The following is a 144,179-nucleotide window of genomic DNA, read 5'->3' as shown; positions in this document are numbered from 1 at the left end:
GCCAACGGAAAATGAATGAATGAATTTGTGTGAACATTTTTTATATTTTCCACACTAAATAAAACATGACTTATTTGAGCACTCTTTACTACGGTTCTTTAGAAGACCAAAAATGTTTCTTCAATGGCTTAGCATTTATTTTTTAACAGTGTAACAGAATAATTATTTCTTTTTGCTGTTTCATGAAATAGCATTTTTTATTTTCAAGTTATCCAGACATAATTATTTGATATCATATGCACGCATAAGCATCTATACATTTAATCTTTCTTCAATTTAAAAGCATGTCCACAGACAGAATATTATGCAGGCTTTGTATTCAGACACTTTCATAATTTTGTTTTAGACTTTCCATCTGCATATTTAAACTAGTAGTATAGTAGTATAGTTCAAGATTTGCGTAGTAGTGTCCACTGAATTTGTATCGAATGATATTGTGCTGAACCAAGATGATCTGTCATATCCATACAGAAGCATGTGCTGATCTGATCTGAGGTGTGTGTGAGTGTGTGAGTGTGTGAGTGTGAGTGTGAGTGTGTGAGTGTGTGAGTGAGTGTGTGTGAGTGTGTGTGTGTGTGTGTGTGTGTGTGTGTGTGTGTGTGTGTGTGTGTGTGTGTGTGTGTGTGTGTGTGTGTGTGTGTGTGTGTGTGTGTGTGTGTTTGTGTGTGTTTGTGTGTGTGTGAGAGAGAGATAGAGCTCTTGGAGTAATTGATGGAGTTGGATGGGCATTTAATGTTGCGTGTTATGATGCTTGAGATTTTATTACAGAACTTAATTACTTTTTCGTCCTTTGTTTTCTTTACCAAACAGTCTTGCCACAATAAACAGAATAACATCTCAGCAAATGCTTAAGTGAACATTGTACCGTTCAGGAAAGGAAATAAATAAATAATTAAAGATGTGTTTTCTGCTAGTCAGCGCTATCCTCAGAAGCCAAAACTAAGAGAAATGTGTGGGAGAGTTTCATTTATGATGATTCAGTTGTGTAGAATGTTAATGATATTCTGAATATGTGATATATAATTAGGCAATCATTATATTTATGTATACTTTGCAGTTTCATCAAAGGATAATGTGAAATATAACTATCATTTCATATCATATTCATATCATATAATATAGATGATTTAAGATTCACACAGTAATGCCTCAGATCAACACAGTTTCATTTCTGAATCTGTTTTTTAAATGAATCAAGGGCACCCAAGATTCATTGGGATGACCATAACGAGCGCTTATTATATTATATTATATTATATTATATTATATTATATTAGATTATATTATATTATATTATATTATATTATATTATATTATATTATATTATATTATATTATATTATATTGTATTATTTTACTTTATATAAGTCCTGGTTGAATAATATGTTTAAACAAATCACATCAGTAAATTACTTGCTAATATCTTACTCATTATTTAATCTCATTAATCGATTAATCATTTATCAATACTTTGTAATATATATTTAATTTTATTTCACAAAACCGTATTTTCATATAGTTACCATTAAAATAATAAGCATAGTTATAGTTTACTAAATAATAAGTTATAGTTCACCAAAAAATAAAAGGTTTTATAATCATTTAGTCAGCTTAATATTGTTTCATGGTGAAAATGGTTTGGTTGCTATTGACTTTAATTTTGTAAACCAATTTATACATAAATTATGATTAATCAGGTTTAATAAAGGCTACATTGTGTAATAATAAGACTTTATTTTATTTTTTGATTAAACATGGGCCTCCTCTAAATATTATTTGACAAAGGTTTTCATAATTCTGTTCTTTAGCTCGAGCATTAACCGTTTATTAAACAACATTACTCTCTTTCAGGAAGTTAAAACCATAATTTGATAAGGGTTCTGGTTGGATTTTGGCCTATCAAATGTCTTTTCTACTTCAAAGCCAGAGTAAGATGTTCAGATAGACTCCGCGACCCCCCAGCAGTGTTAATGTGTGATGTGTGTTTTCTGCTCCTGGTCTTTCTGATGAAGAACAATGAGGATCTATCAATGAGCTCTGTGGCCTCTGTCACTTCTTCTATCCTCTCGTCTTCTGCATGCTAATCAGAGAGCCCGCTGCGCCGCCCCGCTAGATTATTATAAATGCTGTTTATGGTCCTGCTACGACAACTGTGAAGGGCACGGCAAAGAATTTATCATGGGACGGTTTCCCTAGCGTCAAAATGCGTTATGGTATTGTAAATGACCCTCGATAATGAAAGAAGATCCTCTTGCTTCCTGCAGTAAGAGTGAATAAAACATCAGGCACTTCACAGCCAGGTTTATCACTCCAGCATGGCTCATTGCAATTTGACTTCTCATTACAAAAGATTGTTTGTTGGTTTTTTTCTTATTTCACTTTTGTGGAAGGCTTATGGACAAACAAAGCATCCATCAGCAGCAGCATTCACTCGGTAAAAAAAGAAATCTGGCTTTTGTTCTCAAAGCAGCATCTTAAAATTTTAACGCAATCCAGCAAGCAGTTAAATTAGGCCACCACGGGCTTAATGTTTTGTCCTGCCAAACGGGTAATGATACATGCTAACAGAGCCAAACAGGGTGCAAAGCTCATATGTTTGTGTAAGTCTGCAAACATATGGCAGTGATGGAGAGGCAGGCATGGCCTCGGGGAAACGCGGCAGGCATCGCACCCACTGTTCATGGCTCTGCTACAAAGACATGCGGAGAGGCTTCTCAGACCTGTGGGCTTCGGCCGTCTGTCAGTTATTTGTTAACCAAGCAAGTGCTAAAGTAGAAATGCTGGGTACAAATCCAATATCTAATGATATAGAAAATAGGTTCAGAGACAATCATGTGAGTCGTTAGGACACTTTGTGGTGTTTTTCTTTACAATCTTAAATATAACGTTTATTTATTGACATTATTTATAATAAATCTTTATTGGTCTTCATTTTGGTTGTTTTTATAGAAAAAAAAATGTTTGTTAGCTTTCTAAAATGTTGAAATGTAGCTTTCTAAAATGTTCTTCAAATGTAGATATAATGGTTCTTTTGAGAACTGTTGATGAAACAATTCCTTTTGGACTAAAATGGTTCCTCTTTGGAATTTTTGTGATAATTTTGGCATTTTTAATTATCTTTTTAAACTCTTGTGTGTCAATTAAAAATTGTAAATATCTACTTCAGAAAGAAAATACAACATGTAAAAGTATCCCAAAGTATAACATTTTCTACACTTTAATAAAGATTTTTTTTTTTTATCACCAGTCCTGATGATAACCAGTTAAATTAATAAATAAATAAATAAAACCCAGATTGCAAATACGAGCCTCATGCAGTCTAATTTTTTGCAAATGTAAAATAAGTTTTAGCGCGTACATTTCGCTGCACTTTTCAGACAAATCCACTAAAGGGTGCTGTTTACATTTTTGCAAATCTGAAATATGTTACTTAGGGTATGTTTTGTATTGTGATTCAGATACATGTCCTTCTTGTACACGTCCATGTGAAGGTAGGGCTTGTAGTACAAAGCACATAGTGAAACAACCTAAACCCTTCCATAAACCCAACCAATAGTGTTTTCAAAGTAAATACTTGAGAAAAGTGCACAGCAACCCACATAGTTTCAACTTGAATGTACATATCTTTTACCTCTTTTGTGGATCCATGCTCAAATCTGAGCATTCTGCTTTACAAGCACAACACCGTATAAAGTGAGAAACTGTGTAAACTGATCATGCCAGAAAAGTTGTCCATATAGAGATAGATAGGCGAATAAAACATATTCACATACAAATAAAATCTGGTATTAATAACAAAAATAATAAAAAAGGAACAAAAGGTGTTGGTGTATACTGCCCTGTAGCATTAATTTTACCTAAAGACTGCAGTCAAATGTTGAATTATTTCCAATGATCCTGTGTTGAATGAATAAATATTGACTACCACCTAACACAACATTTTTAAAACGCACACCAGCATAATTAACAGAAATTAAATACAATAAGTTGGCTAATCCAGTTTAAATAAATTACATTTTCAGGTTACTCGACAAAGAAAAAGCACTTAGAAAAATTAATTCATTAATTTCAGAATATAAGATTCTTTAAAAATTGCTGAATCCTTACAATCCCACAATGTGAAATGAATCCAGTCACAGACCGGTTCCGTTTGAGCTTTGCAGCCGACAGTAAAGCATTTCAGAGCAGAGGAAATTTGGGTCTTGTTGAAATACCGGCCCCCATGTTGTCATGGATGACATACGATTATTTTTCGTGGGGCTGAGACATATTTTATCATAATCAGTATATGAGGAGAGAGCGGGGCCTTGCACACATCATTGGCTTTTCTTGCTTAGTTAGATGGTGAAGGTCAGAGTTCTTAGCCTTTATGGTTGTTTAACTTTAAAGAATTATGGCATGTAAAGAACACACCCCATTTATTTTCTCCTCAATTGAAAACCGGGCTCTCTGAAGTACAGCAGGGGTCTCTTTTTCAACAAAACAGGGGAATTAAAAATGCTTCAGGTTTTGAAGCTATTCTCTCAGCACCATATAGATTTTATTTCATTTTTTAATAGCTAAAGTTATATAATTTTTATTACTTGCATTTTAACTGTAACAAAATGCAAAAAATTTTTGAATGTTTTTGAACAACAATTTTTATTTTAAACATTGTCATACAACATGACAGGTTTAAATTTTCAGTTTAACAAAAACAAAAATACAACAAGAATAATATAAACTCAAATAACGTGATACACTTTGACAGAAAAAAATACTACTACTATTAAATAATACAGCAATAACGTATTTGTCTAATCTGTATACTTTCATTGTCCATCAGTTCAACAAAAGTCACCATCTAGATTCTCCAAAAAGTCATAGAATACTTTATAAATGGACCAAAATGTATTAATTTTTATGTGAATAATGCTTAATAGATCATTCATAGTGTGTAGTTTTTATAAAGTGTTACTGAATTTTGTTTGTCAAAAAGTAGGTTATATTTTCTAAGGAAAGGTAAGAGATCATCCTTTTTATCCACTGAGATACACCGGGACACACAATTACATGTTTAGCTTCCAACAAACATAAAATTAATAGCACTCTTTTATATTTGGTCACATTAAAGATCAATGGACAAATAGGCAATATACACAAGCTGGGATCAAGAGGAATTACTCTACCAATGATTTTACTTAAAATATTCAGTATTTTAACCCCAAAACAACTGACTTTGGTACACTCCCACAAACAATGAAATAAAGTTCCCTTCTATTGTTTACATTTATAGCATACATCAGGGATATTTGGGTTAAAATGATTCATATATTAAGGCATAGACTGTCTACTCAGCCATTTATATTTAAGCATTCTAAAATGAGTGTTTGTTGTCTGAGTTTGAGCTTTTAAACAAGCTTCTTGCTACTCGTCCTCAGTTATATCAGTCTGCAGGTCAGACTGCCAAGCTGGAAGTCTGTCATTAAAATACTCTTAATTTGTCAACCAGCTGTTTATATAAAACTGATACCCGACCTCTAACTTTTAAATGGTTAAGTGTAATATTTTGTGTTTGAATATTTCATATTTATCAGTAGTTTATAAAATATAAATCTGCTGTCATGAGGCTCTACTATCAAATAAGACATTAATTTTCTCTGTTATTTTACACAAATTTTGTGTAACATCATATCTATAAACCACTGAATAGCTAACCAAGCAATGATTATGACCACTAGAGGGAGAGAAAAACCAGCAATATTAGTTAATTCAAGTTTTAATAGCATTGAAAAGATTATTTGTGTAAAACCACTGCATTAAGGATCCTTTAAATATAAATTGTAATTGTAAGTAAATGTATATCTTTATATATCATAAAAATGCAGTATATGAGACATCCCATTTTAGTGAATGCATCAAAAAAATAAAGATTTTATGTGCTAAAGTGTCAAATTAAAGGTTTTAAATAACACAAGAAGGTATTCAATGCTGAAATAATGGTTCATAACAGGTTCAGTTGAAGTTATAATTATTAGCCCTTCTGAATTAGCTGTTTTTCCCCGTTTTTTCTCCAATTTCTGTTTAACGGAGAGAAGATTTTTACAACACATTTTAAAACATAATAGTTGTATTAACTTATCTCTAAAAACTGATGTCTTTTATCTTTGCCATGTTGACTGTACATAAAATTTGACTAGACGTTTTTCAAGACACTTCAATACAGTGTAAAGTGACATTAAAGGCTTAACTAGGTTAATTAGAATAACAATGCAGGTTAAGGTAATTAGCCAAGGTATTGTATAACGATGGTTTTTTCTGTAGACTATCGAAAAAAGTATAACTGAAAGGAGCTAATAGTTTTCACCTTAAATTGGTTATTTAAAAAATGCATAACTGCTTTTATTGTAGCCGGAAAAAAAAAGACTTTCTCTAGAAGAAAAAATATTATCACTGTGAAATTTCTCTTGCTCTGTTAAACATCATTCGGGGAATATTTAAAAAAGAAAGAGAAATTCAAAGGGGGTTTACTAATTCTGACATCAACTGTATATTAATTAGTGCTGGGCAAAAATTCATCACAAGTAATTGCATCCAAAATAATTTTTTTTTTGACAAAATGTGTGTGTTTGTGTTTGTGTTTGTGTTTGTGTGTGTGTGTGTGTGTGTGTGTGTGTTATCTATATGTGATACACATACATGGTAGCAAAACTATACAAAAACAAATTTGTAACATACACATATAATATATACTCATTTTATATATAAATAAACCTTTTCTCTAATAAATGCATGCATATGTGTATTCATAAATACATAATAAATATACACCATACACAAACTTAAATCAGGTCAAAACAAACTTTTATTTTGTATACGATTAGTTGCAATTAATTTGCTCAGTACTAATATTTCTATTAAAAAAATGACCTGTATCGTTAAATAAAAGAACAAGTGACCGTATAATAATTAATTATTATTATTAGTTTGGTTATTATTAATAATTTTTATGCGTTTTTCACCTTTATTGATAGGACAAGCGGAGATTTACAGACAGGAAAGTGTAGGGAGCAGAGATAGGGGAAGGATCGTCAAATGACCTCAAACTGGGAATTAAACTCAGGTCGCCGCGAGCACCTCGGTGCTACGTTTTGACGCACCAACCCCTAGGCTATTGGCACAGACAATGAATTATTTTTGATATTTTAAACAGAGCCTTTTAAGTATGTCGTCAAATGAATCATTTTCAGTATGCTTATTGCGTATATGTTTATTTATATTAATTACATATCATTTCTTTTCTTTTGTTGCTATATAAAATTGTTACACTTCAATAGGTGACTGCAGATCATAGTAAAAAATATTATAGTATTTTATTATTTAATATGATGTTTGAAAAGCCCTATATTTGTGTTTAATCTACTTCTTTAAAAAATCCTCTTATCATACTATACATTTCTGCATATGCCATGAATGTCAATGTCCTTTGCTTTTGACAGGCTCTCAAACCTACAGCTGGAAACAGATAGTTTTAAGGATTTCCTACTTGGTCGATGGAAAGTAGAGTGATTTGTGTTCTCCACTTCTCCTCCTTTTAGCGGTCAGACTTTTAGTGAGGGATTGTGTGTGTCAGAACCTCTTGTATACTTCAAAGCTACCTGTGAATAAAAGCTACCCGTTGTTCCTTTCAGACGCAAACTTGGGGAAAATTAAAAGTGCTTCACAAGCGCATTAGACCACCAGGCTCTGAATTACCACTCCAATACACAATGCGATGTATGGCCCGCCTCCTCTTCAGTCCTGCCGAATCTCCAGGGTGCGAGGCTTTCTCTCTTTCTGTAAGAGGCTTTACTGCAGTCTTATCTTACCCTTGTAACTGTCTCTTGTTGTCAAGAGTTTGGGTGTTTTGGGTTGTTTCAATGAGTCAGGAGTGGGCGACGTGAGCCTGAATTACAAAATCAAACATGTATCGCAATGCATTCAACATGGCTCGGAAATAAGAAGTTAAAAGTATTGTTTTTTGTATAGATTTTTATATTTGTAATTGATAAAAATCATTTAACCTGTATTGTATGGTGTAAAATTGACTAAAATGTTTCTTACAAATTGTTTAAGAAATATGTGTATAATTGTTAGTAAACACATATTAAGTAGTTTTAATTTAGAACTATAGAAATATATTTAATTACAAAACAAAATAAAAATAGTGTTCATTTTATAAACAAATAGATTAAATTTGCCAGAGACTATTATTCAAAGCTACTTGCAAATCAATACAAGTGTATTATTATTGGTAAAAGTACTAGGGCTGCACAATATATAGTTTCAGCATCGATATTGCAATGTGTACAATAGGGCTGGTGAATTATTGGAAAAGTAATCGAAATCAGCATTTAGAACCTATAATCGATCAAATTTTTTCAGATCTTTTTTTTTTTTTTTTTTTTAGATTACTTTATATAATTAATTTAAATAATTAATTTGTTTCCAAAAGTGCAAGACTGTTGGTTTTGGGTAATGTGTTTGTTCATTTGTTCAACATTATTATTTAATAGATAATCATAGATGGTAGATAGTGTGTGTTTTCTTCAATTAAAGTTCAAATCAAGTAGTGCACCCTTCATTCAAAAATCTCTGACTTGTAGTATGTGATTTAAAATGTTAAATTAATCGAGATTTTGATTTTAGGCCAAATCACCCAGCCCTAATCTGCATTAATCAGGATCTCCAATGTCATGTTGGCATTAATAAAACTTAACCTAATCTATCAATAGGTTCTAATAGTATGAAAGACTTTCATTTTCATGTATTTTTAAACCCTGTGACTGTATGATTTCGAGCCAATTTAAACCATTTTTGCAGAACAAATTCTGAACTCACCACTCACCACTCAAAACAAATATTAATTGTTTAATTATTTATACAATGAAGACTATACATTGTTAATTTACGCTTGATTATTGCATTTCTGAAACTCAATCCTGTTAATACTCCACTGAAAACTGTAAAGCACTGTTTATTTTAATTGTATCCTTGTTCTATTGTTTTCATCTGTGCTTTATTTTGTTTGGTATATTTTTTTGTATAATTGTATATATTTTATGCAGATGCACTTGTGTAAAATATAAATATTTTCCAAATAATGTTAATAATGAAATTATAAAACAAAATATTACAATGCAGCCCTAATCCTATGTATAAATAATGTGACAATTTATAGTTAGTCTAACGCAGTACACAAATAATATTGAGTGTGTGTGTGTGTGTGTGTGTGTGTGTGTGTGTGTGTGTGTGTGTGTGTGTGTGCGCGTGCATAGGCTAAATTCTTTCCAAGTAATGCATAATCTAGAGAATATTTTTTCAACACATTTAAAAACTAATTTCTAGCATTTATTTTGTTTTTGCTGTGATGACAATAAATAATATTTTAAGTTATTTCGCAAGATATTCAGCTTAAAGTGCAATTCAAAGGCTTAACTAGGTTAATTAGGAAAGTTAGGTTAGTTAGGAAATTCATTGAACAACAGTGGTTTGTTAAATAGCCAATCAGAATATATATCTTAATTAGCTAATAATATTGACCTTTAAAATTATTTGACATATTTTAAAAACTGCTTTAATTTTAGCCAAACTAAAATAAATTAGATTTATTGTTTTCAAACACTTATTATATATTTATACTTACTGTATAAATATTTACTACTGTAATTATTTACTGTACACTCACTGGCCACTTTTTTAGTTACATATGTCCATTTGCTTGTTAACGCAAATTTTTTATCAGCCAATCACATAGCAGCAACTCAATGCATTCAGGCATGTAGACATAATTTCTTGGCACACTTTGAGCACATTGGTACCAATTGAGCATTGTGTCAAAGCCACAGCCTACCTGAGCATTGTTGCTGACCATGTCCATCCCCTTTTAACTACAGTGTACCCATTTTCTGATGGCTACTTCCAGCCGGATAACACGCCATGTCATCAAGTGCGAATCATCTCAGACTGGTTTCTGGTCAATGAGTTCACTGTACTCAAATGGCCTCAACAGTCACCGGAATTTAATCCAATAGAGCACTTTTGAGATGTGTTGGAACAGGAGATGTGCAGCCGACAAATCTGCAGTAACTGTGTGATGCTATCATGTCAAGACCTTTCCAGTAACTTGTTAAATCTATACCAGAAAGAATTAAGACAGTTCTGAAAGCAAAAGGGGTCTAACCTGTTATGAGTAAGGTGTACCTAATAAAGTGGTCGTTGAGTGTATATCTATATCTATGGACCACACTCCTTGAAGAAGAAAAAAAAAAAACCTTTATATTCATATATAATTATTTAAAAATAATAACAATAAATACTAAACTATTACTATTCTTAATATTATAACTGTTCTATTCCCATTCTGTTGCTAAGAAATTGTGATTTTTTTTAAAACTGCGAATTAATCAATGGCCAACACTCCCACCAATGACCAGTAATGTAAACTTTAAAAATGAGCTTTGATGAAACTGTTAGTAGTTTATTCAAACACTGTGTCGTGAATCAGAGGGTTTATGAGTTCCTGAGAGCTTTGTTTGTTGTAATGGAACTTTACCAGAAGGCAATCTGTTGTCACAGTCATCAGCTGCCACTGCTTGAATAAATCATTCTCTTCAGCTACTGCTTGCTCTGTGTGATTTGCTTTGACCTAAATAGTAGAGCTCACATCGAGGTACAGTTGCCCTGTGTGTGTGTGTGTGTGTGTGTGTGTGTGTGTGTGTGTGTGTGTGTGTGTGTGTGTGTGTGTGTGTGTGTGTGTGTGTGTGTGTGTGTGTGTGTGTGTGTGTGTGTGTGTGTGTGTGTGTGTGTGTCTGTGTGTGTCTGTGTGTGTCTGTGTCCATTTACCTCTTAGAGTTTCTTGGAAAAAATTAAGCTACTGTCGACATAGTTATTAATCAGTTCTATAGAGTCCAAATTGATATCCCGTATAAGTATTGCTAGTAAATAATACACAATTGTTTTTAAAATCTGCTAAGTTTATCATGTAAGGTGAGACATTTTATTAGTTTATTATATAATGTTGCACTTTATCAATAAACATCTGTAGATTTCAGTTACATTATGTATTGTTAAGGCAATTTTAAAGTTCTCTGAGGGCTTTTACAGAGAGATTTGTGCAAAAAAAATTCTTTCTGGTTTACATTTTTTGAACTACTGTATGAAGGAATAAAAATGATTCCCGAAATTCTTTGAACAAATATTTTACTCTATTCAAAAATTAAATAAAGAATATTGAACCTGATTTGATTTCTAATGTTCATATATTTGTGCTATAAGTGTATGCAAATTAATGTATATTTTATGAAATCATACATCATTTACATATTTCGAATACAATTTAAGAAATCTTGTAATACAAAAATGCTTGCAATTTATAATGTATTCAACTTTAGATGTATTGTGATGACTTTATATACTTATTACACTGCAGAAAAGTGTAATTAAATTTTTTTAACTAAGAAGGATTGTCTAGACAAGTAAAAATAAGCCAGATTTAATAAACCAATATTAAGTGAGCTTTTCCTTAAAGCATGCAAAATAATCTTGTGAAAACAAGAATATTTTGCATACCCCATTGACAAATTATTTTACTTGTTTTTAGGAAAAGCTCACTTAATTTTGGCTTATCATTTCTGAAAACAAGACAATATTTTACTGGTCAAGAAAATGCTTCTTGATTTGAAAGTTTAAAATAAAAAAAAGTTTTAAATATTTGGACTAAAAACAAGACAAAAACTCTAAAGGAAGAAAAGCATTTTTGCAGTGTATATTATTTTGGTAACACTTTATTTTGATGGTCCATTTGAATATTAATAGACTGTCTGCTTAATATCTGTTGATACTGCTTCTTCAGCAAACATTTAACTGACTATAAGATACTTTGCAAGTACATGTCAACTTACACTAACCCCAACATAACAGTCTACTTATCATCTAACGAGAATTATGTAAATGCAATGCAACTTGAATTTAACAAACAGACCATCAGAATAAAGTGTGGCCATTATTTATTTTCCTTCTTCAGTATGTTTATTTAAATGTGTGCATAATTTAACTAGTTTGGAAACAAAACAAATGATCTATAATGACAAAAATATATATTGTAATGATAATCTCTGTTCTGTATCTGAATGGAAGAAACGGGCCTGTCAGAATGAGGAACAGGTCAGTTTCCTCCATCTATTGTGTAATAATTAGCTGAAGGGTGAAAGAGAGCAATCAAACTGACCCTCATTTCGAAAGAGTGCTTTTATGGAGGCTTGGGTCGTTTATTCTCACACAATACTAAATGCTTCCACCCAATGCAGACCACCCTCTTTCTTGAGGCCAAGCACCTGTGGAAGATGGAGAAACCAGGCCCTGACCCTCATCCAGGTGTCTTTCACACTGTCATTACACCATTTACAGCTGTGTGCTCGTGTTTATTTAAAAGAAACAATGCACATTATTGACAAAAGCATCTAAATGTGGCAAATTAAGCCATACAGGCTACCATTCACTTGAAGTCACTGTAGGTTGCTGATAAAAGTGCATACAATATAGTGCCTACAATTAATAAAACAATACTCTTCGCTGTGTGTGTGTGTGTGTGTGTGTGTGTGTGTGTGTGTGTGTGTGTGTGTGTGTGTGTGTGTGTGTGTGTGTGTGTGTGTGTGTGTGTGTGTGTGTGTGTGTGTGTGTGAATCTGTATATATCAAAAAGTGAAGTTAAAGTACATTCCAATGAATATAAACAATGTTTTAATGCAGACACATACAATTTGGTTAAAGCATAAAACTAATTTTGACATATAATGTAAAGTCAGATTACAAGTATAATCTTACTGTCGGAGTGCTGGTAGGTCCACATTCAGTACTTTGAAATGTGCAGTTTTTATTCAATGTTTGACAATCTCAACTGAAACACGAAGAAGGTGAAACAAATAGCTCAGTTTTTTTTTTTAAAAACAGCCAATAGCGTTTTGTTTTTATCACAGCTCTACCAGTGAGAGGGATTGAGTTAAAGCACATCAAATGAAAAACAAATGAGAAGTGTCTTGAAGGGGGCGCGGCATGTCAGATAGAGAGCATTTGATTGGTCAAGAAACTGAAACTGAAGTATGAGATGATTTGGGAAAACAATTTGACAATATGACAAACTGTAACCTTTGGGTGTTTATATCAGGTTTAAACATTCTAAGTAGGATTTTTGTCACTGTTGTGGAGCATGCTTATGGATATCCTAAAGACTAACATACTGATACTAACATCTAAAAAACATTGTATTTTGATGGGACATTTAACTCCCATTTTATGAATCACAGAGGACCATGGTTTCATCTATAAAAAAAAATTTAATTAAATTAAAATAACTTTCTACTGAAAAATAGCACTTTTTCATGCTATTATACCATGAGCAATATTAATGAATAAAAACTGCTCCACAAAATTATCCTAAACATTAAAACTTTAATCTCTTGAAAACAAATATCCTTTGAAAAGACACTATTATATGATTACAAATATAAGGAATGAAGGAAAATAATGATAGGAAAGTGGTGATCAAATAATCAGGTCATCCTATCAAATAATGATAGGAAATGATTTTAAATTATTATGAGATTAAATGAAATAAATGTTTAACTGATGAATGAAGAATAAATATAAAAGAAAAAAATTAAAATGTAATAAAAATGTATGTTTGTTTTCTTGAAGCAGCACAAGCAGGTTGCTGCTCAGATCATCCTTCAATAATGTTAATTGAGGGTGATTCTATGATTTGTTATTGTTTTGTTCGTAATGTGTAGTTTGTCCTGTCTTATGTCTTGCCTCTCATTTTTGCCAGGAAAAGGGTTTTTAAAAAGTGTTTTTAATCCCAGTGTAATTTCTGGGTAATTAAAGATTAAATAAAATAAAAAATAAATCATTCAATGAACATTTTATTTAAAAAAAAACATTTTACTTCGATGTTGATAATTTTTTTCTAAATGTTACTATTTAATTCAAAACACTCTAGAGAATATTCAAGTGTATAAGTTTGATAACGTTTTTTTAAAATTCAGAGATAATCAGAACTTGAAGGGAACATTTGTTCACTGGAATATTTTTTTTTTAATTAAGATTCAGCAGATCTAGTTTCTGTTTCCTAAAATAATGTCTATATCATTTTAAACCAACAATCAAATCAATATTATAAGTTTAAGGTTGCTCAAGAGAATCAGACAGGATTTAAAACACAAGTGATTTCATGGGAGTTCAAAGTACAGTACTCATTACTAATTATCTGCTCATTGACTTTGTAAATACAATGACAATAGAACAAAGTTAACATGAACAAAGTATCGAGGAGTTAATCCCAATTACAAAAGGTTAGTTATTAGTTCCTGACATTGCAAAGGACTTAACACAGATCAAAGAAACCCAGGCCATTGTTATGAGCAAGCAGAAAATGTACTCTTCCTTCCTGCTCATGCAAAATTGGGAGAAGATTTTGGAACCATCTTAAAGTAGTTTTCTCCCTTGCTTGTAACCTAATTCTGTAGTTTGTTGCATTATAATTATTTAAATGTAATCTTAGTCCGTAGTAAACATCAGGAGTAATTATATACTTTATTTTTAATAAAATGTTTTTATGGTTAAAGTGTTTACATGAGTTGGTTTTGATTATATATTTTATGTTCCCGTTTTACATGTACATACACTTGAAAGCAAAATTATTAGCTTTCCTGTGAAATATTTTTTCTTTTAAAATATTTCCCAGTCAATGATTCACTGAGCTAGAAAATGTTCGCAGTATTTTCTGCATTCTGGAGAAAGTCTTATTTTTATTGTTTGACTGGAATAAAAATTGTAACATGTTCTAAACAATTTATCAAGGTCATTAAAGCCCCCTTAAGATTTTTATTTCGATTGCTTACAGAACAAACCACTGCTTTCCAATGATTTTCCTAATCAACCTAGGTAACCCTTTAAGGTGCACTCTATGAAAAGAAATGTTTGGCCCACGTCTTGCATTAAATAACATACTGACACAACTCTGCTAAATAGTAATGAGCAATAAAAATAAAAGTGATAGCCTATGGAAAATAGATAGAAAAATATTATATACTGTAATCATGACTAAAGACATTAATTATTAAGTCAGTTATTAAAACGATTGTTTATAAATGTGTAAAATCTTCTCTCCATTAAATAGGGGAACTTGGGAAATATAAAAAAAATCTATTTAAATTTCACAGGAGGACTAATCATCTTACTTTAATATACAGATCAGATCCACCAGCAATTACAGTGCTCAGCATAATTGAGTACACCCCATTTTGAAAATGAGTATCTTTATCCATTTCTCAGTGAATAAAAGCAGAGTATTTTGGTGCGTTTAAACAAAAAAGATTTATTAAACAGATATATTTATTAAAATAATATTTTAGTCACCAAACATATTAAGAAAATGAAAGATTCAATGATACAGTTAAATTCAAACAATATATTGCAATAAAAATTACAACTTACAAAATTTCAACTCAAATTTTTTTTTTTTTTTTTTTTTTTTTTTGCTTCTCTTGATATTTCATCTTTTTAAAAATGTGTTTTAATAATTATCTATTATAAATAAATTTGGCTGTATTCGTTTTTTGGACCGTAAGTTATTTTGTTAGATAAGCTCCATATTTGGCTTTAGTACTGACTAATGTATATGCACAAATATAATATTGTATAGCTTCCTATTAAAAATATGAATTATGATATATAAAAGATAGATTTGTGAGGGGTGTACTCATATATGCTGAGCACTGTATATTTTTCATAGAGTTTATAGTTATTATTGTCCTTTTTCATATTTGAATATACAATACTACCTGTAATTTGATTCATTAAAATCTGGGCACAAATAGGTTAATGGCAAGTAATTAAAGCCCCAAGCGATGCCAAACCAACATTCCCTCCAGAATTCCAATCCACATATCATCATGATTTATGTCTTCAATGTGGTAACATACACAGATTTAGGTATTTTAATTTTAATTTTTCGAAAGCTTCAAGACAGGTGCAGTTAATAATTTGTCAAGCTATATAACAGCAGATGCAAATTCATGTTCAAAGCAATTTTATTTGGCTTGCCATCAAATTGTTTGTTTATCCTATTGCAAAATGCGGCAAAATGTCCTATACGACTGTAAAAGTGTGATTTAATTATGTGTGACTTTCCTAATGTAACTGAAATATGAGTGCTCCACAATCTTTGTTACTTCAAGAATGACTTTAGCCAGATTAAAGTAATCAGAAATCTCTGTTTATGTGGGAGAGTCTTAATTGGAGTATTGTTGTCTTAATATTGAAATACTGTCAACGTACTGACTGTTTTGCTGGTTTTGGGGTTGCTGGAAACAGTAACTGACCTCCAGCATTGGCCTGTATCTGTCCATCTGGCCCTCTGTGCTTAGAAACAGCGACCTCTGTCACCTCAGGTGCGACTGGCCCTTTGAAGTGTCACAGAGGTGTTAGTTTATGAGAAACAGGGAAGATTCCTGCTTGACCTAAATCAAGCTGTCAGTGAGCGGCTGCAGGGAAAACAGCATAGCTCAGCCTGTCATTACACTCACACGCTTAAAACATCACAACACCTGAGAGCTGAAGCACCCTAGAGCTTCGCATAATAACCGCAGTTAAACTGGCCTGTTAATCATTGCACAAAGAACTGGCTGTTTGTGTGAACTGGCTGGTAGGAAATAGTGACGTCCTAACGTGAAGTTAATGCGTCACATCTTTAGCCAACTGTTTATAAACTTGCTAATAGCTGATGATTTCAATTTAGCTTATTTTTGTGGTAGTTTAGTTAGAAAAGTGATTGGTTGCTGAATATTACTAGCATTTCATACATTAATTTGTAATTAATAGAACACTTTTTTTTTATAATTTTTTTATATACAAGTCCTCAACAGTTGAGTTCTACTATATTTGCATTTAATCATCTCAAGGTCTGGCAGGAGCACATTTAGCTTAGCTTAGCATAAATCATTCAACTGGATTAGACCATTAGCATCTTGCTTTAAAAAAGTTTTAATAATTTTCCCCATTTTCAAGCTTGACTCTCTGTAATTATACTAAGACTAACCGATAATTAAAAGTTGCTCTTTTCTAGGCTGTTCTGGCTAAGAACTATACTTTCATTCTGATGTAATAATCAAGGAACTTTGCTGTCGTACCATTGCTGCAGCAGATGCAATGATACTATTAACACTGTTAACTAGTTACCTACCTGGGGACTATTTTCAGGTGCTGCGTAATGTCATTGTGCCTGCTGCAGCCATTGTACGGTAGCATAGTTCCTGAAAATTGTTCAAAATTCTTTTTGGAATTTTTGAAGTGAGATGCTAATGGTCTAATCTGATTCAATGATCTATGCTAAGCTAAATTTTTAAAAATTAACTCAATTATTAAGCCTTAAGTGAGCTGTAAAATGTGCCTATTTAAAAAAGAAGTGGAGTGTTTCAATAAGTAATGGGGCTGTTTTTGTGGGGGGGTCTTTGCTTTGACAGAACTTTATCAATTTTGACACTTTTAGAGCAGGGTAAATGATTTTGTTGCGTGTTTCGTTGGGTGTTTGCGTTCTCAGGATTGCAGCCGGAGGCCGGTCATACTTAGGGATCTGTCAATCATCTGCTGTTCTGAAGGGAGAGGGTCATTGGCGCCATCTTATCAGATCTAAATCTCTCTTTGTAATAGTGAGTGTTCAGATAGTCAGGTCCTCGGGGGCTTCTTCTTATTACAAGTCCTACAACTTGTTTTTTCTTTTTTTTGCTCACTAAGATTTTGTAAAATGTTTTTGAAAGAAAACATACTATTATAATGGGATTAGTCCTGTCTTCGGTGTCACTTCATCCACTATGAGGAATTTGCATCATTTTTATTTTTTATAGCACTTTTTACAATTGTGTCAAAGAAATCATTGTAATATGCTGATCTGGCAGTCAGAAGTCTATTATTATTATTATGAAAGTTGGAAAGGTTGTACTACGTACTGTATTGGTGGGAAACTTCACTGTGTTTAAAACTCCTCACTGTTCTATATACTGGGAGTCATTTCTGTAGTGGTATGTCAATATTTCTTGTTCACTTCTTAATACCCAACATCCACTCTTATTATGAGTAAACATACAACCTATACTTGCTAAATTGTCACCTCCACAAATCCAGTAGGAGAGAGCAATGGATTATTAAAAAAGAAATACATATTTATTCATATTTTGCATTGGATGTACCTCCATTTAAGGATGCAAACCTAGTATTTGACAAAAATAAAACATTTAAATAAAGCATGTTTAAGCACTTGTGCATGATTCCTTGCAATAATTCATATAACAAGTGTAAATTACATTAGTCTGTAACAGGTTTGAATTTGATCTCATGCTATATATACTGTACAGTTCAAGTACCGGTATTAGCCCTCCTGTGATTTTATTATAATGATGTTCAACACAGCAAGGAAACTTTGGCAGTATTTGCTATAATATATTTTCCTCTGGAGAAAGTCTTATTTCTTTTAGTTTGGTTGTAATAAAAGTTTTAAATAGTTTTAATAAATAAATAAAAATGTATTTGGTGAAAAGTACATAAATGCTTTATATGACAGGCATAGTGAAAGACTTTAAACTTTTCCCTTTAAAACTTTTGTAAAAAGACAGTAAAACATTTATGAATAATAAAATAATAAAAAAAATAGCATTATATAGTAATACTAATAACAGCAACAATAGTAAATAAAAAGGAGTAAATTAAAAAAAATAAATAAATAAATAAAAACATGATAAAAAAAGGGGGGGGGGGGTTGGATGAGCTGATGTCAATAAATTAGACAGATACAATTAGTGGACAAACTAATTAAGGGGTTGCCAATAAGTTTTAATTAAAAAAAAAAAAAGGTTTAAGGTCAATATTATTAACCCCATTAAGATTTATTTATTTCTTATTGGTACATAACATTGTCCAGTGACTTGGTAAATTAACATAATAATCTTACTTAAGATTTTAAATTGCACTAAGCTGAATAATTGTGTCTTGCAAAATAACCAGAAAATATTTTGTACTATTATATAATATTTACCATGTCATCATGGCAAAGACAAAATAAACTAGTTAATAGTAATAATAGTTAATATTAATAGTCTTTTAAATATGTTCTCTGACTAAAATATTATTTTGATAAATATAGCTGTTTAATAAATCTGCATTGTTCAAATGCATCAATTACCTATATTCACTGAGAAATGGATAAAAATATTCATTTTCAAAATGGGATGTACGCGTTTATGCTAAGCACTATATACTGTACAGTTGAAGGCAAAAATGTTAGCCCTCCTGTGATTTTTATTTATTTATTTATTTTTATTTCTCTAATGATGTTTAACAGAGTAAGAACACTTTCACTTTCAGTATTTGCTATAATTATTTATTTTAGTTTGTTTGGAATAAAAGACATAAGTAGTGTCAAAATTTTTAAAATAATTTTTAGGTCATTAACAGCCCTGTTCAAATTTATTTATTTATTTATTTATTTGTTTGTTTTATTTTTACTTATTTTATTTATTTTAAAAAAATATTTATTTATAAAGGTTTTTTATCATATTTATTTGAGTTGTTTTTATTTATTTATTCATTTAAACGGTAAACGCGGAATGAATCGCCAACTTATCCAGAACGTTTTACACAGCGGCTGCCCTACCAGCCGCAACTCATCTCTGGGAAACACCCATACACACTCATTCACACTCATTCACACTCATACAATACTGACAATTTTCCCCTATACCGCATGTCTTTGGCCTGTGGGGGAACCGGAGCACCCGGAGGAAACCCACGCAAACACGGGGAGAATATGCAATCTCCACACAGAAATGCCAACTGACCCAGCCGAGGCTCGAACCAGTAACCGTCTTGCTGTGAGGCGACAGCACTACCTACTGCACCACCGCGTCGCCCTAGTTTATTTATTTATTTATTTTATTTGTGTTACTTTATTTATTTATTTAATTATGTTATTTGAGTATTTTATTGATTTATTTTATTTGTTTGAGTTATTTTTATTTATTTGTTTTATTTATTTATTTAATTTTTATTGGCTACCTAACATTGTTCAGTGACTTGATTTAACATAATAATCCTACTTAAGAATTTAAATTGCACTTTAAGGTGAATAATTGTGTCTTGCAATATAAGTTTTAATAATTAATGTCTAATATGTATAAAAAAAAAAAAACTTTTTTAAAATTCTCTGTTAAACATAACTTCTGAAATATTTGAAAAAGAAAAGGTGACAATAGTGTATGACAAATTGTAAAAAAAAATGAAATAAATGCTATTGATTTTATATTAAAAGAGAAGATTTACATTTGAAGTTCATTCACCCATAGTGCTATTAATGACTATTCCTCTGAATAAGACAAAAAACTCTAAAGCTATTGTATATTTTTAGTGTTTCTGGCATTGGACACACACCAATCAGCCACTTTTACACAGTGTGTCATAAACAAAAAAAAAACTAAAAACACACAAAAGGGTGCCGTTCTTCTCACTGGAGGTCTCTTAGTGAGACAAAGCCAGCGGCATTTGCCCACTCACAACCGCAAACACACAGCATTGACCAGTTCGAGCAGCATGGCTGTGTCAACTCATCCTGTCTCCTGGCAACACGCTGAAAAGCCTGAAGTGCATTGACGACACACAATAGTCCAAGCCAGTGTTTGCTGCCTGATGTTTTATGGCTGACCAAACAGTCCTCGCTTCTCTTGCTCCACTCCACTTGAGAATGTTTACTCACAAGACTTTGCTTTAAATGCTTTTGCGATCAGTCATCTGGAGAGTGCTGAGGAAATTGCCAGCATGTTTAATTCACAAACATAAATAAGAACTATTTTAGGGGGATTTTGAAAGTATTTCCTTGAAGTCAGTGGATGAGTTGCTGTTGTTGCTTGAGCTAATATTGGCAGTCCCACCCAGTGCTGTAATTTGTCTCACAGTCTCTGCTTAGGAGCATGAATTAAATGTTGACACAGTGATTTCATGCACACACAGGCGTTTGGCTCGAGTCGAGCGCAGAGTCTCTTCTGCACCTGCTGCTGCTTTTTTCGCTATACAGCCTAGGTGATTGTTATCGGTTTGCATAAGACTGAAATCAGGCACTCGTTTCTGTCCAAACAAGCTCGTATCATGTTTTTTGTACAAATGTGTATATAATATAGACCTGTTTAATGTAACATTTGTTTGTAAAAATAAATGTTGAGTAAATGTTTTGCAAAAGTTTTCAGTCATTTTGCGAATCAAATTTAGTTATTTCTGGGGTGGAAACTATAATTTTGACTATTCAAATCTGTATTTAATATTTTTTTTCACTTTTCATGTTTGTTTGATCCTAAAAATAAATATATTTTTAAATACAAATCAACCATTACTTCTTATTTTTCAACTAAAATCATGTGTATCTTCTAATTGATGAGTGAATGTCAATGTTTTGAATGTTACCATGTTTTGACCCTGTATTGCTGTGCTTTTCATTATTGATGAAGTTTTATTCGATTATAGCATTGTCTGAAATTTGTAAAAACATATTATATAATAATAATAGATTTTTTTTCTTTACTTGAAAATCAAAAAGTCTACATTTTTTTTAAACTTAAGAGAAAATATTTATTTTTATTACTAAATAAATGTATTACTAATAAATGTATTACTAAAATTGTATTATTAATGAATCATCAAAACAACAAAAGTTTATTAAGATTAAGCTAAATAAAATACACTGGCATAAGCTGTCAGAGGGGAAAAAGTGATACATATTGTAACATCATAGCTAATTTTATAAGACTTTTACACTAGTAAATACACTATAATAGTTTTACACTATAAATTACACTTCTAATAACCTTTAGTTAAAATATCACTATTTCACCGTATTGTGATTACTGCTTTAAAATATGTTAATTTTAAATCTCTGAGTAAAAAAATAAAAAGACTTTTTCCCCTTTAAACACAGTATATTTTATTTAGAGAAGATTTAAAAATATTTTGGAGCAGTAAACATGTCAGGCTAAAAAATTCAACTTAATCATTGACTTCTGCTGTTTTCGTTAATTTCTAAAACACAAATTTCTTTCAAATTTAAAACTGCATTTTTGGATATCCTTTTCTGCTGAACATATTGTTGTCCTTAAAAAACTTAAATAAAAATCTTACACACACCTTAACGGTATATCGCAGAAATTTTTGGTGGTTTCGAAATTTAAAGTAAGCTAAATCTGACAGAATCTCTTAAAACATCATTTTGAAGATTTCCTCACTTGTAATAATTTCAGCAAAATAAAACAAGTGAAAAGTGAAGAGATTTATGCAGTTTTTTATTAGGATTAGGATATTTATTTTTATTTATGTGTATCTTTTTTATTTATTAATTTATTTATTTTATGTAACATGTTTATTTAAGGTTATCACAATTAATGTACAATGTGATTTTACAGACATAATCAAAGACAAGTTTTACAAAAAATGTGCAATGGGTTAAAGAAATTAGAGTAATCATTTATAAGAAAATAAGTAAATAAATGAATGGATAGATGGAGGTAAGGAAAAAATAAGGAAACATTATATATACTAATATTGGTGACTAGTCACAAAGTCTCTGGAAAGGCACATAAAACAAAATAATATATATTTATATGGGTATCTTTTTAATGTATTTAAAAGTACAGTTTTTTGAAAGGGAAAAAAGTAATTAAAAATACTCAATGTTGAAACAATTTTATTGTGAGGATTGTGTTAAGGTAAGTATTACTTGGCTTATAAAAACAATAGAAATCTTTGGAATGTCCCCACAATTCATTGAAACCTAAGTGTGTGTGTGCGTGTTTGTGTGTGTGTGTGTGTGCGCTTGTGTGTGTGCGTGTGTGTGCGGGTGTGTGTGTGTGTGTGTTTGATTTTCACTCCCTCCAGACTCACAGCTTGTTGATTTACGGCCATATAAATATCCTTGCCATCCTCTGCCTGAGCATGTTCAGGTATTTTGCTCATAAATATGCACGCCCCAAATTAATAATGTCACAGAAGGAAATAAATAAGGCTATTTAGCTTAGTGCGGGTTAAATTTCCCTCCAAATAAGTTCTGTGAGTTGATTTCGAGCTTGATGACATTAGTTTTTCGACAGTGTGAGTATAAATAACCGGTTCCTGTCCATTCTGTCTCCTGTGTGTCGGGTTCAGACCACCTCATTATTCAGGACACTGCCCACATGCATTAAGAAACGGATAAATTACACATGCTAATTACCTTGAATGTTTCCCCATTCTAATGCATTCTTTTAATTAAAGCTGTGCATGAAATGCTGAATATCGCACAAACAATCTAGACTAACCTTCATTTGTGTCAGTACATGCTGCTACAATATATTTCCACTGTCTAATGTTTTTGAACACCTATTAGGGCGAAGATACTTAAAATCATTTACTAAATTGGCGTCATTAGTCTGATGAAATTATATGTGTTGAATAGCATGAATATACCTTTCTGGTTTCTGTGAGATGTTAACGGTTTAGAGGAAGCTTGTTTATGCAGTCATCAGATCACAGAGTTCATGACATGCTGTAACAGCAAATGTAATTTTAGCTCTTTACAGAAGTCATAAATATCTCTCATTAAAAAAACCTAATGCATAAGGTCAAGTTAATTCAACTCTGAAAACTGGATTGAAAGTTTCAATTTCAATTTACTAGAACTTTAAGCTGTTTCGACACAATTGTAAAAGTGCTATACAAATAAAGATGAATTGAATTAAAGTTAATGATTTATTAAATTGCATTTGAAAAATTATTTTAGATCCCATAAAAGTTACTTGAAATATTGAAATAATGTATATATAGTTTTTCTTTTTTTATAATAAAAATGTATTTTACTTTAAGTAAAAAAATATGAAAACGTCTTGAAGTTGCACTTTATGAATAATTTAAAATGTATGTATGTTTGCTCAAATTATTTGAAGAATTTTAAGATAGGCAGAAATGTAATAATATAATTGTATGTCATTAACTACAATAGTATCAAAAGAAAGCTGCAAATAAATAATTAACAAATAAATAACCTTTTTCTCAGAACAGTTTTGCAATTGTAGCCAGTTATGAAGTTGGTTCCCCTTACTTGCAGTTTTCCCATATTGATTTGTTGTTGTTGTTTCTTTATTTTTGGTTAAATGTTTAAATTCGGTTTAATTCTCGTTAGTCTGTATATGCTATGATTTTGTACATTTTGTACATCTGTATTCTTATAATACTATCACTTTTTGTTGTTTGTGCGGATCATGTTTGAACATTTTCGTAACCACTACATACTAAAAATAATTTTTTACTGTGGAGATAAGACACGTTTTAATTTCTAAAAAGAAATCAACTGAAATTAGCTTCGTTTATATTTTCCTTTTAACTCATGTCCGTCACTACTAATTTAAAAGATGAATGGAATCTCTCTGACACGTTGATTTCTGTTAAGTTAAACTGGACTACTTTTTAAATGTGTTAATGTTCCGCAAAACGTACTAAATTTGTGCAAAACAAAGCATTAAAACGAGGTCGTGATATTCAGCTCTTACCGACAACCGTAACGGAACCCAACAAGTGTCTCTTGAGTTTATTTCTTTCTAATTTACAAAGGTGTTCGGTGGTATTATGCCGCTATTTACGTTCCTTCGTTGAAACAGCTCTCTTAAACTATAGCTACATTAAACTGTAATACATTTACAAATTAAAATGACAGTCTCAGGAAATTTCTGTGAAGTTTGATGACAAAGTTTATAATTTATTTCAGGAATATGTGAAAAGCAGCATGCTAGTACATCAGGGCAATTCAACACTATACAGAAAAAGTATATACAAACAGCTTTCGCTATATTTTCAACAAAGCGGATAAATTAGAAGGAGCATTGTTCACAGAACAATATTCGATATCTTTATCGTCACACCAAAAGTGCTTTGTAGGAGTATTTCCATTTGTAGCCTTTTTTTCTGTGCCGGAAAGGCTGCAACATCTGTGCTTATAACATGCAATATTTTCTGTTGCTTTACTTGATGTCGATGAGCCTTAATGAGTAAAATATACCCCATATTTATAAGTTACAAGTAAAATTATCTACATGTAGAATGTTTGTGAATCTGTTCAATGAACTTTAATGTCCGAAAATCTTGTTATCTTTTTAGCATTGTGCGTTTTTCAATAGGATTTATGAACTTTTAATAATATGAGGTAGCCTAAATTCATGACATGCGTACTCTTAAAAATAAGTTTTTTTTTCATTGGCATTTGGTTCCATTAAGAAATTCAATAACAACTTGCAAACTTAACTCACTTAAAATTCGCTTTGGATAAAGGCTAAAGTAATTAATTTAAATGTAAATGTAAACTATCAGTGGAACATCTAAATTCCAAAAATAAAAAATAAAAAATCTTTATAGTTAAAGCAAGTTCTTTAATGTTTTCAAATGTTCAACACAAATGGATAATTTAAGAACTGTTTTGGTGAAATAGAAATAGTTATTCTTTTGCATCGCTGCAACATGATCTCCCTTTTAAACCTTTAATTTTAAGAGTGCATGTCAGAAAAAAAAGAGCTATAAACATGTAATTTCACTGTATTCAGACATATTTTACACAAGACAACATCACATTTGATGTTTTTGATATAAGTTGTTTTATACTGTCAAGTTTCCAAGTCTTGCCTTATTGTTGGGTATGTTTCAAAGAAAGTTTCAAATTCTTCTTTAAACTTTTAAGTGACCTCTTGGCAGTGCACGGCGACCGAATGGAGCAGTGAGGTCGGGCTCGGGGTTGCAGGGTTGCTCTGACTGGGAGACGCCGGGCTAAGGGACTGCGGAGATCCGGATAAAAAGGCTGGAAGGTGAGCGTGCAGCGCCGGGATGGACGGAACCGAAGCAGGAGCGGGTTTGATTGGCACGGGGATCGCCGGTAAACTTTGCGCGCCGTGACTCAGGGATTTGAGTGGTACTCCATAAGCAGCATATTCAGCGTCAATCACATTACTGCTGTACATGTGGGGCCAAGCCGTGGTCAGTTGGTTGTGTATTTGATAACCCGTGGACATGGAGTGCATGGCGGAGAAAGCAAGACTTCCTGGCATTTTGTAATCTCTGGCAATGATGTTTTCGATGGCAAAGGGGTGTTTAAAGGTGGAGGGTTGAGTCACACTTAAGTTGTAGCTGGTCATCTGTGGTAGATGCGTCCCTAAAGCGGTCATTCGGAGTTTTGCTTGTTGTTGGAGGTAATGCGCCGCGTCTGAGGGTTTCTGCAGGTGCTCGGAGGAGATCATCACTTTGAATCTTTTGCGGCGTCTCAAGAAGCTCCCGTTTTCAAACATATCACCGCAGCTAGGATGAAGAGCCCAGAAGCTGCCTTTCCCGGGCTGATCCGGTCTTCGCGGGATCTTGATGAAGCAGTCGTTGAAGGAAAGGTTATGGCGGAGGGAGTTCTGCCAGCGCTGCGTGTTTTCCCGATAATACGGAAATCTGTCCATAATGAACTTGTAAATTTCGCTTAGCGGGAGCATCTTTTCAGGGCAACTCTGGATGGCCATTGCTGTTAGCGAAATATAGGAATACGGCGGCTTCTGGTCGCTGTACGTGTTTCTTCCAGGACGAGGCATTTTCACGTTAAATTCACAAAGTCAATGATCAATGGCTTAAAAACACTCCGAGCTCGTTACAAATCGCACGCAAGTGCCAAGTGAAAAGTGAAACATCCTAAATACACAGGTGCTTCAGTTGGCACTCAATTAATATCCATTCTTGTGAAAAAAGTTTTGAGAAAGTTGTGGATTTATGAATTGCTGTCCATTATGTAAACTTGAGCAGTGAATCGAAATCTCAAAGTCTCCTTTCTCTCATACGGAGTTCTCGGTGTGTGTGCTAAAGTCTCTGAGCGTCTGTCCCCCGTTTCTGTCCCTTCAAGAGCTCTCGGTGTTGTCACATGACAATCTTCCTCAAAGGAGGGGCGCACGCACTGTCGTCTGAACACTTTTCATTTACACCTCATTCACGCGACCCGCTGAGCCAATAAAACCCTCAGCCTGAGAAAAGAGCGCTGTGGAGACTGGATGTGAGATGATGGAGCTTCGCTGTTCTACACGTGAACTTTTTGAGGCCTAAGCACAGCAATTAAATTTGTCATGGTAAAACATCAGCCTATTCTCAGCTACTCTGGACTATTTAAAAATAAATTAATTTTCTTTTAACCTAGCACAAAATGCTTGGTTGTATTAAGCTTGGGGTTGTCCATATTTGACCCAAAAAAAATTCAAGCGTTTGTTTTTACTCTGAAATTAGATTTTCACCCACAATCAGAAGCGTTTCAGAACAGTGTTTTTCATATGATCGAAGTACACCATTTTGTTTTATAAGGAACCTTTACGTAAAACGTACTTGATTTATTTTTTTTTTTTGTTAAAGCAAGTAACATTTTAACAAACTTTGCAACGTTTTTTCATAAAAAGTTTCTTGTTGAATTTTCGACATGAATGAAACATGTTTTAATTATAGACTATACCCATAATTAACATACAAATATGTATGCATTTATTTATTTTAATGTTACATTACACTCTACAAATTGCTGGCTTTCACACGATTAGTTTTACAAGTTGATTGAACATTTTGTAGTTTGTAGCTTGCATACTTTAATCTAGCAGCAAAAATATTGTTGAGTGACATTATTTTGCACTGACAATATATTTTAGTTTCAACATCTGTATTTTAATTAAATTAATTTCTCTCACCTCTACATATATTTTAACTCTATTTTCTGTGTTCTTACACTGTAAAAATGCTCCACACAATCGATTTGTGTTAGGACAACATAAAGGAATTAAACACACTTGTTCGATTTTACAAATGATAGTAAAATAAACATGAAACAATTCAGTAGTTCAACAAAAAAAACTCAAGAATGATGTCGTTTCTGCTCATTTCAATATAAGAAGTTTGAATAAAGAGCAAACGACATTTTTGAATATATTTTGTTAAAATCTGCAGCGTCATAACATGACACTATTTGATGTCATAAAATTTTAAGGCGACAGTTCAACTTAAGATTTCAGCTTTAATGAACTCTTTCGGATTTGTTGTGTATAGATATTAGTTAATCATATCAGGCAAACAGGGTGTCTTTCTTTATTAGGGGCCCTGATAACCTACTTGACTGTGTTCGTCGAAGTCATTCTTTTGTTATGTAAATGAAGACGATCACTCAAGACCACACGCACGCTGATTCCCATTCACACTGCTGGAGAAGGGAATAATATGGTGGACATGCATAAAGGCGCAACTAAAACGCGCCTAAAACAGGGCTTATTTACAGTGTATCTCTTACAGTGTGACTCTTGAGGAGGATCACGTATTTTTTAAATTAACTCGTTAAATATTTCTGTAATCAATGAATTCAGTTAATGGCTTTTTAATGTGATAAAGTAATTATGGACTAAATTAATTCTAATTCGAGGTAATTATAATGTGCAAAGTTATTTAAAGTACATTAGGCTTTATAAGTTGTTCATATTTGAATTGTCAGTATGATATACTTCATTCTTAATTAAATTCCTAAATAAAATAAATTGTAAATAATAAGACTAGTCTATCAGCTTGTTCTGGCATTATAACAAATTGAATTGTGTAGTGATGAGAACTGTCATAATTTGGCTGAAGAAAGATTTGATTAGAGGACGAGCTTACAAAACAGATTTAAAAAATAATAATTTTAATTGTATTTATATTTATTTATTCATTTTAACATTTTTATTTCGGCAAATCTGGTGTTTCTGAAAAAATTGTATGACAAAAGACACATCAATGCAATCTAGTAACAACTCTACAAGTACTTTTATGTTTTTAGAATTTCCAAATGAAGAAAAAAAAAAAGTTTAATTTCTGGTTCCCGCAAGAAATAAGTTCCTATACTTTATAAGTACTATAAACACCCAGTACCTTAACATAATAATTAATTAATTAATTAATAATTAATAATTAACTAATAATTCTGACTTCAACTGTAATTCTAACTTGTTCTTTATAAAATATAAATAGATTTTTTGATTATATGACAATTAATTAATTTAGAAATAATTTTTTGCTAACTTAAAAAAAACTCTTGTTGACAAATGCATGGGTAAAATTGTTATGAAGTTGTGTATAAAGAATAAAGATTTTAAACTTCGCTTAATTTGTATTTTAGATTTTTTAATTTGTTGTCAAATGATTTTTTTCTAAATACATTTAGGTTATCACTATTGTTACACTAACTTTTATGTAAGTTTTTTTGTGTGTTCTATAAATCAAAGTATGAAGTATTTTTTGCTCAATAAATAAATACAGGAAATAACATTTCCTGACTAGTTGCTGTAATGCTGAGAAGATCTTGACTCATCATGAACTTTAAATGACCTGTCATTGTCACCTCAAGTTCATTTTTAAAATATAAGATCTAATTAGTATTGAGTTAATTTACACTTTAATTCTTGTATTTGACACCTTTTAACAGAACCTTCAGATCAGGAATTTCAACAATAAAAATGCAAATGATAAGAAATGGAATAGCCAGGGTGCTGACTGAAAATACAGTGTCGTCAGAGAGCTGTATTTACCAGCCAGTCTCATCTATCAGACACAAATGCGTCACACGTTCGCCATTAGACTAAATATCATTCATCATGGCATACGGCATCAACCTGCTCCCAGTCTTACCCTCTGCTGTAATGGTCAAGGGTTAACGGCACCAAACACACGCATACACACACACACAGGCACTCCATCAGAAGCAGTTAGGCTAGAGAATGCTTAATTCCCTCCTGTAGCCTCCTACACCTTTCCAAATTTAATGAAAGCAACAACAATAATGCAGGCATGTACATTATCAGATTGTACAATATCAAACCTATAACATAGAGATGCACATTATTGCACAAAAATTTTGAATTAAAATATTATTTAAAATGTCAAATGAAACTGATGTTGGCCTGTAGATGTTTACATGAAACATTTGGGATTGTTAAGACTTGTTTTAGTATATTCTAATTAAGACTATTTATTTGTTTAAAAATGTAAATTGTGATGTAACAACTGTGACTTTTAATTAACCGTAGTGAATTAACGTTTCTGAATAAAACCATTCAGTTCTGTAAAAAAACAAAAGTAAACTTACAGATTTAAAACTTATGGTGGTAAGCATGTCCTTTATAAACATTGTGGTTTATTACTTTTGTGTTTTCTGTTTTAACAAAGTACAGTGTATAACTAATGTAATCAGAATACACTAAAAAATGCTGGGCTGGAAAATAGCCCAACCCTAACCCAGGCACTGGGTAACTATGGGACGGAACGCGTGCTTGGGTTGTTTTGACCTAAGTGCTGGGTTTACTCATTTAGCTCAGAATAGTGGATTGTGTATTTGACCTAACCAGTGGGTTAGGTTAACCAAGTTGCTGGGTTAAATATGAGTTAAACATTGGGTTATTTGTTGTCTCATCCCTTGCTACATTTATATATTCCAATATTACTAATAATAGCAAAAAACAACCACAAATTAATGCAACATTAATATAAAAAAAAAGATTACACAGCACAAAATGCTGCAGTAATATTCAGTTTAGTTAGGATTCTCACTCTTGCATTTTTGTGTTCAAATGTCACACATTTCATCCACTCCATACAGACATATAAAATCATATCAAACACTCAAAAATGGATTATTTTCACATGAGATTGAGTCCAGACAAAGAGTCCTGCAACAAACAATAAATATGACAAAAAATGGAAACTACAAACAGAAAAAAAAACTGTTTCTCAAAAACCTAACATGTAAAAACTTGTGTCCATCTATATGAGACATTCACTGAGTTGTTGTGAAGCCACTCCATTGATATTTTGGCAGTGTGCTTTGGGTCATTGTCTTGCTGGAAGATGAACCATTGCCCCAGTCTGAGGTCAAGAGCACTCTGAAGCAGGTTTTCATTCAGGATGTCTCTGTACATTGCTGCATTCTTCCTTCATTCTATCTTGACTAGTCTTCCAGTTCCTGCTGCTGAAAAACATCCCCACAGCATGATGCTGCCACCAGCATGCTTCACTGTAGGGATGATATTAGCCTGTTGATGAACCAAACGTAAAAACCATACAGGCCTGATTGGTGGATTGCTGCACCGATGGTTGTCCTTCTGTAAGGTTCTCCTCTCTCCACAGAAGAATGCTGGAGCTCAGAAAGAGTAACCATCGGGTTATTGATCTTCTCCCTGAATAAGGCCCTTCTCCCCCAATCACTCAACTTAGATGGCCGGCCAGCTCTAGGAAGAGTCCAGGTGGTTCCAAACATCTTCCACTTACGGATGATGGAAGCAGCTGTGCTCATTGGAACTTTCAGAGCAGCAGAAATTTTTCTGTAATCTTCCCCAGCCTTTTGCCTCCAGACAATTCTGTCTCGGAGGTCTACAGACAATTCCTTTGTCTTCATGCTTGGTTTGTGCTTTGACATGCACTGTCAACCCTGGGATCTTATATAGGCAGGTGTATGCCCTTTCAAATCATGTCCAATCAACTGAATTTACCACAGGTAACCTCTAATTAAGCTGCTGAAACATCTCAAGAATGATCAGTGTAAATGTATCTGAATTTTGAGGAAATTAATTAATTTAATCCATTTTTGAATAATGCTTTAACATTTAAAAAATGGAAAAAGTGAAGCGCTATGAACACTTTCCGGATTAACTATGTTTTTTGGAGATCTCCACAAACAAAAATTTTTCAATTCATTTGAATAGTGTAAACTTTTTTATATTCTAGATTCATCGCGCAAAAAAGGTAACTATTTCTATAGAGATTTTGTCTGTTTGTTTCACTTCTGGTGGTTACAATTTACAACTTATGAAAATGAAAAATTCTGTTTCATAAAAACAGAATAGAATAGAACCATGGGCAATTCAACAGTTTGCTGTGCCCCAGACAACCAACCCACTTGTTTTAACCCTGCCCAATTAACCTAAAAATTTGTTTACATAATTGACCCTGCCTGCAGTGTAGCTTTCATCAAAAGTGCCAAAAATTAGGTTTTATGATTGCAAAATTGTATTTCAGATTTCTGTCAGCAAGTCTGCTGATGTTTTACCATTAAAATGAAAGCCCCGATCAGTCAATTTCCTTCAAGAACAGCAGCTAATGTTATTGTAATTAGATTGTAAAGTGGATTATTGACCTCTCAGCCTCTTATTTCTCTCTTAAGAGTCATAGAACATGATGCTGATGTTTGTTTATTAATGCTCAAACGCGTCTGCTTAGCTGTGTGGGTTTCTGAGTGAATGTGTCTTTGCTGTGTGATAGAAGAGTGTGTGAGTGGCTTTGAAGTGTGATGGTGGATGATGAGCATGTTTGATGCAGAGATGCAGCTCTCTCTACTTCTCTCTGCATCTCTCAGTGGTAATAAGAGCTGAAGACGTGGTTCACCCTCTCAAATGCTGAGATATTGCGTGACCGCGCACTGGTAGTTCATTACAAAGAGATGCATTGCGCTTATGACGTGTTGTTCAGATCGATGGCCTTTTTTAAAAATAGAACTAAAACACATATGTTTAGAATTTTTATTTTTAATATGCAGTTGAATGCTAAATTATTTCCTATATTTTTTTTCTTTTAATTTTTCTTTTTTAAAATAATTTTTCAAGCCAATATTATTAGCCTCTTAAGATTTTTTTTCTTAATTGGCTACATAACAAACCACTGTTGTCCAATGACTTTGCTAAATATAGTTAAACAAGTTACCCTTAGGTTAACCATTTAAATCGCACTTTAGGCTAATATTATATTGCCTCATTATATAAACCTACCAGTTACTTTTTTAGGTACACCTGTCCAACAGCTTGTTAATGCAGATTTTTAATTAGCCTATCACATGGCAGCAACTCAATCAATTTAGGCATGTAAATAAACGGAGCATTAGAATGGGGAAGAAAGGTGATTTAAGTGACTTTGAACGTGACATGGTTGTTGGTGCCAGACGGGCTGTTTTAAGTATTTCAGAAACTGCTGATCTACTGGGATTTTCTCGCACAACCATCTCTAGGGTTTTCAGAGAATGGTCCGAAAAAGAGAAAATGGCTAGTGAGCTGAAGTTCTGTGGATGCAAATGCCTTGTTGATGCCAGAGGTCAGAGGAAAATGGCCAGACTGGTTTGAGCTGAGAGAAAGGCAACAGTAACTCAGATAACCACACGTTACAACCGAGGTTTGTAGAAGAGCATCTCTGAACGCACAACATGTCCAGCCTTGAGGCGAATGGGTTACAGCAGCAGAAGACCACACCGGGTGCCACTCCTGTCAGCTAAGAACAGGAAACTGAGGCTTAAATTTTGAACAGGCTCACCAAAATTGGACAATAGAAGAGTGGAAAAACATTGCCTGGTCTGATGAGTCTCAATTTTTGCTGCGACATTAGAATGGTAGGGTCAGAATTTGGCATCAACAACATGAAAGCATGGATCCATCTTGCCTTGTATCAGTGGTTCAAGCTGCTGCTGCTGGTGTAATAGTGTGGAGGGCATGTTCTTGGCATACTTTATGCCCATTAGTACTAATTTAGCATTGTGCCACAACCACAGTGTACCCATCTTCTGATGGCTACTTCCAGCAGGAAAATGCGACCTGTCATCAAGTTCGAATCATCTCAGGCTGGTTTCTGGAACATGACAATGAGTTGGCCTCTACAGTGACCATAACTCGATCCAATAAAGAAATGGTGGTCGAACAGGAGATTCACATCATGGATGTGCAGCCGACAAATCTGCAGCAACTGTGCGAACTATCATGTCAATATAGACCAACATTTCTGAGGAATATTCACAGTACCTTGTTGAATCTATGCCATGAAGGATTAAGGCAGTTCTGAAGGCAAAAGGGGCTCCAACCCAGTACGAGTAAGTTGTACCTAATAAAGTGGCCAGTGAGTGTACATGTAGTTTTTTTTTGCCAACACTGCAAACTTTTCTTATAAAAAGTTGTATACTTTTTAATCATTGAATTTCAAACATGTGTTAGGAAATACAGACATATGTGGGTATATATATATGAAGAGGTCGAACAGCAGAAGCTCTGAGATCTTTCATTTTGTTGATTGTCTCCTCCCTTCTAGACTCAGAGGGCATCATGAATATTCATCATTGCTCTAATTGCCTTGTGAATTAGACGATGAGCAATGTTTTGGGTGGTTCTTATATTCAGACAGTATCACACTGATCAAAGAGCCAAATGTGTCTTGCTTATTAATATGCTAATGAGACGCCTCTTTCAGAAAGCATAGTGGGAGGAGCTAGTCTAATGAAGAGGAGTCAGCATAGCAGCCCCTTTCACTTACACTTGCATATTCATTAGAGTAAATGCACTCTGCTGGTGTGGTAATGCCCTGTTAATTTATTCAAATTTATCAGAGCAGATTTCAGATTTATTGGAACACTTGTAAAATGGGCCACTTTAATTATGGGGCGTCTTAGATAAACCACTCATCTTGATGTGCGTTTGAATCATTGTCAGAGTGAAAAGCTTTTTCCTATTTTTTTTGTTTTGATCAATAGTATAATGTATAATTATATAATATAAATTTATTTCTGGGCAACGCAGTGGGGTTGTAGGTAGTGTTGTAGCCTCACAGCAAGAAGGTAGCTGTTTCAAGCCTCGGCTGGGTCAGTTGACGTTACTGTGTTCTCTATGCGTTCGCGTGGGTTTCCCTCACAGTTCAAAGAGATGCAGTACAGGTGAATTGGATAGGCTTAATTGTCGTTGTGTATTAGTGTGTATGAGTGTTTATGGATGGGTTTCCCAGAAATGGGTTGCAGCTGGAAGGGCATCTGTTGCGTAAAATGTGCTGGATAAGTTGGCGGTTCATTCCGCTGTGGCGACCCCGGATTAATAAAGGGACTAAGCTGAAAAGAAAATGAATGAATGAAATTTATTTCTATTTTAATAATATAATTATATGATATAAATCTTGGGCGACATGGTGGCTCAGTGGTTAGCACTGTTGCCTCACAGCAAGAAGGTTTATGGTTCGAGTTTCAGCTGGGACAGTTGGTATTTCTGTGTGAAGTTTGCATGTTCTCTTCGTGTTTGTGTGGGTTTCCTGTGGGTGCTCCGGTTTCCGCCACAGTCCAAAGACATACGTTATAGGTGAATTGAATAAGCTAAGTTTGCTGTAATGTATGGGTATTTCCCAGTACTTGGCATTCGCTGAAAGAAATGAATGAATGAAAATTAATCTTAATCCTCCATATGGTAAATTAATATATTTAGAATCGTCTTCTTTTTTTTCTGTGGTTGATAATATTTACTGAACTGTAGCACCTTATAGTTTTTCTTGATTATCTAGACATTATTTTTTATTGCACCCCAAAAAACCAAAATAACTTTTCATTATAAAATTAAGCATTTTACTATCAGCTTACTATTTAACCAATTTTACAAGTTGAAATATAGAAAACTGATAAAAACAACACAAAAATGCAATTTTTGGGGGGCAAATTTTAAATTAAACAAACATTTTAGTTAATATTAAACAGGTAATGTAATGCATAAATAACAATAAAAGGTGTTTCACACGTTTTAAATATTTAGAATAAAAAAATAATTACAAATAAATATAACTTAAAATTAGATATATGAGCAATATTATACGACTAACAGTGCGATATGGTTGTATATTGGCGCTGGTGTGAGGCATAGTGTCCCACCAGTGATGGTATACAGCCATATCGCACTGTTAGAAGTGTGATATTGTGTTTATACAACCGCTTGGCAGCATAATCATGCATATAAAAAAGAAAATCTAACACGGAGAGTCTAAAAACACTTTTTTTTGAGGAGCTACTTTCCTCCACTATCCATTCTAGCTGATGTCAGAACAACAGAAACCGTTACTAATTCACCAACGTCACTTGAATGATTCTCCTTCATGATGTCTAAAGTAAAGACAAAACAGGTGATTTTGCTTTTTAGATTACCAGGCTGAACGGCATGAAATGCCATCAGTCTACAGAGATTTCCCAGTATTTCTCTGTTGCAATCAGGATATCACAATAATTAACCCAGTAAAAGCCAAAGCAGCGCAAATGCTACAAGATTACTGTTGTGTTTATGATATGGAAAAACTCCTAACACATGTGGCCATCTTTTTTCTTTTAACTGAACTAGTCTGCAGTAGCAAAAACAGGAGACTCATTAGAAGCAAACAGATGACCAACCAAAATGTACAGGAACTCAAGGTTATACAAAGAGTATCCAACACGAAATACTTTCCTGATATGTAAGTCCCGTCTCACATCAATACACGGAGTAATACACAAGGGTGAACTGGGAGTAGGAGTGCTGTTAATTTCAGAATAATGACGGCTATCAGCCAATCAGATTCAAGAACCAGAGAGAACTGTTGTATAAATGTTATTATGCATCACAATATTAAAACTAATTTTGATTAATTATGATAATACTATTGTACTGTTTCATTTATTATTAATATTTTAGATTTGTAGTAGTGGTACTGCTCCTCAAGTGAACCTCAAAAAAAAACATTATGAAAATAAATATACCTGGCACAGTGGGTAGCATGATCGCCTCGCAACAAGAACATCGCTGGTTTGAGCCTCGGCTGGGTCAGTTGGCAATTCTGTCTGGAGTTTGTATGTTTTCACCGTATTTGCTTGGGTTTCCTCCAGTGCTCCCGTTTCCCTCACAAGTCCAAAGACATGCGGTACAGGTGAATTGAATAAGCTAAATTGTCCGTAGTGTAAGTGTGTGAATGTAAAAAGGTGTTTCCCAGTGATGGGTTGCAGCTGGAAGGGTATCTGCTGCATAAAACATATGATGGAAAACTTGACGGTTTATTCCGCTGTGGTGACCCCTGATTAATAAAAGAACTAAGCTAAAAAGAAAATGAATAAATAAATAGATAATTTTTTTGTTTTTGTAATTTTTTGGTTTTTTGGTTCTAAATGAATGTTTTCTAGCATTTGTGATCGGAATATAAAAGATGTGTGTTCTGATGAGCAAAGCTTTCTTAAGTACACACATAAACACAATCTCTCCATAATTCTCACTCTCTTTCTCTCACACACACACCACCCTCTCTCCACCTGCCATATTAGCAGGGTGGATTTATGACATCGTTATCTTAAAGTATTAGATATGCAGGGACAGAGCATGACTTTTATTAATTAGATTAATCTAGAGCTCTCACTCAGAGTGTGATTAACTCTGCAAAGCTCACAGAAACAGATCTGTCCCCTTACTGAGGCTCTGACATGAGTGTCACCGGATGACCTCTACATTTATACTATCACTGTACAAACCTGCATCTTACTAAAGGCTCATCTTCAGCAGTTTAGGGATGCATTGATAGCATTTTTTCATAATTGGTCTGATTCTAATATCTAAAATTCTGAATACTGGCCATAGCAGTCTCTAATATGAGATGTGTTTTCTTCTACACACATTTTGCTTAATTTTAGTTACCAGAGTTACTTACCTTTTTGTCATTTTGGTATGTTTTCTTTCTCATTTTAGTTAGTATTTTTGATCATTTTATTTTAGTTTTTTTTATTTATTTAAATTAAATTTAAAATCAAAAATATTTCCTTGACAAATAGCTGAAATGAAGTAAATTTTTAAATAATTATCCATGTTTGTACTGTGCTGAAAATGATCGGGATAAATAAATACATAAATACATAAAAAAAAAAAAAAAACATCAGCAAAAATTATTTTTATTAAATAAACTATGAAAAGATGCTTGTTTTAAATGTTTTGCTGAGATTTAGAAAATTTTGTACTAATTGCTTATCCCCCAATGATGGGGTTGGGTGCCACGCCTCCTTTTTAAAATTGTACATATTCGTACCACTGAACTTGTATGAATTTGCATAAATTAGCCACTAGTCTGACAAAACGTAAAATAGTTGTGTTTCCTAGTGAGATCATTCTGGATATTAATATAATAGATAGATATGAAGTAGATATTGATATAATAATCAGATTGATGTTTATCTGCAGGATTTAATATAATTGATGCTCTTTTAAATGTACACTACACATCTTGCTGATTTAATAGTAATGTTTGCAGATCTGAAGAACTTCAGTCAAAGAAATAAACACTTCTTTTGTTCTATACAACTTCGTATTCATCAAAAATAACTGTAATCACCGTATCACACATGGTACAAAAGCAGGCATAAGCACATAACAGACATTCATTCTTTATTATAATCATGCTGTCTGCATGAAATTGCTTGAGCGACAGAAGCAGTCCACAGTGGAGCTGCAGAGAGAGAGAGAGAAGCAGAGAGCCGAGGTGATGGATACACGGCTGTGAACAGGAATAAGTGCGTTTGTGTGCTTGATCAAGACGTGAGAGTGGCGAGAGGTGGAGAACTGAAGCTGATTAAAGGAGGGAGAAGCTCCACTCCATCTTGTCTTGTGTCTTGCGTGTCTTATGATATCTTATCATTAGTTCCCTTGACAGTGATTTAGCAGCTGCTATTCTATCTCATTGCCAGGGAACAGTGTTTAAAAGTAACCTTCTTTTAATAATCCTGGCCATTCATCACCTCTGCTACTGTCATGAGTCAAGTGGAGTGGTGGTAGTCGGATGCTAGTTTTGTGGTGATTTTTAGGCCTTAAGGTCTCAGAGGGATAAGCATATAGTCACGAGGATTGCAGGAAAGAAGAATCCATGAAGAATCTAGTTGGTCAGATGATTAATCATGGTCAACTCTGAAGCTGCTTTTACATGACTAAATTTCAAGTTCTGTTAAGGCTATTTCACACCACACAGAAAAACGCCAACAAACAAGTCTTTGGAGTTTGTTAGATGAGTGCATTACCAGTGTTGGTGTACCACAGGCCAGCTAGTAAGTGCTGTGCAGGTAAACCTCACTCCTCTGACCTCTAAAGGTGCTCTAGCGACAGACACTAGGGGCCATGGTCTTTAGCCTCCTTGGTTGGGCATCAGACTCTCATGCAGAAGGTTGCCGGTTTGATAACAGCTCGGAGCCGGTTGGATGGCGTAGGAACGGATGGCGTAGGACTCTGCTGTTGGTCAGTTTGTTTTTAGCTGACTGAACATGTTTAACGTTGGTTGAATTGTGGCTTATCTGAGCTGTGTGATGTAATTTTCCAAAAAAAAAAAGGCAAAATTCTAAGTACTAACAACAACTTTTTTGTTTTAACTTAATTGTTTTATATTAAGTCCACTTAAGTCATTCGAAAACAATTAAGTGAATTAAATTGATTTGTGTTGGGACAACATGAAAGAATCATGTGGAACCCAGCATTTTTACAGTGTATGGTTACGGCAGATGTCCCCAACTCAACCCACACAAAAACAAAAAAAAATGTTCAAGAGCACATTTTTTTTTTGAAAATCCTTGCATCATAGACTAAATAAAATGCAGTTTTTTGAAAATGGAGGTGTGGCTATCACTAATCACTACCTGAGTATGGAGTTTCATTCCCTGATTCACCAAACCCTACATTACAAGAAAACAACAAGAAGGTTTCTTTAAAATGCTGTTAAAATGGCAGTATGAGAGTTCCCTTCCAGGGCAGAAACTCCAACATTATGTTGAACAACATTACCGCCAGATGACCAATCACTCTGAAGAATAAGAAAATGGGCCAATCAATGCTTACGAATTGGCAAAGAAGCTCATTCTCAGGAGTGGCCACTTTTAATCAGCTGAGTAAATAAGCAGCATCCTTCAAGGAATAAGAGTTATGACAGCAGCCCAGTCATTGTTTTGGGTTGGAAACTCCAACATTATGTTGAATAACATCATGGTCATCTGGCGATTACCCATAATGTTGTTCAACATGATGTTGGAGTTCCCTCCTTAAAGGAAACAAGGGTTATGACTAGGCCCACACGAAATCTGCACATGCAAAAATTTGCAGATTTCTGCAGATTTTTAACCCATTGTTGAGTCTATGTATTTACTTTTGTAAATGTGTGTAAATTTATATTTATTCAGTTTTTTAATTAATTTCACTAATATTATTGTGATTCAAAAATAGTAATATTAAAATGTTCATATAATTTCTTTACAATACAGTATAGTAAAGTCATTGGTCTTTTAGTAGATATATGAGAAACTTTGTTTACCAAATAAGTGGATCTAATTGAATTTCCATTGTAAACATTAAAAAAAATTTTTAAAGGTATTTTCACTTCATATATTTAAGGGCACCTAGGTTACCCCTTTTTTCAGATGTAATATAAGTGTTTTGCGTCTCTAGAATGTGTATGTAAAGTTTCAGCTCAAAACACCCATCAGATTTTTCATTATACCTTTTACTAGATCCTGTTTTGTACATCTTTCCACCAGGGGGTCGTTTCGTCGTACTGCGCCTTTTTAGGCGAGTTCTCCCCGCCTACTGTTTCTACGTGCCAGTTAGTGTGCCTTAAATCTCCTCCCTCGGCTGCGTCAGACAACAGACAGACTTAAAGGAAGAAGGTCTCACGTAGCGTTTGTGAGAAATACAACAGTAAGAACTTTACCAATGAGTATTTGTTGTGCAGTTGCATTGATGAGTCACACGCAATATTGTTACAAAGTACACGTGCGCGCACACACACAGATACACATGCACACACACCGCAGCGGGAACACACACAGACAGACAGACAGACAGAGCGCGCTTAGCTTTGCACAGTTTTAACAGTAGAACTGTAAATAAGCTGCAAGGGCTAATTTTCATCTGTTGACAAATTGTAATCATATTTCAGACAAAACACACTTGTATTTTGCCTTGGTAAGAAAAAGTCATTGAAATACATTATAAATATATACCAATATCACTGTATTTGTGTAATACATTTCTAAATAAATTACTAACAAACAATGCAAATAAAAATGAGCATAAATAATAAATTATTGTAAAAATTAATCAAAATTAATAAAATAATCTTTCATTTAGCCTTTAAAATAATATTTAAATTAATTATTTTGACTTTATTACAATGTATACATGAAAATAAATTACTTTATACATGACAATTATTAATTATTTTTTTAATAGTTTTAAAATGCTGTACACTGCAAGATGATCCTAAAATTTGACAGTGTCTTCCATTTAAAATAGTTGGAAACCCCCCTGAACCAACATACATACATGTTTGTGTCCTTGTGTATGTGTGTGTCAGTGTGTCTATGTCTGTGTGTGCATTTGCATGGGTTTGCTGTGTTCTTTGTGCGCTTGTGTATGGTAGAGTAGGTCGGTTATATCATGTATTGTCGTTGTATGAGGTCAATAACTCTTCTATATTATACAGATAAGGTTAATCATGAGCCGCTCTGACAACACTCATTTTTCCTCAGCACTGGTGTGTGTATTCTCATACTCTGCATGCACATGCAAGTGTGTGTGTGTGCACTTGCTGCACGTTTGAGAAGAGATGAATGAGGCTGTGTTGGATTCGGTGTTGCTGGTGCGAATATGTTGACATTTCGTCAATACAGTATTGGCATTCCAGTTAAGCTGAGGATTAGTCAGATAAATGTGTAGTAAATGGATTGTTTGCTGTTGTGCGCACCATAAATCAAGCAGCACTACTTAAACACACACACACAAGGTTTAGGCTGCTCTTTTCAAGATATCACTTTACAATGTCGGAAAGGCCAGTTCTGCAGCATGAAAGGCCATTAAGATGTCAAATATGTCAAATTAGTGCATTAAATAAATTTAAAAGCTGTTCAAAAGAAGAGAATGGTTCAACGCAAATGTGAAATCTTAATTTAAAATCTCTCATGAGTAAAATAACACGACTTGTAATGATTTAAGTGAACCCCCAACTTGATACGATGTGTAGTTCTATAAAAATATTGGACTTCATTCGTCTATGCTCTGCTTGATCACATAATCAGTGTGAATTAAAACATTAATGTCGTTTCTGTGGGGTGAGGATGAATGATAATCTACGACACTAATGGAGGTCGTGAATCAAGAGATAACCAGAATGCTTCATGAAAATAAGATCTGCTCACTGCACACTGTAAATTACAGGAATACTTTAGCCCTTGTATTTTTGAACAGAAAATGGGAATATGGGAATCTGTCTGTATGCCTGTGTCTGTCTGTCTGTCTGTCTGTCCAGCCTGATCTCATGAGGAAACGTAACTATTTTTTGTTTTGTCAGTTTAGTGGCTAAATTGTATGAATTCTTATGAGTTCTGTCAGATTAAAATAAACCCAAAACCGTTATTGGGGGGTAAACAAATCATACAAAATTGTACAAATGAGATCAAACCAATTCATACAAATTAATTACTAAATCAAAAAGTTACGAATTGCTGTAAGATTGCGTTGATCTGTCTGTCAGTTCAGTCTGTTTGTCTGTCTGTCTGTCTGTCTGTTCATCTATCTATCTATCTATCTATCTATCTATCTATCTATCTATCTATCTATCTATCTATCTATCTATCTATCTATCTATCTATCTATCTATCTATCTATCTATCTATCTATCTATCTATCTATCTATCTATCTATGTTTTTGCACATCTGATAATGTGGCATTGTTAGTAAAATAAATAATAAATATAATTACATGACCGTTTTTTCAGTGACGTTGGTGCATTTCTCACAAGACTATTTACATTTGCACAACAGTTAATGCATTTCTCAAAACAATTAGCACAAACTGCAAAACCTAGCTGATAACCTGCAAAAGCACGTCACTTGTTAAAAATGGATGGCTCATTCCTCAAAAGCAAGTATTGATGTCAATGAAAGTATCAGTGTCATCAAGACGAAAAGTCCTGACACTATAGTTTATGGACCATTGTTCAGTGGTCAAATGGCTTTGTCATATTTTCATTATGACAGTTTACTCTGTACATTTTTTCCACTGCAAGCCAGATTTTGGTGACACTTCCTAAAATGTTCAAGACAGCACTATATACTGTTTGCACAGCCATTTGAAAACTACAGTAAAGTTAGAAAAAACTCCTTTTAGTGAGGTATCTGATTACAAGACACTGAATATGTATGTTTTACATTTTTACTGAATTTGGTATTTACAATTCTAAATTATTCACAGCATTCATTTGGGTAGAACTGTGCACAACTATAAACAATATTGCAGTACATATTGGAACTAAACCTACAACATACATAGGTCTGTAAATCATTCATGAAATTGTTCAGTTTAGAAGACATATTCAGGAAAACTAGTTCAACATTTTTGTATGTAATGACTTAAGTAATGAAATGAGGGCTATTAGTTTTATACAGAATGACTATTCAGCATTTACAAGTTTAATTCATTTTAACTGACATGACATAATCAAATGATAATGTTATAAACAGCAGATGGTTGCATGAAAGCAATTGATGCATATCCAAAAGCACCTGCAATGTGTTGGAAGGAATGAGAAACTGCTACTAGGATGTAAACAAATGGCTAATTGTTTTGAGAAATGCATTAACTGTTGTGCAAATGTAAATAGTGTTGTGAGAAATGTACCAAAGCGACTGAGAAAAACTGTAAGATGTGTAAAGATTGTTTGTCAGCATTCAGTGCACGTGCAGGACCTTGAGCGTATGAGTTTTTGTTCTGCCATCACTTTGATTTGTAATAGTTTCTTTGCACGTCATATTTATTTGTCTATAGGCTACTAGCCAGTATTTTGCTGTGTGGTATATGTACGTTATGGTGCATAGATGCGATATCTCCATTGATTATCAGCGTGTATCATTCATTATCTAGCAAGTGCTCTCAAGGTCACAGGGCTGGAAATTTAATTATGCTGCCACTTTATTAAGTGGTCCATTTAAAAATGCTGAATCGCAGTAATTAATTTGGGGGGCAGTATTCCCGTAGGAAATTATTATTTTTCGCTCCTCCCTCCAGATTAAGGGTGAGTGTAAGCGTAAATGAAGGTGTGCAGTATTTCATTTTCTGTACGAGTTGACAGCTGCTTTATTGGTGGGTGGTGGTCTTCATCTTTGATGGCAGGGTCTGTAAAAATATTTTCATGTGTACAAACACTGAGGTCTGTCTAACAGGTTGATCCGTCTTCGCTCAATATAACCAGGATTTCGTCACATAGAAGTGCATTTTATTACCTTTATCTAGTGTGCAAAAAAAGAACATATTGCCTGGACTATAGCATGGACTACAAATGATGGGTTTATTTATTCATATCTAATCATTTAAAGAGTCCATTTGCAAAAGCAAACACCTCTGTTTTGCAATTATACTCTTTTGGCCTGTTTCCACTGACTGGTACAGTACGGGTCGCTACAGGTCACCTTTATCAGCCTTGCGTTTTTACTGCCTAAAGGGTATCAAAAGTACATATCGTGGTGTAAGACAGAAAGTTTCAGTCGATTTCATTCTTGCTCGAGGAAATCTCGCTCAGAGTAAAGCTCTAAAAAATTGTTCACATATCCTATGAAACACACTTTTCACAAAACAGATGCTTTATACATATAAATACTTTACAAATATTCATTACTAATCTTTCTATCAACATGATTTGATTATAACTGCAGATCAATGACAGTGTGAAATAACTACTGCAATGTCTGCTATTATATGAAATAAATAAATAAATACAACGTATATGAACACATACAGACCCTTACAGTCTCTAATATGTTACTGATTACAGAAAAACTACACAGCATACATTTATTCCTTATCTGGGTTCAAAAACAACACACTACATATAGCCCAGTCAATGCAAATCTCTCATCTGTATCTTTAATCTTCACTAGCACATTTAACCTCTTGTTAGAAAGTAATTACGTCATTCCCAGTTCATAATATTCCAAAAGGTGACGATAATAATTTTACATGGCAGGTTGTTCATGTTTTAGGTGAAAGAATCATTCGCTTCTTTGATTTTTCCAGCTTCTCCTTTGTTTTTTCGCATCACTTTCGCATTTGACTGTTCCTGAAAGGATCAGATGTCAGAAGCACTTCAATAGTCACGTGCATGTTTTTATCAACAGCTCAAGAAGTTTGCTATTTCAAATATAGACTCGCACACGAGCTTTTGAAAGCTCTCTGGAGAAAGTAAAACCGCTCGCACTTTTAGACGGCCTCGTAAAACAAAAACTGGACACAGCAGATTTTGTTCTTCTAGGCTTTGTGGCTTTTCATCAAGACAACGACAAGGTTTGTTTGAGCTCAGGTTAACCATGGCTTCTTATTGTATGCAGTTAGTGTTACGGTGCAATGTCTTGGCTGTGTATTAAAAAATAGCGGTTTCTTTGATTTCATTCTCCTGCTTGTGTATGCATGAGCGATGTTTGTCTGTAAACCAATAGCATTCAGCTGCGCGTCTATCTCCACCATTTGGTACTCTTTTGCCATGCTAAGTACACCCTGCAAACGGTACCCAAAAAGGGTATGGTACGATTCACTTTTAGGTACCTTTTGACAGTGGAAATGGCCATAAAAGCGTACCGAACCATACCGTATCGTATCATACCACTAAGTGGAAACGGGCCATTTGATACATGTAAGAATATGATCTCTAAATATTACAAAAAAAAAAATCTAATTTTAGTAATTTCCATAAATTATGTTTTTTTTGTAAGTGTACTCTTAAATCCCCTAAAACATTAGAACTGAAAATTACAAAAAACAAAACAAAAATCTAAAATCTGTTTTATAATCTCATTTATGTTCATCAAGGTGTGCCATTATGGTTTCACAAATGTCCTAAAAATGTTCTAAATTCAGAAAGGATGGTTGTAGTATTAATATTATTATTTTACAATAATAATTTAAATGATAATAAGATGCAACAAACCTGAAAATTGAAAAAAAAAAAACTAATTTCAAAATGAAATAAATACAACATTTCAGAACACAAAAAAATAGTGATCCTAAACTTTTACATAGTGTAAGCATTTCAAGTTAATAAGCAACTATTGTGATTGTGTGTCTTTTTTATCATTTTATCATTTCAATTATCACTAAACAGACTTTTTTATTTCACCTTTTGGCATCACCAAAGCAAACTACCTTACAATGAACTTATGGCACTGAATAAAGGGTGAGGAGTAGAATAAAGGGGACGCTAATCTGTCCTGCTCCAGCCGTGGGGGAAGATGCTGCTTCACTGTTTAACTACAGACTGACCAGCTTCACAGGGCTTGTAGATGTGGAGGATGAACTTTGGTCTGTGGGCTGAATGGAGGAAAGTTGACAGAAGACACTGTCCATTAGAGACAATGAGCTGCCATTGAAGTTACATCAAATAAGCAGTAACAGGATACAAAGTTATAAAATAAAGGTCTTTCATGAATATCAGCCATTAAACAAAGAGTTTCTTTTTTTCTCTCTCTTTTTATTTAATTTTAATTTTTTCTTTTCATTTTACAGAATTTTATGTGCAAAACCAAAAATACAGATTGACAGATTACACATAGTATAAACAGTATAAATATAACTATCTTTTTTGTTTGTTTATTTCACTCTGCATCACTTTGACTTTGTCTTTGTTAATAAGAATGAATGGCCTCAGAATTATTTAGCATTTATAATGCTGAAGCTGTTTGTGAAAATATTCAGTTTGGGGTTAATCATGCTGTTATAGAGCAATGGGGAAATTAATTAAGCTTATCCCAGTCTCTGGGGCATTGTTGTGCTAATTGTTCTCATTGACTTGTGTAATTATTTGTTTGCTGATCACATTTGCATACTCCTGAAAATCGTGCTGATGAATGGTGTAATGATTGGTGATAAGCTGTGCTGTCTATAGGAGCCTGTGTGCTGTAAAATGCAGCCAGATGTAGCAGAGAGAGAGAGAGAGAGAGAGAGAGAGAGAGTGAGAGAGAGAGATCAGTTATAGAGCTGTATAGGCTTAATTCAACACACTGCACAGGCTGGACAGAGCCTTGTGTCCCATGAAGATGATAGTACACTGAACCCCCTTAAATCAGACAGAGGTCACAGGTCAGAGGGTGAAAGTTCCCTGCAAACAACATGAGTAGCTGAGGTCACGGAGGAACAATGTTGACCTCCATATAGACTACACTCAGTTTTTACTCTGTCTTTCTTTTATTATCATCTGTCTGTTCATCTATAGCCCCATCCCTCCGTTTCTTTCTATAGGGAAACCCAAAAGTATTCACACCTCTGGTAAATTCTGATTTAAGGTTACTTTTGTTCAACCTATCTATCCATCTCTCTATCTATCTATCAATCTGTCTGTCCGTCCATCCCTCTGTGCTGTCTGTCCGTCCGTCCGTCCAACCATCCGATTGTCCATCCATCCATCCATCCATCCATCCATCCATCCGTTCTATCTATCCATCCATCCATCCATCCGTTCTATCCATCCATCCATCCATCCATCCATCCATCCATCCATCCATCCATCCATCCATCCATCCATCCATCCATCCGTCCGTCCGTCCGTCCGTCCGTCCGTCCGTCCGTCTGTCTGTCTGTCTGTCTGTCTGTCTGTCTGTCTGTCTGTCTGTCTGTCTGTCTGTCTCTGTCTGTGTCTTTTCAAAACATAAGTTTCAAAAACATAATAGATGTGTCCTTAATACCCTTTGATATCCCAGAATTCTGTGTTACATTTCTGACATTTGAGCTAAACAAATAAAGATGCCATCTGAAATGTATTTGGATGTCATTGTTTGTGCCCAAATGACCAATTGTGCTTAAATAACCAATGTTTTCTACATTTGGTGGCAGTTATAGTGAGAATTTAGCATTGTAGTGAGCAAATGTTTCCCTAGTTATCATTAAAGTGCTATCTATTTTGTTGTACATGATTAAATGGTTACACAGTCTCTGACTATATGTTTACAAAAATGTAGCCAAAACTGAAAAGTTTTTCCATTGCGTTTTTAAAAAGTTACATGCACAGCAGTCTTTTTAAAATCATCCTCATTTACACATATTTACGAAGACAACCCAAAACACTGTACTGTATATGTATGCCAAGCCAGTATGTGGATCTTTAACTTTACCTTGCATATAAATTGTATCAGTAAGGAACTGATGATGTGCCCTCTGCATTTCTTTGCTGGTGTGTATTTAGAATTTGTGTGTATTTGATGCGTCTCTGCTGGTTGTTGTAATATTAGTGAAGTAAATCTACATTTTGCTGAAGAAGCAATTAGCAAACTCTTGACCAGCAATAATGCTACCATTTACCTCGCCACTGTTGTGTATGTTTGGGGCTTGATCACACTTCTCATTAAAATTGACATGTGCTGTGCATGTCTACCTGTACTATGAATTTGCTAGGCATAGCATGATAACCGTTTTTAAGGTATACCGTGGATTGGAAAAGTCCAGGTTTTAAAACGGCCAATACTTTCTTCTATACCGTTCCTACAGTATATATATATATATATATATATATATATATATATATATATATATATATATATATATATATATATATATATATATATATATATATATAAGATTTGTTTGTTTATTTTTTGGAAAACAATATCTCCAGAAAAAAGATGTCCACATATGCTGTTTTAAATAGTAAAGAAACCAGTCTTTTTTAAACTAATGGAGCCAGCAAAAGTTAGTGATTCATTTGAGTTATTTAGTCTGACATGTTTACTGTTCCAACATAAAATATATTGTGTTCAAAGGGGAAAAAAGTATAATTTTTTTACCCAGACATTTAAAAAGAACATACTTTAGAGCAGTAATCACAATACCACGAAACTGTGATATTTTTATCCAAGGTTATCCTACCGTCGGAATCTTGTACAGGCCCATTTCTAAAATATGCATGTTGTCACCATTTTCAAAGACTCCGATTTTGGCTGTTTACATGGAAAGTAAGCATTACTGCATTTGTAAAAATGTCCACCTTGAAACCCCTTTCGATCCTCAAAACACCATTATAATGTAATTGAATAGGCAACACAAATAAAAGTTCACATTTTTGGCTAAAAATGTTGTCAAGTAAAGGCCCCTCAGAAATCTGTCTGACTCATTGTTTTTTGGATTTTTCATTTTATTAAATTAGAGAAAATCAGACACACAATAAAAGGACCTGCTAGTGACGACTTCTTTAAAATGTGAAGTCCTCTTCTCGATTATTTAAGAAAGAAAAATCTTGCCTTACTTCCCACTTTAGGTGTAGATTAATAATTGACAACATTTTGAATTGAATTGTATCTATCTACTTAAACCTGTGATTTTATTGTGCATATATGTTTGAAAGACCATGTTGTGTTTTTTTTATTTTACATTTTTATATTTGCTATTTTAAAATTCATTCAGGTGTTGCTGTATTTTGTATAGAAATTTTATCATTTAGTTTTTTTTTACCTGTAATTCTATTTGTGAATCATGCTGAGTTGGAAAACATAAAGTTGGGGAAAAAAAAAATATCTGTCTGAAGTCAATTTTGAGGGGTGAACAAACACTGCATTCAGAGTCACTATGTTTTTGGGCAGCAAGGAAACAATCAGTTGCCAAACTTACGGACACATCCATGGATTCATTCATATACATTAGTATTTACATTAAAGTCCTATCTAATTAAAGTAAAATGGTTACATAAAAAAAAACCTGATAGTTATAAATATTCACTGCGGACCATTGAGACAGCTGAAAGGGATAAGTAAAACCACCTTTATCTTGCTCATTTTACAATGCTGTATCAGTCTTTACACAGTGATACAAGAGTTGTTGAAACAACATCATCCACCAAAAAAAGTGATGCTAAATAAATGTTAGAATACTCCACATGCCAACAAATAACTAAACAAATGCATCAAACTGAGAGGAAAAGCAGAAAGTCCAGCAAGTATGAATAAATCTGTGGCGTAGTGGTCATGTTTTCTGATTTCTAAGGTAATTCGGTTTGACACAGTAATTAAATGAAGGAAGCAGCTCCCATTTCTGCCAGCCTCTCTGTATCCATCATCGTTTAAAGCCCACCATCCTCCACTGCACACAAACATACGCTCAAGAGGAGATGAATAAGCTAAACGAATGCTATTATTCCAACGCAGAGAGAACAGGACCATTGATCAACGTTGATGGTTGGGTTTGTGTTGAGCCCACATTCTCTCATCGTAGCCAAATAATTGCATACCATTTTTTCATCTATTTATCGGGTGCCTTATTTGCATTCTCTTAAAAATGAAATCATTACAGGGATGTGTCGTTTCAAATATCTCTATAAACACTTCTATTCATTAGCAACATCAATTTATGAGGCTGAAGCGCAGTAAGTATTTGACCAAATTCCTTCCAAACTATGATTTATCTGTGGTTTTGCTCGTGTAGATGCTTATTCCAGCATCTGCTGGCATCTTCATTTGTCTGTGTAAAGGGTTACTAATGAAGAGCTGTATTTAGTTTCAGCTTGTTTAGATGTCTGAGCTTTAGCATTTCCTTCTATTAAAAGTATCAAATGTACCCAATTAATTTTAATTTATTTTATTTAAATCTGTAAACTTTTGAGGGAAAAAAAATATTTCTAAGTTTAAAAAGTTCAATGCGATATTACAAGAAACATATCTGAAGGAGCATCTGTGTATCAGCTGAATGTCAAAAAACACTGTTCTGAGCATGCAGAACATCCAGTAAAATTTTTTTTAATTTTAATTTAAGTAATGAAAATGTCCACCACACCATTACACCACCACCACCAGCCTCAACCGTTGATACAAGGCAGGATGAATCCATGCTTTCATGTTGTTGATACTAAGTTCTGCCCCTACCACTGGAATGTTGCAGCAGAAATGATGAGAGACTCAATAGACCCGACCCTGTTTTTCCAATCTTCTATTGTCCTATTTTGGTGAGCCTCTGTGAATTGTAGCCTCAGTTTCCTGTTCTTAGCTGACAGGAGTGGCACCCGATGTGGTCTTCTGCTGCTGTAGCCCAACTACCTCAAAGTTGGACATGTTGTGCGTTTAGAGATGCTCTTCTGCATACCTTGATTGTTATGAGGATTGTAACAGAACTGGCACTCACTGGATATTTTCTCTTTTTCGGACTATTCCCTAGAGATGGTTGTGAATGAAAATCCCAGTAGATCAGCAGTTTCTGAAATACCCAGACCAGCCCTTCTGGCAACAACAAACATGCCACATTCAAAGTCACTTAAATCACCTTTCTCTCCCATTCTGATGCTCTGTTTGAACTGCAGTAGATCGTCTTGATCATGTCTACATGCCTAAATGCATTGAGTGGGTGCCCTATGATTGGCTGATTAAAAATTTGTGTTAACGAACAGTTTGACAAGTGTGCCTAATAAAGTGGCCAGTGAGTGTTCTATCTCTCTATCTCTCTCTCTCTATCTCTCTCTCTCTCTCTCTCTCTCTCTCTCTCTCTCTCTCTCTCTCTCTATATATATATATATATATATATATATATATATATATATATATATATATATATATATATATATATAAAACTATATCAAGAGATAAAACTGAAATATCACTCGTGTTCAGTGTTTCTCATCAGAGTGACTCTCTTTGAAACTGTTTTTATATTAGAGGCTTCTGGTTGGATCACTTGATTTATACATCATTATAACTTGTAAATAGCTAATTGATACGAGCCTAATTTCAAAGCAAGTAGGCCTATCAAAACAGCTGTACTGTACATTTCCCAGCTTATGACCTTTTTATTTTAGCCTAACTTTGTTTTATTGATGCATATTAGTCAGAGAGTTACAATATTAATTACAAAGAATCACAAGACATCAACTGATAAAATTAAGATAAATTAAATAACATTATGGATAAAAGTAACACGTTAGGCCATATAGCAAAATATACAAATATGCTAACGGTACAGCAGTAAAAAAATAAATTTATTAATTTTAAAAAGAAAAAAATAAACAAATATATAAACATGTATATTTTGTCTGTGCTCTCCATTTTTAACAGGAAAATTTGAGAGGATGGGTTGCCAAATAGTGTCATTTTTTTCTAATACTGCAATCTGTAATCTTTTCTATTTGAATAGACTGCATCAGATCATGCATCCAATGCACATAACTGGGCGGAGAAGGATTTTTCCACTTCAGTGTTATTTGCCTTTTAGCAATTATTAAACAGATAGCAAGTGCATTTGACTGTGAAGATGACAAGAAAACATTTGTAGGGTTACATCTAAATAATGCTATAGGGTGCGTGGTTTGATATCTAAAAGAAAACATTGAGAAATGGATTTAAAAATTGATGCCCAAAAAGTGCTTAGTGCTGAAAAAAGCCAGAAAGTATGTCAGAAAGAGTGGCTGGAGCTTGTTGACACCCATCACAAGTTGGATCAAAACCAGGCTGACCTTCATATTTTAAACAAACATTTGGAAATCCATTGTATTTAATTAAACTTGTTTTCTGGAAAACACAAGTTCTCTAAGCTAAAAGGAAAAACAGAAATTAGCATGTTTCCACTACTATGTTTAGTAGATTCAGTCAGATTATTATGTTTTAAAATCCCATCCACACATCTTTACTCTAATTCATTTCTGACTTCAATTCCTTACATTTAAATATACATACAAAAAGAAATAAAACTCTTTAAGTAGACTACTCCCACTGACATCATGAAGTAATGTGGACTATCAGTTCTGTTCAGATACCATGATATTTGCCGCCCTCAAGTGGTTGAGAAAGAGAATACAACCAATAAGAAAGTATTAGCGACGCAGCATTATACTGCAGAAGTACGGAATTAAACATTTATATAAGTGCTTGAACAAGTATTAAAACAAATAGATTTACATTTATAATATGATTTAATATTTATTTTAGCTTTATTTTAGGATTTACTATAAGAATTGTCAGGTATTATATATGCAATATGTAGTTCAGCAAATTTTAAAACAAAACAAATTGATCTCAAGGACATTTTATTTGATGTCATAATTAGAACGTCAAAGTGGAATGTTAAGGCTTGACGATGTAATTTAGTTTTAGTGGGTAGTTTGGAGTGAGACAGTGCGTTTGTTTTATCATGGGTCAGCGAATTTCTTGTCTGAATATAGCGACAGAGTCGGAGTGTGTGTACAGTTTACATCCTAGTACACCACTTCAGTTAAATAATGACACGCCTCGTCTTGAAAACCATCAGCTTGATGAGAGCCGTGTTGTTCCTTGTGAGGAAGGTGGAGGGAGTGGGGTGACAGAGAAAAAGAAAGTGAAGAAAAAAACAAGTTTTTGGAGAAAGCTGTTCCGCTTTTCACGCCCAAGAGCTGGAAGGGGTGAAAAGGTGGAGCAGGTGGACAGTGAGAAGGTGAAGCCAGTCACCGAAGCAGAACCTTCTACTGATGGTAAATCCCTTTATTTTTTCTGTGACTGGAAAAAAAAGAATAAAAATGATCACCATAGCTTTAAAATATTGTCTCTGCAAATATATGTATTTGTAAAAGGATTGAAACGTTTCTGTGTGTTTTTATTAAAGTAAATGTTGAATGTATGTTCCCCTCTTTAGATCAAACCTCAGTAGGAAACATCTCAAGCCCTGTTGAGCATCATGAATCCCAGCAAGCTCCTAACAGCCTTGAGGTTCCTTCCTCCATCATTGACCTGCAAATACAGGAACAGTGTGAAAATGTGGAGCTGGAGGAAGAAACGTCTACTGATGGTAAATCTCTTCATCTTTTGTGTTTACTGAACTTAATCATTAAAGAAGATCATCATAGCTTTAAACATTTGCAGAGTTCAAATGTTCAGATGTGCAGATGTTTGTGTATCTGAACTCTTCAGTTTTGTCTTTGTAAATACTATAAATGTATTATTTGTAGCAGTATTGAAATGTTTGATTGTTTATATATAATTGTTATATTTTCCTCTTTAGATCAAACTTCAGTGGAGACCATATCTTCTGTAGAGAGTTATGGTCCTCAGAACACTCCCAACAGTAGTTTTGAGATTCCTTTCTTCACTGTTGACGAGCAAATCCAGGAGTTTACAGATGATCTGTCAGAGGAAGAAACTGTGTGTCCTCTGGCAGAAAACCCAAGCCAAGACATGGTCTTGATTATTGGGAGTAAGTTCATATTAATTATGGCTGCTTGATGCTTTCACTGTTTGAAAGGATTAGATGTTTGTGCATTATGTATTAGTGACGTAATGGTGTATAAAGTGGTAATAACGTTTTACTTTTGCATTGTAAAATATGAATCTGTCTCTAAAACTAATTATATTTGAACAGGCATGTGCTGGACCTACAACATGGGTGAGCTACTGGGAGAAGGAGGATTTGGTGCTGTATATGCTGGTGTCCGTGCCCATGATGGTCTTCCGGTAAATTTATATATATTTTTGCATGATCAACCTAACAAACTATATTTATGTGTTATGCTTTGTCGTTTGTAACACAATTAGAGCCATTGATAAATGGTCAACCTGACCAAACATGCTACAAATTCATGACTAGAATTTCAACAAGGATTATTGATTGGTCTGATGTAATCCAGTGCTAACTGTTAAATTCTGTTTTGTTGATCAGGTGGCAATCAAGTTTGCCAAAAAAATGGAGGGCATGGAATATCTCTACGTTGTAAGTAGACTCATCTCCTCTAACTCTGTTTTTTTTTTTTTTTTCAACAGTGTAATCATAGACAGCAAACTATCTCTCAATAAACAAATTATAAACATGTTGTGCAAACCACCTTAATTTAACCATCCTAAAAACTCTTTCCACTAGCCTGGCCTTCCAGAACTTGTACCACTGGAAATCGGCCTCACACTTATGGCAAACAAGGGTCCCAGCTCACCCAACATAATTGATCTGCTGGATTGGCAGGACTTTCCAGACCATTATATAATGGTCCTGCAGCGCCCTTCACCATGCCTGAGTGTGTTCAAGCTGTTGGAGAGCTGTGGCAACATCTTTGAAGAAAGGTTTGCTCGGTATGTGATGCGCCAGGTTATCGAGGCAGCTGAGACCTGCTGCCGGCGCGGAGTATTCCACAGAGATATAAAGTTGGAGAACTTGATCATCAACACACACACCATGGATGTCACCCTGATTGACTTCGGCTGCGGGAACCTGTTCCATGAAACAGAGTACCACACTTTTAGTGGTATGTACAGTATTAAAACTTTAGTGTCATGACACACAAGCTGCTGAATACAGTAAAAACAAACTGTTGTAACTCAGACATGCAAATCTCTTTCCTCCAGGCACAGAGATGTACTGCCCTCCAGAGTTTTTCGAAACGGGCAAATACTTAGCACGGCCAGCAACTGTGTATTCGCTTGGAGTGCTGCTATACACTATGGTGTGTGGATATATGCCAGACTACACGGATCGGGAAAAGATGCAGCACTGGCTGTGGTATCTGCCGTCCTTGTCGTGTGGTAAGAACTTGAAAAAAATGTAACAATCATACAAAAAAGTGTCTGACAAAGCCACTTGGCTCAGCTGTCCAAAATCCCATCAGGAGATGTAAAGGATGTTTAAATAGTCAAACATTAATCCTGTCTTTCAGAATGCAGTCATCTCATAAATGCCTGTCTGCATCCTGATCCCAGCGAGAGGATACAACTGGAGCAGATCCTCCTCCACGACTGGTTTACGGTACCTATGATCTATAAAAACTTTTCAAAATGTCAGTTATTTTGGGGACAATAAACCTGATTTTGTTTTTGTTTTTGCTTTAGATCTCACCATCAGACATGGAGGATGAGCGCCCAGTCCTGGTCATGCAGGAAGAGCTGATTAGCCAGGCATGCTAACACCAGTGGCCTCACCACCTCTCCAGTCCTTTGCTTCTTGCTAATGTCTGGTGTCAGAGCTTGAGGCAGCAATACTTGCGCCTTGCGGTGTTGCTGCCAAAAATGTATTGTTGAATTGAAATAAAATTGTGTCAATTGAACTGTTGTGTTTGTCATGTTTTTGTCCATTTATTTGCTGAATTAGAATTGGAGTTTGCATTAAGCCTAGTAAGACCATGATTAATAACTAGTACAGGTGTATTTTATTATGAAAGAAGCTAAAAAAAAAATATTGTGGTCCTACAGGAGCTGGATTGGACATAGTAAGTAGTAAGGAATGTGTATTTATATAGCGCATTTATTGTGTATGACCATACACCCAAAGAGCTTCACAATCATGAGGAGGGTCTCTCCTCACCACCACCAGTGTGCAGCATACACTTGGATGATGCGATGGCAGCCACAGGACAATGGTGCTAGTGCGCTCACCGCACACCAGCTATTGGTGGAGTGGAGAGACAGTGATAGAGCCAATTCGGTAGATGCGGTTGATTGGGAGGCCATGATAGGTAAGGGCCGATGCAGGGAATTTGGCCAGGACACAGTGGTTGCACCCCTACTCTTTACAAGAAGTGTCATGGGATTTTTAATAACCCCTGAGAGTCAGGACCTCGGTTTAACGTTTCATCCAGAAGACAGAGCTTACTAACAGTATAGTGTCCCTTTCTCTATACTGGGGCATTAGGACTCACACACTGCTGGCCTCACTAACACCATTTCCAACAGCAACCTAGTTTTCCCATGTGATCTCACATCCAGGTTCTGACCAGGCTCAGCCCTGCTTAGCTTCAGTAAGTAACTGCTCTTGGGTTGCAGGGTGATATGGCTGTGAATTTTTTTTGAACTATGAATATTTACAAGTGAGAAACTCTGTTCTTCTTCATTCTACACCAGCGGTTGCCAACAGGGGGGTCCCAGCCCACAAGGGGGTCTCAGCGAGCTCTGTAGGGGGTTGCGTCATATTTAAAAAAAAATTAGCTGTGGACAATTAAGAGAATGATAATTTTGCCTTAGTTGATTTTATTTCCTGGCTGACCAAAAATTGACAGATTTGTAATTCATCTTCCACAAAAAAAAAAAAAAAAAAAAAACTCTGATTCACCTTCAGCAGCTAATAGTAATGATGCAAGAATACTTGACCCAGGTGAGGAAGCGCCAAACATTATAGGTCACAGCACTAGCAATACTGGAAACACGAAATGCAGGAAATAACAAGATATTTACCTGAACTATGGTTTTTTATCTTTTCTTGAAGCAAAATGTCCCTGACCCAGCCACAGTGCATCATCTGTGACAAAGTTCTTGTTAACAAATGCATGAGGCTGTCCAAATTAATAAGACATTTGCATATGACTCCCCAATACCTCAAGTGTACAAAATACAAATGGCCTACTGATGTTTAGAGAATCAGTTTTATTGCTGAGTGTGCGTCACACACACTAGAAATTTGTTTTGGCTACAGAAGCTTCCAGTGTACATAAAGTAACAAGTGACAACACAAAATAAATATGGAAAAAAGAAAGACAATAAACATCAAACAGAGATGCAGTTAGTCAAGAAATCTGGATGTTGAATTGTATGTACAGGTTTGTTATAAATACACAGGTTATATGGTGATGTGTACAAATGCAAATGGAGAAAGTATTGCATTGTATATTGATATAAGGTTCTGTGTACAAGTGCGTATGAGAAAGTATTGCACATTTATTGCACAGTTGGGGGATATTTAACTGTTTATGAGGTAGATGGCCTGAGGAAAGAAACTTTTTCTGTGTCTGGCGATTTTTGTGCTTGGTGCTCTAAAGCGCCGACCAGATGGTAACAGTTCAAACAGGTAGTGTGCTGGGTGTGAGGCATCCAGAGTGATTTTGCGAGCCCTTTTACTCACTCTGGAAGAGTAGGAAGGGTAGTGTCAGTGATACATTCAGCAGTCCGGACTATCCGCTGTAGTCTACAGAGGTCGGTTTTGGCAGCTGAGCCGAACCAGGCGGTGATTGAAGTGCAGAGGATGGATTGAAAGACAGCTGAGTATACTGTACGAGCAGCTCCTGAGTCCTGTGGCAGGTTGAACTTCCTCAGCTGACGAAGGAAGTACAGTCTCTGCTCGACTTTCTTCACAACAGAGTCTATGTGAATGTCCCACTTCAGATCCTGAAAGATTGTCGTGCCCAGGAACCTGAATTTTGCATTTATATTTTACATATCTAGAAAAACTAATAAACAAATTGTTTTTTTCCATAATATTTTTATTTTTTTCGTTTTCAGTTTGTACACATTGAATACAAAATTTTACAAACATTTTACAACAATAATAACCTTGTTGCATTTACAAATTATACAAAATATCAGGATATATATATATATATATATATATATATATATATATATATATATATATATATATATATATATAATAAAAACTAAAAGCAAACAACAAACAAACAACAAAAAATAAATAAATAAAAATAAAACTGCTCCTCTTTTTTTTCAACAATGGTAATCTATTCAAACATGACAATTATAATCATACTGAGTACTAGGCACAGCAAATATATATTAAATATTGTATCAATGCAAAACTATAAAGCTTAAACTGCATTATCCATCAAAAATTATTCATCAACTTCTTCCTCTGTTAAATCCACTTCTTTGATATAACTAATAAAAGGACTCCATATGTTTTCAAATACACGTTGTTTAGCTTTTAGTATACAAGTTATTTTTTCTAATGGCAGACTTGACAACATTTGTCTTATCCATTGAGTAGTGTTTGGTCTTTGCATCTTTGTCCATAGCAAAGCTACACATCTTTTGGCATAAAGCAAGCCAAGGTCTATAAATACTTGTTCGCTTCTACTATAGTTTGAGTCCTCTGGGTATAAACCTAGCAAAAAAAGCTTTGGGTCAAGGACGATTTGTTTTGAAATAATTTTTTCACTTATAACTCTCACCTCTTCCCAAAATAACTTAATTTTTGTGCACTGCCAAATACAGTAAAACAAGGTTCCTCTAGCTTCCAAATATTTTTTACATATATCTGGTATGTTTTTATTATATTTATTTAATTGTATTGGTGTTACATATGGTACTTTTGCAAATACAAATCTCTTTCCTACAGGCACAGAGATGTACTGCCCTCCAGAGTTTTTCGAAACGGGCAGATTTTTTCTACAAATAAAAAAATGGATTACCTTGTACTATGAAAGTAAGATTACAGAGAAGCAATACAAACTTGGATGCACTAACCCACATCCAACACATTGAACAACATGAACTACACCTTTCCCACTTCTGTGGGATCTCCCCTAGAAACATCCTGATTCCCAGTATAGCTAAAAACTGTTCCACACTAGTGAGGATCAGTCAAACCACTCTGTGTTATCCCTTTTACTGAACCCTTACTGCCCCTACTTATTTGAACAATTAACACTCGTCTGCAACCAGTATACTGTAGTCTATCCGTTTAACACATATTTCCTTTTTTGTATGACTATCTAGTATTTTTTTATAATATGACCTGATAGAGGCTTCAGATATTACAATGTATTTTGATTACCTGATAAAAGGTTTCAGATATCAGTGCACTTTCGATTGTTTCATTCTTAAATATTCCAACCTCTTTTTTTAACTGGTGTTAGTGTCCTTAATTATGTTGATGAATTCTCGTGCTTCGTCTGCTGTTTGAAAAGTACGAGTTTGTTCTTTGAATGTTACCAGCAGCCTGGCTGGGTTAATCATTCCTTGTCGAATCCCCAAGTTGCGCAGTTCCTGACGTATTGGGTCAAACTGCTTCCGTCGTTGGTGTATTCCAGTTGCCAAGTCAGCAAAAGACCTTATTTGCTGGTTCTTGTACCGAATGTCTTGTTTGGCCCGTGCAGCTGTGATGACTGCCTGCTTATCCTTGTAATTAAGGAACTGCATTATCAGCGTTCGCGGCGGCGCTTTATGGTCCCTCATTGGTCCGATTCAGTGTGCCCTTTCGAGGATACATGAGGACTGCAAAGCGAGACCATTCAGTAGTTCTGGAATCCACATATCCAAAAAGGAGCAGGGGTCTCGTCCCTCGGCACCTTCCGGGAGGCCCACCAATCTCAAATTGTTCAAACGCGATCTGGTTTCTAAGTCCACAAGTTTATCCTCCAAAGTTTTGTTCTTTGACTCAAGTCTGTTTACTTTGATTTGCAGGTGGGCAACGTCATCCTCTACGTTTGAAATCCACAATTCCGCCTGCGACACTCGTTCACCACATTCACTTATCTCCTTTCTCATACTTTCAATCGCCGTCAAGATTCCATCAAATCTTGATGAAAAGTCTGTCTTTAGGGAGTTTATAGCAGCCAGTATGTCGTCCGCTTTTGCTCCTTCAACTGTTCCCTCTCCGTTAGACTCATTCGCCGTGGCTTCTTCGTTACCCTTCTGTGTTTCACCACAGACACGGTAATCTGTTAGTTTCGGCAGTCTCGACGATTTACTATTTTCTTTACTTAACTTGGCAGACTTTGACTTTGTGGCGTTTACATCAACCTTATTCTAACACGTTTTGTTGCATATACAAATGTTTTTAGTAGAAAGTTGTAATAATTAGGACAGAGCAGCGTGAGGCACGTCTTCTCAGGTGGCCGCCATAACCGGAAGTCAATAAAAAAATTGTTTGTTTGAAAACAATTTTTTGTCATACCTACTGCAAACATATATGAGCGATAATATCAATAAATGTGGAGGTGGGTTACAATATTGTCCAGGGAAAAGGGGGGTTTCAAGCAAAAAAAGGTTGGGAACCACTGTTTCATGATGCCCTGGTTGCTGGCTTGTGTCACTGAAAGAGACATGTCAGTCTTTAAAATGATGGAAGCATTGATCTATAGATAATTCAATATCTGCATCAACACATCAACAACACAAAAACATGTTTGGAAGTATTAGTAGAATAATAAAAATAATTTAAAAATAAAAAGGAATGTGGTTGAGAATCAGCTGATTAAGCCATAGGGATGAGCCCTTCTAAAAGAAACGTAGTGACAATCTTTCAAGCCAAGATACTGATTTTATTTCCTTCAGACAACACAGGAAAGTAGTGAGCTTGAGTATTTTTGTATGTGATAGAGCCGTGAAGTCTCTCATAAAATAAAACATTTGTTATTATATTATTTTAGCCTAACTTTGTTTTATTGATGCTTATTAGTCAGAGAGTTACAATATTAAATACAAAGAATCACAAGACATCAACTGATAAAATGAAGATAAATTAAATAACATTATGGATAAAAGTAACACATGTTAGCAACCCAAGCTCATTCTGAAAACGTAGTCCCGCAGCATTTCTGGATACAGCAGAATACGTCGCGGGAGGTATGTACGGCTGCATTTATTTTTTTCAAGCGAACGCTACTGGGCAGTGTGACGCTAATCCCTTTCGCGCTTGCAGGCCGGCTTGCCGGCCGACCACTTACTTCCTTGTGGAGGGCTTTCTCGCTGCAACCCGTTTGTCCACTCAGCTCACAGTGTACGTCGGCAGACTCGAGATGCAGAGAGGAGTTGACCACGGCAATCGGTTTCGAGTCCGGGGAAGAGCGGTTCCAGCAATCAGGTAAGACAAAAACAGAATCCCAAAAATTAAGTGAACAAGTTTCGTAACCGGGTGAGAAGGTGGTGAAATCCGAAAAAGCGGTAGAAAAAATATATCAGGGCTTTTCTTATTTTGGACTGCTTTTGTAAACTGTTACTCTGGTTTAGGGAAGCGAGCGGGCGGGCGGGTCAATCGGTAAAATTGGTTGGGTTCAGGGAAGGAGGAGGGCGGGTCAGCCGATTGGCCAGTCGCACAGTCAATCATCCGGTCAGTCGGACAGCGGCCTCAGGTGGGTTCACTCGAGAACAGCACAGGTGCGAACCGCACTCGCGAGAGGCGTTTGAGATGCGAAAAAGCGCACAACAGCAGCCTCTTGCGGATTCGCAACAACCAAAACTGCAGCCGTACGTACCCACCGGGACGTCTCCAGAAACGTCTGCGGGACTACGTTTCCACAATGAGCCTGGGTTGCATGTTAGGCCATATAGCAAAATATACAAATATGTATAACGGTACAGCAGTAAAAAAATGAATTAATTAATTTAAAAAAAGAATTTTAAAAAGAAGGAAGAAAGAAAATAAACATAAATATATAAACTTGTATATTTTGTCTGTGCTTTCCATTTTTAACAGGAAAATGAGAGAGGAAAGGTTGCCAAATAGTGTCAATTTTTTTCTAATACTGCAATCTGTATACCTAATCTTTTCTATTTGAATAGACTGCATCAGATCATGCATCCAATGCACATAACTGGTCGGAGAAGGATTTTTCCACTTTAGTGTTAAATGCCTTTTAGCAATTATTAAACAGATAGCAAGTGCATTTGACTGTGAAGATGACAAGAAAACATTTGTAGGGTTACGTCTAAATAATGCTACTAGGGTGCGTGGTTTGATATCTAAAAGAAAACATTCAGAAATTGATTTAAAAATTGATGCCCAAAAAGTGCTTAGTGCTGAAAAAAGCCAGAAAGTATGTCAGAAAGAGTGGCTGGAGCTTGTTGACACCCATCACAAGTTGGATCAAAACCAGGCTGACCTTCATATTTTAAACAAACATTTGGAAATCTATTGCATTTAATTAAATTTGTTTTCTGGAAAACACAAGTTCTCTAAGCTAAATGGAAAAACAGAAAATAGCATGTTTCCACTACTATGTTTAGTAGATTCAGTCAGATTATTATGTTTTAAAATCCCATCCACACATCTTTACTCTAATTCATTTCTGACTTCAATTCCTTACATTTTAATATACATACAAAAAGAAATAAAACTCTTCAAGTAGACTACTCCCACTGACATCATGAAGTAATGTGGAGATCATATCAGTTCTGTTCAGATACCATGATATTTACCGCCCTCAAGTGGTTGAGAAAGAGAATACAACCAATAAGAAAGTATTAGCGACGCAGCATTATACTGCAGAAGTACAGAATTAAACATTTATATAAGTGTTTGAACAAGTATTAAAACAAGTAGATTTACATTTATAATATGATTTAATATTTATTTTAGTTTTATTTTAGGCATTACTATAAGAATTGTCAGGTATTATGTATACAATATGTAGTCCAGCAAATTTTAAAACAAAACAAATTGATCTCAAGGACATTTTATTTGATGTCATAATTAGAACGTCAAAGTGGAATGTTAAGGCTTGACGGTGTAATTTAGTTTTAGTGGGTAGTTTGGAGTGAGACTGCGTTTGTTTTATCATGGGTCAGCGAATTTCTTGTCTGAATATAGCGACAGAGTCGGAGTGTGTGTACAGTTTACATCCTAGTACACCACTTCAGTTAAATAATGACACGCCTCGTCTTGAAAACCATCAGCTTGATGAGAGCCGTGTTGTTCCTTGTGAGGAAGATGGAGGGAGTGGGGTGACGGAGAAAAAGAAAGTGAAGAAAAAAACAAGTTTTTGGAGAAAGCTGTTCCGCTTTTCACGCCCAAGAGCTGGAAGGGGTGTAAAGGTGAAGCAGGTGGACAGTGAGAAGGTGAAGCCAGTCACCGAAGCAGAACCTTCTACTGATGGTAAATCCCTTTATTTTTTCTGACTGGAAAAAAAAAGAATAAAAATGATCCCCATAGCTTTAAAATATTGTCTCTGCAAATACTAAAGGATTAAATACTAAAGGATTAAAACTTTTCTGTGTGTTTTAATTAAAGTAAATGTTGAATGTATGTTCCCCTCTTTAGATCAAACCTCAGTAGGAAACATCTCAAGCCCTGTTGAGCATCATGAATCCCAGCAAGCTCCTAACAGCCTTGAGGTTCCTCCCTCCATCATTGACCTGCAAATACAGGAACAGTGTAAGAATGTGGAGCTGGAGGAAGAAACGTCTACTGATGGTAAATCTCTTCATCTTTTGTGTTTACTGAACTTAATCATTAAAGAAGATCATCATAGCTTTAAACATTTGCAGAGTTCAAATTTTCAGATGTTCAGATGTTTGTGTATCTGAACTCTTCAGTTTTGTCTTTGTAAATACTATAAATGTATTATTTGTAGCAGTATTGAAATGTTTGTGTGTTTATATATAATTGTTATATTTTCCTCTTTAGATCCAACTTCAGTGGAGACCATATCTTCTGTAGAGAGTTATGGTCCTCAGAACACTCCCAACAGTAGTTTTGAGATTCCTCTCTTCACTGTTGACGAGCAAATCCAGGAGTTTACAGATGATCTGTCAGAGGAAGAAACTGTGTGTCCTCTGGCAGAAAACCCAAGCCAAGACATGGTCTTGATTATTGGGAGTAAGTTCATATTAATTATGGCTGCTTGATGCTTTCACTGTTTGAAAGGATTAGATGTTTCTGCATTATGTATTAGTGACGTAATGGTATAAAGTGGTAATAAAGTTTTACTTTTGCATTGTAGAATATGAATCTGTCTCTAAAACTAATTATATTTGAACAGGCATGTGCTGGACCTACAACATGGGTGAGCTACTGGGAGAAGGAGGATTTGGTGCCGTATATGCTGGTGTCCGTGCCCATGATGGTCTTCCGGTAAATTTACATATATTTTTGTAAAATCAACCTAACAAACTATATATATGTGTTATGCTTTGTCTTTTGTTACACAATTAGAGCGCTTGATAAATGGTCAACCTGACCAAACATGCTACAAATTCATGACTAGAATTTCAACAAGGATTATTGAATGGTCTGATGTAATCCAGTGCTAACTGTTAAATTCTGTTTTGTTGATCAGGTGGCAATCAAGTTTGCCAGAAAAATGGAGGGCATGGAATATCTCTACGTTGTAAGTAGACTCATCTCCTCTAACTCTGTTTTTATTTTTTTTCAACAGTGTTAATCATAGACAGCAAACTATCTCTCAATAAACAAATTATAAACATGTTGTGCAAACCACCTTAATTTAACCATCCTAAAAACTCTTTCCACTAGCCTGGCCTTCCAGAACTTGTACCACTTGAAATCGGCCTCACACTTATGGCAAACAAGGGTCCCAGCTCACCCAACATAATCGAGCTGCTGGATTGGCAGGACTTTCCAGACCATTATATAATGGTCCTGCAGCGCCCTTCACCATGCCTGAGTGTGTTCAAGCTGTTGGAGAGCTGTGGCAACATCTTTGAAGAAAGGTTTGCTCGGTATGTGATGCGCCAGGTTATCGAGGCAGCTGAGACCTGCTGCCGGCGCGGAGTATTCCACAGAGATATAAAATTGGAGAACTTGATAGTCAACACACACACCATGGATGTCACACTGATTGACTTCGGCTGTGGGAACCTGTTCCACGAAACAGAGTACCACACTTTTAGTGGTATGTACAGTATTAAAACTTTAGTGTCATGACACACAAGCTGCTGAATACAGTAAAAACAAACTGTTGTAACTCAGACATGCAAATCTCTTTCCTCCAGGCACAGAGATGTACTGCCCTCCAGAGTTTTTTGAAACGGGCAAATACTTGGCACGGCCAGCAACTGTGTATTCGCTTGGAGTGCTGCTATACACTATGGTGTGTGGATATATGCCAGACTACACGGATCGGGAAAAGATGCAGCACTGGCTCTGGTATCTGCCGTCCTTGTCTTGTGGTAAGAACTTGAAAAAATTGTTACAATCATACAAAAAAGTGTCTGACAAAGCCACTTGGCTCAGCTGTCCAAAATGCCATCAGGAGATGTAAAGGATGTTTAAAGTAATAGTCAAACATTAATCCTGTCTTTCAGAATGCAGTCATCTCATTAATGCCTGTCTGCATCCCGATCCCAGCGAGAGGATACAACTGGAGCAGATCCTCCTCCACGACTGGTTTACGGTACCTATGATCTACAAAAACTTTTCAAAATGTCAGTTATTTTGGGGACAATAAACCTGATTTGTTTTTGTTTTTTCTTTAGATCTCACCATCAGACATGGAGGATGAGCGCCCGGTCCTGGTCATGCAGGAAGAGCTGATTAGCCAGGCATGCTAACACCAGTGGCCTCACCACCTCTCCAATCCTTTGCTTATTGCTAATGTCTGGTGTCAGAGCTTGAGGCAGCAATACTTGCGTCTTGCGGTGTTGCTGCCAAAAATGTATTGTTGAATTGAAATAAAATTGTGTCAATTGAACTGTTGTGTTTGTCATGTTTTTGTCCATTTATTTGCTGAATTAGAAATGGAGTTTGCATTAAGCCTAGTAAGACCATGATTAACTAGTACAGGTGTATTTTATTATGAAAGAAGCTAAAAAAAAGAATATTGTGGTCCTCCAGGAGCTGGATTGGACATAGTAAGTAGTAAGGAATGTGTATTTATATTGCACATTTATTGTGTATGACCATACACCCAAAAAGCTTCACAATCATGAGGGGGGTCTCTCCTCACCTCCACCAGTGTGCAGCATACACCTGGATGATGCGATGGCAGCCACAGGACAACGGTGCTAGTGTGCTCACCGCACACCAGCTATTGGTGGAGTGGAGAGACATTGATAGAGCCAATTCGGTAGATGCAGTTGATTGGGAGGCCATGATAGGTAAGGGCCGATGCAGGGAATTTGGCCAGGACACAGTGGTTACACCCCAACTCTTTACAAGAAGCGTCATGGGATTTTTAATAACCACTGAGAGTCAAGACCTCGGTTTAACGTTTCATCCGAAAGACTGAGCTTACTGACAGTATAGTGTCCCTTTCTCTATACTGGGGCATTAGGACGCACACACTGCTGGCCTCACTAACACCATTTCCAACAGCAACCTAGTTTTCCCATAACATGTGGTATCCCATCCAGATTCTCACCAGGCTCAGCCCTGCTTAGCTTCAGTAAGTAACTGCTCTTGGGCTGCAGGGTGATATGGCTGTGAATTTTCTGAACTATGAATATTTACAAGTGAGAAACTCTGCATTCTACACCAGCGGTTCTGTTGGTATAAATTGCAGATCGTCTGTGTGTTTCCTCAGTAAGCAGGAGCTCCAGGAAGACAACAAAAACTGAGATGTGAATCCAACAGTTTATTGCCCTCTTCTGTAGAAGACTCGGGCATTCCCAGCCTTTATACATCATACTCAAGGTTACATGGGCTCTGAATATGTGCAAATATTCAGCTCAGTTAAGCAGAACAATTTCATTCAGTGCTCAAAAATGTCAAGGCGCAACGTCAAGGCGCCTAGTACAGGGAAAACTTAAAACAATATAAGAAACAGTTAGAAAACAACAGAATATTTGAAGAGTGAGTACATGCATAATTCTTTCAATCCCCTCTTCCAGGCTCTGTTTTTTTTACAAGAGCCTGGATCATACCATATTCTAAAAACATCTCAGAAGACATGGACCAAAAATACATACACATAAGAAAATAATAAGTACCTGTACTACCATTGAGACATATGGAGCCAATGATCCAAACAGGCTTTCTAAAAATCCCCATCCCCAATTATGATTTCTTTCCTTCATCTCATCCTCATAAACCTGTGATGATATCCTTTTCATCTCCTTTACAGCTTGTCCAGTAATGGCATCCGTGCTACTGTTAATAAAGGAGGCCAGTCTATAATGCATAATCTCTTGCTGTTTTAAGGCATCTGCCACGCCAAAACTGGGAATCATAGCCTCCCAGAATCTAGTCCAGTGTAATCTCATACGGTGTTCGTCGGGTACGTTGTCCTGGGGAACTGACCTTCGTTCCCTTCCAGATTGTCTGGCAAGATGCATGACAGTGACCATGTGTTGTAATTGGCTCACAATACAAAGACCAGTCCAATTGGTGGGGTAAGTGTTGAAGATGATTTCTCCCCCACAATACCAGTACCAGTCATCGGCCAGGACCGCATCCTGTCTCGGCAAAGTGGGGACACAAGTTACATTGCTGTGTTGACAGTATGTGTTGTTCAGGCCGTAACATGCCGTGACAGCTGTATCAGTTGTGACATTAGCATATTTAAGTTGTTCAGTTCACAGGTGCCTGGGATGTAACGGGGACAAATACTTAGCAGAGAACTATATTTTTTATTCTTTCGCCACAGTAAATATACCCCCGAAAATCGATCCCTTTGGCCAATTACTATATTACAATCTTTAGCACTTAAGGTGGATACATTACCTCCATTTGTCCCATTAAAGCAAAAAGAAAAAGTGAACCCCTGGGGTTTCGTCAACAAAATATTCAAACCCATAGTTCTAGGTGTAGGTATTACAACAGTATGATTCTTTCTGCTAGTTGATCTGTCAAGGGGCTTCCATGTTTTTTTGTTGGAAACGCATGTGGGGCGCCACTCATAAATATCTCCCAAAGCATTTGTACAAAAAACAAGTTTAGTACATGTAAAAGGCAAAGGTTTCAAGGATATAGTCACAGCAGAGGAGAACACTTCTTGGCAGACAACACATGACTCAATGGTTGTCTGTCATGCAGTCCAGTTGGCATACTGCCAGAATAAGTTGTGTACTTCAGTGTGGGCCTGTGTCAATCCCAATAGGGTTACCAGTAGAAGTAGTCTGCAAAACAAAAACGATTAGTATCATATCATAGACATTTACCTTAATGGTTTCACTCTGGTGCCATGGATCCACTGTGGAAAAAGATCAGTTTATACAGCAGTGCATGTAACAGCCAGAACCTCAGCTGGCCCTTCATATTTGGGATCAGTTAAATCTTTCTGGGGTTTTATATCTTTTATTAGCACCTTGTCCCCTATCTGGAAAGGGTGTGCTGCCTCAAGTGGAATTTCAGGGTGTTTCTTTGTTACCCTTTCCCAATACTGATTGAGTTTCTGAATTAGGGCCGCTGAGAATTCTGACACGTGGTTAGAAAGCTCAATACCCACTCTCATAATTTCCCCTTGCCATGGGATAGGGAGAGGTCTTCCCATGACCACCTCATATGGTGATAAAGATTTTTGCTTGTGGTGTCATTCTCAAATCTGCTACTTTCGGTAAAATTTTTACCCAATCTTTATGACCGTGTTGTCTTAAGGCCTTCTTTATCTTTCCTTTCGAGGTTCTGTTAGTTCGCTCCACAAATCCTGATGATTGTGGATGATAGGGTATGTGGAAACGCCAATTTATATTTAATTCAGTTGCCAATTGTTGTGTCACCTTTGATGTAAAAGGTGTTGCTTTATCTAAATCGATGCTTTGTGGGATCCCATATCTAGGTATAATTTCAGAGATCAATTTCTGTGTTACCACTTGTGCATTTTCCCTTGAGCAGGGAAAAGCTTCTACCCATTTTGAAAATGTATCCACGCAAACCAGTAGATACTTAAACGGTCCCCTCCTGGGCATATGCGTGAAATATACTTGCCATTCAGAAAAAGGTGTGATTGGTCTTGGTAAATGTTGGTGCTGTGCCACAGGCTTTGATACATTATATTGGTCGCATATAAGACATTTGTCAAGTATGTTATTAATGGTGGTTTTTAGTTTTGGGACACAAAACAAAGATTGCATCGTTTTGTGTACCCCTCTTCGTCCACGATGAGTGACACTATGAAATTCGTGGACGAGAAATGACAGTGCCACATGTGGGACACATAGGCGACCCATGTTGTCATGCCATAGACCCATCTTTTCATCAAATGTGGAAGAAAAGGCATCCCAGAAGGACTTATTCTCGTCAGTGGCTGATGCTTGTAACATAGCCAAATCAATGTCAGGGAGCATCCCTGAAGCCGAGGTTGTAGAGAACAAGGAAACGTGCATAGAGTCCTCAGGCAAAGGCTATTGTGCTGCTAATTTAGCATGTCGGTCAGCCAGAGCGTTTCCTTTGACTTCATCAGTGTGTTCCTTCGAATAACCTTGAGTTTTAACAATGGGGAGTTGCGAGGGAAGATGGCAGGCCGTTATTAAATTAGTTATGAAGGTATGGCTGCGCAACCCCCATTTGTAGGAGGGCGACATTCTGAATTTGATCGAACAGACCATTGCCAGTCATCGTTCGAATCCTCTGCTTGAGCTGTGCTGGAGTCATTTCAGATCGATCAAATAATTAAAATTTAAGTATCTTAAAAGTGGAAATAAACAATGGTTGTGGCTGCCTTTCAGGGAGATCAAATCCTCCCAGATGTATCCAGACGTTGGAAAAACGCTGGAGGAAGGCAGAAACTGTCTCTTTCTTTTCCTGCTTACAGCTGGTCACGTGTGACAAGTCTCTGTGAGCACAACGAGTGTCCACAAGGTAACCAGTAAGCTGTCGCTTCAGGATATCTATAGCACCCTTTTCATCCCGCCAGTAAAAGTACGGTACATCTTTTGTGTATTCTTGTTCCTCATAATTCCCTTCTTTAATTTTTACTCTACGCATCATTTGCTGGGGTCTTAGTTTAACCTTGTCATTTTCAGAGCCGTCTTATCATATTGAGACCCCATTTTGTTCATTAATATGAATTTATAATCAGCTCCCGTAAGCTGTGCATTTACAGACACGTATCATAGTTTCTACAAATTCTACTGGCCTGCTCATATCAGGAAGCAGTAAAATGACATCCTTTTTTTTTTTTGTAATTCAATTTTTTTTTTTATTTCCGAAAGTGAGAATATACAATTTTTACAATCAGATAACAAAATACTTTTAACAGATATAACCCCATATATATTTCCCACCCCCCCCCCCCCCACCCCATTATACGCACATCAGGAAACACAGAATAACTATAGTTTAGACCAAGCTGTTAGATAATTTCCATTAAGTTGTCATCCGTACCATCAGATGAGGGTTAAGTGTCCAAGATTTCTTTGACGTTGCATATGTAGATTTTCCATGCCGTAAGAATGTCCACTTTGGCATGGTTGATCCGTGCTGATGACAGTTCCAGATACAGTATTTCCAATAATGAATGTAACCAGTGCTTAACTGAGAGATCATGAGGAGGTTTCCACCTTTGTACCAACATTTTCTTTGTAGCAGTTGAAGCAGCTAACCAAAATTTACGGACCTTTGCATTTAAGGGAAATTGAGAGTTATCATTCAATAGTAACAGTATAGGGTCTTTGGGGAAACAAATTTTTGTAACTTTAAATAAAATGTCCAGTACCGAATCCCAAAGTTTTTGTACCTCCGGACATTCCCACATCATATGTAAAAAGGTATCTGGACGCTGTGGTTCACAGAACTTACAATATGGATCTGGAGATAAACCTATGATATGTCGTATACGTGTGGTTAAATATGCCCTGTGGATAGTTTTAAAATGAATAAACTGGTGATTAGGGTTTGTGGAAGCGTGGAATGTATTATGCCATACAGTTTCCCAATCGATAGTTGTATTGGGTCGAGACATATCAGATAGCCATAGTCTTTCTTTTGAGAAACTATGTGCATTAATATTAGAAAGACAGCAGTAGAGATAGGAAACAGTTCCTTTTCTTGGAGCATTATTTATCCATTTCACAATCGGGTGGGTATGAAGATCCTTACCCCATGGTGTCTTATGAGCCTTTAGTGCTGCCCTTATTTTAAAATATATAAAAAGAGTGTTGGGAGATATATTAAATTTGTTAACCAGCTCTTGAAAATCTAAAATTGATTTTTGTCCATTTATGTCTTTTAGTGTTAGAATACCTTTATTGGCCCATGATGGTTGATTAAAAGGTTGTCTACCAGAAAGTAAGTTCACATTGTGCCACAGGGGAGAATGATTATGCCAGGTGGTTCTGGAAGGAAAATAAGTTTCTACCTTTTTAAAAATTTGGAGGGTATAGGATAAAATAGGTCCATAGCGCAATATACATTTCCTATGGTTAAAGCCTGAGAACAGAAAGTCTTGCAGACGTGTTGGAAAAATAAGGTCTTTTTCTATTTCTTTCCAAGAACATTGCATATCAGGTTCGAACCATTTCACAACTGAGAGCAGAATAAATGACCAGTGGTATAATTTGAAGTTAGGGCAGGCCCATCCACCCTTTGTTTTGTTTTTTTGGAGAGTGGACCATTTTACACGGGGACGTTTTCCATTCCAAACAAATTTGTTTAAAATCGAGTCTAACTTTTTCCAATAGTTTGGAGGTGGAGGGAGGGGAAGCATGGAGCTTATGAAATTAATTCTGGGCAAGATATTCATTTTTATTGTTGAAATTCTGGCGGATGGTGATGAGGGTAGGCGCATCCATCTCTGGATATCAGCCTCAACCTTACTGTAAATTGACATATAGTTTATTTTAGGTATGAGTTGTAAGGTTGGGCTCAGCTCAATTCCTAAATATTTGACTTTTGTTGATATTTTTATATTAGTATTATTAGTAACATTATGGCCAATTGGATTAAGGGGCATCAGAACTGATTTAGAGTAGTTTATTTTGAAACCAGAAATTCTTCCAAATTCATTTAAAGCTGTGAGGGCATTGGGTAGTGAATTTTGTAAATCTGATAGAAATAGCAGTATGTCATCAGCATATAAAGAGATAGAATGGACAGATGAGCCTAACTGAATTGGGGTAATGTTTTTACATTGTCTAATAAATTGAGCCAGTGGTTCTATTGATAGATTAAACAAAAGAGGAGAGAGAGGGCAACCCTGTTTTGTTCCCCTCTTAATACAAAAAGTGTCTGAAATATTTCCCACTGTAGTTACTCTAGCCAAGGGGTTAGAGTATAGAGTTTGAATCATCTTAATGAATTGATCGCCAAAATTAAAGTTTTTCAATGTGTACCATAAATAGCCCCATTCCAAGCGATCAAAGGCTTTTTCCGCATCTATAAGGAGGAGGCCACTAGGTTTTTTCAACTTTCCTGATTCAGCTATAACGTGTAGTACTCTGCGGACATTATCTGAAGCTAAACGTCCTGTTATAAAACCAGCTTGGTCTGGATGAATTAATTTACTTATTACTGATTGTAGACGCTTGGCGATAACTTTAGCATAAATTTTTATATCTTCATTAATCAGAGAAATAGGTCTATAGTTGGAACATTCAGAAAGATCTTTTTCGGGTTTAGGTAAAACAGTAATTAAAGCAGTATTAAGATCTTTATGAAAATGGCCTTTGGTTATGGCCTTGTTTATTGTTTGTAGCCAAATGTGTCCCAGTAAGTCCCATAGTACTAGATATAATTCGCCAGGGATGCCGTCAATACCTGGAGATTTCCCTGTATGTAAATCCCTAACTGCATTATGTAATTCATCTAGAGTTATTTCTGAATCTAGGTTGTCAGCATCTTCCTTAGAAAGTTTTGTTAAGTTTAAAGACTCAAAAAAATTTTCTAAATGATCCGTGTTAGTTTGTATTTCTGAAGAGTATAATTTTTCAAAAAACTTCTTAAATGTTTTGTTAATATCTGAGGGGTTTGAGGTGAGAACCTGTTCAGAGTTTTTTATTGCATTTATATTAAAGCGTTGCTCATGTTTTTTTAAAGTGAGTGCAAGGAGTCGGCTCAGTTTGCTTCCATCTATGTAGTATTTATGTTTTGTGATGTGCATCAAGTATTCGGTTCTTTGTCTAAGCAGGTCATTAAGTGTAGCTCTTTCTACCTTTAATTTTTGTTGTGTTTCTGTTGCAAATTTCTTTTCTAATTCCCGCTCCAATTCTCCACACCTTTTTTCTAATGATGATATTTGTTGGAGGTAATTCTTTTTAAGCCTTGCAGAAAAACTAATTGCATTATTTCTTAAAAAACCTTTAATAGAGGCCCAAAACATGTCTTGGTTGGAAACAGAATTTTGATTAATGCTAATAAATTCAGTTAATTCTGATCTCAGTTGTGAAATATATTCCTCGTTTTTGAGTAAAAGAGTATTGAATCTCCATCTAGAGGGTTTGGTCAGTGTACTAAATTGCAGCGATGTTGTTATTGCATTGTTGTCAGAAATACTTTGTGGTAGAAATTCAATGTTCTTTACACATGAAAATATCATAGGAGATAGTAAGATGTAGTCTATTCTTGAAAAGGATTTATGTCTTGGTGAGAAGTAAGTGTGTTCTTTCACATTAGGGTTGAGCAACCTCCAGGTGTCACTCACGTTTAGGTCTTTAGTAAACCAATTTAATGCTTTTGAAGACTGGGGTTGTATCATTGGGATTGAAGGATTTGATCGATCTAAAACAGTGTCCATTACCGTGTTCATGTCTCCTCCAATAATAAGTGAATATTCATTATAGGCTAAAAGAGTTTTTGTAATGTCTGGGAAAAAAAGAGCATCATAAGAGTTTGGGGCATAAATATTGACAAACATTAGCTTCTTTCCTCCTATATTAGTACAACAATATGCCATTCTACCATTATTGTCTGATCCTAAATTTTCAATACTGAAAGTATGATTTCTTTTAAATAATATTACCACCCCTCTCTTTTTAGAGTTATAACCTGAAGATACTATAGGAATATAGTGTTTGTTTTGTAATCGCTGGACATCTGCTATCCTTAGATGGGTTTCTTGGATAAGTGCAACGTCTATGTTTTTCCTGCGAAGATAATCTAAAAATTTAGTCCGTTTACTAGGAGAGTTTAACCCTCTAACGTTAAGAGACATAATATTCAAATTAACCATAATCTCTGAACATAAAGCTTTCACAAATAAACATGTAAAGATTGTAGTAGTAGGTGCAATTTAAACATAGAAATTTCGTGGATATATATGAAAAGAATATAAAACTTCCTACGTATTGTATTTCTGAGTGCCCCACCCTTTCCCTAACCCCCTCAATAACGAGCGTCTGTGGCGATCGCGAGGCAATGTCTCAACACTATTCGCCTTCCAGTACCTCCTGATATTAAACAGCTGAGGAACGTTACAACCATCAGTGTATCAGCATCAACTCTATTTAAACATGTAACAAGTTTTGAATTCGGGCTGTTCCAATCTTAAACCAAGAAACTTAGCCCCCACCTTGTCGACAAAAAAAATAATAATAATAATAATAAAAGTAAATAAATAAATAAATAAATAAATAAATAAATAATAATAAAATAAATAACTAAAATAAATAACGTAACAAATAATAGTAAAAATATATATAATAATAAAATAAATAGTGTTAAATAAATAAAATTAGTATCATGAATATCTAACCGTAACTTTAAATACCAATAAAACAAAATAATAATATTAATAGTAATAGTTGTTTACCGTATAATTTGGTCATTTAGGGGCTAAGAAATGTTTCTAATCATGTCATTTAAGTGTTGATAAGTCCAATATTGTCTCCTTAATCGGTTTCCTCCATTGCCTCCTGGAGCTGAGGATATAAGGACCTGCGAGCCGGCGATGACGTTGTTCGCTCCAGTCCCTCGATGTATTTCTCGGCTTCATCCGGCATCTCAAACGAGTATTTTTGGCCTTTGAATGAGACTTTCAGTATTGCTGGGTAAATTAGAAAAGTTTTCAAACCTTTTTGACTTACTTGCCTCTTCCCAATTGTTTTGTACAGATCGGCTCGGTTCGCCGAAAGGTGACAAGTTTGCTCCCATTTATAAGTTAGTGGGTGTTAAGGCTGAGAGCGCCCTCTCGTGTGACGGCGTTAAGTTGTGTGGTGTTGTTTAACAGCAGGTTGTGCAACGGTCAACAAGACTAAAATAACATGTAAAAATTATTTTTACATTTATTTTCAGCAACATCGGATGCTTCACAGGCTTATTAAATGGTGTATGTAACGTTCAGTTTCAAAATGTTATAAGTTAAAATTGCCTCAAAGGAACAGGTGACAGAGGCTATTAATGGCTTTTTTCATCCACAATTTGAGGCAAAATTATAATAAAGTTTGGTTTTTGACAACTGCTAACTTCTTTGGCAATACTTCAAATTACTCTAAGACAACTCAGACCATAAAAACATTGATTTTAAAAAGAACTTACCATAAAACTTGCTCACCGCTGAAGGGGAGAAAATGGCTCCTTGCCTTCTCGTGGTTCAAATGCCTTGTTGACTCCAGAGAGTTGTGCGCATGCGAACGACGGCGAGTAACCACCATGCTATTGTTTTAATCAACTTAACTAAAAATCTTTTGTTATCTCAACAAAAAGGTGTCTCCTTTCTTTTTACCTCAATCTTTGATGCTGAGCCTTTAAGAGCCTTCGGAATTAATTTCTTTACCTCTTTTGGTAGGTTAATATTTTGTTTGTCATACCACACACTCATCATCTTCATCCAGATTTCATAACCCTTTCTCATATAATCATAGACCCATTCGGGATCTCCTTCACTTTCATAAATTAATTTGTGAGCCCGTTTTAGCACATAGGGGTCGAATGACCCATCTCTAGGTTAGGGACGCATCGCTTGTGCCTCAGTCCACCCTGCTAGATTATCTAACCAGGGATTAGTGTAATATCCCCACCCACATCGAGACATCCAATCTTTAGGGCTTTCCCCTATCTCAGGCTTGGGGTATGAACCACCCATGTTAGTAAATACTTACTAGAAAACACACAGAATGATCGTTCTACTTTTGTATAGCGCACTCGTCTTGGCTTGTCAGGGAAAATCCCAGCCAAGGATTACTCTGTTCAGTAATATAGCTTATCAGGCAGTCAAAACCAAATTCATGTCTTACCTGACCAGCTTCATTACGTCGAGGGTCACCAGGTTGTTGGGATGAATTGCAGATCATCTGTGTGTTTCCTCAGTAAGCAGGAGCTTCAGGAAGGCAACAAAAACAGTGATGTGAATCCAACAGTTTATTGCTCTCTTCTGAAGAAGACTGGGGCATTCCCAGCCTTTATACATCATACTCAAGGTTACATGGGCTGTGAATACGTGCAAATATTTAGCTCAGTTAAGCAGAACAATTTCATCCAGTGCTCAAAAATGTCAAGGCGGAACGTCAAGGCGCCTAGTACAGTGACAACTTACAAGAAACAGTTAGAAAACAACAGAATATTTGAAGAGTGAGTACATGCATATTTCTTTCAGGTTTCCAACAGGGGGTCCCAGCCCACAAGGGGGTTTCAGCAAGCTCTGTAGGGGGTTGCGTCATATTTAAAAATAATATTAATAATTAGCAGTGGACAAATAAGAGAATGATCAATTTGCCTTAGTTGATTTTATTTTCTGGCTGACCAAAAATTGACAAATTTGTAATTCATCTTCCACAAAAAAAAATAAAAATAAAAAATAAGTACTCTGATTCACCTTCAGCAGCTAATAGTAATGACGCAAGAATCCTGGACCCAGGTGAGGAAGCTCCAAACATTTTAGGTCACAGCACTAGCAATACTGGAAACACGAAATGCAGGAAATACCAAGATATTTACCTGAACTATGGTTTTATTATTTTTTCTTGAAGCAAAATGTCCCTGACCCAGCCACAGTGCATCATCTGTGACAAAGTTCTTGTTAACAAATGCATGAGGCTGTCCAAATTAATAAGACATTTGCATATGACTCCCCAATACCTCAAGTGTACCCAATACAAATGGCCTACTGATGTTTTCAGAATCAGTTTTATTGCCGAGTGTGCTTCACACACACAAGGAATTTGTTTTGGCTACAGAAGCTTAAAGTGACATAAAGTACATAAAGTGACAAGAGACAACACAAAATAAATATGGAAAAAAGAAAGACGATAAGAGGTCGGTTTTGGCAGCGGAACTGAACCAGGCGGTGATTGAAGTGCAGAGGATGGATTGAATGACAGCTGAGTAGAACTGTACGAGCAGCTCCTGAGTCCTGTGGAAGGTTGAACTTCCTCAGCTGACGAAGGAAGTACAGTCTCTGCTGGGCTTTCTTCACAATAGAGTCTATGTGAATGTCCCACTTCAGATCCTGAGAGATGGTGGTGCCCAGGAACCTGAATTTTGCATTTATATTTTACAAATCTAGATAAACTAATAAACAAATTGTTTGTTTGAAAAAAATTTTTGTCATACCTACTGCAAACATATATGAGCGATAATATCAATAAATGTGGAGGGGGGGTACAATATTGTCCAGGGTAAAGGGGGTTTCAAGCAAAAAAAGGTTGGGAACTACTGTTTCATGATGCCCTGGTTGCTGACTTGTGTCACTGAAAGAGACATGTCAGTCTTTAAAATGATGGAAGCATTGATCTATAGATAATTCAATATCTGCATCAACACATCAACAACAAAATAACATGTTTGGAAGTTTTAGTAGAATAATAAAAATAATTTAAAAATAAAAAGGAATGTGGTTGAGAATCAGCTGATTAAGCCATAGGGATGAGCCGTAGTGAAACATAGTGACAATCTTTCAAGCCAAGATACTGATTTTATTTCCTTCAGACAACACAGAAAAATAGTGAGCTTGAGTATTCTTGTATGTGATAGAGCCGTGAAGTCTCTCATAAAATAAAACTTTTGTTATATTATTATATTATTTTAGCCTAACTTTGTTTTATTGATGCTTATTAGTCAGAGAATTACAATATTAAATACAAAGAATCACAAGACATCAACTGATAAAATGAAGATAAATTAAATAACATTATGGATAAAAGTAACACATGTAAGGCCATATAGCAAAATATACAAATATGCTAACGGTACAGCAGTAAAAAAAATAAATTAATTAATTTAAAAATAATTTTTGAAAAGAAGGAAGAAAGAAAATAAACATAAATATATAAACATGTAATTATTTTTCTAATACTGCAATCTGTATACCTAATCTTTTCTATTTGAATAGACTGCATCAGATCATGCATCCAATGCACATAACTGGGCGGAGAAGGATTTTTCCACTTCAGTGTTATATGCCTTTTAGCAATTATTAAACAGATAGCAAGTGCATTTGACTGTGAAGATGACAAGAAAACATTTGTAGGGTTACGTCTAAATAATGCTACTAGGGTGCGTGGTTTAATATCTAAAAGAAAACATTCAGAAATTGATTTAAAAATTGATGCCCAAAAAGTGCTTAGTGCTGAAAAAAGCCAGAAAGTATGTCAGAAAGAGTGGCTGGAGCTTGTTGTCACCCATCACAAGTTGGATCCAGTTGAAACCAGGCTGACTTTCATATTTTAAACAAACATTTGGAAATCTATTGCATTTAATTAAATTTTTTTCTGGAAAACACAAGTTCTCTAAGCTAAAAGGAAAAACAGAAAATAGCTTGTTTCCTCTACTAGATTTAGTAGATTCAGTCAGATTATTATGTTTTTAAATCCCATCCACACATCTTTACTCTAATTCATTTCTGACTTCAATTCCTTACATTTAAATATACATACAAAAAGAAATAAAACTCTTCATGTAGACTACTCCCACTGACATCATGAAGTAATGTGGACTATCAGTTCTGTTCAGATACCATGATATTTGCCGCCCTCAAGTGGTTGAGAAAGAGAATACAACCAATAAGAAAGTATTAGCGACGCAGCCTTATACTGCAATAGTACGCAATTAAACATTTATATAAGTGCTTGAACAAGTATTAAAACAAGTAGAATTACATTTATATTATGATTTATATTTATTTTAGATTTATTTTAGGCTTTACTATAAGAATTGTCAGGTATTATGTATGCAATATGTAGTCCAGCAAATTTTAAAACAAAACAAATTGATCTCAAGGACATTTTATTTGATGTCATAATTAGAACGTCAAAGTGGAATGTTAAGGCTTGACGGTGTAATTTAGTTTTAGTGGGTAGTTTGGAGTGAGACAGTGCGTTTGTTTTATCATGGGTCAGCGAATTTCTTGTCTGAATATAGCGACAGAGTCAGAGTGTGTGTACAGTTTACATCCTAGTACACCACTTCAGTTAAATAATGACACGCCTCGTCAAGAAAACCATCAGCTTGATGAGAGCTGTGTTGTTGCTTGTGAGGAAGATGGAGTAGGGAGTTTGGTAAAGGAGAAAAAGAAAGTGAAGAAAAAATCGAGTTTTTGGAGAAAGCTGTTCCGCTTTTCACGCCCAAGAACTGGAAGGGGTGAAAAGGTGAAGCAGGTGGACAGTGAGAAGGTGAAGCCAGTCACCGAAGCAGAACCTTCTACTGATGGTAAATCCCTTTATTTTTTCTGTGACTGGAAAAAAATGAATAAAAATGATCACCATAGCTTTAAAATATTGTCTCTGCAAATATATGTATTTGTAAAAGGATTGAAACGTGTGTTTTTATTAAAGTAAATGTTGAATGTATGTTCCCCTCTTTAGATCAAACCTCAGTAGGAAACATCTCAAGAACTGTTGAGCATCATGACTCCCAGCAAGCTCCTAACAGCCTTGAGGTTCCTTCCTCCATCATTGACCTGCAAATACAGGAACAGTGTGAGAATGTGGAGCTGGAGGAAGAAACGTCTACTGATGGTAAATCTCTTCATCTTTTGTGTTTACTGAACTTAATCATTAAAGAAGATCATCATAGCTTTAAACATTTGCAGAGTTCAAATGTTCAGATGTGCAGATGTTTGTGTATCTGAACTCTTCAGTTTTGTCTTTGTAAATACTATAAATGTATTATTTGTAGCAGTATTGAAATGTTTGTGTGTTTATATATAATTGTTATATTTTCCTCTTTAGATCAAACTTCAGTGGAGACCATATCTTCTGTAGAGAGTTATGGTCCTCAGAACACTCCCAACAGTAGTTTTGAGATTCCTCTCTTCACTGTTGACGAGCAAATCCAGGAGTTTCCAGATGATCTGTCAGAGGAAGAAACTGTGTGTCCTCTGGCAGAAAACCCAAGCCAAGACATGGTCTTGATTATTGGGAGTAAGTTCATAATAATTATGGCTGCTTGATGCTTTCACTTTTTGAAAGGATTAGATGTTTGTGCATTATGTATTAGTGACGTAATGGTGTATAAAGTGGTAATAAAGTTTTACTTTTGCATTGTAGAATATGAATCTGTCTCTAAAACTAATTATATTTGAACAGGCATGTGCTGGACCTACAACATGGGTGAGCTACTGGGAGAAGGAGGATTTGGTGCCGTATATGCTGGTGTCCGTGCCCATGATGGTCTTCCGGTAAATTTATATATATTTTTGCATAATCAACCTAACAAACTATATTTATGTGTTATGCTTTGTCATTTGTAACACAATTAGAGCCCTTGATAAATGGTCAACCTGACCAAACATGCTACAAATTCATGACTAGAATTTCAACAAGGATTATTGATTGGTCTGAAGTAATCCAGTGCTAACTGTAAAATTCTGTTTTGTTGATCAGGTGGCAATCAAGTTTGCCAAAAAAATGGAGGGCATGGAATATCTCTACGTTGTAAGTAGACTCATCTCCTCTAACTCTGTTTTTTTTTTCAACAGTGTTAATCATAGACAGCAAACTATCTCTCAATAAACAAATTATAAACATGTTGTGCAAACCACCTTAATTTAACCATCCTAAAAACTCTTTCCACTAGCCTGGCCTTCCAGAACTTGTACCACTGGAAATCGGCCTCACACTTATGGCAAACAAGGGTCCCAGCTCACCCAACATAATCGATCTGCTGGATTGGCAGGACTTTCCAGACCATTATATAATGGTCCTGCAGCGCCCTTTACCATGCCTGAGTGTGTTCAAGCTTTTGGAGAGCTGTGGCAACATCTTTGAAGAAAGGTTTGCTCGGTATGTGATGCGCCAGGTTATCGAGGCAGCTGAGACCTGCTGCCGGCGCGGAGTATTCCACAGAGATATAAAGTTGGAGAACTTGATCATCAACACACACACCATGGATGTCACACTGATTGACTTCGGCTGTGGGAACCTGTTCCACGAAACAGAGTACCACACTTTTAGTGGTATGTACAGTATTAAAACTTTAGTGTCATGACACACAAGCTGCTGAATACAGTAAAAACAAACTGTTGTAACTCAGACATGCAAATCTCTTTCCTCCAGGCACAGAGATGTACTGCCCTCCAGAGTTTTTCGAAACGGGCAAATACTTAGCACGGCCAGCAACCGTGTATTCGCTTGGAGTGCTGCTATACACTATGGTGTGTGGATATATGCCAGACTACACGGATCGGGAAAAGATGCAGCACTGGCTCTGGTATCTGCCGTCCTTGTCCTGTGGTAAGAACTTGAAAAAATTGTAACAATCATACAAAAAAGTGTCTGACAAAGCCACTTGGCTCAGCTGTCCAAAATGCCATCAGGAGATGTAAAGGATATTTAAAGTAATGATCAAACATTAAACCTGTCTTTCAGAATGCAGTCATCTCATAAATGCCTGTCTGCATCCCGATCCCAGCGAGAGGATACAACTGGAGCAGATCCTCCTCCACGACTGGTTTACGGTACCTATGATCTACAAGAACTTTTCAAAATGTCAGTTATTTTGGGGACAATAAACCTGATTTTGTTTTTGTTTTTGCTTTAGATCACAGCATCAGACATGGAGGATGAGCGCCCGGTCCTGGTCATGCAGGAAGAGCTGATTAGCCAGGCATGCTAACACCAGTGGCCTCACCACTTCTCCAGTCCTTTGCTTATTGCTAATGTCTGGTGTCAGATCTTGAGGCAGCAATATTTGCGTCTTGCGGTGTCGCTGCCAAAAATGTATTGTTGAATTGAAATAAAATTGTGTCAATTGAACTGTTGTGTTTGTCATGTTTTTGTCCATTTATTTGCTGAATTAGAAATGGAGTTTGCATTAAGCCTAGTAAGACCATGATTACCTAGTACAGGTGTATTTTATTATGAAAGAAGCTAAAAAAAGAATATTGTGGTCCTCCAGGAGCTGGATTGGACATAGTAAGTAGTAAGGAATGTGTATTTATATTGCACATTTATTGTGTATGACCATACACCCAAAGAGCTTCACAATCATGAGGGGGGTCTCTCCTCACCTCCACCAGTGTGCAGCATACACTTGGATGATGCGATGGCAGCCACAGGACAACGCTGCTAGTGCGCTCACCACTAGGGTTGGGTATCGTTTGGATTTTTTTCGATACCAGGGCCAAATCGATACTTTTAAAACGATTCCGGTGCCAAAACGGTGCCTGAATTGATACTTTTTAGCCACAAAATGATGGTGGATGACTTTACAAAAATATTTTATTTGACAAAATATTTTTAAAAATCATTTTAATACAACAATATAATTACAGTTTAAAGTAAACATAAATTCATTTTGTATTACATTAATACATTTCCTTTGATCATTTGTTGGTTAGCATGAATTTAAGATTTGCATTATGAAATTACATTAGCTTACTATTAACCTGTGGGGGGCGGGCAGTGGCCACATACTTTTAGGAGCACATTTTAACATATATATATATCACAAAATACTTAAAACATTATTCGAAGTCATTTGTTTTCATGCATCACTCTGCAGTCTTCATAAACAAGATAATTAAATAACTTAAACTCAAAATAATCTTCCTTGTTTATTTATTTGACAAGTAACATTATACCGGTGTAAGAGAACACATTTCTAACATTCAAGTAAATCAGGGCACATTGCTGCACCTGTAAACTCTAACAGGCCTACAGCTGAAGTCAATTTATTTTGCCCTCCTATTCATTTACAATAATGTTTCTGAAAATTTTTACAGTGTTTCCTAAAAAAAATAATTATTCTGGTGTCATAATAAGTTTGCATTGATAATGACCAAAACACATTGAATGACAGTAAAAAGTAGCAATTTTACCCAATAAATGCGTTAATAATATCAACTGATTTATATATAGTCAATCAAATGAGCATAAATGATTAAAAACTGCAACAAACATTTATTTAGACCCGAACTACAAAACCAAATGTAAAACAATTTTAATATCAGTTTTGCTTAAGTTGCACGCTAGTGTTGTAAGAGAGGGGAGTGGTCGCTTTAAAACTTGCTATTTAAGGGAGTTGCACCGTGAACCTGACAACACGAAAATAAGTAAAAGAAGGGCATGCATTGATTACTTTTGTTTGTCTCATCCTTTGCACGAGCTGTTACTCTGCCGCTGGACATTACTGAAGCGGCGAGAGTAACACTAGTTTGATCATGTATTAATATCATTCTAACTATATTATATAAATATTATTATAACGGTGAAATAGAGATAGATTGATCTCTGCAGCAGCTGCCGAAGAGCTGCGCGCTGCAGACGCAGCTGGTGTGAAAGGCAAACGCCTGCGTGCTGCTTCTGATCTCCATACGCGCTGCTCACGCACTGCTTTCGCTTGCGGTCTAAAACAGGCGTTGCACACAACTTTTGTAAAGACAGTTGCTGTGTAAGAATCCTTGCTTGTAAAATACGCTTTAGAATGCTTAGTTTAAGCAAATTGGACGAACGTGATCACGAGTGTAGATTTGAAGAGTGTCGCTCTCGCTCACCGAAAACCAGTCTAAATGCGCTGTACTACGTTGCGTGCGTCTATTCCCTAGCGACAATAACAAACGCCTGATGTCGCCTGTTCCTCAAAGTTGTTCAGAATTAAATGTTTAGTGATGTTGTGACACAACGCTTATGTGGGCCTTTTTTCATGCACCCCTTTGATGCTTCTTACGTTTTCGCCGCAGCACTGAATAGGCACCGAATAGCACCGAAATTCATACGCTTATTTAATACCGGTACATACCGGTTACCAAGGTAACGGTGCTATAATGGCACTGGGTTTCGGTACCCAACCCTACTCAACACACACCAGCTATTGGTGGAGTGGAGAGACAGTGATAGAGCCAATTCGATAGATGCGGATGATTGGGAGCCCATGATAGGTAAGGTACGATGCAGGGAATTTGGCCAGGACACAGTGGTTACACCCCTACTCTTTACAAGAAGTGTCATGGGATTTTTAATAACCACTGAGAGTCAAGACCTCGGTTTAACGTTTCATGCGAAAGACAACGCTTACTGACAGTATAGTGTCCCCAGGCCCGGCGCCAGCATATCAGAACTGAGGGGGCATTTTAAATCCATAGGGGGGCACTAGACCTGGTGGCTGATTTTGGTCTCTCTTGTTCCTTTCATTTAGGCTATTTATTTACATTTATTATTACTTTACTTTGTTACTGACCTAAGGCAGTAATATACATTTTAATAGTAATAATAACAGTTTCGATATTACTGATTTTATTAATGACGGTAATGCAACAATACCGCTTATTAATGCAGACGGATCATGGCTTTAGTGCCAAACGAGTGCTTTAAATCTTATGTTATTCTTCTTATTTATTTCCATTTTATTTCAAATAACAGGCATATGAATGTTTAAAGTTTTAGGTAAAGACATCAAATTATGCTACACATGCAAGCTGACCCACAATCAGACTATATATTCGTATATCCGGTAAATAAATATAGTGAAATCAGCTTAACCGAGTCATCACACTTCACGAAGCCTATTACCCAACCAACATCAGTGTTAGGGAAAAGCTAAATGTTACAATCTAATGTCATTTAAAACAATTACTTAGTTACATTTTAAGACATTAATGTAGCCAAATACCTAAAAAAGATACCAAAATTCACAGTTATTACCGTGAAAATTAGTTTGGCACGGATAACATGCAACTCAATAGGCTATATAACTTTTTTCATCATTTTAAATGTAAAAATAAAGATTTATCTTAGGCTATCATAACTGTGTTTTTTTCGTGATATTGTCTGGTTGTCATTTGTAAACCATCATAAACCATTTGGTTACTAAGCCTACCCGTCATGTTATTTATTTATTAAGCCTATTTTAATAACTTGTTTTCGGGTTATTTTCATTTTAGGGCCGTGAGCTACAAGTCAAAACAAACTCGATATGCTGACTGCATTTTAGCTCTTCAAACAGGTTTACAATATATTATGTTGTTTATTTTTGCATGAGCAAATAGCAGTATAGGGTAAATTACATATTTTTAAAAGATTCTCGTTCAGCCTACCTGCAGCACGTGAGAGGTTTCTCGGTTAATCCGCGGTAAATCCACTTAAGCACTATATACCTATTCCATTTATAACACTGCAAACTTGACTTCGCAGGCCGATCATATTTAAACGCAAAAGGCATTTATTAAGTGTTATACCTTGACTGCTGCTGCATAATGGGATGTTTTTCTACACAACTGTAAAAGTGTGCTTTTTAGCAATGTCAAAATGAAAGCAAACATTCAAAGGGTTCTGCTTTTTGTCAATTTTAGCTTAATTGTAATTATATTAATATTAATAACAATATTAATTAATCAATTAATATATTATTTTGTAGTGTAGCCTACTGTGGGAAAACACTGCCTACTGTTTTTATTAAAACATTTTTATTAGGCTAAATCTTCCTGAATAACTAATGTGAAAATGACTGGTAGTTGCGTCTCTGCTAAAATTAATTTAACAGCAAATTTCTTCTGCGTTTCTTCCATTTAGCGCTCAAGAGAGTTGTGTTTAAAGAATTAGTTAACCAAAACATGTAATGAATTAAGCTGCTCCTATCATGTCACCCACTTTTCTCCCTTGTGAGTTGAGTGCGCCTCCATCGCCGTGTGCACGTTTTATTTACGTGGGCGCACCTGACCTGACGCGGGGACTGGATCTCTGGACTAAAGGATTAGCTTTAATTACACAATTTTCATAATTTAATTGCTATGTCATATATTTTAAAATATTTAAATGTATGTTCTAAAGGTTGGAACGACAGCAGTGTTAGTAATTAATGACAGAAAGAATTTTCAGTTTTGGGTGAACAATCCTTTATGAAAACTGGGGGGGCACAAATTCTTTCTGAGGGGGCAATGCCCCCCTTTGCTCCCCCGTAGCGCCAGGCCTGAGTGTCCCTTTCTCTATACTGGGGCATTAGGACTCACACACTGCTGGCCTCACTAACACCACTTCCAACAGCAACCTAGTTTTCCCATGTGATCTCCCATCCAGGTTCTGACCAGGCTCAGCCCTGCTTAGCTTCAGTAAGTAACTGCTCTTGGGCTGCAGGGTGATATGGCTGTGAATTTTCTCAACTATAAATATTTACAAGTGAGAAACTCTGTTCTTCTTCATTCTACACCAGCGGGTCCCTACAAAGGAGTCCCAGCCCACAAGGGGGTCTCAGCGAGCTCTGTAGGGGGTTGCGTCATATTTTAAAAAATAAAATAAAATTAGCAGTGGACAATTAAGAGAATGATCATTTTGCCTCAGTTGATTTTATTTCCTGGCTGACCAAAAATTGACAAATTTGTAATTCGTCTTCCACAAAATAAATAAAAAATACTCTGATTCAACTTCAGCAGCTAATAGTAATGACGCAAGAATCCTGGGCCCAGGTGAGGAAGCGCCAAATATTTTAGGTCACAGCACTAGCAATACTGGAAACACGAAATGCAGGAAATACCAAGATATTTACCTGATTTATTATTTTTTCTTGAAACAAAATGTCCCTGACCCAGCCACAGTGCAATATCTGTGACAAAGTTCTTGTTAACAAATGCATGAGGCTGTCCAAATTAATAAGACATTTGCATATGACTCCCCAATACATCAAGTGTACCCAATACAAATGGCTTACTGATGTTTTCAGAATCAGTTTTATTGCCGAGTGTGCTTCACACACACAAGGAATTTGTTTTGGCTACAGAAGCTTCCAGTGTACATAAAGTGACAACACAAAATAAATATGAAAAAAAGAAAGACGATAAACATCAAACAGAGATGCAGTTAGTCAAGAAATCTGGATGTTGAATTGTATGTACAGGTTTGTTATAAATACACAGGTTATATGGTGATGTGTACAAATGCAAATGGAGAAAGTATTGCATTGTATATTGATATAAGGTTCTGTGTACAAGTGCGTATGAGAAAGTATTGCATGTTTATTGCACAGTTGGGTAGATGGCCTGAGGAATTAAACTTTTCCTGCGTCTGGCAATTTTTGTGCTTGGTGCTATGAAGCGCCGACCAGACGGTAAAAGTTCAAACAGGTAGTGTGCTGGGTGTGAGGCATCCAGAGTGATTTTGTGAGCCCTTTTACTCACTCTGGAAGAGTAGGAAGGGTAGTGTCTGTGATACATTCAGCAGTCCGGACTATTTGCTGTAGTCTACAGAGGTCGGTTTTGGCAGCTGAGCCGAACCAGGCGGTGATTGAAGTGCAGAGGATGGATTGAATGACAGCTGAGTAGAACTGTACGTGCAGCTCCTGGGTCCTGTGGAAGGTTGAACTTCCTCAGCTGAAAAAGGAAGTATAGTCTCTGCTGGGCTTTCTTCACAATAGAGTCTATGTAATTGTCCCACTTCAGATCCTGAGAGATGGTGGTGCCCAGGAACCTGAATTTTGCATTTATCTTTTACAAATCTGGATAAACTAATAAACAAATTGTTTGTTTGAAAAAATTTTTTGTCATACCTACTGCAAACATATATGAGCGATAATATCAATAAATGTGGAGGGGGGTTACAATATTGTCCAGGGAAAAAGGGGGTCTCAAGCTAAAAAAGGTTGGGAACTACTGTTTTATGATGCCCTGGTTGCTGACTTGTGTCACTGAAAGAGACATGTCAGTCTTTAAAATGATGGAAGCATTGATCTATAGATAATTCAATATCTGCATCAACACATCAACAACAAAAAAACATGTTTGGAAGTATTAGTAGAATAATAATTTAAAAATAGAAAGGAATGTGGTTGAGAATCAGCTGATTAAGCCATAGGGATGAGCCCTTCTAAAAGAAACATAGTGACAATCTTTCAAGCCAAGATACTGATTTTATTTCCTTCAGACAACACAGGAAAATGGTGAGCTTGAGTATTCTTGTATGTGATAGAGCAGTGAAGTCTCTTATAAAATAAAACATTTGTTATATTATTATATTATTTTAGCCTAACTTTGTTTTATTGATGCTTATTAGTCAGAGAGTTACAATATTAAATACAAAGAATCACAAGACATCAACTGATAAAATGAAGATAAATTAAATAACATTATGGATAAAAGTAACACATGTTAGGCCATATAGCAAAATATACAAATATGCTAACGGTACAGCAGTAAAAAAAAAAAATAATTAATTTAAAAATATTTTTTAAAAGAAGGAAGAAAGAAAATAAACATAAATATATAAACATGTATATTTTGTCTGTGCTCTCCATTTTTAACAGGAAAATGAGAGAGGAAGGGTTGTCAAATATAGTAATTTTTTTTCTAATACTGCAATCTGTATACCTAATCTTTTCTATTTGAATAGACTGCATCAGATCATGCATCCAATGCACATAACTGGGCGGAGAAGGATTTTTCCACTTCAGTGTTAAATGCCTTTTAACAATTATTAAACAGATAGCAAGTGCATTTGACTGTGAAGATGACAAGAAAACATTTGTAGACAAATTATGGTTTATCAATGTTTAAAGATTTATATATAGATGATGTTTTTACATCCTTTCAACAGCTTTTAGATAAGTTTTCCTTGCCCAGAAACAATTTTTTCCGATATTTACAGGTTCGTAGCTTTATCCGTAATAGGTATCCTCAGTTTCCTAGCCTCCCCTCCCCTACTCCTCTAGATTTAATTCTTGAACCAGTATCTATTGGGAAAGGTATGATTTCAGTTTTTTATGACAATATATGTTCTCTGCATAGAAGCTCACTGACATCCATAAAAACCCAATGGGAAGAAGACCTAACAGAGGACATTTCAGATGAACTGTGGGAAAACATTTTATACAGGGTACATTCTTCATCTGTGTGTGCTAAACATGGTTGGATCCAATGCAAAATACTCCATCATTCTCATTGGACTAAGGTCAAGCTTTCAAAAATGTACCCTGATGTTGATCCTCTCTGTGACCGTTGTCGCCAGGCTCCTGCAACACTGGCACATATGTTTTGGTTTTGCCCAACTCTATGTGGATATTGGTCAGAAATATTTGAGACAATGTTTCAAGTAGTTGGACAAGCAATTAAACCTGTATCTACAACAGCACTGTTTGGTACACTTCCTTTGTCAGTTCACTGTTCACGATACAAAGCAGATTTTGTGGCTTTTGTGTCCCTCCTGGCCAGAGGCCGTATTTTACTACATTGGAAGTCAGCTGCTTCACCTACTCACTCCATGTGGATTAATGACATTTTTCTCTTCATAAAACTGGAACAAATCAGACACTGTTTGAAGGGTTGTTCTAAAAACTTTCATAAAATGTGGGGCTCTCTCCTTGAATATATGGAAATGTATACTCCCTGCATACTAGATGATAGTTAATTTTGACATTTTTCTCTGCTGTGTGACATCTCATGTGACATCAAGACCAGGCTTTTAGTTTGGTGTATAAACAATTGTTATGGTTGGTTGGCATTTTATTTTCTTTTATTTTATTTCTTCTGTTGTTGTTGTTTAATTTTTATTTATTTTTTATTTTTTATTTAAATATATCTGGGGTTAATAATTGTCATAATCATTTAGATCCTTGTTTACTTCTCTCTCTCTCTATGTCAAAATGTACAATAATATTCTAAAATGTGTGATATTTGTAAATTTTTGAAAATTTCTATAAATAAAGTTGGGGAAGAAAAAAAAAAGAAAACATTTGTAGGGTTACGTCTAAATAATGCTACTAGGGTGCGTCGTTTGATATCTAAAAGAAAACATTTAGAAATTGATTTAAAAATTGATGCCCAAAAAATGCTTAGTGCTGAAAAAAGCCAGAAAGTATGTCAGAAAGAGTGGCTGGAGCTTGTTGTCACCCATCACAAGTTGAATCAAAACCAGGCTGACCTTCATATTTTAAACAAACATTTGGAAATCTATTGCATTTAATTAAACTTGTCTTCTGGAAAACACAGGTTCTCTAAGCTAAAAGGAAAAACAGAAAATAGCATGTTTCCTCTACTAGATTTAGTAGATTCAGTCTAATTATTATGTTTTTAAATCCCATCCACACATCTTTACTCTAATTCATTTCTGACTTCAATTCCTTACATTTAAATATACATACAAAAAGAAATAAAACTCTTCAAGTAGACTACTCCCACTGAGATCATGAAGTAATGTGGACTATCAGTTCTGTTCAGATACCATGATATTTGCCTCCCTCAAGTGGTTGAGAAAGAGAATACAACCAATAAGAAAGTATTAGCGACGCAGCATTATACTGCAGAAGTACGGAATTAAATATTTATATAAGTGTTTGAACAAGTATTAAAACAAGTAGATTTACATTTATAATATGATTTAATATTTATTTTAGCTTTATTTTAGGCATTACTATAAGAATTGTCAGGTATTATGTATGCAATATGTAGTCCAGCAAATTTTAAAACAAAACAAATCGATCTCAAGGACATTTTATTTGATGTCATAATTAGAACGTCAAAGTGGAATGTTAAGGCTTGACGGTGTAATTTAGTTTTAGTGGGTAGTTTGGAGTGAGACAGTGCGTTTGTTTTATCATGGGTCAGCGAATTTCTTGTCTGAATATAGCGACAGAGTCAGAGTGTGTGTACAGTTTACATCCTAGTACACCACTTCAGCTAAATAATGACACGCCTCGTCAAGAAAACCATCAGCTTGATGAGAGCCGTGTTGTTGCTTGTGAGGAAGATGGAGGGAGTTTGGTAAAGGAGAAAAAGAAATGGAAGAAAAAATCGAGTTTTTGGAGAAAGCTGTTCCGCTTTTCACGCCCAAGAGCTGGAAGGGGTGAAAAGGTGAAGCAGGTGGACAGTGAGAAGGTGAAGCCAGTTACCGAAGCAGAACCTTCTACTGATGGTAAATCCCTTTATTTTTTCTGTGACTGGAAAAAATTAATAAAAATGATCACCATAGCTTTAAAATATTGTGTCTGCAAATATATGTATTTGTAAAAGGATTGAAACGTTTCTGTGTGTTTTAATTAAAGTAAATGTTGAATGTATGTTCCCCTCTTTACATCAAACCTCAGTAGGAAACATCTCAAGCCCTGTTGAGCATCATGACTACCAGCAAGCTCCTAACAGCCTTGAGGTTCCTTCCTCCATCATTGACCTGCAAATACAGGAACAGTGTGAGAATGTGGAGCTGGAGGAAGAAACTTCTACTGATGGTAAATCTCTTCATCTTTTGTGTTTACTGAACTTAATCATTAAAGAAGATCATCATAGCTTTAAACATTTGCAGAGTTCAAATTTTCAGATGTGCAGATGTTTGTGTATCTGAACTCTTCAGTTTTGTCTTTGTAAATACTATAAATGTATTATTTGTAGCAGTATTGAAATGTTTGTGTGTTTATATATAATTGTTATATTTTCCTCTTTAGATCAAACTTCAGTGGAGACCATATCTTCTGTAGAGAGTTATGGTCCTCAGAACACTCCCAACAGTAGTTTTGAGATTCCTTTCTTCACTGTTGACGAGCAAATCCAGGAGTTTCCAGATGATCTGTCAGAGGAAGAAACTGTGTGTCCTCTGGCAGAAAACCCAAGCCAAGACATGGTCTTGATTATTGGGAGTAAGTTCATATTAATTATGGCTGCTTGATGCTTTCACTTTTTGAAAGGATTAGATGTTTCTGCATTATGTATTAGTGACGTAATGGTGTATAAAGTGGTAATAAAGTTTTACTTTTGCATTGTAGAATATGAATCTGTCTCTAAAACTAATTATATTTGAACAGGCATGTGCTGGACCTACAACATGGGTGAGCTACTGGGAGAAGGAGGATTTGGTGCCGTATATGCTGGTGTCCGTGCCCATGATGGTCTTCCGGTAAATTTACATATATTTTTGCATAATCAACCTAACAAACTATATTTATGTGTTATGCTTTGTCTTTTGTTACACAACTAGAGCCCTTGATAAATGGTCAACCTGACCAAACATGCTACAAATTCATGACTAGAATTTCAACAAGGATTAAAGAATGGCCTGAAGTAATCCAGTGCTAACTGTTATATTCTGTTTTGTTGATCAGGTGGCAATCAAGTTTGCCAGAAAAATGGAGGGCATGGAATATCTCTACGTTGTAAGTAGACTGTCGTCTCTATGTGATCTTCATTAACTCTTTAACTCTCTGTTTTTGCTTTTACTGCCAATGTTAATCATAGACAGCAAACTATCTCTCAATAAACAAATTATAAACATGTTGTGCACACCACCTTAATTTAACCATCCTAAAAACTCTTTCCACTAGCCTGGCCTTCCAGAACTTGTACCACTGGAAATCGGCCTCACACTTATGGCAAACAAGGGTCCCAGCTCACCCAACATAATCGATCTGCTGGATTGGCAGGACTTTCCAGACCATTATATAATGGTCCTGCAGCGCCCTTTACCATGCCTGAGTGTGTTCAAGCTTTTGGAGAGCTGTGGCAACATCTTTGAAGAAAGGTTTGCTCGGTATGTGATGCGCCAGGTTATCGAGGCAGCTGAGACCTGCTGCCGGCGCGGAGTATTCCACAGAGATATAAAGTTGGAGAACTTGATCATCAACACACACACCATGGATGTCACACTGATTGACTTCGGCTGTGGGAACCTGTTCCACGAAACAGAGTACCACACTTTTAGTGGTATGTACAGTATTAAAACTTTAGTGTCATGACACACAAGCTGCTGAATACAGTAAAAACAAACTGTTGTAACTCAGACATGCAAATCTCTTTCCTCCAGGCACAGAGATGTACTGCCCTCCAGAGTTTTTCGAAACGGGCAAATACTTAGCACGGCCAGCAACTGTGTATTCGCTTGGAGTGCTGCTATACACTATGGTGTGCGGTTGTATGCCAGACTACACGGATCGGGAAAAGATGCAGCACTGGCTCTGGTATCTGCCGTCCTTGTCTTGTGGTAAGAACTTGAAAATTTGTAACAATCATACAAAAAAGTGTCTGACAAAGCCACTTGGCTCAGCTGTCCAAAATGCCATCAGGAGATGTAAAGGATGTTTAAAGTCATAGTCAAACATTAATCCTGTCTTTCAGAATGCAGTCATCTCATAAATGCCTGTCTGCATCCCGATCCCAGCGAGAGGATACTACTGGAGCAGATCCTCCTCCATGACTGGTTTACGGTACCTATGATCTACAAAAACTTTTCAAAATGTCAGTTATTTTGGGGGACAATAAACCTAATATTGTTTTTGTTTTTGCTTTAGATCACACCATCAGACATGGAGGATGAGCGCCCGGTCCTGGTCATGCAGGAAGAGCTGATTAGCCAGGCATGCTAACACCAGTGGCCTCACCACTTCTCCAGTCCTTTGCTTATTGCTAATGTCTGGTGTCAGAGCTTGAGGCAGCAATACTTGCATCTGTTTGGTTGCTGCCAAAAATGTATTGTTGAATTGAAATAAAATTGTGTCAATTGAACTGTTGTGTTTGTCATGTTTTTGTCCATTTATTTGCTGAATTAGAATTGGAGTTTGCATTAAGCCTAGTAAGACCATGATTAACTAGTACAGGTGTATTTTATTATGAAAGAAGCTAAAAAAAGAATATTGTGGTCCTCCAGGAGCTGGATTGGACATAGTAAGTAGTAAGGAATGTGTATTTATATTGCACATTTATTGTGTATGACCATACACCCAAAGAGCTTCACAATCATGAGGGGGGTCTCTCCTCACCTCCACCAGTGTGCAGCATACACTTGGATGATGCGATGGCAGCCACAGGACAACGGTGCTAGTTCGCTCACTGCACACCAGCTTTTAGTGGAGTGGAGAGACAGTGATAGAGCCAATTCAGTAGATGCGGTTGATTGGGAGGCAACTATAGGTAAGGGCCGATGCAGGGAATTTGGCCAGGACACAGGGGTTACACCCCTACTCTTTACAAGAAGTGTCATGGGATTTTAAATAACCTCTGAGAGTCAGGACCTCAGTTTAACATTTCATCCAAAAGACAGCACTTACTAACAGTATAGTGTCCCTTTCTCTATACTGGGGCATTAGGACTCACACACTGCTGGCCTCACTAACACCACTTCCAACAGCAACCTAGTTTTCCCATGTGATCTCCCATCCAGGTTCTGACCAGGCTCAGCCCTGCTTAGCTTCAGTAAGTAACTGCTCTTGGGCTGCAGGGTGATATGGCTGTGAATTTTCTGAACTATAAATATTTACAAGTGAGAAACTCTGTTCTTCTTCATTCTACACCAGCGGTTCCCAACAAAGGAGTCCCAGCCCACAAGGGGGTCTCAGCGAGCTCTGTAGAGAGTTGCGTCATATTTTTTAAAAAAAATAAAAATTAGCAGTGGACAATTAAGAGAACGATTATTTTGCCTCAGTTGATTTTATTTCCTGGCTGACCAAAAATTGACAAATTTGTAATTCGTCTTCCACAAAAAAAAAAAAAAATACTCTGATTCAACTTTAGCAGCTAATAGTAATGACGCAAGAATCCTGGGCCCAGGTGAGGAAGCGCCAAATATTTTAGGTCACAGCACTAGCAATACTGGAAACACGAAATGCAGGAAATACCAAGATATTTACCTGATTTATTATTTTTTCTTGAAACAAAATGTCCCTGACCCAGCCACAGTGCAATATCTGTGACAAAGTTCTTGTTAACAAATGCATGAGGCTGTCCAAATTAATAAGACATTTGCATATGACTCCCCAATACATCAAGTGTACCCAATACAAATGGCCTACTGATGTTTTCAGAATCAGTTTTATTGCCGAGTGTGCTTCACACACACTAGGAATTTGTTTTGGCTACAGAAGCTTCCAGTGTACATAAAGTGACAACACAAAATAAATATGAAAAAAAGAAAGACGATAAACATCAAACAGAGATGCAGTTAGTCAAGAAATCTGGATGTTGAATTGTATGTACAGGTTTGTTATAAATACACAGGTTATATGGTGATGTGTACAAATGCAAATGGAGAAAGTATTGCATTGTATATTGATATAAGGTTCTGTGTACAAGTGCGTATGAGAAAGTATTGCATGTTTATTGCACAGTTGGGTAGATGGCCTGAGGAATTAAACTTTTCCTGCGTCTGGCAATTTTTGTGCTTGGTGCTATGAAGCGCCGACCAGACGGTAAAAGTTCAAACAGGTAGTGTGCTGGGTGTGAGGCATCCAGAGTGATTTTGTGAGCCCTTTTACTCACTCTGGAAGAGTAGGAAGGGTAGTGTCGGTGATACATTCAGCAGTCCGGACTATTTGCTGTAGTCTACAGAGGTCGGTTTTGGCAGCTGAGCCGAACCAGGCAGTGATTGAAGTGCAGAGGATGGATTGAATGACAGCTGAGTAGAACTGTACGTGCAGCTCCTGGGTCCTGTGGAAGGTTGAACTTCCTCAGCTGAAAAAGGAAGTATAGTCTCTGCTGGGCTTTCTTCACAATAGAGTCTATGTAATTGTCCCACTTTAGATCCTAAGAGGTGGTGGTGCCCAGGAACCTGAATTTTGCATTTATCTTTTACAAATCTGGATAAACTAATAAACAAATTGTTTGTTTGAAAAAAATTTTTGTCATACCTACTGCAAACATATATGAGCGATAATATCAATAAATGTGGAGGGGGGTTACAATATTGTCCAGGGAAAAAGGGGGTCTCAAGCTAAAAAAGGTTGGGAACTACTGTTTTATGATGCCCTGGTTGCTGACTTGTGTCACTGAAAGAGACATGTCAGTCTTTAAAATGATGGAAGCATTGATCTATAGATAATTCAATATCTGCATCAACACATCAACAACAAAAAAACATGTTTGGAAGTATTAGTAGAATAATAATTTAAAAATAGAAAGGAATGTGGTTGAGAATCAGCTGATTAAGCCATAGGGATGAGCCCTTCTAAAAGAAACATAGTGACAATCTTTCAAGCCAAGATACTGATTTTATTTCCTTCAGACAACACAGGAAAATGGTGAGCTTGAGTATTCTTGTATGTGATAGAGCAGTGAAGTCTCTTATAAAATAAAACATTTGTTATATTATTATATTATTTTAGCCTAACTTTGTTTTATTGATGCTTATTAGTCAGAGAGTTACAATATTAAATACAAAGAATCACAAGACATCAACTGATAAAATGAAGATAAATTAAATAACATTATGGATAAAAGTAACACATGTTAGGCCATATAGCAAAATATACAAATATGCTAACGGTACAGCAGTAAAAAAAAAAAATAATTAATTTAAAAATAATTTTTAAAAGAAGGAAGAAAGAAAATAAACATAAATATATAAACATGTATATTTTGTCTGTGCTCTCCATTTTTAACAGGAAAATGAGAGAGGAAGGGTTGTCAAATATAGTAAATTTTTTTCTAATACTGCAATCTGTATACCTAATCTTTTCTATTTGAATAGACTGCATCAGATCATGCATCCAATGCACATAACTGGGCGGAGAAGGATTTTTCCACTTCAGTGTTAAATGCCTTTTAGCAATTATTAAACAGATAGCAAGTGCATTTGACTGTGAAGATGACAAGAAAACATTTGTAGACAAATTATGGTTTATCAATGTTTAAAGATTTATATATAGATGATGTTTTTGCATCCTTTCAACAGCTTTTAGATAAGTTTTCCTTGCCCAGAAACAATTTTTTCCGATATTTACAGGTTCTTAGCTTTATCCGTAATAGGTATCCTCAGTTTCCTAGCCTCCCCTCCCCTACTCCTCTAGATTTAATTCTTGAACCAGTATCTATTGGGAAAGGTATGATTTCAGTTTTTTATGACAATATATGTTCTCTGCATAGAAGCTCACTGACATCCATAAAAACCCAATGGGAAGAAGACCTAACAGAGGACATTTCAGATGAACTGTGGGAAAACATTTTATACAGGGTACATTCTTCATCTGTGTGTGCTAAACATGGTTGGATCCAATGCAAAATACTCCATCATTCTCATTGGACTAAGGTCAAGCTTTCAAAAATGTACCCTGATGTTGATCCTCTCTGTGACCGTTGTCGCCAGGCTCCTGCAACACTGGCACATATGTTTTGGTTTTGCCCAACTCTATGTGGATATTGGTCAGAAATATTTGAGACAATGTTTCAAGTAGTTGGACAAGCAATTAAACCTGTATCTACAACAGCACTGTTTGGTACACTTCCTTTGTCAGTTCACTGTTCACGATACAAAGCAGATTTTGTGGCTTTTGTGTCCCTCCTGGCCAGAGGCCGTATTTTACTACATTGGAAGTCAGCTGCTTCACCTACTCACTCCATGTGGATTAATGACATTTTTCTCTTCATAAAACTGGAACAAATCAGACACTGTTTGAAGGGTTGTTCTAAAAACTTTCATAAAATGTGGGGCTCTCTCCTTGAATATATGGAAATGTATACTCCCTGCATACTAGATGATAGTTAATTTTGACATTTTTCTCTGCTGTGTGACATCTCATGTGACATCAAGACCAGGCTTTTAGTTTGGTGTATAAACAATTGTTATGGTTGGTTGGCATTTTATTTTCTTTTATTTTATTTCTTCTGTTGTTGTTGTTTAATTTTTATTTATTTTTTATTTTTTATTTAAATATATCTGGGGTTAATAATTGTCATAATCATTTAGATCCTTGTTTACTTCTCTCTCTCTATGTCAAAATGTACAATAATATTCTAAAATGTGTGATATTTGTAAATTTTTGAAAATTTCTATAAATAAAGTTGGGGAAGAAAAAAAAAAGAAAACATTTGTAGGGTTACGTCTAAATAATGCTACTAGGGTGCGTGGTTTGATATCTAAAAGAAAACATTTAGAAATTGATTTAAAAATTGATGCCCAAAAAATGCTTAGTGCTGAAAAAAGCCAGAAAGTATGTCAGAAAGAGTGGCTGGAGCTTGTTGTCACCCATCACAAGTTGAATCAAAACCAGGCTGACCTTCATATTTTAAACAAACATTTGGAAATCTACTGTATTTAATTAAACTTGTCTTCTGGAAAACACAAGTTCTCTAAGCTAAAAGGAAAAACAGAAAATAGCATGTTTCCTCTACTAGATTTAGTAGATTCAGTCTAATTATTATGTTTTTAAATCCCATCCACACATCTTTACTCTAATTCATTTCTGACTTCAATTCCTTACATTTAAATATACATACAAAAAGAAATAAAACTCTTCAAGTAGACTACTCCCACTGAGATCATGAAGTAATGTGGACTATCAGTTCTGTTCAGATACCATGATATTTGCCTCCCTCAAGTGGTTGAGAAAGAGAATACAACCAATAAGAAAGTATTAGCGACGCAGCATTATACTGCAGAAGTACGGAATTAAACATTTATATAAGTGTTTGAACAAGTATTAAAACAAGTAGATTTACATTTATAATATGATTTAATATTTATTTTAGCTTTATTTTAGGCATTACTATAAGAATTGTCAGGTATTATGTATGCAATATGTAGTCCAGCAAATTTTAAAACAAAACAAATTGATCTCAAGGACATTTTATTTGATGTCATAATTAGAACGTCAAAGTGGAATGTTAAGGCTTGACGGTGTAATTTAGTTTTAGTGGGTAGTTTGGAGTGAGACAGTGCGTTTGTTTTATCATGGGTCAGCGAATTTCTTGTCTGAATATAGCGACAGAGTCAGAGTGTGTGTACAGTTTACATCCTAGTACACCACTTCAGTTAAATAATGACACGCCTCGTCAAGAAAACCATCAGCTTGATGAGAGCCGTGTTGTTCCTTGTGAGGAAGATGGAGGGAGTTTGGTAAAGGAGAAAAAGAAATGGAAGAAAAAATCGAGTTTTTGGAGAAAGCTGTTCCGCTTTTCACGCCCAAGAGCTGGAAGGGGTGAAAAGGTGAAGCAGGTGGACAGTGAGAAGGTGAAGCCAGTTACCGAAGCAGAACCTTCTACTGATGGTAAATCCCTTTATTTTTTCTGTGACTGGAAAAAATTAATAAAAATGATCACCATAGCTTTAAAATATTGTGTCTGCAAATATATGTATTTGTAAAAGGATTGAAACGTTTCTGTGTGTTTTAATTAAAGTAAATGTTGAATGTATGTTCCCCTCTTTACATCAAACCTCAGTAGGAAACATCTCAAGCCCTGTTGAGCATCATGACTACCAGCAAGCTCCTAACAGCCTTGAGGTTCCTCCCTCCATCATTGACCTGCAAATACAGGAACAGTGTGAGAATGTGGAGCTGGAGGAAGAAATGTCTACTGATGGTAAATCTCTTCATCTTTTGTGTTTACTGAACTTAATCATTAAAGAAGATCATCATAGCTTTAAACATTTGCAGAGTTCAAATTTTCAGATGTGCAGTTGTTTGTGTATCTGAACTCTTCAGTTTTGTCTTTGTAAATACTATAAATGTATTATTTGTAGCAGTATTGAAATGTTTGTGTGTTTATATATAATTGTTATATTTTCCTCTTTAGATCCAACTTCAGTGGAGACCATATCTTCTGTAGAGAGTTATGGTCCTCAGAACACTCCCAACAGTAGTTTTGAGATTCCTTTCTTCACTGTTGACGAGCAAATCCAGGAGTTTCCAGATGATCTGTCAGAGGAAGAAACTGTGTGTCCTCTGGCAGAAAACCCAAGCCAAGACATGGTCTTGATTATTGGGAGTAAGTTCATATTAATTATGGCTGCTTGATGCTTTCACTTTTTGAAAGGATTAGATGTTTCTGCATTATGTATTAGTGACGTAATGGTGTATAAAGTGGTAATAAAGTTTTACTTTTGCATTGTAGAATATGAATCTGTCTCTAAAACTAATTATATTTGAACAGGCATGTGCTGGACCTACAACATGGGTGAGCTACTGGGAGAAGGAGGATTTGGTGCCGTATATGCTGGTGTCCGTGCCCATGATGGTCTTCCGGTAAATTTACATATATTTTTGCATAATCAACCTAACAAACTATATTTATGTGTTATGCTTTGTCTTTTGTTACACAACTAGAGCCCTTGATAAATGGTCAACCTGACCAAACATGCTACAAATTCATGACTAGAATTTCAACAAGGATTATTGAATGGCCTGATGTAATCCAGTGCTAACTGTTATATTCTGTTTTGTTGATCAGGTGGCAATCAAGTTTGCCAGAAAAATGGAGGGCATGGAATATCTCTACGTTGTAAGTAGACTGTCGTCTCTATGTGATCTTCATTAACTCTTTAACTCTCTGTTTTTGCTTTTACTGCCAATGTTAATCATAGACAGCAAACTATCTCTCAATAAACAAATTATTAACATGTTGTGCAAACCACCTTAATTTAACCATCCTAAAAACTCTTTCCACTAGCCTGGCCTTCCAGAACTTGTACCACTGGAAATCGGCCTCACACTTATGGCAAACAAGGGTCCCAGCTCACCCAACATAATCGATCTGCTGGATTGGCAGGACTTTCCAGACCATTATATAATGGTCCTGCAGCGCCCTTCACCATGCCTGAGTGTGTTCAAGCTTTTGGAGAGCTGTGGCAACATCTTTGAAGAAAGGTTTGCTCGGTATGTGATGCGCCAGGTTATCGAGGCAGCTGAGACCTGCTGCCGGCGCGGAGTATTCCACAGAGATATAAAATTGGAGAACTTGATCATCAACACACACACCATGGATGTCACACTGATTGACTTCGGCTGTGGGAACCTGTTCCACGAAACAGAGTACCACACTTTTAGTGGTATGTACAGTATTAAAACTTTAGTGTCATGACACACAAGCTGCTGAATACAGTAAAAACAAACTGTTGTAACTCAGACATGCAAATCTCTTTCCTCCAGGCACAGAGATGTACTGCCCTCCAGAGTTTTTCGAAACGGGCAAATACTTAGCACGGCCAGCAACCGTGTATTCGCTTGGAGTGCTGCTATACACTATGGTGTGCGGATATATGCCAGACTACACGGATCGGGAAAAGATGCAGCACTGGCTGTGGTATCTGCCGTCTTTGTCCTGTGGTAAGAACTTGAAAATTTGTAACAATCATACAAAAAAGTGTCTGACAAAGCCACTTGGCTCAGCTGTCCAAAATGCCATCAGGAGATGTAAAGGATGTTTAAAGTCATAGTCAAACATTAATCCTGTCTTTCAGAATGCAGTCATCTCATAAATGCCTGTCTGCATCCCGATCCCAGCGAGAGGATACTACTGGAGCAGATCCTCCTCCACGACTGGTTTACGGTACCTATGATCTATAAAACTTTTCAAAATGTCAGTTATTTTGGGGGACAATAAACCTGATTTTGTTTTTGTTTTTGCTTTAGATCACACCATCAGACATGGAGGATGAGCGCCCGGTCCTGGTCATGCAGGAAGAACTGATTAGCCAGGCATGCTAACACCAGTGGCCTCACCACTTCTCCAGTCCTTTGCTTATTGCTAATGTCTGGTGTCAGAGCTTGAGGCAGCAATACTTGCATCTGTTTGGTTGCTGCCAAAAATGTATTGTTGAATTGAAATAAAATTGTGTCAATTGAACTGTTGTGTTTGTCATGTTTTTGTCCATTTATTTGCTGAATTAGAATTGAAGTTTGCATTAAGCCTAGTAAGACCATGATTAACTAGTACAGGTGTATTTTATTATGAAAGAAGCTAAAAAAAGAATATTGTGGTCCTCCAGGAGCTGGATTGGACATAGTAAGTAGTAAGGAATGTGTATTTATATTGCACATTTATTGTGTATGACCATACACCCAAAGAGCTTCACAATCATGAGGGGGGTCTCTCCTCACCTCCACCAGTGTGCAGCATACACTTGGATGATGCGATGGCAGCCACAGGACAACGCTGCTAGTGCGCTCACTGCACACCAGCTTTTAGTGGAGTGGAGAGACAGTGATAGAGCCAATTCAGTAGATGCGGTTGATTGGGAGGCAACTATAGGTAAGGGCCGATGCAGGGAATTTGGCCAGGACACAGGGGTTACACCCCTACTCTTTACAAGAAGTGTCATGGGATTTTAAATAACCTCTGAGAGTCAGGACCTCAGTTTAACATTTCATCCAAAAGACAGCACTTACTAACAGTATAGTGTCCCTTTCTCTATACTGGGGCATTAGGACTCACACACTGCTGGCCTCACTAACACCATTTCCAACAGCAACCTAGTTTTCCCATGTGATCTCCCATCCAGGTTCTGACCAGGCTCAGCCCTGCTTAGCTTCAGTAAGTAACTGCTCTTGGGCTGCAGGGTGATATGGCTGTGAATTTTCTCAACTATGAATATTTACAAGTGAGAAACTCTGTTCTTCTTCATTCTACACCAGCAGTTCCCAACAAAGGAGTCCCAGTCCACAAGGGGGTCTCAGCGAGCTCTGTAGAGAGTTGCGTCATATTTAAAAAAAAATAAATAAATTAGCAGTGGACAATTAAGAGAACGATTATTTTGCCTCAGTTGATTTTATTTCCTGGCTGACCAAAAATTGACAAATTTGTAATTCGTCTTCCACAAAAAAAAAAAAAAATACTCTGATTCAACTTTAGCAGCTAATAGTAATGACGCAAGAATCCTGGGCCCAGGTGAGGAAGCGCCAAATATTTTAGGTCACAGCACTAGCAATACTGGAAACACGAAATGCAGGAAATACCAAGATATTTACCTGAACTATGGTTTTTTTATCTTTTCTTGAAACAAAATGTCCCTGACCCAGCCACAGTGCATCATCTGTGACAAAGTTCTTGTTAACAAATGCATGAGGCTGTCCAAATTAATAAGACATTTGCATATGACTCCCCAATACCTCAAGTGTACCCAATACAAATGGCCTACTGATGTTTAGAGAATCAGTTTTATTGCCGAGTGTGCGTCACACATTCTAGGGATTTGTTTTGGCTACAGAAGCTTCCAGTGAACATAAAGTAACAAGTGACAACACAAAATAAATATGGAAAAAAGAAAGACAATAAACATCAAACAGAGATGCAGTTAGTCAAGAAATCTGGATGTTGAATTGTATGTACAGGTTTGTTATAAATACACAGGTTATATGGTGATGTGTACAAATGCAAATGGAGAAAGTATTGCATTGTATATTGATATAAGGTTCTGTGTACAAGTGCGTATATTGCACATTTATTGCACAGTTGGGGGATATTTAACTGTTCATGAGGTAGATAGCCTGAGGAAATAAACTTTTCCTGTGTCTGGCGATTTTTGTGCTTGGTGCTATGAAGAGCCGACCAGACGGCAACAGTTCAAACAGGTAGTGTGCTGGGTGTGAGGCATCCAGAGTGATTTTGTGAGCCCTTTTACTCACTCTGGAAGAGTAGGAAGGGTAGTGTCAGTGATAAATTGAGCAGTCCGGACTATTTGCTGTAGTCTACGGAGCGAAGTCATGGGCGTAAATCCCGGGGGGGATGGGGGGGACATGTCCCCTCCCATCCGAGGGTTAGAGACAACACGGGGAAGCGATCACAAATTGACCCACCTTAAAGCGATTTTCCTCAATGTAGTTAATACAGACTCTTTCATATATTAGTTGCGGCAAAAAATGCTGATTAAGGATGTAATTGTCCATGAATCTGCTGTATTAGCGATTAAAATTACTTACCTAGTTAGCGTTAGCTTGTTGCTAACGCTAAAGCCGTTTCCCATGCATTGTTTCATTTGTGACGATTTGGCATAATGTTAACTTAACATTAACAACCACAATTTGCATATTATTAGTTGTGTATTTGCCAAATGAGCACTGCTACACTGTGCACACTAACCCCACTGTATTTTTTGTATAAGTTAATCAGTTTCTATTCTTTTCTACACAATTAATTTGAAATTAAAATGATAACCTTTTTTAATTCTGTTTTTATTATTGTGGTTATTTTTATGATAGTTTTGCATTCTTTATGTAAAGCACTTTGAATTACCATTGTGTATAAAATGTGCTACAGTATAAATAAACGCCTGGCAGTGTCATGTATTGGATAAAATGACAGAGAAAATGGACATAATGATTTTTCAGTGCAGCTAAACGCCAAGTACAAAAACTTCACATATTAAGCAATTTGGCTTTCAGAATGAGTGCTTATGAAAATACTAATATCACATTATCAATCACAGGCAAAGGAGAAAGAACTGATTGAGGAACAGGCAGAGCAGGGTCAGTCAGATGTACAGTGTCAGGTAAGGGTGTTGTGCTTTATTGAAGGGATAATGAAAATTCTTTTGAAATAATAAAATATAAATAATACAAATAATTTAAAAATAGAAAGGAATGTGGTTGAGAATCAGCTGATTAAGCCATATGGATGAGCCCTTCTAACAGAAACATAGTGACAATCTTTCAAGCCAAGATACTGATTTTATTTCCTTCAGACAACACAGGAAAATGGTGAGCTTGAGTATTCTTGTATGTGATAGAGCCGTGAAGTCTCACATAAAATAAAACATTTGTAATAGTCTCACGTTTTTAGTTGAAAATGTTTAACACAAAGGTCAGTTAACAAGTTGGCCACACAATAGATGCAATTGTCTGGTGTTTAGCTTAAGCAAAGTGAGCATACTAACCATTTATTTATTCATACATAAAAATATAAAGTAATGTTCAAACATATGTCTGTGTAATACCTGTTGTAGTCAGTCATCAACACATTATACGGAGTTTACTTTGTTTCACGCGTTGTAACCAGGATGTAACCTTGTCACAATGTAACAAATTCTCCGTCTGCAGAAACAATAATGTCTGGGCTCTTCTGCTGCCATCTGCTGGCGCCACACTGACACAAAATCATTAAGTCTTTGAATCTCTTTAGGCTTATTCCATGCCAAATTATGACTTTACTTTCTTTATATAACACGAAGGTAAAACAAATAATGATAAGCAATAATGAGGATATCATCTTTGCAACTATATTACATATCTCTCTTTCTTTTATTTTAAAATGAGGGCTGTCTAAAGTTATATTATAATGCCAATCACACTAAAACTTTTGTTTAAAAGGAAATCAGTTTTAAAACAATCTATAAAGTAATAAAATAAATGTGTTTTTATTTTCCAAGTCGACGAGGAATTGAAGGAGCAATGATTTATTATCCTCGTAGGACTCGCAGGATAAGAGATGTATGTCCCTCTCGTGTTTCCGTAGCGCGATCGCTCTGAGATTGGATTTTGAGGAAGTGCTCAGCCAGCGGGCAAATCACAAAGCAACAGCGGCGGCCCTACGGTTATTTTAAACAGAACATTCGCCTTCGCGCTGATAATACACTATGGCATATCAACTCTACAGAAACACGACGCTCGGAAACAGCCTACAGGAGAGTCTTGATGAACTTATTCAGGTGAGACTGCTGGATCTAAGAGAAGTCATGTAGCCTGATTGCTAGCCAGCGCAGAATGATGCGATTTAGAGACTGTAGATAACGGGATAAAGACGACGACTTTATTTTCAGTTATTTACCTTTAATAGTTTAGCATTTTATATGTTAGCATTGCATCTATTATTATTTATCTATCTGTTTAGCAAGTAAATGTAAAGTAACTGAGTGTTAGCAAACCCCAGCTGTGTTTGTGACTGAGCTGCTCCTCATAACAGTCATGAATGAACTGCTCTAGTAAAGGATACATTCAATTTTTGTGTGTTTTATTAGAGCTGTACGTGCAATTTTGGTTTAGTTTTGTTTTTAAATTGCCATATTTTAGAACATAACAGTCTTGGTATAATTACAGATGCAACATGTATCGTTTATTACTTCAATATGTACGTTTTTGTCTAAACATGTTGACTCTAAGATTGAAGACTAATACACGCAGTAAAGTCTTTTATTGATTATTTTACCTTACTTAATACAATGAAGATTAAACTTGACCACAACTACATGCATCTTTCAATGAGGTAACTTTTCTCTTTCCACAGACCCAACAGATCACACCACAGTTAGCTCTCCAAGTGCTTTTACAGTTTGATAAAGCTATCAACACAGCGCTGGCCAACCGGGTCCGCAACAGGGTCAATTTTAGGGTGAGTCAAGTGAATTACTTATATTTTTAAAGTGATAGTTGTGAATGTGAAAATTCTGAAATTGTTTTCAACATTGACTTGACATGTTTTGTTTAATACAAAAGGAGATATACTGAGGAATCCTGGAAATCTGTGGTCATAGACTTCCATTTATATTATTTGTTTTTTCAACCATTAAAGTCATTTGTTAGAGGTTTCCAGCATTCTTCACTATACAGGATACATGCAGGGTCTTAAAATGTCTTCAATCTCAAAAGCATAATTTTAGGCCTTAAAAAGTCTTAAATCCACTTAAGTTTTGTGTTGTAAATCTTAAATCTTTTTTACAGGTCTTAATGATCCTTTGTGCATGTATAGCTACTAGGCATGGGCTGGTATAAGATTATAACAGTATGATAACCTTGGATATAAGTTTCACGGTATGGAGATAACTGCTCTAAAATATATTCTTTTTAAATATCTGGGTAAAAAACAAAACATTTTCCCCTTTGTACAGAATATATTTTAATTGAGAAACATTTAAAATATTTAGCTGTAAACATGTCAGGCTAAATAATTAAAATGAATTATGGACTTCAACTGTCTTCATTTGTTTAAAACACACAGATTTATTTACAATTTAAAACGGCAACTTTGAAGATCTTTTCTGCTATAGATACTGTTGTACTAAACATTTTTTTAAATAAAGTGAATTTTAAAAAAAATCTTACTTATACCTTAGGAACGGTATAGCAGAAAATTTTGGATTGTTTTAAAACCTTGACTTTTCCTAACCGCGATATACCTTAAATGCAGTTATTGTCCCATGCTTAATAGCTACCCAATCTGGCCATTAACAATCATACAATCACCAACAATCCTAATGTCAATAAAATTTTTTATTTACAATTTGCATTTTTGCCATAATGTTTTAATTACTTTCCTTACAGTAACATTTGTTTAAAAGTTCTCCCTGTGTATACTGCTGAGGATACTGACCTGACCTTATTATTATTGTATTATTAAATGTACTAAATTACAATCATGTTTTGATAGGGCAAGTGAAAATCTTTTCCATTTCTTAGCGTTTAGTCTTGTATAAGTCTAAGATTCAATTAATAATGCTCTTAAAAGTCTTAAGCCTCCTTTTCACTGCACACGACAAGCGACAGACCGGAAGTCATTAATTTCCAATGGAGAGCAGTCCAGGAGCTGCGTGGAGTTCCGATCATCTCTGTATGTGGAAAATTCGGATCCGAATTGAGCTGCGGATCCGTTGATATATTTGAACTCCTGCGACTAGACCGGATGTGATGTATTCCAGTGTTGTACAAGCAGGTCCGCGCACGCGAGATGAGAAATAGGAGTTTATTTGGTTATTTTTTAAATTATAAAAAGTCTATATATTAAAAAAAATCTGTTCTTAAATGTAAGAAAGAAAGTAATAAAAATATATTTTGTAATGTTGTCTCCACATTCCCTCCTATATTTTAGCGGTCTGTGAGTTTCTAGTATTCATTCATTCAATAAACCATGTAAACTCACAGAGAATAAAGCCTCTTGCTTTTGCACTCTTTTATTTCGGACACTGAGAATCAGCTTCTCCCCCATGGTGCATTACAACAATTAAATGTGTGTGCGACTGCCACAAGGGGGTGTATTCCGACAGTCGTGTCGATTTGTTGTGTGCAGTGGAAAGGCGGCTTTAAATTTAACTTGTTGAAACCTGCAGAAACCCTGTGATATCTTCTTTTGTGTTCAACTTAACTCAAACTGGGTTGAAATAAGTGTAGGGTGGGTAAATGATGACAGAATTTTAAGGTTCGGGTCAACTATTACTTTACGAGAATTGTATTATATTACAGCATTTGTCAGGATGTCTGAGATATTTAATGAGGTAGTCTAGACTCTAGTTGTTTACCAGTTTGTTGTTCACACTTGATTTTAAATAAATCAGACACAGTCTTTCATCTGCTAGGTAAGCCCAGTTTATTTAAAGAAGTGTCAACACTGCTTTTTAAATCCTGGTTGTCACTTAGCAATTAGACCGAGACCACTAAAATGATTTGACTAAATTATGAAGCCAACATGGAACAGAGAATTTGTCTAAACAAAACAAAAAAAACAGGTAAGTAGATAACTTTAAAGCATAGATTCCTCATGTCTACCAGTTTTTTTGCTCACTATATGTGCAATGACCATTAAAATTGAATGGACACACAGTCAATCGCACACACCAACGATCAGGATTTAGAATTATGGCAAATCCAACAAGTTCAAAAGCAGCTTTTGCAAACTGGAAATATAAGCACTACTTTTCCCCCATTTTTTGATGAAAGACAAGAATGTTTATGTATCGTGCAACTTATGCCCAAGAAAAAAAAAAGAGTCTCTCTTTGTTGGTGTCAAGTACTTCTGATCTAACAATGCACCTCGTGTTGTCACATGCCTACGCAGGTGACGACCAGAGCTCTGAGACGAAGCCAACATGTCAAAGAAAATAAAACTTAATTTTTCTCCACCACAAACACTTATTTCTCAGACAGAATTAAACAAAAGAATATCTAGATATATAGTTGAGGACATGCTGCTGTTGTCTCTCACATTGTCCCACAACACCATTATAATGGTGTAGATTAGTGTTCAATGTTTTATATTTATTTTATAGTCATTTGACGAAAATAAGATTTTTATTAAAGTACCACAATAATTACTTTCCTTGGTAATTAGTTACTTTTATAATTATGTAACTCCGTTATTATTTGGGAAAAGTGACTATTAACTATAATTACTCTTTTAATTGGACGTGCCCAACACTGCTCATCAGAAGCAAAATAAGATCTGCAGCAGATCTTCATTAGTGTGTGATCAGGAAAGTTTCTGGTACTGTTTTGACTCCCTTACACATTTACGAGCTCATCACAAGTGTTTGGCCGATTAAAAGTACTATCACATGGACCAACATCTAGCAATTAGCCCTGTAAGATCAGTTCAGTCACAAAATTCACATTATTGATGCTGCTTTGTTTTTGTATCTTTGGGTATGGCTTTAAATAACATCATAAATGTGATGTAAACCAGGACTAAGTGTATCGTTTTCTATTTTGGTACAGATCGAAATCACTCCCATATAACCGAACATGAAGTGTAAAAATCACTGCTCTTTGCTTCATCTGCAGGGATCTCTGAACACATACAGGTTCTGTGATAACGTCTGGACGTTTGTGTTGAATGACGTTGAATTCCGGGAAGTGACAGACCTGGTCAAGGTGGACAAAGTGAAAATTGTAGCATGTGATGGCAAAAGTAAGACTGAGAAAATATTGATTTATTATTTTCTGCTTTTTCATACTTTGAGGTGTTGTAAAGAAATCCATCTAATCCAATGTGTTTCTGTTTCATAGACACTGGGTCTAATGCAGCAGAGTGAAATCCAGCTGGAGGACAAAACGAAATTGAATTGCTGGTTGATGGGAAAGATGAAAAGAATTGAAGATGGGGCACACAGCGAGGAGGACTGTGTATATATTATTTATTACAAGAAACAGTTCTCCAGCCTTCATGCATTAACCTGCTCAGTGGAGGACTGGCACGTGTATGGAGCACACAAGGCCTTGGATGTCACATGAAAGTTTTCTTTTTATAAATAAATATATATAATTTTCATAGAAATGCCAATGCTTTTCAGTTTGTTACTATTTAGCGTATTCTCTAATAAACTTGTTTTAAAGGTTTTTGCTTGCTGTTGTTATGGAGAATGTTTTAATAAGTTGTCTTCCAAATTAACAGGACTATAGAGCTGTATTGGGATCATAATTTCCGAAATCACACATAACCACCACTTAATCTCCACTACTAGCTGTCACCTGTAAGTTTAAAGGAATAGTTCACTCAAAAATGAAAAATTAGTTTATTTATTCCCCCTCGGGCCATCCAAAATGTTGATGAATTTATTTCTCTTCAGCAGAACATATTTTTAGATGATAACAATTGTCCTCTGGTGTCCCTATGTTGGAAGTCAGTGGGTGCCATTACTTTTGAGATAAAAAAAAACATGTTTAAAACAAATTATAATTATTACCAGTGCCTGCTCAGGATGCACTGAGATTTTAGGAAGCGAAATAATCTCTCTGTGCTGAACACTGAACATTATTTACAACTTTATTACCTGTTATTCAAAGGGTTAGGTACTGAAACCCAGTGCCATTATTGGCATATGAATTTCACTGCCTAATTTTGGTTCCACTATTGTTGCGACAAGGATATAAGAAGCATCAAGGTTTGTGTCCTATCATCTCGAAGTGAAGTTTTATAAACTAATTTCTAGAGGAGCACATGATATACTGACATAATCAGTAATAACCCAATCAGATTGATTCAAGCTTACAATAAATAGACAGATTTCACCCTATTGCCTTATCTTTGTTTTTGGAAGAATCCCCTCTTTCACCCCATCTCCTTTTCCAGGGGGAGCTCTCGATACTTACCTGATATTGCACCACCTGCTTATTGACAGGTGGGAGCCTTGGGCTCAATTGTCTCTGAGCTCAGGGTTCTCTACCAGGACAGCATGCCAAATTTGCTGTTAATGCCAAACATATCTAAGTGTTGGTGGAGCAGTGAGTAGCACAATCACCTCACAGCAAGAACGTCGCTGGTTTAAACCTTGGCTGGGTCAGTTGGCATTTCTGTGTAGAGTTTGCATGTTCTCCCTGTGTTTGCGTTGGTTTTCTCTGGGTGCTTCAGTTTCCCTCAAGTCCAAAGACATGCGCTATAGGTGAATTGGGAAGGCAAATATGCCCATAGTGTATGTGTGTGAATGGGTATGCATGGATGTTTCTCAGTACTGGGTTGCAGCTGGAAGGGCATCCGCTGCATAAAACATATGCTGGATAAGTTGGCGGTTCATTCCACTGTAGCGACCCTGGATTAATAAAAGGACTAAGCTGAAAATGAAATTAAATATTTAAGCGTGAATTCTTGAAACATTTAAATTCTAAATTCTATGAAAAATTTAATTCTAAACAACTTTGAGGGATTTGACTTAGAGGGAGTCGGTTTTGTGGCTCAAAAGCATCCATTTTGTCACCCTAATCTTTAAAAGTATCAATTTAGCACTGGTATCCAAATAGCTCCAAACGATACCCAACCCTGTCTGTATTCATGGCAATAAAATTGTAAATAAGGTTCATTTTGGTCCACCGACAATTTTGTTTTACTTACACCAGCTAAAATCTTCTTTACTGTTCCACAAAAAAGAAATCTGCCAAAACAGCCTTTGCAGGAAAGCTAAAGGAGTGCAAAATCCCACCTTCAGATTTAAAGCCACTAATAAAAGGCAATATTCTAAACAAATGGCAAAAAGAATGGGATCAGTGCTCAGATAATAAACTTTTTGAAATTCAGCTAGAAATAGGAAAAAATCTGATTTATTTTTTAACTTAATACACGATGAAATTGTTTATAGAAGATGCTGCATTGGACACACAAGACTCACACATGAACATTTGCTTACCACCTAAATGTCAGTATTGCAAAAGAAACCAAACTTAAACATGTTCTTGTGGAATGCCCTATTTTTAATGGTATTAGACAACAATTTTTATTTATATACAGACTTTAAATGAAATATTTTTAAATGTGAATCCTTTTAAAATTGTTCAATTTTTATCAAAAGTAAACCTTAAAAAACTGTTTTAGTTTTATACTTATATATTATTATTATCTATGTATTTTTTCTTGTGTATGTATTGCTGTTGGGGACTTTTAATTGTTATAATATTTTTAAACCTGTGGTTTAAAACCTGTGGAAAAGTGGTATTTATAAAACGTGGTAAACTTGATCTGTTTTTTTTTTTTTTTTGCCATGACATAGCCAAAGAAGCTAAAATGGCTATAAACTCAAAATTCTCTCTCTACAAAAAAGTCGCCTTCATCCTGGATGGCCTGAGGGTGAGTAAATTAACTAACATTTTTCATTTTTGGGTAAACTTTACCTTTAAATAGAGCAAAATCGTTCAAATAGATTAAACTGTAGGATTTCTGCTCATAATTTAATGATTCTGAACTATAAAAGTAGAAATATTATCAGAAGTGCTATTTAAAAAATGCTATTTTTTTCTGTCGTGCAAAGGAACAGCTTGGTGTTAGCCATCTTTTTTAATTCTAAGCCATGCGGAAAATGATTTTTTAATTTTAGAATAAATTGGGGGGAAATAGTTAATAGCAGATTGCATTTTGTCAACTGTTTGACAATGACCTGAATATTGGTACACAAGTGATGATGCTACCCTGTCCTATTCACAGCTAAGCTCTGCATTTCTGTTTCCTAATACTTTTCAAGTCATGACCTAACCATGTGTTTTTTTTTTTATTTAGCATTAGAGCCATTTTTGGTTTGACTTTTACCCAAAGTAGATTTACCTTCAATCACCATTTATTAAATCTCCTGCATTAAAGAGCATCACTCATAGGGCAACTCCATTAAGCCTGATTACACGCACACACACACATACAGACCGTCGCTGAGGAAGGGGGTCTTTGTGTCAGCGTCATACTATTCCATCTCTCAGTGTCTGAATGAATCAGTCTTTGCTGTAGGATGCTGAAAGTGGACATCAGTGTTTTCAGCTGTTGATCATTTTGTCTGCTGGTCATGGAGACTCATCGAGGCTGGATAGTGATGGCTGGACTATAGGAGAAGTTTTGTTATAAATATGGATAACAGGGGCTTTGGAGCGAAAAAGGCCAAAGAGGGCTCCTTTAAGCGTGCCTCAATTAAACGAACATCCTCTGGCTCTCAGAAGGTAAGAGACCTCTACAAACTTCTGAATTATACTCAATTTTTCTTCTACTGCAATTGGCAGAGTTGATTTGAATTGGTGAGTGGCATCGTGGCTGAGTGGTTAGCACTGTTGTGTCACAGCAAGAAGGTAGCTGGTTTGAGTCCCGGCTGGGTCAGTTAGCATTTTTGTGTGGAGTTTGCATATTCTCCTTGTTTTGGTGTGGGTTTCCCCCAGGTGCTCCAGTTTCCCCCACAGTCCAAACACATGCACAATTGGTAAATTGAATAAGCTGAATTGTCTGTAGTGTATGTGTGTGAATGGGAGAGTGTAGGGATTTTTCCCGATACTGGGTTGCAGCTGGAAAGGCATGCGCTGTGTAAAACATATGCAGGATAAGTTGGCGGTTAATTCCACTGTGGCGACCACTGATGAATAAAGGGATTAAGCTGAAGGAAAAAAATTTTTTCGGTTGGTTTAGAAACTTGATCGAATTAAATAATGCTTGGGAGCCACTTCATATGTAGGATTCTTGGCCCTCTGTCCTGTTTGAAACAATCTATATATTGTTGTGGTTCCATTGTCATTTAAAGTTTTGGCTCACAAGCATTATTCAGTCTCTTGGAAGATTTTGTGTGTCTCTCTTTTCTGAAACAGTTCAGAAAATTGAGCGCTCTTCAAGTGTATTGGTACAATATGTTATGCAGAGCACTGTGTCCCCAGGACTGGAGTTGAGATTTACTGGTTAGTGTTAGAATGGCTAATACTATATTAACTTTGTCTCATGCAATGAATATTGAATCTGCTTTAACAGAAGTGTTGAAGGTTTGACCGGTTTTGCACTGTAAGATGTACGGACTTGCCGTTTCATTAGGTACGACTTGTACTGAGTTGGATCTCTTTGCCTTCAGAATTGTGCTGGATGGTTTATTTAGATCAGGGGGTTTTCCTATGAAGGGCCAAAAACCAAACTTGATTGAGGCTGGGGGTCTTACAAAGTTATTACATTCAAATTGCCAACGTAATTTCCTAATTTAATATTATTTTTAAAAAGAAATGTATAATCATATAAAAGGGCTGTCGCCTCACAGCAAGAGGGTTGCTGGTTCAAACCTCGACCGGGTCCATTGGCGGTTCTGTGTGGAGTTTGCATGTTCTCCCTGCGTTCGTGTGGGTTTTTTCCGAGTGTTCCGGTTTCCCCCACTGTCCAAAGACATGCGGTACAGGTGAATTGGGTTGGCTAAATTGTCTGTAGTGTATGAGTGTGTATGGATGTTTCCCATAGATAGGTTGCAGCTGGAAGGGCATCCGCTGAGTAAAACATATGCTGGATAAGTTGGCGGTCCATTCTGCTGTGGTGACCCCAGATAAATAAATGGACTGAGCCGAAAAGAAAATGAATGAATGAATAATCATATTAATAATTTTATGTAAATATATAAGTTCAATGCATATGTCGACTAATAGTAATTACATTTAAAAAAATTTACAAAATCTGATAATTTGATTTATCAATTAATTTACTCGTTGGCTTAGTCCCTTTATCAATCCGGGGTCACCACAGCGGAATAAACCGCCAACTTATCCAGCACGTTTTTACGCAGCGGATGCCCTTCCAGCCGCAACCCATCTTTGGAAAACATTCACACACAGACACTTATACACTACGGGCAATTTAGCCTTCCCAATTCACCTGTACCGCATGTCTTTGCTCTGTGGGGGAAACCGGAGCACCAGCGGAAACCCACGCGAACGCAGGGAGAACATGCAAACTCCACACAGAAACGCCAACTGAGCCGAGGTTCGGCCCAGCAAACTTCTTGCTGTGAGGCGACAGCACTAACTACTGCGCCACTGCGTCGCCTGATTCATTTAATTAAAACACTTAATTTCAGATGTAGCTCAACAAATAAATAAACAAACAAACAATCAAATGGTTATGTGACATTAGAACTGATGATCTCTGTTGAAGGCATTTGCCTCAACCTTTCCCATCATTTTCCATCCTCTTTGTCAGTTGCGCATGCCAGTTTCCAAATGCACCATATCCAAGGTTTCCACAGGTCATGGAATTTTGTTTTGCTGTGAAAATATACACCTATTAACACATCTTTATTCTTCATAGTTTTCATACTAAGGAACCATTAGTCACATTTCCACTATCGGGCCAGTGCGAGCCAGGGCTTTAATCGGCCGGGCCAATAGCCCGGGAGGTTGAGAAATGAGGCTGAAATAATGTCGCGTTTCCACTGTCGGGCTAGTAGCTCACAGCGGGTCACGCAAACACCGCCTACAGAACATCACACAACCCGCCCACTTCACTATAAATTAAAACTACTTTATTATTTTATGCAGCAGCCTTACATTTAAAAGGGAAACAAAAGGGTGATCATGCGCAAAAAGACCCCAGACTATAAGACTAGATGTTTTCTTTCCCTTATTTCTTTATTTGTTTGCCGCATGTACTCATGTGCGATCAGAAAACTGCCCGCCTCATCTTTCACTCCGCCTCGAAAGCCCCAGCTGGCCCTCCTTGGCCCAAGGTATTTGGCGGGCCAAAAAAGGCCGGCCTCTGGCCCCAAGAAAGCCCCGCTTTGGCCCGATTAGGCCCCGGAAGTGACACTGGAAACCCCACTGGCCTTGGCTCGCCCTGGCTCGCTCGCTTTAGGCGCGATAGTGGAAACGCGGCTATTGATTGTTAGAATTTATATATAGGAAGCACTGAGGGATACAAAGAGAAAGTCTTTACCTCTTAACCTTATGAAGCCTACTACATCATATTTGATATAATCAAAATAAACAAAACTTAAATTCTCTTCTCAACAATAGCATTAGAATTGTCATGTTAAAACTTCTATTTTTAGCGATGGATACAACAAAACTATGCTGAATGCGTATTGGGATAATGTCATATGAAATGTTTAAAATTGGTCACAAACCTAACAAGAGAGTGAGGGCCGTACTGAGTCTGACAACTCAAGAAATCACACACCGGATAAGAACTTTCTACACTAAAATATAATGCAATTAAATAAAACAATGCAGATGGTGCAAAATTCTCCTGGCTGGTCAAAATTTGCAAGGAATCTGCAGCAATTTAAAAAATTGCAAGCTGCTCTAAATTTTGTGTTTTTATCTCGATTTTGCGTTAAATTCAAGAATCACAGAGGACTACTGAACACATCAGCTGCCTGTTTTTCTATTCGGTATAGGTCACGAAAACTCTTTTAGTCAGTGAAGGTCAGGGGAAAGTCATGGAATTTTGTCTGGAGTGGAAGCACATCTCTAAAGTGCTGTACTGGATTGAGATCTGGTGACTGTGTAGGCCATTTAAGTTTATAATTCACTTTCATGTTCAAAAACCTATTGAGATTTGAGCTAGGGCTGGGCGATTAATTGAAATGTAATCAAAATCGACATTCAGAACTTTTAATCGATCAAAATTTTCCTGGACGATTTTTTCAATTGCTTTCCCTACATCTCACGTGACGTGTTAAAGGCTGTGGCTGATTTCTACTTCTTTGGCCACTTTGCAGCCACATTTGATCTCTGGTCAAGTAGGACGATGCACTCTTTCTTGAGCCCTACATTGCACTACAATGATGATGATTAGAAGCCTTTAGATGGCATATAAAACATGACAGTGAACTATGAGGGGAAAAAAATAAATAAATAAAATAATCATTCATTAAGCGTAATCGAGTTAAAAGGTTATTCATCAAGATTTTGATTTTAGGCCATATCGCCCAGCACTAATTTGAGCTCTTTGTATTTAGCCATCATAAGATGGGTACACTGTGGTCAAGAAGAGTGGAGATGGTCAGAACTAAATGTGCTAAGGAAATTACCCATTCAAATTGCTGTTATTAATGTGCTCTTCTTCTGCTGCTGTAGCACATCTGCTTCAAGGTTTGATGTGTTGTGTGTTCAGAGAGGATATCCTGCAGTCCATAGTTTTTGTTTGAATTAATGTAGATGTTCTGTCAGCTTGAACCAGTCTGGTCTGACCTCAACAAGGCCTACAAAACTGCTGCTCACTGGATATTTTCATTTTTATGATCATTTTCCTGCAAATCCTATAGACTTTTGTATGTGTGAATCCCTGCAGATCAGCAGTTTCTGAAACACTCAGATCTGCCTGTCTGGCATCAAAAATCATGCCATGTTTAAAGTCACTTAAATCACATTTCGTCCTTATTTTAATGCTCAAATTGAACTTCATTGGATCTTCTTGACCACATCTCTAGATGAATTGCTTGCTAAGAGATTGGCTAATAGCCTTGACATGCAGTTGAACCCAAAGATTTCTGTTGGTTTTTCGTTTGATATTTTGATAGTCAGATAAGTGTGTGTAAACTCATTTGCAGAGTGCACTGATTCTTACGGTGATCCTGATCTCTGAGTGTGTGTTACATACGTGTACACACATATACAGTACAAAACCTTTTTTTTCTTCAGCATTGTCCTCTAATCTCTGATAATGGCCCAGTAAAGAGCACTGGCCCTGGTGGCTTAAACCCCCGTTCTCTCTAATTCTCGATCTTATGTGATTAATGCAGAGTTCTGTGGAAAGAGTCCAAACGCAAGTGGACAAAAGCACACTTTAGTGGGCTTACAATGGATCTGAAATGATTTCAAATCAGCTTGTGTTTTCAAGGGAAAGGAAAACAACGTACTGAAGTTTATGAAAATGCATGACTGCACTTCCATGATTTACATGACCTTTCATCTCTGTAAACGGACTAAAACCTTTTATCCTTGTTTTTATAAAAATGCTTAAGCAAACTGACATGGTAACACAATGTTTGTTAACTAACAGAAGATCACTTGAAAAATTGAATGGTAAAGATTACAAAAAATACTAATCACTAATTATATAACCTCTACTATCGATATTAGTCTATCATAATAATAGTAATGATACAATATTTGGGGTAATCATATTTTCTTTTAAGTAGAAATGGCTGGTCTGTTCTGAACAAGGACTACAAAACTTTAACAACCAAAATTGTGTTGCATTGTAGTATATTGTATTTTTTTTTCTTGTAAACATCGTAAAAATGCTAGTCTTCATTTACTACTGGCAGACAGAGTTGATTTGCTTTTTGCTTGATTTGCTTAGATGAGGATTATCTGAGCTGAGCTTTTCACAGAGCTCCTTTATGTAGCTGCTCACGGGGTAGACATGTGTTAATGTGAGAGCTTTGAGGGACTAAATTGTAATTATGGATCAGCGGGAGCAGATTTTTCTGGTTTTCTATTTCTGTTTAATTTACCAGTCAATCTGTTTTAGGAAGCTCATCTGAGGACATACTGGCTATGTCTCTGTGGGGAGTCAAGTCACCTTTATTTCGATAACAGCTTCCGAGAGATCATGAGTAAAATATTCATATTTTTATATTAACTGCATCTATAACTTTCCTGAATTGGTATGTTGGTGGGCCCTCAAAGAATAATTTGTGTAGCATTGAAAATGTGGCGGTCCATTTTGTTGTGGCAACCCCTGATAAATAAGCATAAGAAATATGAGTGAACATTGAAAATGTAGCTCAGTGTAAAAAGTAAGGGTCTTTTTACTGAACTTTGTTGTACTGCCATAGGTAGTCAGCTTGGTGAAAGGGGTGGTTCTTTTTTCTCAAAAAGTGAACCTTTTCACATTTCTGATTTAATTAAGCATTCATTTTAGCTGGATTAGCTTGCCGGATGGTCACCATAACCACACTTTTTGATGTACCAAAAATACTTCCCAAATTTAAAATACATTAAAAAAAACAACAACAAAAAACTTATTTTTAAAATACAAATTTATTACATCATAAATCTTTTTTTTTTTTTTTTTTAAACAAGCCTATTGTCATTTTTTAGGCAGATTATAAATTAAAAACTGCCAGCACATTTAACTTTCCTCAGTCAGAAATTGGCTATTTGAATAATAATAATAAATAATAACAATAATGTAGAGTTTCACAATTTTTCTAACCTCTCGTAAAAAAGTGCATTTGAAAATTTATGGATAACAACAATTGTTTTTAAATTAATTTTTATTTGATCAGTTTTCCATGGATTATTATTTTAACTATTTGTGATGTCATAGCACTCAAAATAGGACAAAAAAAGCTAATATGTGGGACAAATTCTGGACCTTTGTCAGTGATGGATTGATCTTTCAAACCACCTGAACCCCACTTTGCTACGGACCTGTTCCAAAAAGCATGATTTGAACAGTGCCATTGCATTTTGACCAATGGCAAGATCATTTTCGAACCTAAGAGAATGTTTTGTTTGATAATATCAAATGCAGAACTAAGGTCCAGTAACACTCATAGAGGGATGAAAAAAGCTAGTCATTATTAACTCTAATGTAAATTATTTCAGTAAACCCTCACTGGAATCCCTTATAAATGCTATTTTTGTTCTTTCTATAATACAGTTATTCTCCACGATATTTGTTTTATTTTTACGTTTAATTACTTTTAACTTTTTATTTGACCAACTTTCTCTGTGAATTAACATACATGTTTCTATGACCAAACCTTTTAGGATTGGAGAGAAATGAAGCTCTAAAATGATAAAATCCAAAGATGTCAAAAGCTGACGCCAGATGTCTGAACACAAATCTCACATGTACTTGGGACAGAGCCAGATTATGTTTCAGCGATACTGCTCTTTGTGAATGAGAGCACTTATGCTTTATTTGATTTCAGTATGAGGTTATTTTTGCTATGACGCAGCTACAATAACAATTGTGTGGATCACCTTTCTCAAACAGTTACTTATTTACTGTTTCCAAAATAATAATTTAATGGCACGACTTTAGGATCGTAATACTGACTCCATCTTTCCCCAGTTTACCTCAACAAACATCAGTTAGAAGAGGTGTAGAGGGGCTACTGGGTAAGATTAGCATGTTGACCAATAGAACAGATTAGAGAACCCCTGGTCTCAGACTGGGCTTTAGTGTGTTGTTCCATATCGGTCATGAGGTTCGAGGAGGATTATCTTCAGGACTAGTCATGGGACTCTGAGACCGAGGTCAAGACACGTGGTCAAGGGCAAAATAAAGACCACTGCACCATAAATGAAGGCCACTGGCTGTTGAAGGAGACTAGAAGAAAACTTCATGACAAGTCTGGCTTTATGTAAGCCTTTGGTCTTTCTCTTTAACTTCAAGGGTAAGTTCTAGAGTAGTATATATGTACTACAACCTGTTTGCCTACCAGACTTTGCTTTGCTGAGAGCTTTATTATAAACATATTTCTAGCAGTCACAATAGGATTTCGGTCTCTGGAATTGTTTTTTTCAGGGATGTAATTGGCAGTTTTTTGGCATATCTCTGTAAGTATTCTTGTATTAAACAAACAACATTAGGCTGATTACCTATTATGTGATATTTTTAGGTTTCAAATATTAATGTGCTAAATGCCATATGCAATTAAAAAGGTTTACATTTATTCATAGGATAAAAAATGATTGTGAGTGGAAAAGCACTGTTATGTATGTACTGTATATGACTGTGCGCTGACCTAGAAGAACTGTTTTCATAATTTTAATATGACTTAAGGGATTTCATTTACCAAGAGTGCTTTACAGCTAACATTCACCCTAGCTCACGCCAGATATGCTTTATTCACACTAACACACCTATCTACACGTAGATCTATCTATCTATCTATCTATCTATCTATCTATCTATCTATCTATCTATCTATCTATCTATCTATCTATCTATCTATCTATCTATCTATCTATCTATCTATCTATCTATCTATCTATCTATCTATCTATCTATCTATCTATCTATCTATCTATCTATCTATCTATCTATTTATCTGTATATGTGTGTGTATACATTATGCTGTGTTTTTTTTTCTCTTCAGTAGTCAGAAATATGTTAAACACATAAGCCCCAGAACAGCTTGTTCATTTTTGTAGCTACTGAAATGGATTACAAAAGAGATTAAAGCATAGGTATTATGTGGAAATGGCATTTCCATCAGAAATAAGTGGGAACGAGTATACTAAATTTTTCTGTTTTGTGTCTTTCAGGCTCAGAGGGCATGGATTGAAAGGACATTTCTAAAAAGAGAGTGCAATCATATATTCCCCAGCAAAGAGCCCAACAGGTCAGTAGCAATGTTTTTATTGTATTGCTCATACTCCTGGGGTATGAATAAGTTTGGGATTGACTGTGTATATACAGTATATAGATAATTACTAAAACTATAATCACTGAAAGACATGCTGGATGACAAACAACATGCTTGTAGATTAAAACACAATATCATTTTAACCTACACTCAAAAAATTACTTGTTTAAAATAAGCTGAAAGAACACATTTCTTTAGTTTCTGGGGGAGAAATGTAAATTTTACTTTATTTCTACTTAAATAATAAGTAGAAATCAATATCTTGACCTTGTTCCTTCCTGTTGTCCTAACATAAATCAATTGTGTGGAGCCCAGCATTTTTTACAGTGTATAAACATTCTTGATCAATCTGCATTTAAGGAAAAGTTTAATTAAACCATTTTAAAAACATGCGCTGATGGTTAATAGTGCTTTTATCTTCTTCGCTACTTCTGTTAGATGCTGTTGCGGTCAGCTGGTTAACCAACATGTGGCTATTCTTCCCGGTTCCACCAATAAGAATGTGGAAGAAGGTCAGGTGGTGCCGATTGAGCCCCCTCAAGAGAAATGGTCGGTTGCGAAGCACACACAAGCCATGCCCACTGATTCATATGGCATCATTGAGTTCCAGGGAGGAGGTCATATCAACAAGGCCATGGTATGTTTTTCAGATAAACATGCAATCCAATTGTTTTTCTTTACAAGCAAAGTTGCCAATGTACTTTGGAATCATGTCTTAACATTTGAATAATTAAAATCTTCTCATCACTTTCTTCCTTGTTATTAGTATATCCGTGTGTCCTACGATACGAAACCGGATAACCTTCTGCATTTGATGGTAAAGGACTGGCAACTAGAGCTGCCCACCCTGCTGATCTCTGTGCATGGCGGGCTGCAAAACTTTGACCTGCAGCCCAAACTCAAGCAAGTGTTCGGAAAGGGTCTGATAAAAGCAGCAGTCACCACTGGGGCCTGGATTTTCACCGGGGGAGTTAGTACAGGTGGGTGTTTGACTATTCAAACAGTCAGTTATCCTTTTATTTGTGTATCCCATTGGAATCTGTCTGAATGACTGACTGTCCACACTGTGTATCAAAACTCTTCAAACCCATTTTGTTTGCCTTATAGTGATTTTTTTTACATAATTATATTGGTTTCATGTGTTAATATGAATTTTGATTTTGTTTACACTGGTTACCATGACAGCAACATCATGTTGGCATGACTGTGCCAAACAGCAACAACAACAGCAATTAACAATGTGACAACAGGTTGCCATTGCACTACAATATAATGCTTTATCAGGCAGCAGCTTTATGAGGGACATGAAGACCAATATGTTAACCCATACTGTGACTTTGGGCTTTCATTTTTAAGTGAATATACACCAGTGAGCAATGAGAACTAGGCATGTGACAATAAACGTTTTCAAAGTTTACTGTGGTTTAGAAAAGTCAAGGTTTTAAAATTGCCAACCTTTGCTGTTATACGATTTCATCAGTATCTCCAGCAGAAAAAGGCCCTCCACATCAAAATCTACTGCTCCGAAATATTTAAAATGTTTCTTAGAATAAAATATATTGTGTTCAATAGTGGAAAAAGTTGTTGTTTTTTGCCCAGACATTTAAAAAGAATATATTTTAGACCAGTATTTACAATACCGTGAAAACGTGATATTTTTATCCAAGGTTATTATACTGTCAGAATCTTATAAGATGAGTAGATGATAATGAGCCCCACTAAGTAAAGTCATGACATAATTATACATTAACAGCTTGTGACCTCAATTTGGTTACATTTAGCCTAAACTTAAGTATTAATTAATATATTAACTAATAAACATGTACTAACAAGTAATTAAAGTAGCCACTATTCACGCATGAACTCTTGTGACACATGTTGTTGTTAAAGGTAGTTCATCATTAACACATGCATTAACTCATCATTAGTTTATAATAAAGTAATGTTTACTTTACATATTAACACATCATTATTTATGTACTGCTATTGTAAAGTGTTACCAAACAATGTAGCTGAAACAGGTTTGAAAAAGTAGAGGGTCAGAAAATGACCGAATTTTAATTTCTATTTATTTCATTCTAAAATACACTATCCTTTCAATGTAGCTTAAAATTTATTGATAAAATTGTTTCATTTTAAATATTACAGGGTTCTATTCAGATTCAGATATAAAAATTGGATTTGGCTAGTTTGAACATAGCTTTAAAGAAGTGTAATTAAAATAAGAAAGGACCAGGTCCTAACTTACATCATTTAAGTGGTCATTTGTTCCCATATCAGCTGCTAAATCATCTGCTTTCCTGTTGAGTAATAAACTCAGAATGACTCCATCACATGACAGACTAATGGTTTAATATTTATTTTCTCTTTTCGCATTTCAAAGGAGTGATTCGTCATGTAGGAGACGCATTAAAGGACCACTCCTCCAAGTCTCGTGGGAAGGTGTGCGCCATCGGAATTGCACCATGGGGTATCGTGGAAAATAAAGAGGATTTGATCGGACGAGATGTAAGTCACCTGTTTGATTTCACATGAAAGCATACATTCAGTTTAATATGATGATGTTTAATGGTGCTCGATGCACCTCACACGGGTGATTGTGCTTGAAAAACCACCTTTAAGAGACACACTCTTCCACTCTTCTTATACACGTTTTTATAAGCACACAGTAATTCTTTCCATTAAAAACAAAAACAAAGGCTTAGCTATAGCAGTGTTTCTCAACCATGTTCCAGGAGGACCACCAGTTCTGTACATTTTTCATGTCTCCTTAACTAAACAATTCAGATTCTCAGCTCATTAGCAGAGACTAAAAGACCTGTAATGAGTGTGACAGATAAAGGAGACATCCAAGCATTTATGTACTGTACTTCTACTCTTTTATGGTTTAAAGTGCTTCTTTCATCCTCACTTGTAAATCGCTTTGGATAAAAGTGTCTGCTAAATTAGTAAATGTTTGAGTAATTTTATCTGTGTTTGTGCATTTATCAGGTGACACGACCCTACCAAACCATGTCCAATCCCCTCAGCAAACTTTCCGTGCTTAACAACAGCCATTCTCACTTCATTCTGGCTGACAACGGCACTCATGGAAAGTATGGCGCTGAGGTGCGTCTGCGCAGGCAGCTGGAGAAACACATCTCTCTGCAGAAGATTAACACACGTAAGTCAATTCAGAGAACAACCATTAGTAACTAAAAAAAAAGGGAAACCAACACTGTTGGAGTTCATCAGTGTTGCTCTAGTGACCAGTTTGTGACCTCCTGGGTTTCCCTTTGTCATCCTATGCCTGCAGTTCCTGATGAGGCTGGGACAGCAAAGGGAGGTTCAGATGTCGACCTGTACTACAGTCAATACAACCATCTTAATATTGCTAAAACGCATCTATTCATGTTGGAACACTGCTAATTTTGTGCTTTGATGTACATGAGTTTGTCTGATGTCTGTTTGGACAGGTCTGGGTCAGGGGGTCCCTTTGGTGTGTCTGATTCTCGAAGGCGGGCCGAATGTAATCTCCATTGTGCTGGAGAGTCTGCGAGAGGATCCTCCTGTGCCTGTGGTGGTGTGTGACGGCAGTGGGCGAGCATCAGATATCATTTCATTCGCTCACAAATACTCAGAGCAGGATGGGTGAGGAAAATATTAGTGATTATTCAAGTGATTTAATGAATCTCAAAGGTACAATTCGGAGAATAATTTTTCTAAGGAAGAACAGAACATAATTGTTGTTCTTACTGATAGGTTGCTGATTAAACACATTTGTGACTTTTATCTTAAAACCCCTTTTATACCTTTAGATTAAAAAAATGCTTGTTATTTTGCAGGTTGGTTAATGACAGTGTTAGAGACCAGCTTCTAGTCACCATACAGAAGACGTTTAACTATAACCGTAATCAAGCACAGCAGATTTATCTCATGGTGATGGAGTGCATGAAGAAAAGAGAGCTGGTAAGTAAAAAAAAGAATAACACAATAGGAAAGATATGTTCCATATTTTTACCCTATTTTACTTTTTTATGTGCTGCATATTTATGATTAACAATTTTGCTTAATTGTGTCATACAGATTTGATAATAAACATGACTCATGATCCTTCATTTGGTCTCATTTGCCTTTTTTTATTATTATTCTCTTATTGATGTTCTTTTTTTCTTTTCATGAATCTCAAAAGATCCATCTCACAACTTTTCATTGTTTCCATGTCATTGCATTGAATGTTATTGTCCTTCATGAACACATAGACATGAAACTTCCTTGAGACCCTGAGACATGTGAAGAGCACATTTTAACTATGAGAACATTTAAAAACTTAATAAAGCTTTAGCATCTTTACTATACTGTGTGGTAATTTATCTTAATTTATCATAACTGTTTTATGTTTTAGATTTTAGTGTTAAAATATACTGTAAATATTTTATGTCTTAGAATCACTGTGCAAACTTTGTGTACTGTAATTGTAACGAGGAAGTAAAGCTGACAACAAGGGTGAGGATCCAAATGCAGGGTTTTATTAACAGGATGGTCAGGCAAGCAATGGTCAACACAGGAGCAAACAGTTGTATAAGGGCAATCCAGAGTCGTAGTTAAAATAACAGGCAGATGGTCACAAGGCAGGCAGCAGATAGAAGTAAAATAAAAAAACAAGGCGAGGGTCAAAAAACACGGCAAAGCAAGACAAAGGTAATGCGTTGTAATGTCACTAAACATATAACAAGACTCTGCAACATTGAATGTGTTTTGCTGCTTATGTAGTGGAGTAATCAGTCTCAAAAGCAGCATCAGTCCATTTAGTGGAGACGTGGAGCAGGTGTGTGTGTGTGTGTGTGTGTGTGTGTGTTGCATGTCTGAATATGTAGTCCATAACATGGCGGATTTGTATATATAATATGCATCAGTAGAGTTGTCACCCAATGTCATTCCATTCATTGATCATTACAAGTCAAGGACTCTGTTACACTATGTTATGATGCTGAAGAATAAATTGCTTCTGGAAATTAAGCTTTGCATTTAAAAGAGTAAAATATATATTTTTAAAAATATTAAAATAGAAAACAGCTGTTTTAATAATAAATGAGCAATTTTCTATTTTCTGATCCCAAACCTTTCCATGCTGGGTCAATTGTAAAATGGTTTTATTTAGCACACTATGTTTTTACTTGCATCCCACACGGTGTTTACCTTTTGTGCCGAAACAGATCACAGTCTTTCGTACGGCATCAGAAGGTCAGCAGGATATTGAGATGGCCATCTTAACTGCTCTGCTGAAAGGTGAATTTATGTTCAGACCACAGTCACACAGTTTACAACAGCACTGACCCTGAACATCCTTTAAACATCCGGAAAAATGATTTGTTTCATATTAGAATATTACTACTGTTAATATTCATATTTTCCTAAATATATTGTTTGTCTTGTTTTTTCTCTCTAATTCCATAAACATTCTTAAACATTTGGTTTTGACAAGAAAGTTCACTCAAAAAAACATTTCTGTCATCAGCTAACCTTTGACATGTTCCAAACCAGTTTGAGTTTTTTTTTTTTTTTTTTTTTGAGTTCTGTTGAACATAAAAGAAGATAATTTGAAAAATGTTGGAATCTGGTAACCAAACAAATGCTATGTAAGTCAGTGGTTAGCATTTAAATTATTAAATTATTTCCTCTGGGTTTGTCAGGCACAAATGCCTCAGCTCCAGATCAGCTGAGTTTGGCTTTGGCCTGGAACCGTGTGGATATTGCTCGAAGTCAGATCTTTGTTCATGGACAACACTGGCCTGTAAGTGATGCCAAACACAATGGGCAATATGGGCCACAAACATTGCATCCAGAAAGTATTCATAGCGATTTACTTTTTCCACTACTTTCTTTTTATGTTACAGCCTTATTTCAAAATGGTTTAAATAAATTCATTTCCTTACATTTCTACACACAATACCCCATAATGACAATGTGAAAGAAGATTTTTTTTAATTGTTGCTAATTTATTAAAAATAATAACCTGGAGATGTTAATTGGGGTAACATCTCAGCAGCTTATAATTGGAGTTCACCTGTGGTAAATTTAGTTGGTTGAAAATAATTTGAAAAGACATGCACCTGTCTATATAAGGTCCCAGAGTTGACAGTGCATGTCAAAGCACAAACCAAGCATGAAGACAAAGGAATTGTCTGTAGAACTCAGGTTTGACAGGATTGACCGCTCATCACCAGGCTAATACCATCCCTACAGCGAAGCATGGTGGTGGCAGCATCATGCTGTGGGGATGTTTTTCAGCAGCAGGTACTGGAAAACTAGTCAGGATAGAGGGAAAGATAAATGCAGCAATGTACAGAGACATCCTGAATGAAAACCTTTTTCAGAGTGCTCTTGAACTCAGACTGGGGTGACGGTTCATCTTCCAGCAGGACAATGCCCCAAAGCACACTGCCAAAATATCAGTGGACTGGCTTCACAACAACTGTCCTTGAGTGGCCCAGCCAGAGGCTATACCTAAATCCTATTGAGCATCTCTTGAGAGATCTGAAAATGGCTGTACACAGTTGCTTCTCATCCAACCTGATAGAGCTTGAGAGGTAATGCAAAGAGGAATGGGCAAAAATTCCCAAACACAGGTGTGCCAAGCTTGTGGCATGATATTCAAAAAGACTTGAGGCTGTAGTTGCTGCAAAACGTGCATCAACAAAGTATTGAACAACAATTTAAAAAAATCTTGTTTCACATTGTCATCATGGGGTATCGTGTGTAGAATTGTGAGGAAAGAAATTAATTTAATCTTTTTTTGGAAATAAGGCTTTAATATAAAAACAATAGAAAACAGTGAAGCGCTATGAATACTTTCCCGATGCACTGTAGCACACAGATTGCTTATACAGATTAAAATGAATAATGGTTATTAAAAAGAAAACACATAATGGCGCTATTAAATACTCATTTCTCTATATTGTCAGCCTGCTGGGTCTCTGCCCACCTCATCCACAGGTCAGCAGGACAAACCAAAGAGCCCCATCGCCACCCGTGTCAGCAAAGGTAAACCTGCCAGGGGCAAGAAGGGCAAAGGTGCCAAATCAAAACCTGAGCCACCGGAGGAGACAGACCCTAGAAAACTAGAGCTGCTGAACTGGGTAAGATTTACTCTTTAATAGTTGTATCAAAAGTACCAGAACTGGGTTAACATAGAATCCAATGATAGACTCTATGATGACTCAATTCTTTGTACATTTGCATGATTGAACAAGAGCATCAGATGTTTGTATCCAAAATGTTTTTTCCCGTATCATAGCCTAGTCTTGTATAGCCATACCTCAGACCGTTTCAAAAATTCTGAACTCCATAAGGATGTTTGGAATCACAATGGCTTTGTTTCCAGGGAATCCATTCAACAAATCAGATGATGACATCAAAACTCCCAAAGAGTTTACCATCGTGTGTGCTTTATGTATCAGATCATCAGGCAACAGTTTGTGCATATGATATCTGTGACTGAGTGTAATTGTAGCCAATCCCAGACAGGCTGAGAGTATAAACCTATTAGCCAACTATTAGAAGCATTTAAGTCAGAATTTAATTTAGCATAAGCTCTGTGCTTTTGCAAATAGTTACAATGTCTAACAAAATATGAACACAATGTAACAAAGTTTTGTTTTGAGTATATAGAAGTATTTAACGGTAACAATCAAATTGAGATGATGATTACATTTATATGCCAGACTTAATCAGAGTTTAAATATATGTTGCAATGGTTTCTGAAATCGGAAATTGTATTAAAATGATACTATAAGTCCTGAACTTTTCTTAATTTGACAACAGTTTTTAGCACTGTGCACATGCTTTACTCACTTCTGAATATACAGGGATTTGTATTAATTTATTTTTATATATGTGCACATGTTCTTGCTAGGGATTTAAAATGTCATATTTTTATGTGTTAAACAGGTTAATTCTCTGGAGCAGGCCATGATGGATGCACTCGTGCTTGACAGAGTGGATTTTGTGAAGCTCCTCATTGAAAATGGCGTCAATATCCACCATTTCCTGACAATCCCACGGCTTGAAGAGCTTTATAACACAGTCAGCACACAATCATCAATTAATGCAATATTAAAGGGTCACAGCTCTGTTTTTACAGTGCTCTCTATTTAACAGAGCACTATTTATGCTTTAATAACAGAGATGATGATGAATATGACCCACATGTCCAGTTATCTGAGCTTTCACTGTTGTCATCCTCTCTTTCTGTGCAATATGGTTAGAAAACGTCAGTTGTGTGTTCAGGATATCCATTATCATCTCATCTAATGTAATCTGTTGTTGAGGAGAAAGCACTTAGCCCACTAACATCTGTGTGTTTTACAGACGGTGGACTTTTTTTTAACTGATTTTTTTTTCTTCTTTTTTTGCTTTAAGAGGTTAGGGCCGATTAACACACTACATTTTGTGGTCAGAGATGTAAAAAAGGTAAAGTTCATTATTCATATTTTGGGTTATCATTTTTGACATTTAGATTATTGGAATGAGTTAAAACATAAACTGCATTTGTTTTAGTCGATTTGAAGGTTATTACCCGATTGAATGGGTTGAATGCGTTATCAGTCATTATCAGCTGATAGATATGGGCCAGTAGGGGCCTTCTGCGCCTACTGGTAGGCTCAGAAGGCTGTTATTATCCATTCACATGGTTAATCAGCTGTAGATCACATATGGCTGTGGCTGTAATTAACGAGAATGAGATTATTATTACGAGAATAATTCATTCATGTTCTTTTCGGCTTAGTCCCTTTATTAATCAGGGGTCGCCACAGCGGAATGAACCGCCAACATATCAGCATATGTTTTATGCAGTGGAGGTCGTTCCAGCTGCAACCCATCACTGGGAGACATTCATACACTACAGAAAATTTAGCCTACCCAATTCACCTATGTCTTGGACTTGGGGAAACCGGAGCACCTGGAGGAAACCCAAAAGAACATGGGGAAAACATGTAAACTCCACACAGATATGCCATTGTCTTGCTGTGAGGTGATTGTGTAACCCACTGAGCCCCAGGGATTCCCAGTGAATTATTTATATTATTTATTAAATTTCCCAATTATTGTATTTTACCTCTACCCCAACCCTAAACCCAACCATCACAGTAATGTAAAAACAGATCTGGATCTGGAGTCTTTTCTATTATTATAGCTGATTAACCATGTGGATGGATCATAAAAGCCATCTAATGCCTACCAGTAGGCGCAGAAGGCCCATACTGGCCCATATCTATCAGCTGATAAGCACTGATAACATCCATTCAATGGAGTAATAACATACAAAGCAGGTGTTAACTGTAGCCTAGTAGTTTAATTTTACTCTACTGCATAATACAGCAATAGAAAGACATTGATTTTATTTCATAGTGTTATGACATTCATATTTCTAGGGAAATCTCCCGCCAGATTACCAGATCACCCTGATTGACATTGGACTGGTCCTGGAGTATCTCATGGGAGGAGCGTATCGCTGTAACTACACTAGGAAAAGTTTTCGCACTCTTTATAATAATCTCTATGGACTAAAACGAGTGAGTTATCACCAACTCCTTATGCATGCATGCACATCTGAAAATACACAAGCAAAGTTTCCTGCAAACATAACTGACAACATGGATAAGTATCTGTATATTAATAATGGCCAAAATAACATGAGTGGATTCATAATAATTTATTTATCTACCTTAAAGGTATCCAAGGTGCAAATGATTTTCAGTATACAATTTTTTTTTTCAGTAGACCATTAAAAATGTGGTCAGGAAAAGTCTGCATAGTGGGAATCTAAAACAAAAAAGTTTTTTTTTTTTTTTTAAATGTTTGGTAAACCTTGGTGATCATTAAAATGTAAAGTGCAAATGGCTACTGACACTTTGAGGGTTAAAATATCACAACAGATTTAGTATGGTAATGAATATGTATATGGAAATGTTAATGTTTGGTCCTGGTGGCATAAATCTGCTGCACTGCTGCTGCTTTGATCATTGGTACTCAGACCTGCTACTGGCAGTATTTAGAGATGCTGCCTGAGAATTTAACAAAATACTGCTGCTAACAAAACATACATAAAAAACCCCTATAGTAGATCTCCACACAGGTGGAGCTGGGGTGAAGGAGGGTATCCGAAAAAATGCAGCAGATTGCTAGTATAAACAACACTGAGGTATTTAAATGTTGAGGAGCTGAGAGGACAGTAACTAATCACCTGCACCATGAGTTGATCATGTGGTCAGAAGCAGATTGAATAGGACATATCTGCCTACGTTGCGAAATAATAGTTTCATGACAGAACTTTCTACTTCTGTCATGACAACTCACAGATAGATTTAGTATGATAATATTGATGTGTTTGGTTTTGGTGGCACAGATTTTTTTTCTTTTCTTTTTTGTACCATTAAGAATGGTCTATCTTGCAAAATGGATTAACACTGGTGTTCTAGACCAGGGGTTCCCAAACTTTTCAGCACGCGACCCCTAAAATAACAATACCAGTGACTCGCGACCCCCAATATCCCCTGAGGTGGTAATAAATACAGAAAACTTGCATGCAATGGCGCGCACACACACCAATAGACCACAGTCTATTCTTTGTTTATTTTTTATGTATTTCAGTGGTGTAAATGTGCCAGAAAGTTTAACCTGGTGCTATAAAATCAATCTGCTGCATCTGACGCTATTGCTGTGTCTTTGATATAATGTATTTACCCCAGGGGTCGCAATCCAATAGAACAAGTAAATAAGCTACTATAGTAACTATAAATGACTGTTTTTTTTTTTCTTTTCAGTTGGTTATGGATAAAATATGGTAATTCTTATGGTCTAATAATAATAAGTAGATTTTTGGAAATCACCAGGCGACCCCCCCTTTATTGTTCTGCGACCCCTCAAGGGGTCCCGACCCCCACTTTGAGAACCACTGTTCTAGACCAGTGGTTCTCAAACTTTTTTTCATCAAGTACCACCTCAGAAAAAAAATCTCTTCAAGTACCACCATAATGACGAGGTAGATTAATTCCCAATATTATTGTCAGCCACTTTAAACATTATAAATAGTTTGAACATTAACACTACTGTGCTTACAGGTAAAAATGAGTAAATAAATAAATTAATTAAAAGTCTATGTTTAAAGTGTGCTTTTAAAAGATAAAATTGGTAGGCTACTGTTCTTAAAGTAAAAATAAAACTGCTTTAGTTAAATGTAAAGTATTAACAAAAAAATTAAATGTTGCTTGGGCCTCATAACTATTGGCTATATGTCATCAAATTCATTTATAAACCATTTTGATAAATTTTGACATATGTTGCATGTACACATGACATTTGTATATCTTTGAAATCTAAACATTAACTTGTATTTTAAAATGAATGATTTGGAATTACATATTTACATTAGAAATTAGATCCAGCTCGTTTATTTACAGAATGTGTGTCAGAAAAGTAAGCGACTACATGCATAAATACACTACTTGACCAATTCATACATGATTTATCCATTCATACGTGCAGATTTAAGATCTCATTTTAAGTGGGCCGCAGTTTGTGTTAACCACATACAGAGACTAACTTTAATTAGGCTACTGTATATTCTAGCTCCAAGCTTTAAGCATGGCAAAGTTGCTTGAGTTTATGTTCTGTGTCCCTGTGTCTGTTTTCTTGTAGCCCAAAGCCTTGAAACTTCTGGGTATGGAGGTAAGCCATTTTTAAACCATTTGATAAAACAGCTTTTAAAAACATTCAGAATGACAAATATGTTTATATACATCAAATATGAACACACAAATGAGAAAAGAAATGAGATTTTTAACTCAAACCTGCAGTATTTATTGTCGCTTTCATTTATATTTCCCCTGAGAGGACGATGACCCAAGACCTAAAGGCAAAAAAAAGATGAAGAAGAAGAAAGAGGAGGAGATCGACATTGATGTTGATGATCCTGAGGTCAGTCGCTTCCAGTACCCTTTCCACGAGCTAATGGTGTGGGCAGTGCTGATGAAGCGGCAGAAGATGGCGCTGTTTCTCTGGCAGAGGGGCGAGGAGGCCATGGCCAAAGCTCTGGTGGCCTGCAAACTCTACAAAGCCATGGCGCACGAGTCCTCACGGAGCGAGCTGGTGGATGACATCTCACAGGATCTTGACAATAACTCAAAGTCAGAAACTATTATATTATATTATATTATATTATATTATATTATATTATATTATATTATATTATATTATATTATATTATATTATATTATATTATATTATATTATATTATATTATATTCAGTGGTGGAAAGAGTATTGAAAATTCATACTCAAGTAAAAGTATCATTACTTGCTTAAAAAATGTAGTGCAGGTAGAGTAAAAATATTTGTTGTAAATATTACACAAAGTATGAGTAAAAGTAGCTATTTTTAAAGTACTTAAGAGTAGTGAGTAGTGTGCATTAACCTACGCTGGGAATGGTTTATGCGTTTACATGTAATTTGTGCATGTGTGTGTGTAAACGTACTATTCTGTAGTGCATTTAGTTATTGTTTAAGGCCATCATACAGTAAACATCTGTCATCTTCGTCTTTGGGTTCTTGCGTGTAAAGTATCTTCTTGGACACTTTTAATGCTTCCAAACAGTTTTCTGCATGTCTTGAGGTAGTTCAGTATGATGCGATTTATTTTCTATGTGCGATTTGATTTTTTACTCAAATCAAAGTAAAAGTGCACATTTTTAAACTACTTAGTAAATTACAATTCCTGAGAAAAACTACTTAATTACAGTAATTTGAGTATTTGTTATTTGTTTCTTTTCACCACTGATTATATTTTATTATATTATATTATTTTATATTATATTATATTATATTATATTATATTATATTATATTATATTATATTATATTATATCATATTATATTATATTATATTATATTATATTATATTATATTATATTATATTATATTATATTATATTATATTATATTTTAGTAAGGGGGGGGGCGAGGCGGTGGCACAGTAGGTAGTGCTGTCGCCTCACAGCAAGAAGGTTGCTGGTTCGAACCTCGGCTCAGTTGGCGTTTCTGTGTGGAGTTTGCATGTTCTCCCTGCCTTCGCTTCGGTTTCCTTCGGGTGCTCCGGTTTCCCCCACAGTCCAAAGACATGCGGTACAGGTGAATTGGGTAGGCTAAATTGTCCGTAGTGTATGAGTGTGTGGATGTTTCCCAGAGATGGGTTGCAGCTGGAAGGGCATGCGCTGCGTAAAAAAACTTGCTGGATAAGTTGGTGGTTTATTCCGCTGTGACGACCACGGATTAATAAAAGGACTAAGCCGACAAGAAAATGAATGAATGAATGATATGTTAAGGGGCGGATTTAGTGATTTGGGGGCCCTAAGCAATTCCAGCCATGGGGCTAATCAGTCACACTTGGTATTTATTTCTTATTATTTATTTTTAGTTGTCTTTTTCTCAGAACACTCAATCATCTTGATTAAATGAAGTCTTAACTGTTAACATTTTGGATTGGAAAGATTATTTGAAATGGAAGCGTAATGGTCCAGACAAATACCAAACATAAAAAAGCATATGTTGATGTATTAATAATAGTTAAAAATATAGAAAGTTAACATAGATAATAACTTTTTTTTTCTGTAAAACTATAAATTAAAAAATTACAAAATAAAAAAGAATCAACTGCAAACTCTATTTAATGCAATATGTTTAAATCATTTATTTGCTTAGGGCAAAAAACAGTACTTTTTAAATCTTTTATTTCAAAATGAATGTTTCATCGAGTGTCTCCACTCACACAAAACCTCTTTCTCTTTCTGTCTTTTCTCACTCACGCTCAGGGATTTTGGTCAGTTAGCATATGAGCTGCTTGATCAGTCGTACAAGCATGATGAACACATGGCCATGAAGCTGCTGACGTATGAGCTGAAGAACTGGAGCAACTCCACCTGTCTGAAGCTTGCTGTAGCTGCCAAACACAGAGACTTCATAGCTCATACCTGCTCACAGATGCTGCTCACTGACATGTGGATGGGCTGCCTGCGGGTCGGCAAGAGCAATGGACTCAAGGTGTGCAACTCAAAATAAACCATGCATTAATACACCACTGAACCTTAAACTTATGCATTAACTATGTTTTAAATTTATGTCGTTCCCAGGTAATCCTCGGAATCATTTTCCCTCCAGCCATCCTTCTTCTCGACTTCCGAACTGGAGATGATCTGTCTTATCAAAACTCTAAAGACAAAGAGGAGGTTAAAGACAAAGACGACGATACCAAATCTACCAAGGTAAAATCATAGTTTAAAAGTGGTAAGTAACAAATTTTATGAAAATAATAATAATATTGTGCGGCACGGTGCCTCAGTGGTTAGCACTGTTGCCTCACAGCAAGAAGGTCACTGGTTCGAGTCCTGGCTGAATCAGTTGGCATTTCTGTTTGAAGTTTGCATGTTCTCCCTGTGTTCCTGTGGGTTTCCTCTGAGTGCTCCGGTTTTCCTCACAGTCCAAAACGTATGTGCCGAAGCGTATGTGTGTGTGATTAAGTGTTTATAAGTGTTTGCCAGTACTGGGTTGCAGCTGGAAGGGCATACGCTACGTAAAACATAAGCTGGAATAGTTGGCGATTCATTCCTCTGAGGCGCCATTTAAATTAGGTAATTGTGACTTTATCTCACAATTCAAATTTTGTTTAAGTTGCGAGTTTGTGTTGTGCATTTTTGACTTTTTTCTTAAAATTGCGTTATACAAGCCTGCATTTGCTAGTTCTTAAGACAGAGTTGCAAAACATGCATAAATGCAATGGGGAAAAAAACTGAATTACACGAAGAAGTCAGAACTAGGCAGATAAAATCCCACAATTCATACTTTATTTCCCATTCCATGACTTCCATTTAGCTGGGGAAAGGCTATTTTCTTACGGCTGCGTAATTAACTAACAATTCTGACTTTATAACCCACAACTCCATATTTATTTCTCCATTCTGAAAGAATAAAATCAGATCTGCAAAAATCTTACAGTACACCTTGCTTCAATTTAAAATTTTTGTCCCAGCCAGTTCTATATTCATTCATTCATTTTTTTTTGGGCTATATTCCTTTATTTATCTGGGGTCGCCACAGCGGAAAATTCCAACTTATCCAGCATATGTTTGATTCAGCAGATGCCCTTTCAGCTGCAACCCATTACTGGGAAACGCCCATACACTCTCATTCAATCATATACACTACGGACAGTTTAGCTTACCCATTCACTTATAGCAGATGTCTTTGGACTTTTGGGGTACCGGAGAAACCCACGCCAACACGGAGAGAACATGCAAACTCCACACAGAAATGCCAACTGACCCAGCCGAGGTTCGACCTTCTTACTGTGAGACAACAGTGCGCTAACCAATGCGCCACCATGACACCCAGTTCCATATTATGATTATAAAAGTTATTCATGTACTGTATAATTTGCCTATTATTTTATTTTTTATGAACCTTCCGCAAACATTTTGATCAATGTTAGATGGGTGGGGTGTGAGGTAGGGTTTTGAATTCCTTTTTGTAGTAAGCTAAATTCTTTGTGATAGAATACTTTCACTACTCTATCTTGGAAGCCGGCAGCTAGCTTTCTGCAACTCTCACATGGTCGCCCACTGTAGATAAGCAGGGCAGTACCTGGATGGGAGGCCACATGGGAAAGCTAGGTTGCTGCCGGAAGTTGTGTTAGTGAGACCAGCTGGGGGCGCTCAACCTGCGGTCTGTGCGCGTTCTAATGCCCCAGTGTATTGATGGGGACTCCATACTGTTCAGTAAGCACCAGCTTTTGAATGAGACGTTAAACTGATATCTTGACTCTCTGTGGTCGTTAAAAATCATTTGAAAAAGAGTTCGAATTTAACCCGGCATCCTGGCCCACTTGCCTCTGTACATCATGGCCTGCTAATCATTCCCATATCATAATTGGGTTAATCACTCTGTCTCCTCTCCACCAATTCAATGGTGTGCGGTCTGGTGCTATATGGCTGCCGTCACGTCATTGAGGTAGATGCTGCACACTGGTGTTGGATGAGGAGATTTCCCCCAAAAATGTGTAAAGCACTTTGAGTGTCCAGAAACGCGCTATTTAAATGTAAGGAATTATTATTATTATTATTATTATTATTATTATTATTATTATTATTATTATTATTATTAAGAGATATGGTCCATCTCTTTCCTGTAAAGATTTAGGTGGCACTGTATGTATGTAGGTTTTCACAATAAAAATCTTAGCACACTCATATTTTGAATGAGATGAAAAGTGAAAAAATATCATAATGGATATTCAATTTTCAGGATGGCACAGTAAGCATGGACGCAACATCCAAGAAAGGTGATGAGGAAGATGGTAAAAAGAAACAGAAACGACTGCCTGTTGGAAAGAAGATTTACTATTTCTTTAACGCTCCATATACCAAGTTCTGGTTCAATACGGTAGGTGATACTTTAAAAAACAAATGATAAAAAATGTCACAGCACTCATCTTTAACTGGTCATGAACATATTTTTCTTCTCAGACTGCATACCTGGTGTACCTGATGCTGTATAACTACATCATCCTGGTGAAAATGGAAAGATGGCCATCATTGCAGGAATGGATCGTCATTTCCTACATCATCACTCTTGGACTGGAGAAAGTTAGACAGGTGATGCATACAAGCAAAATAATATGTTGCTATATTATAATTAGGGCTGTTAATCAATTAATGATTTAGCCTAGTCTTATTAATAGTCTTAATAAGTAGCATTTAATTAATGGATTTAATTGAATCACATATTAAATCTGACTGAGACATTTAGGAGCTTTCGCCTTGAATTCATGACGTGAATTCACTTTTTTACACAATTTGGAGGACAGAGTATTAATTGCAAAGAAAAATGTATTGCAATTACATTGCAAATAAAAACACATTTTCTTGCAGTTTACTAATTAATTCAATTAATGCATTGAATAGACAGGCCTAATGATATGTTTACACATTTATTTTTTAATTTAATACTCTAATAATTCTTTAATACTTTATTTGTGTGCAGATCCTGATGTCAGAGCCCGGAAAGCTGAAACAGAAAATAAACGTTTGGCTTGAGGAGTACTGGAATATCACTGATCTGGCTGCCATCACCACCTTCCTCATGGGCTTGTTGCTGCGCTTGCAGAACGAGCCCTACATGGGCTATGGCCGCGTCATCTACTGCGTGGACATCATCTTCTGGTACATTCGTGTACTCGACATCTTCGGAGTTAACAAGTATCTAGGACCGTACGTCATGATGATTGGAAAAATGGTGAGTGCAAACAGAAAAGCCTAAATATTACTGTGTTTTGACCTATGGGGCTAGTAAACCGTTGCAGAAATGGATATTTGTACAAAAGAATGCATGAGAATGAGAACGTTTTTAGAATCTCTTCAGGAACTGACAAGGCCAAAATTATAAACAAAACACAGCTTTTTATGTGACTAAATAACCTTACTTGTTAACAAAAGAAAAGTAAATTGAAAGATACATAAAAAAAAAAACATTAAACAGTACAAACGGGTACAACATAAAATGGCGTCAGTTCCTCTACTTTCCTTTGAAGTGGCAAAAACAAAGTATATATCCTAATAAGTTAAGACTACTTAAATTATTTGTGGAAAGTGATTCCCCTAGTTTGTTTGAATAATGGGAAATTGTCAACTCAATTAACTGAGTTGACCAAATATGGTCTTTTCATTGAATTAACTTAAATGTTTAATACAGATCATTTAAAATGGCTAATAAACCTCCTAAACCTCCACATTTTTTACTTTACTTACTTTTTTTCTTTACTTACTTGCTTTATTTCATTACTTACTTACTCCCAGGGCCGTTTGTATCCAAGTTGATATTTAGCCGCATCATGTTGATGTTTCGTAACATCTAATTTTTACGAAGTGGGTTGTTAGCCCAGTGCTCAACCCAAACCTGGAGGACCAAGACATACACACATACACTATGGACAATTTAGCTTTCCCAATTCAGCTAGAGCGCATGTCTTTGTACTTGTGGGAGAGACCGGAGCAGAAGAAGATGATGTGTGTTGACGTCAACACGGGCAGAACATGCAAACTCCACACAGAAATGTTAACTGACCCAGTCAGGACTCAAACCAGCGATCTTCTTGCTGTGAGGTGATGGCACTACCCACTGCGCCACCGTGTTACCCCTGTGTGTATATCAATTAATAAAAATGTATATAAGCATTTAAACATCTACTTACTAATTTCACTTTTCTGTCCTACCTCAGCAAAATGACCCCCTTGTGACATATAACATATATCGACCAATCAGCGCTGTTGTCAAAGGAGAATTTCAAGTGCAATCAATCATTTTAAACAGAGACATGGTGAATCGTTTGTAGAAATTAAAATGTTAAAATATTAATACCTTTTTATTTATTTTTTGCTGCCTATTGAGTAAGTTAAATACACCTTACAGTTTAAGTTTTGATGCCATAACTTAGTATTTTAAGTAATGTCAAGTTATATTAACTTAATATCTGTAGTAATGACAACAGAGTGGTTTACAGTATATAGGTCTACAATATACACAAAATTTCCAGTGATTATAATCCTAAATCACAAAGCCGAAAGCCGAAACGTGGTCGTTAAACAGGTAGTGGTCAATGAACGGGGAATCTTAGTTCTGCCAACCTGATTTCAACCAAGTAGGAAATGTTCCTGGATGAACGTCTATGTTGATCCTGGAACAACATTACAATCAGCCAATCAGATTTAAGGGATACGTTTACAGTTTATGTTAAGTTTAGGCTTGCGGTTAGGTTTATGCACTTATTTATGCAACTATTATACCTCTGAGTTTGAGAATAATTTACAGTTATGGTTGGATTTAAGGTAGGGAATAGCTATGGATTACATTTTCAAACAAAAATAATGTTTCAGGATCAACATAGATGTTAATCCAGCATCGCTTCGTACTCGGCAATATCATAACATCCTCTTAGTACACAGTAACAAACAGTAAGATCTCAAAACAGAAATAATTATGTTTTTTTATGTGTGTGCAGATGATCGACATGCTGTATTTTGTGGTGATCATGCTGGTGGTCCTCATGAGCTTCGGCGTTGCGCGCCAGGCCATCCTGCACCCGGACGAAGAGCCGACGTGGCGTCTGGCGAGAAACATTTTCTACATGCCCTATTGGATGATCTATGGAGAAGTGTTTGCTGACTCGATAGACCGTAAGACTAGAATTCATAGTAAGATTCTGTTTCCTGATTCATGTGTGGATGATCCCGTGGTCTCGTCTTCATTCCACCCGCTCTGTCTCTGTGAGCTCTGCAGAACAAATACCTGTCTCATCTGTTGATCATGTGGTGAATCATGTGTGATGGACTGAGTGTGTGATAGTGCTGGTCTTTACCTGCCCCGCTTGTGAGGTTTGTACAGTAGATGTAGTTTCGACCTGTTCTTAGTTGTCGATTGATGAACTTGTTGCAATGTTTTTGTTGCTGTTGTATACTTGTTCACTTGTTTAAAATAATAATTTATAATTACATATAAAATTCTTACATTTTGAAACTTCTGTTTTGATCAACCTTTTTTTCCTGATATACAGTGGTGAAAAACAGTATTGAACATGTCATGTTTTTCTTGGAAATAATATTTCTAAAGGAGCTGCTGACATGAGATTGAACCAGATTTAGATAAAACCCCAAACAATACAAACATAAAAATAAAACAAAACAGAACAAAGTAAAAAAAAAAGTGTTGTATTTTATCAATGAAATGACACAAGGAGAAATACTGAACTATTTTATAAAAAAGCTTTTTTTAGTGATGGCAGCTTCAAGACGTCTCTCATAAGGAGAGTGAAGTCACATAAATTGCTCAGGTGTGGGTTTTTCACAGACTTCAACAGTGTAAAAGTCTTGGTTCTGTGGGTCTCCTCTATCAAATCTGAGCTTTATTTTGTATTTTATATTGGATTTATTTCAGGTGATTGGCCTGGCCATTCTACAGCTTGATTTTCTTTCTCTAAAACTATTTGAGAGTTTCCATTTTGTGTTTTAGATCGTTGTCTTGCTGATATGTCCACCCTAGTTTTATCTTCATCCTGATAATGTAGATGTTGGACTGAAGCAGCTAATATTAATTTACAATGACAAAGGGCAGAGGGTAGGCATGGGCCGGTATAATATTCTGACGGTATGATAACCTTGGATAAAAATATCACAGTTTCACAGTATCATGGTAGTGTGATAACTGCTCTAAAATGTTCTTTTAAAATGTTTGGGCAACAAAACAAAAACCATTTGAAAACAATATATTTTATTTTTTTTGAATGATTTATAATATTTTGGAGCAGTAAACATGTCAGACTAAATAGATCAAATGAATCATTGATTTCTGCTGTCTCCATTAGTTTCAAAAACACAGATTTCTTTACAATTTATAACTGCATCTTTGGATATTGTTTTTTGCTGAAGATACTGTTGTCCTAAAAAACAAAACAAAAAAAATCTAAATAAAAAATCTTGCACATACCTTAGGAACGGTATTGCAAAAAGAGATTTGAGCTGCTGTCTGGGCTTTCACTGCCTTTTTACACCTTCCTTTCTTCATGTGTTCAATACTTTTTTTTTTCCCATGTCATTTCATTTTATTATGCTTAACTTCATTTTTTATACTAATTAGGTTAGTTTTCTTTGAAAATATGGATTTCTTTGGTTGTTACCAACATTCGGTGAAAATGTCAAGATAACAGCACTTTTAGAAATATGTTTTCTGGGAAAAATGGTGATGAGTTCAATACATTTTTTTGCCTGCTGTATAAGGTCTGAAAACATCACATGGAATATTTTATATTGACCTCTTTTAGCATTTTTTAGACATGCTTATGAGTAGTTTATAAAATAAAAAGGAATGTGTTATTTAGAACATGACCTATTAATGGCAAATCCACAGAATGAATAACAGCTGTACTTTTTTACAGGGCTGTATATGAAAACTAGTTGTACTACTACTGTTCAAATGTTTTGGGGTTAGTTAGATTTTTTTTTCTTATGCTCAAGTCTACATTTATTTTAGCAAAATTACTATAAAACAGCAATATTGTGAAATATTATTAGAAATTTTCTATTTTAATGAAAATGTAATTGTAAAAATCTATGTAATAAAAGTCATTCATTATTTGTGGTGATAAAGCTACATTTTTAGGCAGTCATTACTTTAGTGTTCAGTCTGGTCCTTCAGAAATCATTGTAATATCAGGCCTGTTGCCAGCCTGGTGAAAAGGGTGGGGGTTTTTTCTCAAAAAGTGGACATTTTTGCAGTTACTCGTCTTATTTAATATTCAATTTTGAGATTTAAATACTGACTTTTAGTGACATTTTAAGCACTATTTTAGCTGAATTAGCTTGTCGGATGGTCACACATTTTCATGCACCAAAATATTTTTTACAGATTCAGAATAAAGAAATATTAAACAAATACTTATTTTTAATATACAATTTTATTACATCATTTACCATTAGAAAAAAATAGGAATCTGTTAACGTTTTACATTAAAAACTGTAGCCTATTGTCATTTATTAGTCAAATAACAAACTGGCCAGCACATTCAACTTTTCTCTGTCAAAATTTGGCCATTTAAATAATAAAAAATTAAAACATATGAACAATAATAATAATAATAATGTAGAGATTCACAATTTCATAGCCTCTTTTTGTAAAAAAATTAATTAATTAAAAAAGTACATTTAAAAACCCCAACAATAGCTAAAATAGTTTGATAACAGCAATAGCCAAAATAGTATTTAAATAAATTTTTATTATAGGCCGATTTTCGTGCTTCACCCCTTTTATGGATGATTTGTTTTTCAAGAATAAACTCCAAGATTTAGAACAAAAACTACTTGTAAAATGTTTTCTTATTTAAATACAAGACAGTAGTGAAAGGTGACTGAGATTGAATGTTTTCTTGCATAGCTGGATGTTAGACTCATGAAAAAAACTGATTAGCTGAAGTCACACCGATGTGACAGTCAACAGAGGATTCCGCTTGATCTTAAAGCCTTTTTCTCAATGGATTATTTTCACTATTTATCAAATCACCCGAACCCCCGCCCCCCCTGGCTACAAGCCTGAATATGATTACGAATCACTGATGAACAAACTGCAAGATATTTTCACTTAGTAAGTAGTTTTAAAAGAAATATTACTAACCCATAAACATTTAAACTGTGGTTTTCTTTCTACACTTAAAATAAAAAATCTTGAACTATTCGCTCATAATTTACTGTAGGAAAAATATCAGATAATGAAATGCAAAAAAAGTTCTCCATAATCTGTACTCTCTCTCTCTCTTTTACATTTTTCATACTACTAGTCTATGCGATGGAGATTAACCGTGAGTTTACAGTCATTTTCTTCAACTACACCCATAAATAAAATGTAATTATCAAAAACTATACAACAGAATGGTGTCATGCTTGTGATATAACCACCGTTGTATGACGTATAACAGCGCCCTGTGGAGAAAACATGTATGATGAAGATGGAAAAAAGCTTCCTCCGTGTATACCTGGTGCGTGGCTCACACCTGCCATCATGGCCTGTTACCTACTGGTAGCCAACATCTTACTAGTCAACCTGCTCATCGCTGTGTTCAAGTGAGACTGCATGCAAAATATTATAATGTATTGAATTAGGACTTTCACATATATTCAGTTTCAGCACTGATCTAACCTATTCCCTTCACAGTAACACATTCTTTGAAGTAAAATCCATCTCCAACCAGATCTGGAAGT

At 35.8% G+C, this 144,179-nt stretch overlaps 8 protein-coding genes and 1 non-coding gene across 17 annotated transcripts in view; 8 read left to right on the top strand and 1 right to left on the bottom strand.

The window, feature by feature from the left end:
• Nucleotides 1-24,807: 24,807 nt before the first annotated feature.
• On the bottom strand, nucleotides 24,808-26,965 carry foxb1b (forkhead box B1b). Its single transcript, NM_131283.2, is given in 1 exon segment — nucleotides 24,808-26,965. A coding segment is annotated over 1 exon segment (891 nt). The 5' UTR covers nucleotides 26,689-26,965; the 3' UTR covers nucleotides 24,808-25,797.
• Nucleotides 26,966-51,588: 24,623 nt separating this feature from the next.
• LOC110438775 (serine/threonine-protein kinase pim-2) lies at nucleotides 51,589-58,173 on the top strand. Its single transcript, XM_068218401.2, has 9 exons — nucleotides 51,589-53,357; nucleotides 53,519-53,671; nucleotides 53,885-54,076; nucleotides 54,242-54,333; nucleotides 54,539-54,589; nucleotides 54,737-55,115; nucleotides 55,216-55,392; nucleotides 55,524-55,612; nucleotides 55,696-58,173. The coding sequence occupies exons 1-9, from the start codon at nucleotides 53,042-53,044 to the stop codon at nucleotides 55,768-55,770; spliced, it is 1,524 nt and encodes a 507-aa protein (XP_068074502.2). The 5' UTR covers nucleotides 51,589-53,041; the 3' UTR covers nucleotides 55,771-58,173.
• A 2,670-nt stretch (nucleotides 58,174-60,843) lies between these two features.
• On the top strand, nucleotides 60,844-67,954 carry LOC108190784 (serine/threonine-protein kinase pim-2-like). The gene is made up of 9 exons (XM_073908545.1): nucleotides 60,844-63,406; nucleotides 63,572-63,724; nucleotides 63,938-64,129; nucleotides 64,293-64,384; nucleotides 64,590-64,640; nucleotides 64,787-65,165; nucleotides 65,266-65,442; nucleotides 65,578-65,666; nucleotides 65,749-67,954. Exons 1-9 carry the CDS (start codon nucleotides 63,091-63,093, stop codon nucleotides 65,821-65,823), a joined length of 1,524 nt encoding a protein of 507 aa, XP_073764646.1. The 5' UTR covers nucleotides 60,844-63,090; the 3' UTR covers nucleotides 65,824-67,954.
• Nucleotides 67,955-77,555: 9,601 nt separating this feature from the next.
• LOC110439908 (serine/threonine-protein kinase pim-2-like) lies at nucleotides 77,556-82,272 on the top strand. Of its 2 annotated transcripts, none has more exons than XM_073908544.1 (9): nucleotides 77,556-79,726; nucleotides 79,894-80,034; nucleotides 80,248-80,439; nucleotides 80,605-80,696; nucleotides 80,902-80,952; nucleotides 81,095-81,473; nucleotides 81,574-81,750; nucleotides 81,886-81,974; nucleotides 82,058-82,272. In XM_073908544.1, the coding sequence occupies exons 1-9, from the start codon at nucleotides 79,408-79,410 to the stop codon at nucleotides 82,130-82,132; spliced, it is 1,515 nt and encodes a 504-aa protein (XP_073764645.1). In that variant the 5' UTR covers nucleotides 77,556-79,407; the 3' UTR covers nucleotides 82,133-82,272. The 2 variants fall into 2 exon arrangements, with proteins under 2 accessions (XP_073764645.1, XP_068078582.2); XM_068222481.2 differs by having other exon boundaries at nucleotides 79,882-80,034.
• Nucleotides 82,273-89,230: 6,958 nt separating this feature from the next.
• LOC137490677 (serine/threonine-protein kinase pim-2-like) lies at nucleotides 89,231-95,300 on the top strand. The gene is made up of 9 exons (XM_073908547.1): nucleotides 89,231-91,347; nucleotides 91,520-91,660; nucleotides 91,874-92,065; nucleotides 92,231-92,322; nucleotides 92,528-92,578; nucleotides 92,747-93,125; nucleotides 93,226-93,402; nucleotides 93,537-93,625; nucleotides 93,710-95,300. The coding sequence occupies exons 1-9, from the start codon at nucleotides 91,032-91,034 to the stop codon at nucleotides 93,782-93,784; spliced, it is 1,512 nt and encodes a 503-aa protein (XP_073764648.1). The 5' UTR covers nucleotides 89,231-91,031; the 3' UTR covers nucleotides 93,785-95,300.
• Nucleotides 95,301-96,827: 1,527 nt separating this feature from the next.
• Nucleotides 96,828-103,366, top strand: LOC100000086 (serine/threonine-protein kinase pim-2). The gene is made up of 9 exons (XM_068222478.2): nucleotides 96,828-99,394; nucleotides 99,567-99,707; nucleotides 99,921-100,112; nucleotides 100,278-100,369; nucleotides 100,575-100,625; nucleotides 100,794-101,172; nucleotides 101,273-101,449; nucleotides 101,584-101,672; nucleotides 101,756-103,366. The coding sequence occupies exons 1-9, from the start codon at nucleotides 99,079-99,081 to the stop codon at nucleotides 101,828-101,830; spliced, it is 1,512 nt and encodes a 503-aa protein (XP_068078579.2). The 5' UTR covers nucleotides 96,828-99,078; the 3' UTR covers nucleotides 101,831-103,366.
• Nucleotides 103,367-105,590: 2,224 nt separating this feature from the next.
• Nucleotides 105,591-110,157, top strand: gtf2a2 (general transcription factor IIA, 2). Its single transcript, NM_001020605.1, is given in 4 exon segments — nucleotides 105,591-105,765; nucleotides 106,341-106,445; nucleotides 109,604-109,730; nucleotides 109,829-110,157. Coding segments are annotated over 4 exon segments (330 nt in total). The 5' UTR covers nucleotides 105,591-105,693; the 3' UTR covers nucleotides 109,855-110,157.
• A 2,645-nt stretch (nucleotides 110,158-112,802) lies between these two features.
• trpm1a (transient receptor potential cation channel, subfamily M, member 1a) overlaps nucleotides 112,803-144,179 on the top strand; it is a 36,723-nt gene continuing 5,346 nt past the window's right edge. Inside the window, exons 1-26 of one of the 8 annotated variants that reach the window (XR_012382531.1) lie at nucleotides 120,294-120,378; nucleotides 121,253-121,329; nucleotides 121,792-121,990; nucleotides 122,120-122,333; nucleotides 123,737-123,861; nucleotides 124,345-124,516; nucleotides 124,809-124,983; nucleotides 125,178-125,301; nucleotides 126,549-126,621; nucleotides 127,026-127,126; nucleotides 128,298-128,471; nucleotides 129,283-129,417; nucleotides 129,754-129,804; nucleotides 130,767-130,907; nucleotides 133,033-133,062; nucleotides 133,228-133,520; nucleotides 135,198-135,426; nucleotides 135,516-135,647; nucleotides 137,683-137,820; nucleotides 137,904-138,032; nucleotides 138,421-138,672; nucleotides 140,435-140,609; nucleotides 140,713-140,807; nucleotides 143,759-143,779; nucleotides 143,897-144,041; nucleotides 144,133-144,179. The exon at nucleotides 144,133-144,179 is cut by the window's right edge and continues 156 nt beyond it. Coding sequence is in view for 7 of the 8 variants with exons in the window: in XM_017356917.4 (XP_017212406.2) it covers nucleotides 113,141-113,230; nucleotides 121,253-121,329; nucleotides 121,792-121,990; nucleotides 122,120-122,333; nucleotides 123,737-123,861; nucleotides 124,345-124,516; nucleotides 124,809-124,983; nucleotides 125,178-125,301; nucleotides 126,549-126,621; nucleotides 127,026-127,126; nucleotides 128,298-128,471; nucleotides 129,283-129,417; nucleotides 129,754-129,804; nucleotides 130,767-130,907; nucleotides 133,033-133,062; nucleotides 133,228-133,520; nucleotides 135,198-135,426; nucleotides 135,516-135,647; nucleotides 137,683-137,820; nucleotides 137,904-138,032; nucleotides 138,421-138,672; nucleotides 140,435-140,627; nucleotides 143,759-143,779; nucleotides 143,897-144,041; nucleotides 144,133-144,179 (3,460 nt within the window). In the remaining variant the exon portion in view is untranslated. 8 annotated transcript variants of the gene reach the window in all.
• Nucleotides 124,587-124,710, top strand: dre-mir-204-2 (microRNA 204-2). Its single transcript, NR_030116.1, has one exon. It is a non-coding gene; the product is annotated as a microRNA 204-2 (primary transcript).

The sequence above is a fragment of the Danio rerio genome, chromosome 7 (assembly GCF_049306965.1).
Source record: "Danio rerio strain Tuebingen ecotype United States chromosome 7, GRCz12tu, whole genome shotgun sequence".
Classification (NCBI taxonomy): Eukaryota; Metazoa; Chordata; class Actinopteri; order Cypriniformes; family Danionidae; genus Danio; species Danio rerio.
Note: the sequence above shows the minus strand (reverse complement) of the source record. Positions and strands in the feature narration are given on the sequence as shown.

Excerpts from the sequence above, each read along its gene's own strand:
- LOC108190784 (XM_073908545.1), top strand. The coding sequence starts at position 63,091 with ATGGGTCAGCGAATTTCTTGTCTGAATATAGCGACAGAGTCGGAGTGT. Across the intron at positions 64,130-64,292 it reads CATGGTCTTGATTATTGGGA|GCATGTGCTGGACCTACAAC; the intron begins GTAAGTTCATAT and ends ATATTTGAACAG. Across the intron at positions 64,385-64,589 it reads GTGCCCATGATGGTCTTCCG|GTGGCAATCAAGTTTGCCAG; the intron begins GTAAATTTACAT and ends TTTGTTGATCAG.
- LOC137490677 (XM_073908547.1), top strand. The coding sequence starts at position 91,032 with ATGGGTCAGCGAATTTCTTGTCTGAATATAGCGACAGAGTCAGAGTGT. Across the intron at positions 92,579-92,746 it reads GCATGGAATATCTCTACGTT|CCTGGCCTTCCAGAACTTGT; the intron begins GTAAGTAGACTG and ends TCTTTCCACTAG. Across the intron at positions 93,126-93,225 it reads AGAGTACCACACTTTTAGTG|GCACAGAGATGTACTGCCCT; the intron begins GTATGTACAGTA and ends TCTTTCCTCCAG.
- LOC100000086 (XM_068222478.2), top strand. The coding sequence starts at position 99,079 with ATGGGTCAGCGAATTTCTTGTCTGAATATAGCGACAGAGTCAGAGTGT. Across the intron at positions 101,173-101,272 it reads AGAGTACCACACTTTTAGTG|GCACAGAGATGTACTGCCCT; the intron begins GTATGTACAGTA and ends TCTTTCCTCCAG. Across the intron at positions 101,673-101,755 it reads TCCTCCACGACTGGTTTACG|ATCACACCATCAGACATGGA; the intron begins GTACCTATGATC and ends TTTTTGCTTTAG.
- LOC110438775 (XM_068218401.2), top strand. The coding sequence starts at position 53,042 with ATGGGTCAGCGAATTTCTTGTCTGAATATAGCGACAGAGTCGGAGTGT. Across the intron at positions 53,672-53,884 it reads GGAAGAAACGTCTACTGATG|ATCAAACTTCAGTGGAGACC; the intron begins GTAAATCTCTTC and ends TTTCCTCTTTAG. Across the intron at positions 54,077-54,241 it reads CATGGTCTTGATTATTGGGA|GCATGTGCTGGACCTACAAC; the intron begins GTAAGTTCATAT and ends ATATTTGAACAG.
- LOC110439908 (XM_068222481.2), top strand. The coding sequence starts at position 79,408 with ATGGGTCAGCGAATTTCTTGTCTGAATATAGCGACAGAGTCAGAGTGT. Across the intron at positions 80,697-80,901 it reads GTGCCCATGATGGTCTTCCG|GTGGCAATCAAGTTTGCCAA; the intron begins GTAAATTTATAT and ends TTTGTTGATCAG. Across the intron at positions 81,474-81,573 it reads AGAGTACCACACTTTTAGTG|GCACAGAGATGTACTGCCCT; the intron begins GTATGTACAGTA and ends TCTTTCCTCCAG.